Source organism: Neofelis nebulosa, chromosome 9 (assembly GCF_028018385.1).
Source record: "Neofelis nebulosa isolate mNeoNeb1 chromosome 9, mNeoNeb1.pri, whole genome shotgun sequence".
In the NCBI taxonomy this organism is placed as follows: Eukaryota; Metazoa; Chordata; class Mammalia; order Carnivora; family Felidae; genus Neofelis; species Neofelis nebulosa.
This window is the reverse complement of record NC_080790.1, coordinates 53,335,524-53,446,541: the sequence shown is the minus strand read 5'-3', so window position 1 is coordinate 53,446,541 and position 111,018 is coordinate 53,335,524. Positions and strand designations below refer to the sequence as shown.

At 43.8% G+C, this 111,018-nt stretch overlaps 1 protein-coding gene, 2 long non-coding RNA genes and 1 pseudogene across 6 annotated transcripts in view; 2 read left to right on the top strand and 2 right to left on the bottom strand.

Moving 5' to 3' along the window:
- Nucleotides 1–6,417: 6,417 nt before the first annotated feature.
- LOC131484952 (uncharacterized) lies at nucleotides 6,418–58,586 on the bottom strand. The gene is made up of 5 exons (XR_009248517.1): nucleotides 58,425–58,586; nucleotides 54,113–54,186; nucleotides 52,462–52,549; nucleotides 6,868–7,020; nucleotides 6,418–6,771 (listed from the first exon to the last, which is right to left on the bottom strand). It is a non-coding gene; the product is annotated as an uncharacterized LOC131484952 (long non-coding RNA).
- Nucleotides 58,572–62,934, top strand: LOC131484953 (uncharacterized). Its single transcript, XR_009248518.1, has 2 exons — nucleotides 58,572–58,869; nucleotides 62,677–62,934. It is a non-coding gene; the product is annotated as an uncharacterized LOC131484953 (long non-coding RNA).
- A 14,327-nt stretch (nucleotides 62,935–77,261) lies between these two features.
- On the top strand, nucleotides 77,262–85,842 carry LOC131486313 (ARL14 effector protein-like; annotated as a pseudogene).
- Nucleotides 85,843–89,347: 3,505 nt separating this feature from the next.
- TGFA (transforming growth factor alpha) overlaps nucleotides 89,348–111,018 on the bottom strand; it is a 116,861-nt gene continuing 95,190 nt past the window's right edge. For all 4 annotated transcript variants that reach the window (XM_058683787.1, XM_058683789.1, XM_058683786.1 and 1 more), the window contains exons 4-6: nucleotides 105,384–105,533; nucleotides 102,339–102,448; nucleotides 89,348–100,167 (exon numbers count right to left, since the gene is read on the bottom strand). In XM_058683787.1, coding sequence (XP_058539770.1) covers nucleotides 100,160–100,167; nucleotides 102,339–102,448; nucleotides 105,384–105,533 — 268 coding nt within the window. In that variant the 3' untranslated portion in view covers nucleotides 89,348–100,159. The remainder of the gene's footprint in view (nucleotides 100,168–102,338; nucleotides 102,449–105,383; nucleotides 105,534–111,018) is intronic.

Here is a 111,018-nt window from a genome sequence, read left to right as displayed (position 1 = left end):
TTGCATATTTGAAAGTTGCTGGGTAGATCTTAAAAGTTATCGTCATGAGAAAAACAATTTTGTGACAATGTATGGTGATGGATGTTAACTTGACTTATTGTGGGGTGATCATTTTGTAAAATATACAAACATTAAAAAACCTCAGATATCGAATCATTATGTTGTACAAATGAAACTAATATAAAGTTCTATGTCAATGATATCTAAATTTTAAAAAAGAAAAAAAAAAGAAAGAATGGTCTGTAGTTTTTTTGCCTTGTACTTTTCTTGATGTTGGATTCCACATTATGTAAGATTTTGGAATCTTTCCCTTTTCTATAGCCTACATTTAAATGAGTTTGGAGGAGGAAGTCTCTGATTATATTGCACTAACCAGTGTTTGGTCAATCAGTGGTTGCTGTATCAATGGGAAGGCTAATCCAACTATCACTAGGTCTCCAACCTTCTGCCTCTGTGCTGTGACTTGGATGGTGACTTTTTGGGGTCTTGCTTCAGCTTGTGTCTCTGACCCCAGGGACCCATCTCAGGGTCCCTTATTTAGGGACCCTTATTTAAGGGACAAGCTTATTTAGGACAAGCTCAGCCTTGACCCCAGTCATCTTGAGTCCACTTAAAGATGGGCAGCTGTTCTTCTGCCCCTTGACCCCCCCCCCCCCGCATTTTCCAGTAACTTCCTCTTGACTCTAGGCGACCCCCTTATGACTGATGGAGCAGGTTGGGTGGTCTGGTAAAACTTTCAAGGTTCAGTCATCCAGAGGTGAGGCCCAGGAACGCCTGCATTGTTGATCAGTCCAAATCTGCTCTTACTTGGGGTGGAGGGACAATTTTTTTAACCAGAGTCCAACTGCCCTCTGAGCCTTGCACGCCCACCTTGATTCTCTTGATCACAGCCATCCATCCAAGTCCAAACTGGGTCTACCCAATATTTCTCCATGAACCACTGGGGGCCTCAGAGTACTCTTAGAGTTTGTTCATTCTGTACAAAATTTTAATATTGATTTATATTTTGCTGATAATCTTTAAAAAAGTACAAGCATGTCTTAGACTATCTGGATGACCAAATCTTGTATAGATTCTCCCATATGATTTCAGGACCGATGTTTGTATCTGTTTACCATCACATTGGCACTAAATCATACTCCAAAATGTTTTTTTTTTTTAACTTAAATATTGAAGTATTTTCTCTAACTATAATCTTGGGTAGGTCAGTGGACAAGTCTGCAAAAACAATCTCATGCCTGGAAGTTTCCTCCTCAAAAGAAGGCTACACATTCTTCAAGTTTCAACATAACTGTTTGAGATTGCTCTGAGACCACTTCCTGTGCCAGGAGGTTCCTTCGAGTGCTTGTGCCCACTATGAAGCCTCTCCAGCCATCCCTTGCTTCATAGGCTCTTCTGTAGTGTCACCTCCTCATCCACAACTGGAATCTGCATAAACACCTGCTTCCAATCCATGGGCTTTGCTGTGGGTGAGTGAGGGCTTGGGCAAGACCTTTGGAACAAGAACAGAAGGTCCAGAGCCTCTCCCAAAATAGGCACCAAGGTTTTCACGTTGCGTCTCCAGGTCCTGGCAGCAGGTGTCACTACACGAAAAGTTGTAACCAGGTGGCAGATTTTTTTTTTTTTTTTTTTCCATCAGTTTTCTCCTGTGAACTCAAGGGAAATCAGGGCAGCTTAGAGCCAGTTGTTTATCCCGTGAGGTCTGTATAATGATGCCACTGTCACAGTAGAGCTGAATGGATCTAATGTCATCGTGGCTTCTGCCAGCATTGTCAACAGAGTGTGGGAGTAGAGTCTTGCTGGGACTAAGGACACACAGGCAAATTAGACTCATCCATTTTAGACTTATTTATAAACTCTCTAGATGGTTATACATATTAAGAAAATAATAAAATATCCAAATAAGGCCCAAGGACCAAATCTCTGTTTTAACTACTCAACATCTTGAAAATTCCAGCAATGGGGTGCCTGGGTGGCTCAGTCGGTTAAGCGGCTGACTTCGGCTCAGGTCATGATGTCACAGCCCGTGAGTTCGAGCCCTGCGTCGGGCTCTGTGCTGACAGCTCAGAGCCTGGAGCCTGTTTCGGATTCTGTGTCTCCTTCTCTCTCTCTCTCTCTGCCCCTCCCCCGTTCATGCTCTGTCTCTCTCTGTCTCAAAAATAAGTAAATGTTAAAAAAAAATTAAAAAAAAAAAAAGAAAATTCCAGCAATAGCTCCAGTTCTTCTGATTCTCCCCACGACTGCCAGCAGCCCACCAGTCCTTCGGGGGCCCCAGACTCCCCTCAGGATGGAGATCAGGAGACGTCCTTAGCATGCCTGCGAATCTTCTCTAAATCTTTTTTCCTCTTAAGAGTCTGAAACCAAGAATAATCTACCACCTTGAGGAGATCATTTCCTCTTCTTGGACTCAGTTTTCCCAACCAAAAATAAGGTTAAATCAGTGTTAATAAATTTCTCTTCTGTGAGATGATTCCCCAATTCCTAAAATCAATGAAAACCAAACTGTCAAAACAATGCAGGTATTTAAAAAAAAATGTATTTAAAAACAGGGGCGCCTGGGTGGCTCAGTCAGTTAAGCGTCCGACTTCAGCTCAGGTCATGATTTCACAGTTGGTGAGTTTGAGCCCTGCATCAGGCTCTGTGCTGACTGAAGCAGCCTGGAGCCTGCTTTGGATTCTGTGTCTCCCTCTCTCTCTGCCCCTTCCCTGCTTATGCTCTGTCTCTCAAAAATGGATAAACATTAAAAAAATTAAAATAAACAAATAAATAAACAAACATTAAAACATGTATTTAAAAACATGCAATAGGATAGAAACACACACACACACACACACACATGGTGGGTATGATTCTGTAATAGGCTATCTTTGAAGGGTGGTGACCCAGGCCTGGGACCCAGAGGTGGGGGGTATGCTGCAGGGACAGGCAGTGATGACCAACACTGGTGGGGGTGGAGGTCTGCCATCTCCTGGATGATCGCTGCCCTGTCAGGCCTCCTGTAATCGTTACACAGTTTGGTCAGAGTTTGTGCTTTTTGTTCTTCATGCAATAAAAATGATTTAACATTTTCACTCTATTATAAGATAAAACAGCATATAAATACACTTTGAATCATTTTGTATAGCACTTAACTTCCCTGTGAGACCATTTTGGCTGCTTAGTTGAAGTCAAGTGATCCTGCTCACATTCTGCCAATGGATGATTTATTGATTTATTTATTTATTTTTAACCTTTTTACATTTTATTTATTTAATTTTCATTTATTTATTTATTTATTTATTTATTTATTTATTTTATTTTATTTATTGTTTATTTATTTATTTATTTATTTATTTATTTATTATTATTTTTTTTAACATTTATTATTTATTTTTGAGACAGAGAGAGACAGAGCATGAACAGGGGAGCGGCAGAGAGAGAGGGAGACACAGAATCGGAAGTAGGCTCCAGGCTCTGAGCCATCAGCCCAGAGTCCAACGCGGGGCTCGAACTCATAGACCACAAGATCGTGACCTGAGCTGAAGTCGGATGCTCAACCAACTGAGCCACCCAGGAGCCCCTGTTTATTTATTTTTGAGACAGAGAAAGATAGAGCATGAACGGGGGAGGGTCAGAGAGAGAGGGAGACACAGAATCTGAAACAGGCTCCAGGCTCCGAGCAGTCAGCACAGAGCCCGACGCGGGGCTCGAACTCACGGACCGCGAGATCATGACCTGAGCCGAAGTCGGACGCTCAACCGACTGAGCCACCCAGGCGCCCCTATTTATTTTTAATTTTTAAAAAATGAGCTTTCATCATGTTCTTTAAAAAAAATTTTTTTTTAATGTTTATTTATTTTTTTAAGAGAGAGATAGAGTGTGAGCAGGGAAGGGGCAGAGAGAGAGGGAGATAGGGGAATACGAAGCCTGAAGGCTCCAGGCTCTGAGCTGTCGGCACGGAACCCGATGCGGGGCTTGAACCCACGAACTGTGAGATCATGACCTGAGCTGAAGTCAGGCGCTCAGCCAACTGAGCCACCCAGGAGCCCCTGTCAATGGATGATGATTTAAAAAAAAACATTTTATTGTTAAAGTTCTAAAGGAAGCACGGGGTTGGAGGATCTCTAAATTTTCTTTCAGGCCAGTGAATCTATATTAGTAGGGATGGAACTCTGGGAATGAAAGAAGAAAAAAAGGTATAGGTTCCCCTCCAGTGGGAACCTTGAGATCAGATGAAGTAAAGCATGTGTGTGTGTGTGTGTGTGTGTGTGTGTGTGTGTGGACACACTCAGGCATAGGCACAGAGACACATGCAAACACTGTTTTGTATTCCTTTTAAAAAATTTTTTTTTGGTTTTGGTTTTTTGACTTTTTATATTTGAGAGAGAGAGAGAGAGAGAGAGCTAGAGAACAGGGGAGGGGTAGAGAGACGGAGACAGAATCTGAAGTAGGCTTCAGGCTCCGAGCTGTCATCACAGAGCCTGACGTAGGGCTCAGCTCGAACTCACAAGCAGTGAGATAATGACCTGAGCTGAAGTCAGATGCTTAATCGACTGAGCCACCCAGGTGCCTCAGAACTGTATTCTTTTATGAGACCACAGTCCATCAGATGCAGCCATAAGAGGACACAGGAAAGTCTCGGGAAAACAGCTGATTATACTCACAGGTCCTAGAGACAGGAAGCAGGGCACACCCTACCGGGTCTCATGGGAAAGACATCGATGTGGTCAGGAGACCGGAGCAAGGGAAGCACTTAGCCCAGGGCCTCTATTGGGGTTTCCTTGGAAAAGGTAAGGCAGAGCAGGGTGAACAGTTTTGGCTACTTTGAATAGTTTCAGTCGCTCTAAGCTATAGGGGGTGGTCCCTAGATGCTGGCGCACGCTGGACAGTCTGATAAAACTTGTAAGACCTACTCTTCTCGAGCTGAAGCACAGTGACCCTTGCAAAGTTTATCAATCCAAATCTGCTCTTACTTGGGGTGGGAGGACAATTTTTTTGTACCTGGTTCTGGAATGATTAAGGAACAGGAGTATTGCTTCCAGCCAGACAGAGGAGGTAAGGCCTGGCTCTGATTGTTCAGTTTCCATATCAAGTGTATGCTCCTGGCTGGGCCACAGGGAAAGGCAGTCTCTCCTCGGCAGGGAAGATTTTTGAAAGATGTCAAAACATCATAATGTACAGAAAAGAGTATTTATTATAATATATGTGGGTGTGTTTGAGTGTGTTTTGTAATATACATAACATGTAATAGCAATGTATGTAATATATATTGTAATATATGTTACAGAACACACCTAGACAGACACACAGAGACACTCTTTTTAGAATTTTTAAATTCAGGGGCAGTAAAAATAGTATTTTATTCCACTTCCTCCCACCCTCCCTTCCCCATACAGTCTCTTCTTTAAAAGATGAAGATGTTCCAGGCTTGGCCCTCCCTTGAAAGGAATTTTAGATGAGGTTTCTTGATAACCAGGGCCATTTCCAGTTACTTCCATGGTACAGTGAGACCTCTTACTACTCTGATTAGCTTAAAGGCCTTTGCGTGATACGGGAATTCATTTGCTAGGGAATTTGAATTTCAAATACGTCGCTGACAATCCTCCCTGTGACTTAGCACATCTCAAACTTTCGTATGCAGATGATTCTCTGCAGAGCTGGGTTGAGGTGCAGTCTTGGGCCTCAAGCCTCTGATCCTGTCTGTTGCAACAGAGGCCTAGGGACCTGAATTTTTACAAGCCCTCAAGTGAATCTGATACAGGAGTTTCGTGGAGACACTGTCATCATACTGTTTCAGATATCCTGTTAATATAATAGAATATTTACTGAGAGAATCAAGGTACTAAGTATTCTAGAAAAAACATGTGAGAACCACCTAAAACACCCTTTTCTTGGGAATCACCTCTTTCCAGTCTGGGTGGTAAAGCTAAATGGGCCCACCTGTAACGTGCTCATAAGATTGTAGAACTCTCATGGTCTTGACTGCAATCACATCAGCTTCATTGGGCTTTGGTCTTTGTAACCTCTGGGATTGCACTAATAGTCTGGATTTTCAAGACTTGAAGCATTTTATATGACTCATGGGAACAAATACATTTTATTTATTGATCCAGTATAACATATACAAACACACACAGTTATTGAAAAAAAATTTCTCAATACTTAGACCTTTATTATTATATTTTCTGTTCTGTTCTCTTCTACTTAGTTTTTAAATTTTTTTTTTTCAACGTTTATTTATTTTTGGGACAGAGAGAGACAGAGCATGAACGGGGGAAGGGGCAGAGAGAGAGGGAGACACAGAATCGGAAACAGGCTCCAGGCTCTGAGCCATCAGCCCAGAGCCCGACGCGGGGCTCGAACTCACGGACCGCGAGATCGTGACCTGGCTGAAGTCGGACACTTAACTGACTGCGCCACCCAGGCGCCCCACTTCTACTTAGTTTTTAGACATACCGGTCATGACACACCAAATTGAATTCATGACCCACTATTGGGTCATGATCTATTGCTGCATAACAAGTTACCCCAAAAGTTAGTGTTTTAAAACAGCACCAATGGTTTTATTACCTCTCATGTTTTCTGTGGTACAGGAGTTTGAGAAGGGCTTGGCAGGGCTGTTCTGACTTAGGTCTCTAAGTGGTTGTAGTCAGTTAGTGACTGGACGGGGAGAGGGTAGGGCTGGACTCTTTCTCATGTAGTCTCCCCATGGGCTAGTGTGGGCTTCCTCCCAGCGTGGCAGCTTCAGGGCAGTTGAACTGATTACATTACAGGTAGCTCAGGGCTCCAAGGCTGAGAGCCAGGGAGAAGATAGCTTAGTCACATAACGTCACTTCCTCCATAATCACAAGCCCACCCCAACTGCCAATGAAAGAACATGAACTCCACCTGTTGATGGGTGCAGTGACGAAGTCACGTTGGAAGAAGAGCCAGTGTGATGGAAGGTACTGGTGCTGCCAATACCAGATAGAGGGCACCATTGCAATTTGAAAAGCATTCCTCTAGAGGGCACTGTTGTCATGTGACGTTCGATCTGTTTCACTTTGGAGGATGGGTGGGATGTTGGGAAGAGAGAAAAAGGAATTTGAGTGTTGGCAAAAGTGGAGCAGCTTATCCTTTTTGAACTGATCATTCTTTCTGTTGCATAGAACATGTGATGGCCAGGATGGGTGTGTGTGGCCTTGTGGATACCCCAGGGTAAAGGAACCCAGCAAAGAAGGAGGAGGAGAGCTGGTGACCTGCGTGCAAGGTTTCAGGTCTGTGCGCATTTACCCCAGTGCCTAGCAGAAGGCCTTGTGCATGGTCTGCTTTGCCAGCTAAGTATAAAGTGCTTGCACGTCACCAGGCATAAGCCCAAGCTATGGGTATGATAGTGCCACCCCTAGAACCCTCATGGAACCCACTATTCTCAATAAAGCATGGCTGGCTCCATGCCTCTAGTACTCAGGGACTAGACATGATGATTTGGAGGAATAATGAAGAATATTGTAAGCTTGTCCCAGGACAGCATATAAAGTGTGAAGAGAAAGGGCCCAAGGAGAGGAAACTAAGCAAATTTAGCATTTAAAGAGAAGAGGAAGCAGCAAAGGAGACTCAGAAGATGAGAGACGGTCAGAGGGGCAGGAGGAGAGTGGAATGAATGGTGACAGGGGCTGAGGCAGACTTGCCAGGAAGAAGGAGTGGCACTATGGGTCTAGTGTGGCAGCAAAATCAAAAGGCCATCAGATTTGGCAACATGGCAATTGTCAGTGACTTTTCTGATGACATTGGCAGGAAATGGAGTGAGCAGGATGTTATAAGGAATTCAGTGGTAATGGGAGGGAGGAGTAAAGGGGAGAAACTTGAGAGGAAGACAGAGTCAAGATGTTCTTCCTTCCTTCCTTCCTTCCTTCCTTCCTTCCTTCCTTCCTTCCTTCCTTCCTTCTTTCCTTCCTTCCTTCCTTCTTCCCTTTCTGTCCTTCTCTCCTCTCTTTTTCTTTCTTTCTTTCTAATCTTGGGCAAGACTAAGTTTGTACATAGGTGGGGAAAGGAAACAGGTGAGGAGAAATCAGCCTAAAAAGGAGTAATTGATACATCTGGCCCAGAGGGGATGGAGTCAAGGTCCAGATGGAGGGTTAGCCTTGGAAGAGTAAGGTGGCCCTTGCTTCTGAGAGAAAGAGCAAGAGAGACAAGGAGAAACTGATAAAACAGGAAAGAGGTCAAGGTTGAGGGATAAGGGGTGGTTAGCTGAGCTGGTTCAAACAGCCTCTGTTTCCAGAGTGAGCAGTGAGGAAGGGGTAGATGGTGGCTTGGGGGAGTTTTCAGTCAGAGATGAGCAAAAAGCCTGTTTGGTTTCAACTCACACATAATTAGGACCTATTCTGCGTTAAGAGTTTTCACAGAAATTACTCTATCCTTCCAATAATATGTGAAATAGAAATCATTCCTTTTGCAGGCTTTATCCTCTTCTTTGGTGAGCTCCTTGCTTCACCTATACATGGAAAGAATATGGCTGTGAGGCAAAGAGGGATGTGCTTATTCCAGGTCCATCCAGGAGCTCACAGAAGGGGTATCACTTAGCTCAGGGACCCTTGGCAAGGCAAATTGCCTATTTGAGACAAGACAGAGCAACCATGTTTCTGTTTTGAGTCCAGGAAGAGGAACCAGTGTGAAGGAAAGGGTTCTGATGACATTTGCTCAGGGTCTAGTTAAAGGGAAGAGGAGCAAATAGTGAAATCTGCCTTTTCAGGAGTAAATGTGTAAATGTGGAAGGTGAAGTCCACCAAGGCAGGGCAGTGCAGTGCAAACAGTGTGGCCTTGTGCTCGGTTCTTACTAGCTTTGTACGCCCTTTCCTTTAAAGTTTTATCTATTCAAGTAATCTCTATATCGCATGTGGGGCTCAAACTTACAACCCTGAGATCAAGAGTTGCATACTCCTCTGCCTGAGCCAGCCAGGTGCCCCAACTAGCTTTGTACTCTTAAACAAGGAACATAACACTGAACCTCTGTTTTTTCATCTGCCAAAAAGGATTAATTCTACTGACTCTGTGCACTTATGGAATGCAAAGTACCTGCTAATCCTAAACACCCATATCTGCTATATTGTTATTATTATTTCCATCTCGGAGATCGTCAGAATTCCTGTCTCAACCCCAGGACTTCAAGAACGTGGTTTAACTCTGGAATATTTTTAACATATACCCATTTTTATCATTTTTTGTATTCCCTCTTATCCTATAATGATTAGCAGTTAAATTCTTAAAATCAAGATTCCCGGGTATTTCATCTCTGGGGAGTGATACAAAAAGGGAGTCAGGGAGATGGTGTCTTACTCCATCACTTCAATTCGGGAAAGCTGGGAGGAGAACCAGAGGCCAATGTGGCTGCAGCTGTAGGGAGAGGGCTTGCTGCTGGGTGAAAAGGGGACTGCCAGTGTCCAGGAGGGGTCTTAGCGCCCAGCTGAAAGGCAGGCCCGGGAGGAGACCCAGGCGAGGCAGCCCACAGTATGTCATATCCAAAGGGAGGGCTTCCTTAACACTTCCCACCAGTGTGTCACCTGCACTGCCTAGAGGCTGGATGGCCGTCCAGATGCTTTGGTTCTGTGTTTCCTTGTTGCTCCTGCGTTTACCCTGATCACCGCATGTACCCCTCTGTGCTCACCTTACTTGCATTGCTCATCAGTCAAGAACTGCTTGAGTGAGGACAGGTGGGGAGATTTTGATGGCCTCTTTCATCTGATCCGGGAACACAAGGTCGGACCCAACCTAGCTCTTCCTTGCCTTGCTCAGGACAAATGACTGAAACAGCTCTGTGGGCCAATGAACATAAGCCTGCAGATTGCCTTGGCTGTAAGAAGAACTCAACCAATCTTAGGACCAAGGGATGGGGTCAAGAAGTAGAGGGCCCTTGGGTGCTTGGGTAGCTCAGTGAGTTAAGCATCTGACTCTTGGTTTTAGCTCAGGTCACGATCTCACAGTTTCATGGGTTTGAGCCCTGAGTTGGGCTCCATGCTAATAGTGCAGAGCCTGCTTGGGATTCTCTCTCTCTCCCTCTCTCTCTGCCCCTTCCCTGCTCACGGTCAATCTGTCTCTCTCAAAAATAAATAAATAAACTTAAGAAAAAAAAGACGTAGAGGGCCCTTAGCGATTTTTACTTTGTTTATTTCAATCAATGGGCCTCTGCTTTAAGAAGCAGGGTGCTAGGGGAACCTGGGTGGGTCAGTCAGTTGAGTGTCTGACTTTGGCCAGGTCATGATCTCAAGGTTTGTGAGATAGCACGGAGCGTGCTTCAGATCCTCTGACCCCCTCTTTATGCCCCTCCCCCACTTGTGCTGTGCCCCAAATAAAAAAAAAAAAGAAAAAAAAAAGGAGCAGGGTGCTAAATGCTTAATGGGACTGGCTGGGCCATGGGTTGGCAATGGCTGCTTCTCTCTACTGAAGGCTGGGGATCCCATTGGATAGTTCTCTCCCATAGCTGTGGATCTCTCTGATTCTAGCAACCATCCCTCCTGTTCTCCTCTAGGTCTAGAGACAACAACAGCTCCCCATAATTGCTAGTTACAGGGTGAAGCACAAGATTGTTGCTTTCCTTTAATCTTGTCTGAAGGTGCAGGAAGGTCCGTATCAAGTATCATCCAGACTGAGAAGGCACTTTAAGACTGAAAAGCAAAACAAGCAAGCCCTCCTATACGATTTACAGAATTTTATTCAGGGTAGCTTATTGACAGGGGAATTGGATGGGAAATCCAGATGGTACACAGCTATTCTCCACCAAGTCCAGATCTTAATCCTCAGCTTTTATAGAGCAAGGGGCATGGTAGTGAGGTCACAGGGTAGTTATCTAAAGTGGGACCTTCTGTGTACCAGTCATCTCTACTGGCTATGCAAAGTATTTTTCTTAATGTCTATTTATTTTTGAGAGAGAGTGAGCAGAGGAGGGGCAGAGAGAGAGAGAGAGAGAGAGAGAGAGAGAGAGAATCCCAAGCATGCTCTGTACTGTCATCACAGAGCCCAATGTGGGGCTCGAACTCACTGTGAGATCGTGATCTGAGCCAAAACCAAGTGTCAGATGCTTAACTGACTGAGCAACCCAGACGCCCCATCTCTACTGGTTATCTAAAGTGAAGCCTTCTGTGTGTCACTTTAGGGAAGATGGAAACAAGATATTCATGTTCTGGGCAGGGCATACTTAACCTGCAGGGGACCTAGAACACGGAGCCCTGAGGGAGGTCATTATGCGGACATGAACAGTGGAAGCTCAAAGATGGAGTCAGTGTTGTCAGTACTCCTACCTTTGTTCACATCATTGGAACTCATCTCTTTATTACACTCTCCTCAATTATACTGCTGGGTATGCCCCCACTTTTAAGTTCAGACTCTTCCTTTGAGTCCTTTGTGCCTTAGTCCTAGTTTTATAAATGTCTTGCTCAGCTTTAGGAGTCCTAGAGGGTCCCTCAGATGTTGCTGAGTTCTCCAAGAATTCCTTCCCTGACCTTCCCTGGGGGCCCTAGAAACATGAGAGTGGGAGAATGAGGTTTTGTAAGCAATTATGCAGCACCCCCCCCTCCCTTATTACTCACGTTGCCCTGTATTCCTCCCATCCAAAAGACCTAAAATCCTGTCATTGGAGGGTCTTCCTCAAAAAGCCCAGGCATATGTTCTGGAATCAAAAGGTGATGAATAGGTGTTCCAGTCTGTTCTGAGGGTCCAAACCCCTTTAGAACAAGAGTCACAATAAGATATAATGTTAAGATAAAGATATCAGTTATTAAAAATAGCATACTTTATATGATTCAGACAAAGCCCCAACCCAGGTAAAACTAATTATGGTGTTAGAAGTCAGGAGAGTGGGGGGCACCTGGGTGGCTCTGTTGGTTTAAGTGTCCAACTCCGGCTCAGGTCATGATCTCACAGTTCATGGGTTCGAGCCCTGTGTCGGGTTCTGTGCTGACAGCTCAGAGCCTGGAGTCTGCTTCAGATTCAGTGTCCCGCTCTCTCTCTGCCCCTTCCCCCACTTGTGCTCTCTCTCTCTCTCCCAAAAATATATAAGTAAACATTAAAAAAAAATAAAATAAAAAGAAGTCAGGACAGTGGACTCTTGATAGATGAATGGATAAAGAAGATGTGATATTTATACATATAAAACTCGGCCATCGGAAAATAAATTTTGCCATTTGCAACAACATGGAAAGATCTAGAAGGTATAATGTTAAGTGAAATAAGTCAAAGAAAGACAAATACCGTATGATTTTACTCATGTGTGGAATTTAAAAAACAAAACAGGGGAGCCCCTGGGTGGCTCAGTTGGTTAAGCATCTGACTTCAGCTCAGATCATGATCTCATGGTTTGTGAGTTTGAGTACCATGTTGGGTTCTGTGCTGACAGCTCAGAGTTTGGAGCCTGCTTCAGATTCTGTGTCTCCCTCTCTCTCTGCCCCTCTCCTGCTTGCTCTCTCTCTCTCTCTCTCTCTCTCAAAAATAAATAAACATTAAAAAAAAAACAGGGGGACCTGGCTTGCTCAATTGGTAGAGCATGCAACTCTTGATCTCAGGGTGATGAGTTCAAGCCCCATGGTGGGCATAGAGCTTACTACATTAAAAAGAAGAAGAACAAAATGAAAAAGGGACAAACAAGAAAACAGGCTCTTAAATATAAAGACAAACTGGTGGTTGCCAGAGGGGAGGAGGGTAGGGGGATGAGTGAAATAGGTGATGGGTATTAAAAGTACATTTGTTGTGATGAGCACTCACTAATGTGTAGAAATGTTGAATCATATAGTACATCTGAAACTAATACTATGTTAATTATACTTGAATAAAAAGAAAGAAGTCAGAACAGTGGTCCCTCTTGGGAAGGGGGTGGATAGCTCCTGGGAGAGAGTAGGCTTCTAGGATGCTGATAAAGTTCTGTGTTTTCTGTTTGCTAGTTTTATATATGTATTAAGTTTGTGAAAATTCAACAAGTTGTACATTTATGGTTTGTGCTCTTTATCATATGAACGCTATGCTTCAATTCAATGTTCAAAAATATTTATGCTATTTCCAACAGTAACAAAAACTTTAAGTCCAGGAATAGATCTAACAAACAGATATGCAAAAACTTTATGGAGAGCATAAAAGAAGACCTAAAAATACAGAAAGTATAAAGGTTAATTTTCTGTGTCAATTTGGTTAGACTATGGTACCTAACTGGTCAAACAGCAGTCTAGATGTTACTGTGAAGGTGTTTTTTAGATGAGATTAACATTTAAGTCAGTAGACTTTGAGTAAAGCACATTACTTTCCGTAATATGGGTGGGCCTCATCTAATCAGTTGAAGACCTTAAGAGAAGGGACTGAGGGGGTGCCTGGCTGGTTCAGTTGGTAAAGCATGCGACTCTTGATTTCAGGATCATGAGTTCAAGCACTATATTGGGCATAGAGCTTACTTGGGAAAAAAAAAAAAAAAGAGGGGCACCTGGGTGGCTCAGTCAGTTGAGCATCTGACTTGATTTTGGCTCAGGTTATGATCCCAGGGCCATGGGATCAAGCTCTGCGTTGGGCTCCGTGCTGAGCATGGAGCCTGCTTAAGATTCTTTCTCTCTATCTCTCTCCTCTGCCCCTCTCCCCTGTTCTCTCATGCTCTCTCTCTCAAATAAAAAACAAAACAAAACAAAACAAAAAAACACAAAAAAACCCCAAAAAAACAAAAAAACAAAAAAAAAAGAGGAGAGATTGAGGCCCCAGTGGAGGAAGGAATTCTGTTGTCAGGCTGCCTTAGGACTTAAGACATCAACTCCTGCTGGCATTTCCAGCTGGCCTGCCCTGCAGATTTTGGGCTTGTCAGACCCTACAATTGTATGAGCTAATTACTTAAAAGTAATCTCTGTATACACACATACACACACACACACACACACACACACACACACACACCCTGTTTTTCTGTTTTTTGAGGGAAACTAGACCAACACAGAGAGATACACTACATTCATGAATGAGAAGAATTTTCTTCCAAATAATAAATTACAAATTTAATGTAATTCAAGTCGATCTTTGAGTAGGATTTTCATGAAATTCAACAAAATTAATATTAAAGAGTTAAAGAATCAAGACAAACTAAGAATTTTGAAGAAAAATATGGTGGGAATATTGGCCCTAAGTTACTAAGACTTATCATAAATCTATAGAAATTAAAATTGCAAGTTTTGGAGAAGGATGAGTTTCTGAGGTCTCCATCTATGTATGGGAACTTGAATTTAATGGTGAAGTATTATGAATTATAGGGAATAATGGACTATTCAATAAATATGCTCAGATTCTCTCTATAATGGTTCTCCATTGAGAAAAATAAAATTAAATACCTTCCTCATAGCACATACAAGGTAAATCCCATATAAAGACCAATGTAAAAGAAATGTGTAAAACTTTAAAAAGAAACACAGAAGAATACTTTTGTAGAATAGAGATAGATTTCTCAAATAAATCCCAAAACTCCCATGAACCAATTTGATAATATTAAAATTAAAACCTGGCAAATACTAAAACATAACCAAAGTTAAAAGACAAGCTATAGACTGAGTGAAGATGTCAGCAATGCATATAATGACACATAATAAGTAACCAGGATATATAGAGATTTGTAAATGAGTAAGTAAAAGATAATGCAGCAGAAAATTGGCAGTGGATATAAATGGGTGATTCATAGAGAAAGAACCTGAATATCCATAATCTTTTTGACAGATGCTTAACTCCACTGGTAATCATAGAAATAGCCACTAGAATAAGATAACATTTTATTTTATTAAAAAAATTTTTATACCCTTGAAAATTTTTTTAACATTTATTTATTTTTGAGAGAGAGAGAAAGAGAGAGAGAACAAGTGGGGAAGCAGGGGAGGGGCCGAGAGAGAGGGAGATACAGAATCTGAAGCAGGCTTCAGGCTCTGAGCTATCAGCACAGAGCCTGATGTGGGTCTCGAACCCATGGACCATGAGATCACGACCCGGGCCAAAGTTGGATGCTTAACCTACTGAGCTACCCAGGTGCCCCTAAAAAAAAATTTTTTTTTAAGTAGGCTCCATGTCCAATATGGAGCTTGAACTCACAAACCTGAGCTCAAGAGTCACATTCTCTACCCGAGGCAGCCAGGCCCCCCTAAAATAATATTTTATAATCATCATGCTGAGAAAAAAAAAGTCTTGGGGCGCCTGGGTGGCGCAGTCGGTTAAGCGTCCGACTTCAGCCAGGTCACGATCTCGCGGTCCGTGAGTTCGAGCCCCGCGTCAGGCTCTGGGCTGATGGCTCGGAGCCTGGAGCCTGTTTCCAATTCTGTGTGTCTCCCTCTCTCTCTGCCCCTTCCCCGTTCATGCTCTGTCTCTCTCTGTCCCCAAAATAAATAAAAAACGTTGAAAAAAAAATTAAAAAAAAAAAAGAAAAGAAAAAAAAAGTCTGATCTACTAAGGGCTGGTGAGGATATGGGTAAATGGGAATTCTTACATATTGCTGGTAGGAATGTAAGTTATTTCAACTGTTTTGAAGAATAACTTATCAGTGTCTAGGGGAGTTGAATGTATATCTTATAACCCAACATTTTCACTCTAGTCTATGCCCTAGAGACACTCTCACATTAGTGCACAAGAGTGGCCATTGTGCTTCTTTGTAGAGAGGAAAAGTGGGAACAACCTAAATGTTCCTCAGTAGGTATGTGCTATATTATTTTCTGTATTTTCTCTTTGAACAGTTTCTTCCCCATCCACTGCCTCCTCCTCCTCTTCCTCCTCCTCTTCTTCCTCCTCCTCTGTCTCTGCTTCTCTCTCTCTCTCTGCCTGGCTGGGGTAGGTGGGGTAGTGGATGTGGTGGGAAGGCCCTAGGACTGGGATTGATGTAGAAGCCCAAGTAGCATGAGTGGAGCAAACACCTCTATGAGGAATGTATACAGAAGCCTCTGAAACTGGTCCTGAAAGTGGGAGAAAAGGAGGCTACTGGTGGGTCAGGACACATTAAAAAAATAGCTATGGGGCACCAGGTTGTCTCAATCCATTAAGCGTCTCTTGGCTTAGGCTTAGGTCATGATCTCATGATTTTGTGAGGTTGAGCCCCATGTCAGGCTCCATGCTGATAGTGAGGAGCCTGCTTGGGATTCTTTGTCTCTCTCTCTCTCTGCCCCTCCCCCACTTGCACTGTTTCTGTCTCTCTCAAAATAAATCAATAAACTAAAAAAAAATAATAGCTAAAACAATAGCAGCTTTATTGAGATATAGTTCACATACTATATAACTCATCCATTTGAAGTATACATTTCAATGTTTTTTAGTGTATTCACGAAGTTGAGCAACCATTACCCTAATCAATCACTGTTGACTTTATTTGATTTTTTTTTGGCTTAAAACAATGGAAATTTATTCTTTTTCTTTTTCTTTTTTTTTTTGAGAGAGAGTGAGCGTGCATGTGTGCATGCACATGAGTTGAGGAAGGGCAGAGAGAGAGGGAGAATCTTAAGCAGGTTCCTCACCCAGTGCCTGACCCCCACACAGGGCTTTATCTCACCACTGTGCGATCATGACTTGAGCTGAAATCAAGAGTTGGGCACTCAACCAACTGAGCCACCCAGGTGCCCCAGAAATTTATTCTTTTCTAGAGAAGCCAGAAGTCAGAAATCAAGGTGATGACAGGGTTGGTTCCTTCTGGAAACCCTGAGGAAAAATCTGTTATATATCTCTCTCCTACTTCTGGTAGCTGCTGACCATCCTTGGTATCCTTGGCTCATGGCTGCATCACTCCAGTCTTCATTGGGTGTGCCTCCATCTTCACATGCCCTTCTCTTCTATGTCTCTGTGTGTTCTCTCCTCTTCTCATAAGGACATTAGTCATTGGATTTAGGGTCCATCCTAACCTAGTGTATAGGCTGGGACATAATTTAAGCCTCTTTGAGGACAAAAATGTTCATGACAAATAAGGGCAGAAAAGTGAAAAGAGAAAGAAAGGAGAAAAGTGGGTCCCAGTGAAGAAAAAGGGGTGGAGGTAATCAAAGAAGAGTAAAGGGAGATTAAAAGAAGCAAAATGAAGACCTTATGGAGAATGAAGGAGAATGCCTCTGAGGTCAGGTTCCTAGAAGTTTGGAATTTATACCTCTGAGCAGCCTCCTGGAAGCTCTTTAGCTAAGCCAAGATGGACAGCAGACATCTCTTCCAGAGTTTTTTTTTTCTTCTTTCTTTTTTCTTTTTAAGCCTTAATTTTTTTAGAGTTAAAAAATTTTTTTGATGTTTATTTATTTTTGAGAGAGAGACAGAGTGTGAATGGGGGAGGGGCAGAGAGAGAGGGAGACACAGAATCCGAAGCAGGTTCCAGGCTCTGAGCTATCAGCACAGAGCCCGATGTGGAGCTCAAACTCACAAGCTGTGAGATCATGATCGGAGCTGAAGTTGGTGGCTTAACCGACTGAGCCACCCAAGTATTTCTAGAGTGGTTTTAAGTTTACAATAGGATTGAGAGGAATGTAGAGATTTCCCATATGTTCCTGTCTTTACTCAGGGATAGTCTTGCCTGTTATCAACATCACTAATCTGAGTAGTACATTTTTTACCAAGGGTAAGTCTACCTTGACACATCATAATCACCCAAGTGAATTAAGGTTCACTCATGGTGTTGTACATTCTATGGGTTTGGACACATGTATAATGATATATACCTATCATTATATTATCATCCAGAGTATTTTCAATGCCCTTAAAATTCTCTGTGTGCTGCTTATTCATCTCTTCCCCCCTTCTTCATCCCTGGCAACCACTGACCTTTTTATTGTCTTCATAGTGTTGCCTTTCCTTCCACAAGCTTTAAATCAATAGAGTCAATTACAGAGCAAGAACCCAAGAACTTTCTTTTCGTTCCTTGTGATTTTTGAATATTCTAATATTATCAGACATTAGTGATTTTAGTACCATAAAAGAGGATATATGGAACAACGACCACCAGTCCACAGAAGAGCCAGAGGATCATTTAGAATTAATGTGTGCCAATGCCGTGCTTTACAATAACACAGACCATTTATTATAAAGCTGCAAAGAGGCTATTGCACTCAGGGGTGCAAACTCTAAGCCTGAATCAAACTCAGAACCTGAATCAGTGCAAAATCTTCACAACTGTCTCATGAAGCCTCAAAGGATGAATCAGACACCTTGCAGAGAGGGGGAGGGCCATGGCTGCTGGCCAACTGGGAGAGAAGAACCTGTAGACCTGGTGCCAAAGTCTTCAAAATTCCCACCGAGGAAAGTAAAAGCAAAGTCAGAGATATGCTTGAGTAAATGTAAAGCAATAATTTAGTAAGAAAACAGGAGCAGTCTCACCCTGTTAAAGGATGGGAGGATAGTTGCCCTGAAGGCTTGTCATGGTTAGCTGAGTTTGAAAGACCAGATGGCTAACAACATGGAGACTTCTCCGTTCTGAGGAGCCTGTGGTAGGACAACCAGGCCACTATCCTGTAAGACTATGGATGGCAACTCAATGGCTTCAGTCTGGAGTGAATATGGATGAGGGGTCAAGTCAGACCCCTTGGGCCATTTATCTAGCAGTAGTTGTATAGCCATGCTTTTGAGATGGTAATGCTTAGGGACATTTTGCCCTAGGATCACAGAGTTTGCAGGTTGAGAAACTGAAACCCTGCGTGTTAGATTGCCCCCAGCATTGATGTTTGGAATATTCCTAGAGATATGTGACTTGAGCCACAACCCAAAGAATGAGGTTGGAAGGAACACAGAAATCAAAGGATTCAGGTGGATGGCATGAAGGGTTTGTTTCTGTCAAAACTGTCTTTCCTTGTTTAGTCACTTATCTCATTCTAGGGAGGAGGCCTCAGTCTAGTTCTCCTTTTTATAGAAAGGTCAGCCGGGTGGGTCAGGCAGCTGGGGAATGTGTGCTTTTTCCTGAGTTCAAGCTTCCTGATTCATAGGGTGAAATTCAGCTTTCTAATTGCTTCTCCGAGAAGGATGAGCTCATTGGTGGTGACAAGAGCAGCCCTCTGTCCTTCCTTCTCTTCTCCAAATGCTGGAAGAAGTGGGATGTGAACTCTCAAATGTCACAGAAGCCTACAAAATGCTGACTTCCAGATGCCAGGCATAACTGGGGTTGGCTCAGAACGTGGAGACAGGGCAACATCATCATCTGCTAAGAATTCATTGTTCTGCAACTTGCCTGGGACACAATGGCAAGACTGAAACAGGAGGGATAGATGTGGGGTGGGGTGGGGGCAGGCAACCTGGGTGTGTCTTTGCAAACACAGCCTTCTTGGGGGTGGGGAGAGGAGCAGTGTGGGATTAGTCAACAGGCCCACTGTGAGTGGGCACCAAGAAGCAGGGGCACAAAACACATACCCAAACAAAGAAAGGGAGGGGAGAGCATTGGTTTGGAGACATTTTGATATTCACTGCTTAAAAAAAAAAAAAAGCACTGAAGTAGTCATGAGAAAATTTAGAATTTTATTTTGTGCTGTGTATTTGAATTACAAATGGTGGGTGGGCACCGTGACCTTTGCAGAGTCTAGGGTGCTATTTGGATTAGGAAGTCTGGATTGAATGGTGCCAGGCTCCCTTGTGGGCAGAAGGGCAGCTGATGGCCTGCTGGGCATGCTTTGAGTGGAATGAGCAGATCCCTGATGCTTTCCAAAAGGGCTCCGGAGGGTTAGCAGTTAAAGTGGGATTAGAGATTATTTTATTTGCTTCTTTGTTCATTGTGTATTTTCCAGGTTTTCTTTTGTGTATATGTATATGCACACAGATTTTTAAAACCTTAATTTTATTATGTAAAATCACACAGTTAACATGTTATTGCATTCTTGAACAAAATTACTACTTTATGGTAAGAGTAACAAAGTCCCCTTTGGCCATTGCTCCTTTTAGGGCTTTTTTTTGTGCATTCATACACATATAGGAACACACAGATGAGAATCAGGTTGTTTTGTGTTGGTGGCTTATGTAAAAACATGAATGACATTGGACTGCACATTTCTTTCCTCAACTTGTATTTTTAACTCAACAAAATGTCTTGGTTATTATGACACATTGATCTGCTTCACTCTTAATTACAGCATGCTAGTCAATAGTATGGCTTTATTATAGTGATGTAGCTAGTCCCTTCTTCATGGATATGTAGGTTTTTTTCTAATTTTCCACTATTGCAAACAATGCTTTAGTCAACATCCTTAAACACAACTCCTTGGGCACAGGAACAATAGTCTCCTCTAGGCAGATATATAGAACACTGGGTCCTAAGATCTTAAATTTCATTAGGTACTTGAAACTTGCCCTCCATTCAGGCTGTAATAATTGATATTCCCATTACAGTATTAAAGTATCCGCTTTCCACTACTTTATTAACACTTGATCATAAGGAAAAAATTGCGGGTCTGATGAATGAAAAGTGATGTCTCATTGGTTTTCTTTGGCCTTTTCCCGATTACCAGTGAGGCTATTTATATTTATTTCTTCATCCTTTCCTGAACTTAATTTTTTCCTCAGGAAACATGTGCTACTTTCATAACATTGAAGGGTGTTCTCTTCTTCTCTTACTCTTCCTCCCTCTTCTTGTTGTTGTTAAAGCAGGCCCAAGTAAATAGAGGAGGACTATTTGCTCTGATTGGACCATCTTAAGTGAAATGCCCATTTCTGAGCCTATCACTGTTAGGAGATATGAGAATCTACCACTGCGGGGAAGGTAAGTGGGATTCGCCTGACTGGCTTACAGACTGCTCTTGGATCTGGGGACTGGGTCAGTCCCACAGTCCTCATGACTACTGCTGAGTAGAGGAGGGCTTTGTTTATTGTGTATGACTCTTTCCAGTTCTGATACTCTCTGACTGCAAGAAATACTGACGTTGTTTGTTTAATCAATGATCTTTTGGTTGAAAAGAACAGAAACCTACTCAAGCTAGATCAAGTGATAAGTGGGATTTATTTGGGGGTGGAGGGGGAGATCAGGGGGTATCTCCCAGAACATAAGGTGGAAAACAGAGCCGGGCTGGGATAAGAACTGGAATGCTGGCAGAAACAAAGGTCACTCTCTCTCCTTCATCCTCTCTGCTCTTCTAGGCTCATCTCCCTCTTTTCTCCCTTTTCGTTTCGACCAAGTGCTTCTGCTCATATATCTTGTATCTGGTCTAGACTGGCCATCTTAACTTTAATTTAATGTCTTTTTTCCATAAATACCTACCATTGATTTTCTATGATGTCTGGGTCTCCTAGTTTAGTATTTATGAGGATAAAAATATGTTTGGTTTCTAGCCAGCCAATGGACTGGCTGATTTTGACTCATGTGTTCAAACCTGATCCAATCAACTTGTCTGCTTGAGGCAGAGGGGGGATCTGCCCCTTCCACTGTCTGTGGGTGTGGCAATTCCTCCAGAAACTCCAGGGGCAGGTTGGGGAATGAAATGTGCCTCCTACAAAGGTGTGGTCTTCTAAAATTTGAGGAATTGTGCTGTGTCCTAAAGTATGTCAGCAGATTTAAGAATACCGTGAACTTTCACAGAAGGAGGGACGTGGGGGATGGGCTAGATGGGTGATAGGTATTAAGGAGGGCACTTGTTATGATGAGCACTGGGTGTTATATGTAATTGTGATGAATCACTGAATTCTACTTCTGAAACCAATATTACCCTGCATGTTAATTAACTAGAATTTAAATTTAAAAAATGTTTAAAAAAAAGACTACCATGAGCTTCCCCAAGTGTTACTTTTTTACTTTCTCCTCCTTTGACCCCAAACCCGAATCTGGAAATCTAAGTGAAGTTTTATGCACAAAGATATTTGTTTATTTGTTTGTTTGTTTGTTTGTTTATTTATTTATCAATCAGAGAGAGAGAGACAGAGAGAGACAGAGAGAGAGAGAGAGAGAGAGAGAGAGAGAGAGAGAGTGCAAACAGGGGAGAAGGGTGGAGGGACGGAGAGAATCTTGAGCAGGCTCCACACCCAGCACAGAGCCCCACATGGGGCTCGATCTCACCATGGTGAGATAATGACTTGAGCTGAAATCAGGAATCAGTCGCTTAACTGACTGAGCCACCCAGGTGCCCCAAAAGATATTTTATAAATATTATATATAATATTATAAGTTGAAATTGACAGAATGTCTTGTACTCAGAGGATGACCAAATAAAATGTCCACTGTGTGGTAAATTATGTGTCGTAAAAGTGATGTTCATAAAAATTCAAAATAACAAAGGACATGCATATTATAAGGTATAATAATAGTAAGTATAATAATATATTTGTACATATGGTACGATCACAGCTATGTAAATAAAAACAAACCAAAATTATATGTCTATATATGATGATATGGTTGATGGCTCTTCTCAATAATGTCTGAAAACCATCTCCCTTGTCTCTGAGTTCTGAGACAGTGGGGAGGATCTTTAATTTCACTACTGTGTCCCCAGAGTTAGCACAGTGTGCATAACAGACACTGAGCAAATATTTGCTAAATAAGTGAATAAATCATGAGTGAATCTTTAAGCTGAGGGTGATTGGGAGGGGAAAGATGAGGTTAGTGGCTACTATGCTGTGGGATTCCAGCCTCTTGTCTAGAAGTTTGCGTGGGATGAACTGATCAGTGGACATGGTTTTCAGAAGCCCTGCTTGATATAGCCAACTGCTTCCAAACCTTCAGTTTTTCCAAACTAATAATCCTCATTGGAGAAGGGAAGCTCATTTGGAGGCCCATTACCACCATCTCGAGGCCACCACCGATAGCCTACTCTTACCAGAGGCTTGAGAGACCCCTTTGGCTCATTCCCTGTACCCACCACTTTGCTGACATCCAAGGAGCTGGGAACTCTATGCTCAGGAGCTCTGTTTTCCATCCATGCCTGAGACCAGTGGCACGTCACGTTCTACTTCTCCACTGTAACACAGGGTCTTCACTGGTTCAGGATGGTACATTTCTGCAGCTCGACTCAGGTTTTGCTAAAACAAGAGCTTTCTATTCTGAGAGCGATGAGGATGCTGAACTCTATCAGTGCAAAAGGGTGTGTGTGTGTGTGTGTGTGTGTGTGTGAGAGAGAGAGAGAGAGAGAGAGAGAGAGAGAGAGAGAGAGAATAAAATTCTGAGATCAATGAATATACTAAGATGGAGTGTCCAGTATGTCTAACATCTACTAGTACTTGTCTGTGCTTCATCTTCTCTTGGTCTGTGAACACTCTTGATCCTCTACCGTTCTAGATTTCATCTCTTTCCTCCTTTACCCACTTCTATTCTGCCTCATCCAGATGATACGTTATATCCCTCACACCTCCTGTGTCCTTCAGGTCTGGCACCAACCTATTTATCAGTGAGATTCGCAGCCTCCAGGGGCTGCCAAGCAGTTTCTCACATAGCCTCAGAACACCTCTCTTCATAGCAAATAAGCTTTCACCCCTGCCACTTCTTCACCTCCTCCTCCAGCAGTGGGCAATACTTGGGAGATCTCCAGCTGACTTGGAAGCTACTTAAAGATTTAACAAATGTTTACTGAAGACTTACTATGTGTCGGGCACCTTTCTTGGTGCTGGCGGCATAATAATGGACAAAGTGGAACTGATTCCTGCTTTAATGGAACTCACCTTCTACCAGGGGACCCAGACATCCATAGAATCATTACATAATGACTGCAGTTCAGTGGTGATAAAAGCCATGAAGCAGCACAGGGCGCCAGGAAAGCACCCAGGGACTCGACTGTGTCAGGATGGGGAAGCGAGAGAAGGCTTCACTGGGAAAGTAAGACTGAGAGGGTGAGTGTGAGTCAGTAGGTGAAGTGAGGTGAAGGTGGGAGGTTGTGCTCTAGGCCAGCACTTGACTTTATTGTGCACCCAGTCTTTTAGACATCTTGGTTTTGGAATGGGGCCCACATTTCTGCATTTCTAAAAAGCTCCCACATGACAAAGCTATTGGCCTGGGAACCTCATTTTGAGTAGCAGGGTTCTATGCCAGTGGTTCTTAATCTTGGCTGCTTTGTGAAATCATCTGGGAGGTTTGAAAAATACTGAAGCCTGGGTGCTTCTTCAGAGATTCTGATCTGCTTGGTCTTAGATGTGGCCTGAGCATTGAGATTTAAAGAAAGGCAGATTTAGCATGCAGGGGATTTAACGTGAAGCCAGAGTTGAGAACCCTTGGCCTAGGCAGGGGTAATCACATGAGTAAAATCCAGAAGTGGGAAGGGTTATGATACATCAGAAAGTGGCTTATCTGGATGGAGCACCAAGTGCCAGGACAGTGGCAGGGGCTGAGGCAGGTGAGGTGGGCAGGAGCTCGACCATGCCTGGCCTTCTGGGTTATGTTTTGCTTCTGTGTGCTAAGAGCAATGGGAAACTGCTGAAGGTTTTAAGCATGGGAAACTGCTGAAGGTTTTAAGCATGGGGTCGAGTTGGGTTTAGAAAAGATCTCTTTGGCTGCAGTGGGGGTGGGGGATTGGTTGGAAGGGAAGACTTACTGGGGAGACCAGAGAGGCAGTTAATGGGCTACGCTGGTGAGAGACAGTAGTTGTTTGCTGCCTTTTGGGTTCTCAGAAGAAAACTCTAGGATGAGTTTGGTGGGCAGGGCATTTATTCTTTCATAAGGAGGAGAGGAGAGAAAGCAGGAGTGGGCAGAGAGAGAAGACAAACTGCAATGCAGGTGAGGGGGAGCAAAATATGTGACCCAAAACATGCCATGGTGGCACGTGGATGTTGTAAGCTGAAGGTTATCAAGGCCCAGTTGACTCAGGGAGAGTTTGTTATTTTTTTTTACTTCTCCCTTAACCACTTAAAGGAATTTAAATAGAGAGCCTGTACCAGGAAAAGGGCTAATACCAGAGATAACTTTTATATCAAAAAGACTTATCTGCATGGTATGGCAAACATTTGTTTACCAAACTTTTGCCCTTCCCATTTTCCTGTGAATTGCCTTCCTCCCCTTTGAAGTCCCAGACCCTCCCTGACTATGGCCATAACACCCCGAATGCTTCTGATCTGTCTCACCTGAAGTCACAAATCCTACCCCCTTCTCTTTAGCTCAGGATAGCATAAGAGTCTCAAGCGTCTGAATGTCTTTAGCCTCATATGTTTGGGGTTCCTGTACATATGAAATTAAAATTTTTTTCTTCTTTTTTTTTAAGTTTTTTTTTAAATGTGTATTTATTTTTGGGACAGAGAGAGACAGAGCACGAGCAGGGGAGGGGCAGAGAGAGAGGGAGACAGAATCTGAAGCAGGCTCCAGGCTCCGAGCTGTCAGCACAGAGCCTGATGTGGGGCTTGAACCCACAAACTGTCAGACCATGACCTGAGCTGAAGTTGGATGCCCAACCGACTGAGCCACCCAGGTGCCCCCCAATTTTTTTCTTCTTAACCTGTCTTATGTCAATTTAATTATTAGATCAGCCAAAGACTCTAGAAGGGAAGAAGGGAGAAGTTTTCCTCCCCTCTACAGCATGACAAAGCCATGGCCAACCCCACTGGAAGCTCTGGAGTGTATTTGGCTCGACAGATGTCCTTCATTAGCATGGAAAAGCCAGGAATTTACACCCCTGTCTTGGTCAGTCTTTGGGTTTGGGCTGCCTTAGGATGGTGGCTCTCTTCAGCTGATATGGAGCTGTTGGCAGGACAAGTCCTTTCTTGAAGAGGGGTCTACGTGGTGCATCTCCATGTCTAGTCCACTGCAGTGGTGTGGAGGCAGTGAGATAGAGACCAGGGGATGAATAAGAATGTTATTAGAAGGTAGAACCAGTGAGGCCAGATGATTCATTAGATTGATTAGATGTGTGAGTTCTTACATTCTTTCATTTGCTCGGCAAATATTTACTGACACCTATTATGTACCAGGCACTGTTCAAGGCACTGGGGACTCAACAGTGAACAAAACAGACAAAAATCCTTATCCTTGTGGAGCTTATAGTATAGTATAGTAAGGGAGACAGAATAACTAACATATGCAAGTGAAATATAGAGAATGTTAGGAAGTGGTACATGCTAAGAAGAACAATAAAGCCTAGAAGGAGGATTGAACATATCTATGTATGCTTGAATATGGGATATTGCAATCTTAGTAGGGTTGACAGTGAAGGCTATATTAAAAAAGTTACTTTTCAGTAAAGGTGTAAAGGAAGTGAGGGGGCTGGCCATGTGGATATCTGAGGAAAGAATATTCTCAGTGAAGATACAAATACAATGATTCTGGAACTTGAGGTGATGGAGAAAATATTAATGATAAAGATTGAATTTACAAGTGTATCATATATGTAGCTGTTATATTGGGAATGGCACACAAATGAGGAAATATTCTTCTAGTATTATAATGAACAACTCACTTGTTACTATAAATGAAATATGAACCCACAATCATTCAGATCTATACTCATTTGCCAACTGTGATCTTAGGTTGTCTATCCATACAAGAGGTTGTTAAAAATCAGTGAAAGCCTTTGGCTCTATGGTATTCACAATCAAGAGTATTGTATATTTTACTATTATTTGTAAATTATGTACTAGACATCCTTTATATCAGTAAAATTTATATGCCAAAGGCCATCCCACCCAAGCTGGTTGTTAAACACTTACTAGTACAACACTGGGTTGGAGGAAGATGGGGAAGAGATCTGGGCCCTGGTGGTGCTTTTATGAATTCCTAGCCACAGGTAAATGAAGACTCTAGTAGTAAAAGGAAGTAAGAGAAAGTTGCAACCTTTCTTCTGGGGTCTCAAATTTCCTTAATCATCTTCTTCTTCTTCTTCTTCTTCTTCTTCTTGGAAACTTTTGAGTTCATCTGGTTCTGATGGTATCCCTTCAGCCTTCTCAAACTCAGAGTCTCCTCCTGTCTGTACAATGTCTTTGGGTTGCTGAATCTCCTGGAGAGGCTGCCTGGCAGTAGATTTTCTGGGTTGGGGGATGGATGGGGGGGGGGGTGGACACAAAGCTACAACTTTGTTCAATATCCCAGGCCCCAGCTTGTCTGGGTGAAAGGATCAGACATCTTATCTTCCTCAAAAGAGTTTAACTTCCCTACATGTAATAAACTGATTAGTAATAGCTAATACTTATTATGTTTTTATTATTAATTGTTATTTATTATTAATTAGCTGATGTTTTTGAGCAGTTACTTTGGGCCAGGTGCTCTGTTGGGAACTTACATGTGTTATGTCTGCTGCCCACTACCTCTTGTGACGTCATTTTACAGAAGAAGAAATTAAAGCTCATAGAAATTAACTAGCTTAGGGTCACATGACGATTAAGGTAGAGTCTGGATTTGAACCTAAGATCTGTGTGACTTCAAAGATACTTGAAACTACCTACTGTTCTATATTGCACATGGACTCTAGCCTTGTCTACAATGTAAAAAAAATACACTAAAAAGAAAAATTAATTAGCTGACATTTTTATAGAGCATTACAATCTGACAAAACTGTTTTCATATATAATACCTTCCCAAGAGAGAAGGCAAATTGGGCTGCTTGAATATGTCATAGAAGGTTCACTGAAATGTAATTAGACCATTTTATGTGAAATAGTCTGTTTGTACTGAGCAACCTGTTCAATGAAACAAAGCCAACTTCACTGATCTTTTCCTGTCATTCTGATTTCAGGAGCAAACTAACAGTGGTGAGAACTGACAGCTTTGAGGTGTCTTTCTGAATTTTCTTATCTCAGTTCTGCAACCTTGCCTTGGGCACCCCTGGGGAAATAATACAAATATTCTGTACTTTAGCCAAGTAACTTTGCATGTATGTCCCAGGGCATTGTGTAACCTGAACTGGATAGAAGAACATCTAAATTCTCAGTCTATCATAACTTAAAATTATTTAGAGAAATGGAAAGAAGTTGCCCCACTGAATCTTTCCTCCCTCCCTTCCTCCCTTCCTTCCATCTTCCCTTCCTGCCTTAATATGTTCATTCTCCAGGGGACTCAGAATTCTGTCCTTGGAGATTCGAAATGAGTAAGACCTGGTTGCTGTCCTGGAAAAACTCACAGCTTGGGGAACAGACAATCTATAATTACATTACAATAATTTTATCATTTGTTTTATTTTTTTTAAGTTAAAAAATTATTATTTATTTTAAGAGAGAGAGCAAGAGAGAGTGTGAGTGGAGGAGGGGGAGAGAGAGGGAGAGAGGGAGAGAGGGAGAGAGGGAGAGAGGGAGAGAGGGAGAGAGAGAGAGAGAGGGAGAGAGAGAGAGAGAGAGAGAGAGAGAGAGAGAGTCCCAAGCAGGCTCCATGCCATCAGCGCAGAGCCCGGATGTGAGGCTTGAACTTACAAACTGTGAGATCATGACCTGAACCGAATTTAAAAGTTGGACACTTCACCAACTGAGCCACAGAGGTCCCCATTATCATTTACTTTATTTTAGATTAAAAGTGGTAGAGACCAAAACACTGGTCTTTCTCTAGCAAACATGACCCAGTTTTTCCATTTCTAGCTATAGGAAAGTTTTAAGTAAGGATTACTCCTGGGTCCCCATCCCCTGCTTCCTCAGAGACTACCTGATCCCACCCTACGGCCCCCTCAGCCCAAGGAGGGGGTGGAGGAGGCAGACGGAGGCACCAGAGCCAATCCTGGGTGGCACTCCTCCAGGAGGCTCCAAGAAGGACCACTCTTTTAGGCTGAGTCAAATGACACTTCCTGTTTCAAAGAGAAGAGGCTTATTGTCCAGAGGGCTCCAGCAGCTTGGCGCCAGCCAGTGGAAGAGGTAAATATAAAGTCAATCGAGGAATGCAACTTAACTTCCTCTTGAAATGCAAACTAGGTTTAAAAATCCCAGGGGCACAGATGGTTTCTGGAGGTGGGCAGAACAGAGGGAGCCAGAGGAAGGCGCTGGGTGGCCAAGAGGGTGTGGGTTTGGTGTGGGTGGTCCTACTCACCTGCTGGGGCACAGGGTGAATGGATGTGTGAGAAGCAGAAAGGTTTTCTAAATCTTTGATGGCCACTCCATCAAAGAGAGGAGACTGCCCTCTCCTCTCTTCCTGGGCTCCACATCTCCCAAACCTGCCAATAGAGGCTCACAGGGCAGCCCTGACATTTCTAGGAGCAGAATTATCAGAAATTGAATTTCCAGACTGTTCTAAATCAAGGCTCATTTTGCTGAGCCTCAGCTCCCCAGACTTTGGCTGGGTCAGCCTAGGACCTAGCTCAGGCATTAGCCCCTATTTGAGAACACTGGTCCTCCCAGCACCAGATGATAAGCTCTCTGAGCCAGAGGCTGTGTCTTATTTATCTTTATGCCTCCAGAGGTTCACATAGTGTATCTGGCACATAGTAAGTGCTTAAAAAAATGTCTTAGTTTATTTGATTTTATAAAATCAAATAATTAAAAACTGTTGCTCTTGAAAGGACCCATATAAAGTTTTTATTTTTATTTTAAAAATGTTTTAAAATTTATTTATTTTTGGGAGAGAGACAGAGAGAGTGAGTCAGGGAGGGGCAGAGAGGGAGAGGGAGAGAGAGAATCCCAAGCAGGCTCCTCACTGTCAGCACAGAGCCTGATGTAGGGCTTGAACTCACAAACCGTGAGATCATGACCTGAGCTGAAACCAAGAGGCAGACACTTAACCAACCCAGCCACCCAGCCGCCCCAACCCACATAATGTTTTTAAATGAAATAAGGATAGATGTACAATTTTTTAAGAAAAAGTCACAGGTTCTTTAAGAACATAAGGGGTGATGGGGCGCCTGGGTGGCGCCGTCGGTTAAGCGTCCGACTTCAGCCAGGTCACGATCTCGCGGTCCGTGAGTTCGAGCCCCGCGTCAGGCTCTGGGCTGATGGCTCGGAGCCTGGAGCCTGTTTCCGATTCTGTGTCTCCCTCTCTCTCTGCCCCTCCCCCATTCATGCTCTGTCTCTCTCTGTCCCAAAAATAAATAAAAAACGTTGAAAAAAAATTAAAAAAAAAAAAAAGAACATAAGGGGTGATATCTTAGTCTACTCAGGCCACCATCACAAAATATGACAGAAGTTAATTTTCTCACTGCTCTGGGGGTTGAGAATTTCAAGATCAAGGTCTAGGATGGTGGGTTTCTGATGAGGCCTCTCTTACCGGTGGTATATGGCTGTTTTGTCCTCACAAGGCCTTCCCTCTGAGTATTTACAAGGAGAAAGAAAGTGACTTCTCCAGTGTCTTTTCTTATAAGAACACTAATCCTGTAGAATCAGGGCCCCATCCTTGTGACCTCATTCAACCTTAATTACCTCCTAAAGGCCCCATCTCCACAGTCACATTGGGGGTTAGGGCTTCGACATATAATTTTGGGGGGACACAATTTAGTCCATAGCAGGTGGTGCAAATAATAAACATGAATATCCCAAGTGTAGCCCCAGATGAGAAATGGTCAGAGAAACGAGCCCTTTCTCTCAGCAGCTGGGGGCTTTGCTCAGAACTGCCGATTCTTGCAAATCTCTTCTTCTCTAAGCCTTCTTACTGCACACCCCACTTCGGGTCCTCTCCATCTCTCTGTGAATTTATTTTTACTCAGGCAAGAGTGAGGAAGGAGTCACTTTCATTGTCCACAAATGGATCATGATGGATTCCATGGCTAACCCTCCTCTCCCTTCCCAGAGGGAGGAGAACTTGGGGGGTTAATGGAGGGCTTGAGCTACCAGTTAACTACACAGGGTCACCATGCCTTTTCTCCTTTCTTAATGTGGTAGCAACTGTCAGAGAATAAGACCCAGGGAAAGTGGGGGGTGGGTGGGAGGGAGCTGAGCTTTGGCCTAAGAAAGGCATCTGACGAACATACAAATACACTGCTATTATAAAGGAAGATATAAAAATGGTTATAAACAAACTCATTACCGTATTTGAGCATTGAACTTCATCCTTATGTGGCACATGTCTTTTTGCACCAGTAACTGGACTCTGTTAAGCACAAAGTTTTGGAGTGTTTTTCTGGTTTATGTAATTCTGGAAGGGTCCAGAATGTGGTTCTGGTAGGTCTCCTGATGAAAAGAAAAGGCCCTGGCACTATCTCTGACAGGGACAGGTAATAAGCATTCACTAAACTGCCTAATGAGCATCTTGGTGGAGATTAAAGGCTGAGTAGGTGTTTTTCCAGGCTATACATATAATTTACATTTAAATCTTTATTTATTTTACACTGATTGGTCTAGAAGTTGTTTTCTTAGGAGCAAACACTGAACCATGCATATTTCCATTGTTAAAAGGAAAAATAAAATATCCATGAAATGCAAGAGGCCCTTCCAGTTCTTGGCAAAGTGCCAGTTCCATCTCCCCTGTGGAGGCACTTGGTCATTTGTTGTCTTGCAGGTGCCGTTTGTTTCCTAATCCCTGCTCTACCTGTTTCTCAGTGTCTTAGGTATTGCTTTGAGTATAGAATATGTTTTATTTTTTCCTCTTCAAAGATGTGTGTGTGTGTGTGTGTGTGTGTGTGTGTGTGTGAGAGAGAGAGAGAGAGAGAGAGAGAGAGAGAGACAGAGACAGAGACGGAGAGAGAGAGAGAGAGAGAGAGAGAGACTGTAAAAGCAATTCATGAATTCATGTTCACTGTAAAAATGTGCCAAGTGCAGAATGATATAAAGAAGCGGGAACAGGGGTGCCTGAGTGGCTCAGTCAGTTAAGTATCCAACTCTTTTTAAATTTTTTTTTTCAACGTTTTTCATCTATTTTTGGGACAGAGCGAGACAGAGCATGAACGGGGGAGGGGCAGAGAGAGAGGGAGACACAGAATCGGAAACAGGCTCCAGGCTCGGAGCCGGCAGCCCAGAGCCTGACGCGGGGCTCGAACTCACGGACCGCGAGATCGTGACCTGGCTGAAGTCGGACGCTTAACCGACTACGCCACCCAGGCGCCCCTAAGTATCCAACGCTTGATCTCCGCTTACGTCATGATGTATGGTTTGAGAGTTTGAGCCCCACATTGGACTCTGTGCTGATGGTGCTGAGCCTGCTTGGAATTTTCTCTCTCTCTCCTCTCTGCCCCTACCCCACTTGTGCTTTCTTACTCTCTCTCTCTCAAAATAAACAAGTAAACTTAAACAATTAAAAAAAAAAAAAGAAGCAGGAACAGGGGCATCTGGATAGCTCGGTCGGTTAAGCATCTGACTCTTGATTTTGGCTCAGGTCAAAATCTTGTGGTTTGTGAGATTGAGCCCCCTGTTGGGCTCTACACTGGCAACTCAGAGCCTGCTTAGGACTCTTTTTCTCTCTTTCTGCCCCTCTCCTGCTCATTCTCTCTCTCTTTCTCTCTGTCTCAAAATAAATAAATAAACTTAAAAAAATGAAGTAGGAACAAAAACCCCACTCATGCTCCTAGTACCTAAGTACTAAGTATTGGCAATTCCTATTTATAGTTTGTCTTATTTCTTTCCATTTGATTTTGTTTATATTTTTGCCATAGTTGAATCACATTGTATTTTTCAATATTATATCTTGTTTTCTTCACCTGACATTATTTTTTATACAGTTTTGTTGTCATTCAAGCTAAAAACTCTGTAAACATAATTTTTAGTGGCTGACTGACATTCTGTCTTAGAGACAGTTATTGGATAATTTTTCAAAGGTAAAAGTACGACTCTCATACAAGTGTAAAATGAGCACACCGGAGATTTTATTTAAATCATTAATGAATAAGGGACCCAGAAAATGCTGCAACTCGTTCAAAGGGGAATTGAAAGAACTACAGAGATACAGACAATAAGGGATGCTGGAATGAATTTACAAGTAGATGCTAAACCGGACTATCCGGAGGGTGATACACATTCCACTAGATATAATTCATTTGCATTTCTAAGGATACAAGGAATTCCCATTTTTATCTGTTTCTACACCTTATTCACAGACAATGAAAGGCGCTCATAATCTTTTTTGGCCCTCTGAAAGCCTCTTACAATTTTTCCCGGCAAGATGTAATATGAGTTTACTTAGCCGTTAGGACTGTGTGTGGTGCGCCTACATGTTGGCATGTATGACAGGAGGACTGGCTTTCTTCCATCTGAGACAGATGCAGCAAGCCGTTGAGCCTCTTGGGGCCCTCAGGGTTTTCATCTGTAGCGAGAGGATAGCTTGGATGGTTTCTGAAAGTCTTTTCTGAAGCTCTGATGTTCACAGCTCCCTCAATTACTTCAAGGTAAAGGTCCACACGGGATGCATAGCTATTTCTTTGTGTATTTCTATTCTTAGTCTTTTCAGCAAGATCATACAGGCTGGAGTGAATTTGATTCTAGAGCCTCATAGATTTAACATCACATTCCATGGATTCTAAAATTAAAACAATTAAAAAAAATTTTTTAAGTAGGTTTCACACCTATTGCAGAACCCAGAGTGGGGCTCGAACTCATGACCCTGAGATCAAGACCTGAGCTGAGATCAAGAGTTGGCCGCTTAACCAGCTGAGCCACCCAGGTGCCCCTGAAACAATTTTTAAACAACTCTTTAATTGGGGGTTTTCTTGCAAAAGATGATGCCTTAGGAGGGCTTTTGAGCAGGTGGTAATCATGATGTAGTGTTCATGGTGCATGCACGCACACATGTTCATTTGATTGTTATTCCTGTTGGCTTGAATGGGCAGCTTCCACTCTTAGACCTTTTAGTCAGCAAATCATTTAAGGAAGGAATAAGACTCTTTGGTTATTATCTGAAAACCTTCTATTAACTTCTGGAAATGTCAGTTTTAATCCATGAAGAATGGGTGGCAGTGGCTTGGAAGATGATGAAACTCTCCTTTTAGAGGGTTTGTGTCACCAACAGCTTTGGGACCACAGAAGAGAGTATGTACGTAACCAATAAGAGAACATCGAGGACTCTAAGTTGAAAAGTGATTCTGAAGGGTTGGACTCTGAATGTGTAGAAAGTTTAGGAAAATCTTTTTTTTAATTAATTTTTTAATGTTTTTATTTATTTTTGAGAGAGAGAGAGAGAGAGAGAGAGAGAGAGAGAGAGACACGAGTGGGGGAGGGGTAAAGATAGAGGGAGATACAGAATCCGAAGCAGGTTCCAGGCTCTGAGCCATTAGCACACAGCCTGATACGGGGCTCGAACTTGTGAACCGCAAGATCATGAACTGAGGCGAAGTTGCATGCTTAATCGACTGAGCCACCCAGGCGCCCCTAGGAAAATCTTAATTGATTGTTAATTTTCCTTTTGAATGTAAGCCCAAGGATGGAATAAGATAAAAATCCATGTTCAATAAAAAGAACTCTTCTTTTAATAAGTTCAGATACATTATAAGAGTAGCAAAGCATTGTGTAATAGATTGCCATTGTTTTTGCTTTTTTGGTACATAAAAAAATGGTGCTTCTTACTATTGATGGTGTTTTAAAATTGTCTAAACATAGTACCCTTACAGAAAGGAGAAAGAGACACCCCGGTAAAAGTAAATAGATTACAAGATGCACTCACATTTCAGAAACATTAAAAAAAAATCAAAACCGAGAAACAAACAAAAACCATGAGTCTTAGGGGGCGCCTGGGTGGCTCAGTTGGTTAAGCATCTGACTCTTGATTTCGGCATGGGTCATGATCTCATGGTCATGAGATTGAGCCCTGCATCAGGCTCCATGCTGAGTGTGCTTGGGATTCTCTCTCACCCTCTCTTTCTGCTTCTCTTCTGCTTACACTCGCTGTCTTTCTCAAAACAAAAAAACAAAAACACACACCATGAGCCTTAGAATTGAGAAAATATGGTATTTGCCTTTGTTCAGTGGCTGGAGAAAAACTAGAACATGAATCTCCTCCTGCCTCATGAACAGAAGGGATTTGGTAACCCAAGTAAAACAAAACAAACAACAATCCAAAACTGTATTATTTTTTTTCCTGATTGCAAAAGTAATACTTGTTAGAGGAAACTCAGCTGATGGATGGATAAATAAAATGAGGTATATCCATAAAATGGAATATTGCTGAACTATAAAAAGGAATGAAGTACTGAAAAATGCTTCACCGTGAACCTAGCAAACATGCCAAGTGAAAGAAGCCAGATACAGAAGGACAAATTTTGGGTGATGCCATTTTTACAAAGTTTAAATGCAGAATAGGCAAATTCACTGAGATAGAAAGTAGATGAATGATTGCCAGGGGCTAGTAGGAGGGGCGAATGAGAAGTGACTGTGTAGTAAGTATGAGGTTTCCTTTTGGGGTGATGAAAATGTTGATGAATTGGGGTGATGAATGTATGAAATGCCATTGAGATGTATGAGGTGAAATGGTTAAAATGGTAAATCATACATTACGTGTATTTCACCACAATAAAAATAGATAAATAGCCTCCCCCAAACTAATATTTGTTGAAAATTTTAGAAAACTCTGAATTGTAAAAAAAAGAGGAAGTGAGGCAATATTAGTGATGGAGTCTTGAGTTCCTTAGTGATCAGAGCTTGCCACTTACTTTCTGTTGTTTTTTGTCTTACTGAACCCAAGGGCTTAATAGTGGGGCTGAAAGACAATTGGACACCCAAAGGTCCTTCCTCCTTCCTTTACAGGGCCACTTCCATCCTTGGAACTATTTCTCTGCATCCATGGGAACCAATGGGATGGGCAACTGGTCTCTCAGGTCCTTTACCAATGTTTCTTTTTAAATGTTTATTTATTTTTGAGAGAGAGAGAGAGACAGGGCGGGCTTGCGAACAAGTGGGGGAGGGGAAAAGAGAGAGGGAGACAGAGGATCCAAAGTGGGCTCTGCACTGAGAGCCCGAAGCGGGGCTCTAACTCACCAACTATGACATCATGACCTGAGTCGAAGTCAGATGCTTAACTGACTGAGCCACCCAGGCGCTCCATCAATGTTTCTGCAGTGTCCAGAAGGCTGTGAAGTGGCTCATGCCATCTGCCTCAACCTTTCCCCATCATCTTACAGGACATCTCCTTACATGTACATTAGAGGACATAGGTATTCATAACTGAGAGGAAGACAAGAGCCTATGGAACTTCCCCCATGAAGCTTCAGGGGCAGGAGGAGGAGCTCCTTTTCTAACACGAGGAGAAGTTGCTTGGTGGTACCTCAAAGAAGCTCTGAGGGGTAGGGGCGCCTGGGTGGCTCGGTCGGTTAAGTGTCCGACTTCGGCTCAGGTCATGATCTCACGGTCCGTGAATTCGAGCCCAGCGTTGGGCTCTGTGCTGACCGCCTGGAGCTTGTTTCAGATTCTGTGTCTCCCTCTCTCTCTCTGCCCCTCCCCTGTTCATGCTCTGTCTCTCTCTGTCTCACAAATAAATAAACGTTAAAAAAAATATATTAAAAAAAAAAAAGAAGCTCTGAGGGGTAAGGGAGAGAGGACAGTGAAAACTTCTCAGTGGGTGAGACCTGAAAGATGTGCAGAAGTTAGACGCGCAAAGTTCTGTTTTCTAAGAACCATTGCTTAAACTTTCTCTACATCTTATCATGGAGGAAGCAGTGCATCTTTGCTTCTGGACCATTTGGAGCAAGTAGGAGCTGGGGGTAGAGAGAGGGTTCCAGGGACAGAGAAGAGCTGATGAAAGCTGGGAGGCAGGGGAGAGCTTGGCATGTGGGGGTTGCTAAGAGGATCTCCACCTGGCTAGTGTTGGAGTCTGTGAGGGTCCCTGGAATGAGGTGGGCTGCAAGGTCAAACCATGGAGGGGCTTTGAGGCTCTCAGTTCTTTATCCTATGACCGAAGTGAGCCTCATTTTCCCTTTCTTGATACAGGAACATTTAAGAAGTCATTTTTTCCTGTAAAGGCCAGTTTTGTCTGTGTTGACAGTTGTCCCAGAGGATAAACCCACTCCTCTAGAAGTTTGCTCAATGGAGTTGAGATAGCTCTGAAGCCACCAGTCAGTGGAGGCTCTCACTTCTAGTAACTTCTCATCATGCAAAGAAAGGGGCTCCTCCTGCTGCACCTGAAGCTTCATGGGGCAAGTTGTACAGACTCTTTCTCGCAAATGACATTTCTATTGAAGAGCTCGTGCTCCTCACCCTTACCTTTAATACCCCAAGTTAGACACTTGGTCAAGCCATCACCCCCCTGCCTGGGGTTATAAATCAGGTAGTAAGCATTCTGGTAGCCATTCAAGCAAAAGGGGCTAAGGTTCTCACTATGGTTCAACGTGCGGACTTTGGTTTAGCTCCTGGTTTGGGGTCTGCATTTCATCCACTCCTTCCTGGTGGTGCCTGGGATTTGGAGTCTATCTGGTTCACTTTCTCCAGAGACTAAACTTCCTGGAGATGGGGAAAGTGCTGTCACCTGTTCGCTTGCCTGAGGAAGGGATCACCGTAGGTTTAAAGGTTTCCATTTACGGGCTTTCAACCAATCGTTCTGTTTTAGCCCCACACCTTATTCTCTCTTCTGTGTTTCTGGGTGCCTCCAGTTTCTGAGTGGCTTAGGAGTTCTGCTTAGCAATATCTTGCTTCTCATTGGTACTCTTTCTTTAGGTACTCCTGTTTCTCCTCTGCCTCATCATTTCTCTTCTTCTACTTGCACGACTATGATATGGGTTCTAGATGGCTCTTGATTTCATCAAAAGTGGAGTTTATATTTCTGGTTCTCGTTCTTACTGTTTTAAAATGATTTCTGCGAGGGGCGCCTGGGTGGCGCAGTCGGTTAAGCGTCCGACTTCAGCCAGGTCACGATCTCGCGGTCCGTGAGTTCGAGCCCCGCGTCAGGCTCTGGGCTGATGGCTCGGAGCCTGGAGCCTGTTTCCGATTCTGTGTCTCCCTCTCTCTCTGCCCCTCCCCCGTTCATGCTCTGTCTCTCTCTGTCCCAAAAATAAATAAAAAATGTTGAAAAAAAAAATAAAATGATTTCTGCGAGAAGGAGGAAGGCATACCTTTAGTGCATGACTTTAAATCTGGAAGCCTGCTAGGCATTACATTTTATGCAGTCAAACATGTTAGTCTTTTTCCTTAAGGCAGTGGTTGTCAGCCTGGTTGTGTATTAGAATCACTGAGAGGCATTAACAAAATACCAGTGCCATAGTGTTGTCCCAGACGAATTCCACTAGACTCCTGGGAGTGGCTCAGGACCCTCGATAATTCTGAGGCACAGATTGAGGTGAGGTTTGAGGATTTCTGCCATATGGTCCTTCCTATCATTTTAAAAACTTTTATTATTACTTACTTTTTAAATTTATATCCAAGTTAGTTAGCATACAGTGCATTAATGATTTCAGGAGTAGAATCTTCCTATCATCATTTTTAAGAGTAGAAATTCCTGTCTAAATCCAAGGTTTATAATCTACTTTTTTTTCCCCTTCAGTGTATGAGTCAGGGTTCTCCAGAGAGACAGAACCAACAGGGTGTGTGTGTGTGTGTGTGTGTGTGTGTGTATGTGTGTGTGTGAGTGTGTGTATAAAGAGGTTTATTATAAGGAATTGACTCATGTGATTATGGAGGCTGGTGAGCCCCAGATCTTCAGACCTGGTGTTCCAGTTTGAGTCTGAAGGGTGCAGGCTACTGTAGAACCCGGAAAAGACAATGTTCCAAGTCAAAGATCCATCAGGCAGGAGAATTCCCTTTTGCTCAAGAAAGGGTCAATCTTTTCTTCTAGTCAGGTCTTTGACTGATTAAGTGTAGCCCAGATACATTATGAAGGGCAATCTGTTTTACTCAGTCTATGAATTTAAATGAGAATCTATCTAAAAACATTCTCACGGAAACAACCAGAGTGATATTTGACCAAATATCTGGGCATCCTGTGGCCCAGGCAAGTTGACACCTAAAACTAACCATCACAGCAGCTATGATCTGTTTTTTTTTTCCATTTAGCTTTTCAATTATCCTGGAATTGATTTTGATATACAGTGTAAGGTCAAAATCTAAATTAATTTATTTTATTTTTAAAAATATTTTTTTAACGCTTATTTTTGAGAGAGACAGAGCGTGAGCTGGGGAGGGGCAGAGAGAGAGGGAGACACAGAATCCCAAATAGGCTCCAGGCTTTGAGCTGTTATGACGGTACAGAGCCCGACGCAGGGCTCGAACCCACAGACAGTGAGATCATGACCTGAGCTGAAGTTGGACGCTTAACCAACGGAGCCACCCAGGCACCCCTAAATTATTTTATAAATAACCAACCAACCATCCCAACACTCTATATTGGTTATTCCTTTCCATTTCCATTGAATTGGGTTTCAGTTCAGTTTATTTTTTAGTTCAACAGATGTTCTTCCTTTGTCATGTCCTAAAAATCTAATATATTTGTTTCTTTCAGATAAAAATTTTCTAGGTCATTTTATCTCCTATCATGGCCAATGCCTCGAAGAAGCGGGGAATTCTCCTTTTACAAAAAAGAAAATGAAGAAACAAACAAAAAACCCCACAAATTTAATCTCTTGCAGGGCACCACTCTGCTAGGATACCCCATCCACATGAAAAAGACTAGCGAATATGATACAGTATAACTAGTGACTGTGTGCTCTAGAAAAGCAAGGATCAGCGTGGACTGGGTTTTGGTGGTGACATGGAAGAAGGGAGTTTGGCCTAGTGGGACTCTAGGAGGAACATTCGAAGGAATGTGGGAAATTAATTTGAGGATGAGAGTCGTAGCCTGAGAACTTGTTTGGCGATCAGTAAAGTTATCAGGTTATTTGCTGCCTTCATTTCTGGATCTGTGAAATGGGCTTTATTTCTCCAGCTCTCTCCTTGATGAGGGGGTGGTATACAGAAGACTGAGAGAACATTTGCGATGTGTTTGGAGTTCTTTAAAGAAAAGCCAAGAGAACTACAAGGCATTTATTCATTAAGTATGAAAACCTTTCATCCCCCACCCACCCCCCACCTGGAGACCTTGGTTATAGAGAAATAATGCAATAATTGTGTTGCAACATGTTTTTCCTCTGGTCTGTTTCTTATTCCTCTGGAGTAAGAGGCATGGACATTTAGACCTCAACTGAAGGCATTGATTGGGAGGGTTTCTCCCAGAGTTGGCCCACTTGGAAGCTAGGTAATCCAAGCTAGAGGAAAAAGGCACCCCCCCCCCCCCCCCCACACACACACACAGCTTGTTAGCACACACAACACAAAGCTTTTAACTCAGATCAGAGAGTTCAGTTGGCCTTTACGTGTGAGCCTGTGAGCCGGGGGCTGGAGGCGGTTGAGTTCGGTTGGAAAGGGGATGGCAGGAATGTTCTTGCTTTTCCTCAGTCAAGAGTTTGTTGGGGTGGGGAAAGGGGGAAGGGAGAGGGAAATTTGCCAAAATGGTAAAGGAGGAGCTAGAGAAGGGTGGAGTGTGTTAGGAATGTACTTGAGAGTTATCAGAAGCTGAGGCCTCCTTTCATGGAAACCTGGCTGTTGAGTTGGTTGATGTGTTTTTCCAAACTCCAAACTCCTGTGATTCAGGACTGTGGCTTTAGTAATTATCCAGGTACTACTTTGCCCTTGTGCGTAAATGGCCAATTATCTCAAACTGTCAAAAGGGCCCAGAAGTCTCAAGTAAGGATCAGTTTCCTAAAGTCAGGGAATGAGCTGACCCAGTTTTAAAAAGTTCCAGGAACAGATCTGGAGACAGCATGGCTTTGTGTGGGTGTATGGAAGTGTGGGGGAGGAATAGAGTTTCAGTTTTTTAAGAACAGCTTTATTGAGATATAATTCACATACCATACAATTTACCCATTTAAAGTGTACAATTCCCTGCTCTTTAGTATACACACAGAATTGTGCAACCATCACCAAAATTAATTTTAGAACATTTATCACTTGAAAAAGAAGCACTGTGCCTTTTAGCAACCCTCCCACCTCCAACTTCCCACCCCACCCTAGGCCTAAACAACCATGTACTTTCTGCCTCTATAGATTTCCCTATTCTGGACTTTCATGTAAATGGAATCGTATAATATGTGGTCCTTAGTAATTGGCTTCTTTTACTTAGCATAATGTTTTCAACGTTCATCCATGTTGTAGCATGTTTCAATATTTCATTCCTTTTTATGGTTAAATAATATCCCATTGTATGGATGTGGTGCTTTTGTTTATACATTCATCAATTTATGGACATTTAGGTTGTTTCTACCTTTTGGTGATTATAAATAATGCTGCTATAAACAACCATGTAAAAGTTTCTATGTGGGCATATGTTTTCAGTTCTCGAGTAAATATCCAGGAGTGGAATTGCTGGGTCATATGGTAATTCTATGTTTATCTCTTTGAGGAACAATTTTCCACAGCAGCTGTATCATTTTACATCCTTACCAGCAATGCAGAAGAGTTCCAACTTCTCCACATCCTCATAAAAACTTGTTTTTTTTTTTTTTAATATTGTAGTAGCCATCCTTGTGGTTATTAAGTGGTATCTCATTGTAATTTTGATTTGCATTTCCTTAACGACTCGTTGAGTTAATTTTTGAATATGGTATGGGGTAAGGTTCCCACTTTATTCTTTTGCATGTGGTTATCCAGCATCGTTTGTTGAAAAGAGTGTTCTCCATCTAATGGTTTGGGCACCCTTTGTTGAAAAACAATTGACCATATATGTATGAGTTTATTTCTGTACTCTTATTAATATTTTTAATTTTTTTAAATGTTTTTATTTTATTTTTGAGAGAGAGAGATAGAGCATGAATGGGGGAGGGGCAGAGAGAGAGGGAGACACAGAATCTGATGCAGGCTCCAGGCTCTGAGCTGTCAGCACAGAGTCTGACGGAGGGCTTGAACCCACGAGCTGTGAGATCATGACCTGAGCCGAAGTCGGACACTTAACCACCTGAGCCATCCAGGCACCCCTCTGGACTCTTATTTTTATTCCATTGGTTTATATGTATATCCTTATGCAAGTATCACACTGTCTTGATTACTGTTGTTTGTAGTAAATTTTGAAGTTGGGAAGTGTGAATCCTACTTTGTTCTTTTACAGGACTGTTTGATTATTCTGGTCCCTTGAAATTCCATATGAATTTTACAATTATCTGATCAATTTCTATATGGAAGTTAGCTGAATTCTGATAGGTATTTTGGTTGAATCTGTAGGTAAGTTTGGGGAGCTTTGCCATCTTACCAATTTTAAGTCTACTGATCCATGAACATGGGATGGTTTTCCATTTATTTAAATTCTTTAATTTCTTTCAAGACCATTTTGTAGTCTTTAGAATAGAGTATAAAATTTTGCACTTCTTTTGTTAAATTTATTCCTAAATATTTTACTTTTTGATACTATTGTGAATGGATTTGTTTTCTTTCTTTCTTATTTGATTTGTTTTCTTAATTTCATTTTCAGATTATTCATTGCAAATGCATAGAAATATAATTGATTTTTTGTATTTTGATCTTGTATCCTGCAATCTTGCTGATCTAGTTTATCAGGTCTAATAGTATTTTTAGTGGATTTCTTAGGATTTTTTACATACAAGATCAGATCATCTGTGACTAGAGATCGTTTTACTTCTTCCTTTCAATCCGGATACTTTTAATTTCTTTTTCTTATCCTTTGTCCTGAGAAATGGTGTGTTAAGAGATTGGAAAGACTAAAATTTACTGGACCAACCTCTGGAGAGAAGCTTGAAAGGATACGCACTGTGTGCTCAGCGTCCTAGTTGGTGACCATACATGTATCCATTTATCAAAACCAAAACAAATGTGGAGCATTTATGGTATCCTAAAAGTCTAATGGGAATGTTCTTCCCTTGGACTAATACATTTCTTTTTCAATGGACACTTATTGAGAACTTCTTTCTGACATATTCTTTTCTAGGCACCCGGTACATGGTGCTGAATGGGAGTGGCCAGCTCTGTGCTCAAGGTCTAATCAGGGAGATAGACAAGCCAAACTGATAATTATACACTCATGACAGCAACACAGTTTATGGGAGGGATGTACAGAGTGATATAGGAACACAGCAAAGAGGAAACTGGGAGAGCAAAAGGGGGAAAGGATTCTCAAAGGAAGCAGATTGGATTGTGACATCTTGGAAAGTAGGTAGGGGACCCAAGTGTGTTTCAGATACATACAAAGCCCCAACTGGCCCTCTACTAGGACCAGTACTCCAGTGATTTCTCCTTCCCTATTTGATTATTGTGCAAATAGGAGTGTGTAGACCTCTAGCAGGAGTCCTTCAAGGGTCCTGGAGGACTGAGTAAGTCTAAGGAGAAATAGAAAGAATGGTTCAGTCCAACCAGGAAGCATAAATATGACTTCCTCATGGCTTCTTGAGAGAAATTACTCATCCTTGTCATCCTTCTCTTCCCAGAAACCCTCTTCCCTTGGTCTGTCATGTGACTTTATTCTATGGCATTCTGCTCTACCCAGGGCAATGGGCCTCAGTTCAAATCCTGCCTCAGGTAGCCACAAATGTTTACTTTGTTCTGTCGAGCAGGCCACAAATGTACCCTCAAAATGCCTGACTGGAGGGTGGCCACCCATGCTGGTTTGCCTGAGAGTATCCCAGTTTTACATGGAAAATCCTGCATCCTGGGAAGCCCCTTAGCCCCAGGCAAACTGGAATGGGTTGCTTACTCTCTCAGTATGTCTAGATAGGAGCAATCTTGAAAGGAGTTTCATTATATATCTGAAGCCAAAGGTTTTAATGCATCTGGGAGGTACTATGGACTATTGATGATTAATTAAGACCCTGGAGTTTAAGACCTAGGGAGACTTTTGGCCTAGGGAGACTTTTGACTCTGTTAGTTACAGTTTCCAGACTTTGGGCCAGTTATCTATCATTCTGAGCCTTGCTTTTCACATCTGTGGAACTGTAGGAATAACAATCTCACAGGACTGTTGAGAATTGAGAGAATGCCTGCAAAATGTTTGGCACAGGCTCTGGAACATTGTAAGGAATCAATAAATGATCAATACTCTTGTTCAGATGTCAGCAAATTGCAGATAGTGGGCCAAATCCAGTCAGCCTCCTGTTATTATAAATAAAGTTTTATTGGAACACAGCCACATCCATGTGTTCACACATTTTATATGAGTTCTTTCAAGTTATAAAGGCAGAGTTGAGTAGCTGTGATAGCTGCAAAGCCTAAAGTATTTTCTAGTCCTTTATAGAAATAGTTTGCTGGTTTCTGGTTGTTAATATTACCAAGTACTGTCAAGGGAGTCCTGACTCAGAGCCAGGAAGCCTGGGCTCCAGTCTGACAGGCATGAACTCTGTGACTTCTGGTAGATCTCTCAACGCTTCAGGATTAATGTCCTTGCTTGTGAAGCAAGCAGATGATGTATAAGGCCCATCCTTGTGGCCAAACTTCTGGGACCTATGTTTTGAACCTATGAGATGCTTAGGGAAAGAAGTTCTGTGGGTGAAGGGTGCAGTGGATTCAGGCTTTGATGCCTCATTCTTGAATTCCCCAGATTTGATGTGGTGTTCCCTTCCTGAGCTGCGCCCTTTCCAGTAAGTCCCAGCAGCCTTCAGGAGAGGCGGGCTGAGCAAGCTCATCCAACCCTCCAGAAAGTCTCTGTCAGTGGCTCTAGAGAAGTCAGGGGCCACGTCCTACCCCACCAGGGTGCCTGGTTTCTGGTGTGAGGAAGAATGAATCATGACCCACTCCTACCTGATCTACCCGCTTACAGGGCGTTGTGGAGAGTCACCCTTAGTAGCTAATGATAATTTTTAAATGACTCTGAGCCACCTCAGAGGTCTGCCTCTACTTTCTTGAAAGTACAGATTACAGAATGCTGTCTTCTGGTTTCATAACTGGAGAAAATGCACATTAACAGATAGAGAGACACAGAGACAGGGAGAGAGACACAGAGAGAAACAGAGAGAGAGAGAAAGAGAGAACCAGGCTCTCATGAGTTTTCCATAATTAATAACCCATGATGTAGAAAACTCCCAACAACTCTTTAGATATGACTCCATTTTATTAAGAAATCTCTTTCTACCTTTTTTTTTTCTTCCCTCCATTCCAGATGCTTTCCCTCATTCGTCTCCCTAGGCACCCAGTTTAAGTCCTTCTCCTTTGAGAACCTACTCTGCTAACACAGGCCATCCGTCCCTCTCTTTTCTGCGTGGTTGGAGCCTCTACCCAGCACCTTGCACCTGGACTGGATTGTTTCCTGATAATTCTATGGGCATCGGTCTCCTCTTCCCAGAAGGACTGTCACTTCCACAAGGGTAGGGCAGGGCTGTACTGTCTACCTCATCTGCATGCCCTGGGGGTTTGGGCTGGCACCAGGCACAGTAGGAGGTGGGGTCCTGGTAGAAGGTTCTCCTCATCTGCCCACAGCCAGTTCCTGTACAGAGCTGGGACTTCCCATCTCATCCAGGCTCTGGAGGCTACATTTAAACCTATCCTATGTCCAATCTCTTTTTCGATTTGTTATCCTAATAGGTGGGTTGATTCATCCTGCCCTGTGCTCTCCTTAAGGCTGTAGTATGTCAGAGTTGGACCTTTTCCCTGATTAGGATAACGTCAGAGTTTGGCTAGTGGCAGCCTTTCCCTAGTGAATAAAAAAACCAAACTGTATTATCACCACAAATGAATGCTTACCTGCCTTGTTCTCTTTTTGCAGAATAATTAACATTCTGTTGCTCTGAAAGCCATGAATGTCATGGGGATGTCTAATTACATTTACATACTGGAGCTCTTTTTGATGCTCTTTATTTTGGTGTCAACTTTTATTTTGATTATATGGGGGGGAAATGAACACTTTTTATTAAACCAATGTGGATATTAATTATTATCATTGATGTTCCAGCAGAAAAAATACACATTTAAGAAATAGGGTGTTCACTTCCTACACTCTCCCGGGCAGCTTATGAAGTGGCCTCTGGGAACCCAGCTGCAAGGGAATGAAGGTCCCATGGACATTTCTCTTTCTCACTGAGGATGGGAACCAGTGTGGGACCAAATGGTCAGGATCCTTCATTCATTCACTTTTTCTTGTGCATCTGCTAAGTACTAACAAATGAGGAGACAACATTTTCCATCGGTATGATTTGTTTTCCACACATGGAGTTTGGATTTTCTTATATATATATATATATATATATATATATATATATATATATAGTATGATATATCTTTTATATATACATATATATATATAGTATATCTTTTATATATATACACATATATATATGTGTGTATATATATGTATACATGTATACATATGTATATACATATATATACACACACATATATATACACACATATACATATACACATATATATACATACATATGCATATATACATATGTATATACACACATACATATTTTATTATTACTATTTTTTGAGAGAGCAAATGAGGGAGGGGCAGAGAGAGGGGGAGAGAGAGAATCTTAAGCAGGTTCCATGCCTAGCATGGAGCCTGACACGGAGCTTGATCCTGGCAGTGAGATCATGACCTGAGCCGAAATCAAGAGTCAGACGCTTGACCGGCAGAGCCACCCAGGGTGCCCTGGACTTTGGATTTTCTAAGGTTTAAATTCCTATATAGCACACACCTGGTTAACCAGTCTTCCTTAGAATTCATGTGTAGTTGGACATTGAGAGGAAAAATTCACTTTCTACAAAGCAAAACACATCCGAGGTGCTGCTAGGCACGAGGAACCATTTGCTATTCCTTTTTTTTTTTTTTTTTTTTTTTGCTATTCCTTGAACATGTCATGTTTTCCATAAAGGCAGTGCTTTGTGCCAGGCCCATAAAAACCCCCTGGGACTGGCTAATGCTGAATTATCAATGGGAAGCAAAGGGGCCATGAAGCTGTGAGTGGGAAGTCACCTTAACTAATTTGGGGATATCTCATGTGACTGGCCTGCCCCACTGACTTTGTTAAGGAAAGCACTGTAACTGTAAGGGAGTGTGAATACAAAAGGTTTGGGTGGCTTTTGGCATTTTGCTTTGTGTCCAATATTATGTATTCCTTCTGACAAGTGTGGGCCAAAGGGCTGTGTGATTTTAGGTAAACAAGTAACCAAAGTTTCATCTAATAGTGACCTGCACATTTGTAGGTGGACAGGCTCACTTGTGAATGGTCAGGTGAGTCCAGGCAAGGTTAGAGAAGTATTTTTGGTGTTTCTTTGAACTTTGTTGTCCCAGTGCCCCAAATATGGGGCATAATTCATAACATAGTTTCTACTGCCTGCATGTTTTTTTTTTTTAAATCAACATGCACTTTGCCCTGTGTGATATAATTTCTGTGCTATCTTTATGGCTGGTTTTTTTTTTTTTTAACGTTTTTTATTTATTTTTGGGACAGAGAGAGACAGAGCATGAATGGGGGAGGGGCAGAGAGAGAGGGAGACACAGAATCGGAAACAGGCTCCAGGCTCCGAGCCATCAGCCCAGAGCCTGACGCGGGGCTCGAACTCATGGACCGCGAGATCGTGACCTGGCTGAAGTCGGACGCTTAACCGACTGCGCCACCCAGGCGCCCCTATGGCTGGTTTCTTATAGAATTTAAGATTCTTAGAGAATTATATAATATAATATAATTCTTATAGAATTATAAGATTCTTTAAGATTTTCTTTTTTTGTAAACATTTTTTAATGTTTATTTATTTATTTTTGAGAGAGAGAGAGAGAGAGAGAGAGAGAGAGAGAGAGAGAACGCGTGCACAAGTGGGGGAGGGGCAGAGAAGGAAACACAGAATCCGAAGCAGGCTCCAGGCTCTGAGTGGTCAGCACAGAGCTGGACACGGGGCTCGAACTCACAAACCAAGAGATCATGATCTGAGCGGAGGTCAGATGCTCAACCAACTGGGCCACCCAGGCATCCCAAGATTGACTGTTTTCAAGACTTAAAACAGTATTTCTTACTAATTAGAATACTGTTTTGCTTTTTGCTTTTGTGGTTTTCCAAACCCAGGCAGGCACTGACAGAGTTGTCTGCAGGAAGCTGCTGCAGATGTGGGAAGAATATGAAGAAAGTGTGAAGCCGGAGGAGGAGTGAGGCCCCCCAACCCCTCGCCTGCTCGGTAGAGGATGGTTGGGTTGGCAGCGGCCTGACAGCCTCAAGGCCTGAGGGCACACTGCTCATTTGGGCCCAGGCCAGGGCTGCAGCAGAACCTTCATCTTGTTAGTATCTGCCTCTTCCTCTTTAACCCAGAAGTTGTGTTCCACGTAGATGGACTAGCGGGAGAACCTCAGAAAGTCTTCTGTTTCTTCTGTACTTGCACGTGGAGATCGTGGAGATCGTGGAGATCGTGGAGATCGGTGAAGAGAATCTGACAAGATTGTGTGGCATGGTTCAGAGCAGGGTGACCTGTGACTCTTCGGGGAGTCCTGCTCTGGTTGCTGGACTCAAGGGACTCCAGCCCCACTATGGCTTGTAGGCCAATGTCCACCAGACTCACCCAAATTCCCTTTGTAGAATTTAGACAACTCCCCACTAGTATATTCAGAAAAAAACGTACTGGGTGTTATGGGCCGAATTGTGTCCTCCCCACCCCCCATTCTTTTGTTGAAGTCCTAACCCCTAGTACCTCAGAATGTGACTATATTTGGAGACAGGACCTTTAAAGAAGTAGTTCAGTTTATTTAGTTTTTTAAATGTTTTTTTTTTTTTAATTTGTTTTTGAGAGAGAGAGAGAGATAGAGCACAAGCAGGAGACGGGCAGAGAGAGAGAGAAGGAGACGCAGAATCCAAAGAAGGCTCCAGACTTCAAGCTGTCAGCACAGAGCCCAACACGGGGCTTGAACCCATGAACCGCGAGATCATGACCTGAGCTGAAGTTGGGTGCTTAACCGACTGAGCCACCCAGGCGCCCCAGAAGTAGTTTAGTTTAAATGAGGAGATTTAGTGAGTCCTAATCCAATGTGACTGGTATCCTTATAAGAAGAGGAAATTAGGACACAGCTGCACACAAGGGGGAAGACTTTGTGAAGGCCCAGGGAGCATGTGGCCATCCACAAGCTGAGGAGAGAGGCCTCAGAAGAAACCAACTTTGCTGACACCTCAGTCTCAGACTTCTGGCCTCGAGAACTGTGAGGAAATAACATTTCTCTCGTTTAAGACACCTAGCCTGTAGTATTGCTGATAGCACAGCCCTAGAAAACGAACATACTGGGTCCGGTGCTCCTCCTTTTTCTGGCTACTATGAGCTTCTCAGCCAATTCTAGGTGCTCTGTGGAAGTTTCCTTTTGCAGTTCTCAGTGAGCTCTCAAAGGACATTGCTCTTCTCGCCCATCGGTTTTTATTTTCTTTAATTATAGAAGTATAATTGATATACAATGTTATATTAGTTTCAGATGTACAAGGTATTGATTTGACAATTCTATATATTACTCAATGCCACCATGCCATGTATAGTCACCATCTGTCACCAGACAACATTATTACAATATTATTAACTATATTCCCTATGCTGCTCTTTTCATCTCTATGACTTATTTATTTCATAACTGGAAGTTTGTACCTCTTAATCCCCTTTATCTATTTCACTCATTCCCTCTTCTGCCCACCCTTCCCCTCTGGCAACCATCTGTTTGTTCTTTGTTTACATGTCCATTTTTGTTGTTGTTTTTTGTTTGTTTGTTTTGTCTTTTTAGATTCCACATCTAAGTGAAATCATATCTCGCCAATCAAATTTTGCCACAGAGTTTTACCTCACTTTTTTATTCTTCGCATTCTTTTCCTCCTGATGTTCTGGGAAAACCTGGGACTGGAGGTTAAAAGACTGAAGCCAAGAACATTGTTGTCAAGCTATGACCTTGGGGAGGTCACAGAAGTGCCAGGGCCTCAGACTCCTGGCCTATAAGCCAGTGGTGGAGCCGGTGCTTGCTAAAGTCCTTCCCTAGCTCTGAAAGATACTCCCAAGTCTTCCATTAACCTCACTGGATACTCTAGAGAGCTCTGCCTTTTCTCAGGTTGCTGATTTCTTCCCATCATAAAGTAGCTAGAAAATTCCTTCTTGCTAATATCTGTAAGGGAGGCCAGTAGAAAGAAGGTCCTTTCAGAGCTCATATATGCTAGTGAGAGAACCAGGAGTCATAGTTCCAATTCCTGGGAGGAGACCCCAAATCTTAGAGCTGTCAGTTAAATTCCCAATTAGACAAATTGATGAATTACTTTTTCTTCAACATAGGCAATGGTTGAGGTTAAATGTTCCTTGAAAACTGGATGATCATGGAGATCTAAAATAGTGCAAAAATCAATTTGTGAGCAGCAAGTCCTGTGAACCCAGCACCTACTCCAGGGAAGCTCTGCCATTTTGGCAGTATGGCTTGGCCTACGGTTTGGTGTTGAGCCTTGGTCCAAATGAAGTATGGATCTTCCTCCTTTTCCCCATTCCGTGTGCAGCCACTGAATCCAGCCTTGGAACTCTTTTTCAGCTTACCTATTGTACCTGTTATAACAGGTACTGGCCCATGTGTCATTGTGGCACACACTTTGAGCTCATTCTAGGATTTATTCACCTGAAATTGGAGGCCACTAACCATTTTCCTGATGAATGTCCAGTGGCTTCTTGTTTTGCTAATGTGCCCCTCTTTAATTCTGTTTAGCTCAATGCAGCTTCATAAATTTAAGTTCTTCCTATGTATTGAGAACCACAAGGATACACAGTGTCACATACAAAAGGACTACATGACGCAGTCCTAGACCCCAGAGAGCTTACAGTTTTCCCAGGAAGATAAGATACATACGTGAAACAATCTGAGAATGGTCAAGATGAAAAGAGCAATAGTCTCTGTTAGGCTGAATAGAGGCTCGAGTGCTCAAATTGATAATTGAGTCAGTAAGTTTCAGGACTGGGGAGAAAGGGGAGAAATTAGAGATGATGGCAATTTTAGGAAAGACTTCAAAGAGCAAATGTGAGCCTTGATCTGTTCTTGGTATTTTAGGAGACAAGTGATAGTAGTTTATGTGGACATCTCAGGCCTTGGAGGATCAGAAGAACACCCTGGACTCATGAAAGTGAGATGTTGAATTAAGAGAGAGGGATCTTAGGAGAGGTAAGAACTAGCAGAGAGAAGGGCCAGAGATGGAAAGTGGACTTGAAAAAGCAGCCTGTTTAATTTGGACTGTGTGAGATGGTTTCCAAATAAACACCCTTCCCCTTTCTCCATTCCATACCTTTTTCACTTTCCAGACCCTGATGTCATGACTCAGCACAGCTGCAGTTATGTATCTTTTCCTTTCCGCTCGAACCCCTTCAGCTAAACTACAACTTTGTTGGCACCCAAAATTGTGTGCACTGCCAGTGGAGCAGATGAGAGATTGATTTTGGACTGTCAACCCTGACAGAAAGCGGAGGGCCACTCCATGGCTTCCTCTGAGGTGGCCACTAAAAAAGCAGTGTGGGATGGGTCTTCTGAGAGGGTGGAATTTGCAAAAGCCGTTTCTAAAAAATGGACACTGAAAGACCCTCATCCTTTCTAAATCAGTCTGAACTCTGACTCCCTTCAGATGGGAGTTCCAGAGTTCATTGCCCTCCAGTGGGACAGGGATGGCACTGGTAGGAGTTAATGTGCTGGTTTACCTGGTAAGGTCTGAGGGCTCAAGGGAAGAGAGGGATGCCGGATGTGGCAACAGCTACCAAGCTATCATAGGAAACCAGCAATTTAACAGGAGAGAACAGATTTTTCTTCTTTACCCTGACAGGAGAATCACTTCCTTAGAGAATGCCAGGAGCCATTGGTAACAGGTAGCTTTGTTACTGAAAATATCATCAAGAAGAATTTGGGTGGGCCTTGGTCTTTCTTAGGTGGTGGAATGGACACATGACCTAATGAGGGTGTCATTAAGATGATTTAGATGATTGCTTTAGAGGCCTTGGAAAAGTACCTTCCTAGAGCACTGGAACGTTCTTGTGAATTAATTCACCTATGCCCATCTCCTTCCAAGACAAGTGCGAGAAGGGGAGGCAGACCCATAGAGGGAAGACCACAAATGGATAGAAAACACACTTTCCTTTCACCCTGCTGCTTCCATCTGCGTTATTCTTGGGCAGTTAAGTGTTCCCATGGCTGGTCACCACTTTAGTTCCGGTCTGATGTACTAGCACACCAGGAAGAGATGACCTTTGTGGCCCAGTCAACCCAGAAAGGCAGTTTTGCTGCCTACCAGCAAATAACTGAGTAATCCAGGTATGACAGGATTTGAGCTAGATGTCCCTCCTTGTGGAATGTTGATATAAGGTGGAAAAAAAAGGCAATTCACTGATTTTGTTACCTTGTGAGAGACAGTACAGCATGGTGGTTAAGAGCATGGGCTTTGGGCTCACTTGACTCACATCTTGTGTCCATTGCTTAAGAGCTATATGCCCTAGGCCAATTTTCTTACCTTCTCCAAGCCTCAGTTTCTTAACCAGTAAAACAGGGATAATAGTACGGATCTAAAAGTTGTTTTAAGAACTTGATGAGATAATATATGTGTGGCACATTGTGGTCAATCAGCAAATAATAGCCGTTACTAATAATTATTGCTTATATAAGATTTGGATAGAAAAGATATTTGGTGACTTTAATGAAATGGGCCATTTGTCAAAGAAGTTCTTTATAGTACTCATTACTAACAACAAACAAATAAATGTCAAAAACCCTGGGGAGAGATATGAATAGGGCAGATGCCCTTGACCTCCTCTATGACCACATGGCAATAACCTTTGGCCACTGGGTAGCTGACTAAAGCTGGCTACCTGGCTTTCCTTACCCCATGACCAACGAGAGGACAGTACCCTTTGTCTTGCTGGTAGCTAACATAATAGGTCTGAGTTGGAAACTGTACTATATCCACTCAAAGAATATTTACTGACCTCCTTCTGTGTGCCAGACACTGTTGTAAGAGTTGGGGATCCAGCAGTAACCAATGTCCTTGACTCCATGGAACATACATAGAAGTACCTACATGTAAGCAATTAACAAGGTCATTTCTGATAGTGATGAGGGCTATGGAACATCTTCTTTTCCTCCAGAGTCATGTGTTGAAGGCTTTGCCACAGCAAAGACCCCTGCTGATGTTGAATGGGGCTTTCAAGGCCACCAGGGCTGATTCCACTGTGCCTATCTGTGCGCACACAGGACTCCAGGGCAAAGCTTCTGACTTGTGAGACATAAGGGCCCCAGGTCCTCCAGAATACAGAGCTCCACTCAGTGTGGGAGAACCTTGGAAAATCCTTTTTCCCTCCTCTTGGGATCATGTTTTCAAACAACTCAGTGCTTTCCTGTCTCTCCCACTTGCATAGATCGCTGTTATTTGGAAGCTTAAAAAAATGTGTAGAGGCCTTGGGATTACATGTTTCTTAGTCAAACAGAAATATATTCCCCATTTTTAGCCTCCATGCAGAAAAGTATCTCTGGAAACATACACTAACCAATGCCAAATGCCCAGGAGTCAGGAAAAGCGATACCTGCCAAAGCTTTAAAGTTGGATTTTCATCCAAAGTGAAAATTAGGGAGCTGGCTCTGCTAAGCTTTGGATCTGTGACACAGGAAGCTGAGCGGGCCCTGAACTAGAGGTCAAGGGAGCCCAGGTTCTCTGGAAGTTATTAGTCATGTTACATTGGGAAAATTGCTGCATATCTCTGGGGCTGTTTCCTCATCTGTCAACTAGGACAATTCGAGAGTTGTTGTGGGGGTAAAATAAGGTAATGCATCTATTTGCATGATCCGTCCAACACCCTGGCTTCTTCATTCCTTGACCTCACCTCCAAAAATCTTTCTGCAACCAGCTTCGCCTTCCACTGTCTTGGTTACCTAGATCACACCGTCACCAGCAACTGCTCTTAGTCTAAAATTTGGTTTCAAGGATTCTCTTCTCTGAGAATGATCTAGTCTTCCTCTGGTTCTCTGGCACCCACACTGAAGAATTCCCTGATCCCCTCAGGACCACCCAGCCATTGCCCCTATGGTTCTGTCATTATTCCTCTCTCCCTTTGGCCTCACTTCCTTTCTTGTCTACTCTAGAATCAGCAGTTGATCATAACCACTCCTTCTCTTCTCTTACATTTTCCTTGCACAATCACAGCTGTAGTTGAACCCAACTATTCACCTCGTTGCAGCTGAATGTAGCTGGGGTGAATCACACAATGGGGTTATTTTTCTCCCCCATTTCAATGTCATGACCCCTTACCTTAAATGAGCATTCACCGCAGTCTAGCTACCCCATTATGTTGCCCTAGTATGGTGGCTTTTAAATTCACCAAGGTGGTGAATAGTCTCTTCTCTTTTCTTAAAACTCCTCTGTGTCTTCCCCTGCCTGCCTCTGCTGATGAACCTTACCTCTTAATTCAAAGCGAATTGAAGGACTTGGACAGAAACTCCTACATCTTTCTGCCATCTGATCTACCAGCCTCTTTGGACCCGTACTCACATTATCCATCTTCCCTCTCACCACAGAGGGGAGTCTGCCCATTTTTGCCTGGATTCCTCCCTTTCTCAGCAACTTCACTCCTGTGCTTGACTCACCTTCTTTCAACACATCAGTCTTCTTTCTCCTGGATCCGTTTCCCAAAGTATAAACGTCCTCTAATATAGCTCACCTTAAAACAAAACAAAATATATTCATTTTGACCATGCATCCTCCTGCCATCCAGTTCTTTGCTCCCTCTTGGTGAAAACCTTCTAGGGAGTTGTCTATACTCCCTGCCTTCGCTTGGTCACCTCACATTTGCTCTTCAGCCCACCTCTGTCTGGCTTCTGCCTCTACTGTTTCACTGAAGCAGCTGTGTCTGGGTTGGCAGTAATGTCCATGCTGCCAACACAGTGGTCACTCTTCTGTTTGTCCTCTTACTGGACTGTTTATCAGCATCCAACAGGGTTACCTCCCTCCTCCTGCTGGAAATAACCACCCCTTTTAGCTTCCCTGATATGCCCTCTTCTGGTTTGCTTTTAAACCTTCTGGTAGCCCCTTCCCTGTCCCCTTGGTCTCATCTGCATATTACCAAGTGCCACCAATATGCTGATGACTCCCTAATTAATATCTTCAGCTTTGACTTTTTCGTTGAACTCCAGATTCAAACATACAAACAAACGAGACATCTTCACCAGGATATCCATAAGCCATCTCAAACGTTAACTTTCCAGAACAGAACTAAGGACTCCTCCCCAAACTGATTCTTTTCCAGCGTTTCCTACTTTGGGTTAATTTGGCTGATTCTCTTCCCCTGGCCTATGAGCTCTTTTGGGGTGCTTATTCGTCACTGTATTTGAAAAATCCTCAGTGTGTAGTAAGTGTTGGTGCTTGTAAATAGCTGTTGAGTGAGGGAATGAAGGAAAGAAGGCATGTGGTTCATCTTCAGCTACATGCCAAGGAGAAGGGAGGTCTCTGGTGTCATGGAGAAAGACGTGCATCCACACTGTCCCTGGGTGAGGCAGATACCAGGCTCTTGTTTGCCCCCTCTTAGGTGGAGGAAAGTAAACCAGTGAGTGGCAGTTAGGGTAAGACACTGTATGTCTTCTGTCATATGTGGGGATCTCTGGTGGCAAAGGCTCCTCCTCCCAGGAAACCTGTGGAACTCACCTGTACACAGGTGAGGTCATTTGACAGTGCACCTGTAAAAACGGGGTTAACCACGGCTTGCTTTGCCTTGTCTTATTGCCTTGCTCCACCCTAGCATGGCGGCCTGCGCTGTTTCCAAAACATCTGCCTAAGGGTGGGTGATGGGTGCACTTGGACAAAGCTCCAGAGACTAGGCCTGATTTTGGCAAACAAGCCTCTAGCCATGGTTCTCGAACTTGACTGCACTTTGCAATCATGTGGGAGTTTTTTGAAAGACATGGATACCTGGGCTCATCCCCAGAGATTTTGCTTTAATTGGTTTTGGAGGGGGGCACCATGATTGGTATTTTTAAAAGGCTTCTAGGTGAGGGGCACCTGGGTGGCTCACTCGGTTAAGAGTCCGACTTGATTTCAGTTCAGGTCATGACCTCGCAGTTTATGAGACTGAGCCCTGCATCAGGCTGTGCACTGACAGCATAGAGCATGCTTGGGATTCTGTCTCTCCTCTCTCTCTGCCCCTCCTCGGTGCTCTCTCTCTCCTTCAAAATAAATAGGGGTGCCTGGGTGGCTCAGTCGGTTAAACGTCTGACTTTGTCTCAGGTCATGATCTCACAGCTCGTGAGTTCAAGCCCCATGTCGGGCTCTGTGCTGACAACTCAGAGCCTGGAGCCTGCTTCAGATTCTGTGTCTCCCTCTCTCCACCCCTCTCCTGCTCTCACTCTCTCTCTCTTTCTCTCTCTCTCTCAAAAATAAATATTTAAAATTTTTTTTTAAAAAAACAAAGTAAACAAATAAACATTAAAAAAAAAAAGCTCCTTGGTGATTCTAATGTGCAGCCAGTCTGAGAACCTTATTCTAAATGGATTAGATGGAATGTTCCTTTCTTGCTCAAATGGGAAGAAAGAGCCTTGCCTGCAAAGGGGCAGAGGGCTGGTAGCTCTGGAGGCTCTAGGTATACCCCTTCTCCCCTGCCCCCGCCCCCCCCATATCTGGGGGCCTCATCAGGACTTTTACTCCAAGTCAGGGGTCAGCACACTTTTTAAAAAATGTTTATTTATTTTTGAGAGAGAGAGAGAGAGAGAGAGAGAGCGCGCGAGCAGGCAGGGGAGGGGCAGATAGAGAAGGAGACCGAGGATCCAAAGCGGGCGCCACACTGACCACAGAGAGCTCCATGCAGAGCTTGAACCCACGAACTGCAAGATCACCACCCGAGCTGAAGTTGGATGCTTAACTGATTGAGCCACCCAGGTGCCCTAGGGGACAGCACACTTTTAATGCAAAGGGCCAGACAGTAAATATGTTAATGTTCCAGGGGCCATTTGGTCTGAGTCATAGCTACTTAATTTTGCTGTTGTAGTGGGAAAATAGCCATATGCAATATGTAAATACACAGGCACAGCTGTGTTCCAAAAAACTTCATTTATGGCCACTGAAATTGGAATTTTACACAATTTTCACTTGTCATGAAATAGTCTTCTTTTGGTTTTTTCCAGCGATAAAAAAATGTAAAAACCATTCTTCGTTTGTGCATCATATGCAAGAGTGTGGTGGCCTGGATTTGGCCTTCCAGTTCCCTCCTCCAAGAGACGAGTGGCAGCCTCTCTCCACAGCTTGAGAAATGGCAGATGCCTTCCCAACTTCCCCTTCCTGGCCTTTCCCATTTCTCCACAGGCAATGGTCTGCAAACCAGCTCTTCCCACAAGGAGTGTCAATCAAGATAGGAATCCTACTTTATTTCCCCAGGCATTTTGTCCTGAACAAAAGGTGCTCATGTACTCCAGCAGGTGATTGTTAGGAAAGATACTTAGATTTTGAGCTCTTTGAGTCATGGATTTTCTCTAAGGAGCTGAGGACATTGTAGCAAGAACTATGAATGGACACTCTTATGGTATCCTCAGGAAGGAGGAAGCAGCCAGAGAGAAACTTCAAGTACTGTGAGAGAGTGTAACTAGAGTCTAGGTGTCTCATTTGTTAGTCCTATCTTCCCTAACCAGATTGAGTGTGGAGCAGACACTGTTGGATGAGGCCTATGTTCTACTTCCTGCTGTCCACCTTCCACGTCTTCAGAGAGGTCCCATGTCCAGCTCCACAGGGTAAACCATAAGTAGTTTAAGTCAAGAAATAGATACCAAAGAAATAGTCCCTTTTCTCCTTCTGGTCATTGTCTTGTATGCCTGTTGATGCCTGGAACTGTGGCAGCTATATTGGGACCATGAGGCAAGTTAGTCTGAGCAGGACCCAACGAAGATAGTAGAGCAGAAAGGTGGAAGTAACGTTGGTCTTTGATGACATCATTGTGCCACTGAATGAATCTACTCTGGAGCTGCCCTACTCTGGACTTCTTGTCGTGTAAGTTAAATTTTCCTCTTGCTTAAAGTCATTTGTAATAGCGTTTTCTATTTCTTATAACTGAAAACATTAAGCCTCATACAGAGGTCTGGAATGATAGGTTCTTCACAGCACCCAATACTGGGCACATGATGGGTTCCTAGTTGATTGATTAAGGGAACAATTTAAAATGCATGCATCCAATTATTACCTAGCAAAACAATTTTTTATAAGGAAGTCCCTCTGTAAAAGGGTTGCCTTCTTCCAGCATCTCTGGCAGGATAGCCATCTCCTATTTATTTTGCTTGAAGTCTTAGTGATATAGAACAATAATTAGGAGGCCTGAAACCCCTTTCAGGTGAAGAGCATACAGATCATGAACTGACCCAAGCTGGTAACCAAGGCTTTGTTGGTGAATTCAGCATCTTTTGAGAATCCCATAACTCTGAGAGAAGGATTAATAAAATCAGCTCATAATGAATCAATTGGATATTTGCAGTCACCTTGGTAACAGTAGGTTCTACTTTATAGTTTGAGATCAAACTGAATTCTAATTTCTTTGGCTGCTTAACAAATTATTCCAAAATTTAGTGATATAAACTACCATTTATAATGATCACAGATTTTGTGAGTCAGGAATTCAGACAGGGCACAGTGGGGAGACTCACCTTGGTGGGGCAGCTTGAAGCCCGGTGCTAGAATCATTTGAAATATCACTCGGGGTGCCTTGGTGGCCCAGTTGGTTAAGTGTACGACTTTGGCTCAGGTCATGATCTCATACTTCATGAGTTCAGGTCCTGTGTCAGGCTCTGAGCTGACAGCTTGGAGCCTGGAGCCTGGAGCCTGCTTCGGATTCTGTGTCTCCCTCTCTCTCTGCCCCTCCCCTGCTCACTCTCCGTCTCTCAAAAATAAATAAACATTAAAAAAAAGAAAGAAACATCACGTGCTCACCCACTCACAGGCTTGCTTGTCGATGCTGGGAAGATTCAAGATCTGAGGGATCCTCTAACGTCTCTCTCCATGTGTCTCTCTATCTGGTCTCTCCGGTAGGGCAGTTTCAGGGTAGTTGGACTTCTTACATGTCAGCTCAGACTCCAAAGTGCAGGTCTGGAGAAAGAGAGCAAGATGGAAACCATGGTAACTTTTATGACCTTGTCTCAAAAATTGTGTAGCATCCATCCACTCCATTCTATTGCTCAAGGAGTACACAGTTCTGCTTAAGTTCAAGGGGAGGGAACAGAGACTCCATTTCTTGATGGAGGAGTGTCAACGTTATATTACATTGTAAGAAGGCTATGTGGGATAGGATATGAACTGGTTCATGTTCCATCCTGGACATTCACCATTTCTCCAGGGCCTGTGGGGATTCCAGGATGTGGAGGCAAAGAAATATGAGGTAGGAATGCCCTGCGGCTGACACCTCTGCTGGTCTGCACCCATATAACGATAGTGCCTGCTCTCAGAGTGGTTTGTTCCCAGAGGAGCTTGGATGAGTTATTAATAATTTACTGAGAGAGTTCCTTCAGGTTCCTTCCTGTCTCAGAAAAAGGGATGCAGATCTGCGTTTCAAGAGAGCTCAGGCTGAAGTCAAATCCAGAGGAAGCCCTGGTGCTTGGTAACTGGAATCTTCTTTCAGCTGTTGCCACAGATTTGAGTGGTTGTTAAGAGGCCAAAAAAACGAATCAAAAGGCTGATGCTGCCTGTGCATGAATTTTTAGAGTTTATGAAGCGCTTCAAGCTACATGTTTTATTGACAGATCATTTTAAACAAGCATTTGAAGTTCATTTCAGCCCAGTAAGCAAACAATCAGTTACTGGAAACACAGAGATGAAAGGAAGAGGAAACTGCCAGGTAGAGAAAGCTGAGTGGTAGTGGGCCAGAGGGGTGAGGGTGGGGCTGGTGTGGGGGAGGGGGGAGGCTGGTGGAGGAGGCAGGGAGATGTCCCAGTGCACTTTTCGGAGGCGGGTGCAGCGCCTGACTCTCCTGCCCCTGGGGAGCAGAGAGCAGAAATGCAAACAGATTACGCCCAACTCAAAACAATGATGCTAGAGAGAAAAATCTCTGTGTCTTGAATGAGGAGGAAAAGGAATGTCCCTTTCATCAGCATCCCTTTAAACACAATGAACCCAAATCATTTCCTATAACTTAAGCATTGCTGCAGTGAAACTAACATCACCATACTGGTGACAAGAAACTTTTTCACGTCACCTAGGTAACAGTATTGAAAATAAGATACTATTTAACATAGTACTGGAAGTCTTAGCCTCTGCAATCAGACAACAAAAAGAAATAAAAGGCAAATCAGCAAGGAAGAAGTCAAACTTTCACTATTTGCAGATGACATGATACTGTATTAAAAAACCCAAAAGACTCCACCAAAAAATTGCTAGAATTAATACATGAATTCAGCAAAGTTGCAGGATATAAAATCAATGTGCAGAAATCTGTTGCATTTGTATACACCAATAATGAAGAAGCAGAAAAACAAATCAAGGAAATGATCCCATTTGCAATTGTACCAAAACAATAAGATACCTAGGAATAAGCCTAACTACAGAGATAAAAGATCTATACTATGAAAACTATAGAACACTTGTGAAAGAAATTGAAGAGGACACAAAGAAATAAAAAAACATCCCATGCTCATCCATTGGAAGAATATTGTTAAAATGTCTATGCTACCCAAAGCAATTTCCACATTTAACGCAACCCCTGTCAAAATACCACCAGCATTTTTTTTGCAGAGCTAGAACAAACAATCCTAAAATTTGTACGGAACCACAAAAGAACCCGAATAGCCAAAGCAATCCTGAAAAAGAAACACAGAACTGGAGGCGTCACGATTCCAGATTTCAAGCTGTGGTCACTGTAATCCTCAAGATAGTATGGTACTGGCACAAAAACAGACACATAGATCAATGGAACAGGACAGAAAACCCAGAAATAGACCCACAACTATATGGTCAACTAATCTTCAACGAAGCAGGAAAGAATATCCAACGGAAAAAATGTCTCTTCAACAAATGGTGTTGGGAAAACCGGAAGGCGACATGTAGAAGAATGAAACTGGACCACTTTCTTACACCTTACAAATATAAATTCAGAATGGATGAAAGACCTAAATGTGAGATAGGAAACCATCAAACTCCTACAGGAAAACACAGGCAGAAACCTCTTTGACCTTGGCCACAGCAACTTCTTACTTGACATGTCTCCAGAGGTAAGGGAAACAAAAGCAAACACGAACTACTGGGACCCCATCAAGATAAAGGCTTCTGCACAGCAAAGGAAACAATCAACAAAACTAAAAGGCAGCCTATGGAATGGGAGAAAATATTTGTAAATGACATATCTGAAAAAGGTTAGTACCCAAAATCTATAAAGAACCTATCAGACTAAACACCCAAAAAACAAATAACCCAGGTAAGAAATGGGCAGAAGACATGAATAGATACTTTTTCAAAGAAGACATCCAGATGGCTAACAGACACATGAAAAGATGCTCAGCATCACTCATTATCAGGGAAATATAAATCAAAACCACATTGAGATACCACCTCACACCTGTCAGAATGGCTAAAATGAACAACACAAAAAAACAACAGGTGTTGGTGAGGATGTGGAGAAAGGGGAACCGTCTTGCACTGTTGGTGGGAATGCAAACTGGTGCAGCCACTCTGGAGAACAGTATGGAGGCTCCTCAAGAAACTAAAAATAGAACTACCCTATGATCCAGCAATTGCACTGTTAGGTATTTACCTGAAGGATATAAAAACACAGATTCACAGGGGTACATGCACCCCAATGTTTATAGTAGCATTATCAACAATAGCCCAACTATGGAGAGAGCCTAAATGTCCATCTACTGATGAATGGATAAAGAAGATGTGATATATATATATATTTATATGTATATATACGTACACATATGTATGTGTGTGTATATATACATATACATATATATATGATGGAATATTAGTCATCAAAAAGAATGACATCTTGCCATTTGCAATGATGTGGATGGAGCTAGAATGTATTTTGCTAAGTGAAATAAGTAAATCAGAGAAAGACAAATACCATATGATTTCACTCATATGTGGAATTTAAGAAACAAAACAGATGAACATTTGGGAAGGGGGGGTGGGAAAGAGAATAGAGGGAAACAAACCACAAGAGACTCTTAATGATAGTGAACAAACTATGGGTTGATGGAAAGAGGTGGGTGGGAGTTGTGGGTACTAAGGAGGGCACTTGTTATGATGAGCACTGGGTGTTGTATGTAAGTGATGAATCGCTGAATTCTACTCATGAAACCAGTATTGCACTATATATTAACTAAAATTCAAGTTAAAAAAAGGAAAAAAAAAAAACAAACCCCGAACAGAATAGATGGAGAGTGAATTCCTAAAGGTAAAAATGCTGAATAGAGCAACTTGATGTGGAAGACCTAATTAGTCTCAAGAAATATTGATGCTTGGGTTCAGCTAAATGGAAGAGTAAGTCATGTCTAGGAGGTCCTGGAAGCCAATATCTGGCCCAGAAGTAATGGGAATTGTTTAGGATGTGTTGAATAGCAAGTATCCCTAAACTAGGGCCTAAGCTGAATTTGAAAGTATGTATAATTTTAAGACTGGCAGAGCTAGTCACTGTGAAGGCCTGATAAATCTCACCTAATGGGAGAGTCAAAGGCTAGAGCCCTGGGAATAAAGGCCTGAAACAGGAAGATCAAGTTAGAGCTGCCATAGACTGGAGTCCAAGGTCACCCAGAGTCTGACCCAGAGGACAGGAGGGGGTTTTGCTGGATTTTGGCACTATGAATGCTCTGATAGGTTGGAATGCAGGCCCTCACACACTTGGGTATCATCAAAATGGGACAACAATCATTTTCAGTCAAGATGGCTGATACCAAGGAACTCAAAAGAACAGGAGTGATGCCCCCTTAGGGACAGTGAGAGACACTGGGGGATAGGTGACCACTGAGAGCAGTGTACGAGGAAAGGCTCGTCTCAAACCAGAAAAGAAACTGAGGAGGGTTAAGTGATTGTCTAGGTAGGGGTGGGTTGTCTCCATTACTGTGATCTCAAGCTAGGATGGCCTGAGATCCATGGACTATGTTACATTATATGTATATAGTATTTGTTGACTTGTATAAATGCATATAGCTGATATGCATAATTCTGTGTCTTTTCTTTCTGAGTGCAGGGAAAGCCCTGGGCGACAGCGTGCTAGCAACATCCTGTGCTTTAGCTATAGGGAGAGAGAAGGTGGCGAGGAGTCTTGTGCAACCTGGCTTATCATCCTGCACATCCCATTAGAAGATTGCAGGGTTTTGGTCTTTCAGGTCTGGCCTGAAAGAACTTAGCATTAATGTGAGAAATCCAAAGTTTCCAAGTGTCTCTCCCCAGTCTTCAACTTTTAAGACCTAATTATAAAACTTATACACTGGTTCATGTTGAATAAGCCTTCTCTCTTAAATATTCTAATTTGGTTTATTTCATTTGAATGTTCCTAACTGCCTTCCTATTTAAACCATCTATATTTGCTTTTTAAATATGAAGGAGACTTTTGATGGTTGAGAAACTTCTAAGATGCTATTCCCATAAAATGTTCCTTAAAGAGGCATCAGTGAGTGTAAAGAAACACCAGTGGGCAGGTTTTCATTTAGCTTGGACCCTATGGGAAAAGTTAACTGTCCCTAGAAAGCAACACTGGGCTCTGAGCCAAGCAATAGGTAGTGGAGGGGAAGATAACCATTCACTGGAGTCAGCCAGTCCCTGGCTCTGGGCTCTCAAAGATAACTCTTACGAGGTTCTGTTCTGTGAAAAATAAAGGTCGCCTTAGTCCTGGGGAGAGTTTAGAGAAAGGAATATAGGGCTCAGGAATAAACAAAGGAATTAAAGGTAGGTTTCTCCGTGGTCAAGCGTAGGAATGCTCTTTTTTATTTTTTATTTATTAAAAAAAATTTTTTTTAACGTTTATTTATTTTGGAGACACAGAGAGACAGAGCATGAACAGGGGAGGGGCAGAGAGAGAGGGAGACACAGAATCTGAAACAGGCTCCAGGCTCTGAGCGGTCAGCACAGAGCCTGACGCGGGGCTCGAACCCACGGACCGTGAGATCATGACCTGAGCCGAAGTCAGACACTTAACCGACCGAGCCACCCAGGCGCCCCTAGGAATGCTCTTTTTTAAAAAATATTTTCATAAATTCTCACAAAAAGGTAATACCCAGTTACATGTGTATTTTTTTTTTTAAAGGATTCCAGCAATATTTATAAAGTAATGGGGTACTTTGTATGTTATGGTCATTCTTCTCGGTGCATCACATATGTTAATTCTCCACCCTTTCAAGTTGTGTGATGCTGAGCAAGGACTTCATCAACCTGGGCCTCTGTTTCCACATCTGTAAAATGGGGGTAGTAATAGCATCTCTCTTATAGGGTGGATGTGAGGATTAAAACATAATGGCTACCATTTATTGAATTTATTGAATTCTTACCACATGCCAGTTATTATTCTAACTCCTTTACATGATGACCTCATTTTATTTTATTTTACTAAAAAATTTTTTTTAATGCTTATTTTTGAGAGAGACAGAGTGTGAGTGGGGGAGGGGCAGAGAGAGAGGGAGACACAGAATCCCAAACAGGTTCCAGGCTCTGAGCTGTCAGCCAGAGCCCAAGGCGGGGCTCAAACTCATGAACCGTGAGGTCATGACCTGAGCCAAAGTTGGGCACTTAACTGACTGAGCCACCCAGGTGCCCCTTAAAATTTTTTTTTTTTTAATTTTTTTTCTTTCAACATTTATTTATTTTTGGGACAGAGAGAGACAGAGCATGAACAGGGGAGGGGCAGAGAGAGAGGGAGACACAGAATCGGAAACAGGCTCCAGGCTCCGAGCCATCAGCCCAGAGCCCGACGCGGGGCTCGAACTCACGGACCGCGAGATCGTGACCTGGCTGAAGTCGGACGCCCAACCGACTGCGCCACCCAGGCGCCCCTAAAATTTTTTTTTTTTAACGTAATGATCTCATTTAAAAAATCTGAATACATGGGATGCCTGGGTGGCTCAGTTGGTTGAGAGTCAGATTCTTGATTTTGGCTCAGGTTATGATCTCACGGTTCTCGAGTTCGAGTCCCAAGTTGAGCTCTGCACTGATCATGAGGATCCTGCCTGGGATTCTCTCTATCTCCCTCTCTCTCTGCTCCTCCCCCACTCTCTTTCTCTCTCAAAATAAATAAATAAACATTAAAAAAATAAAAAGCTGTATACAGGAATGTGTAAATAAATATTTTATGAAGGTAAATTTGCATAGTACATATTACTTTGTAAGTTGCTTTTTCATTTAACAAAATAACTGGGACATTTTGTCTGTGTCATTAAGTATTCTTCTCTCTCACAATTTTAGTGACTTCACAGAAAGCCATAATATTCATGTATTATAATTTATTCAACCAATTCCCTTTGGATGTAGTTTCTAGCTTTTATCTATTAGAAACACTTTGATGAACAACCTCCGAGGTGAAATTTCTCCTACATCCATCATGATTTCCTCAGTATAATTGTCTAGAAGAGGAATAGCTGAATATGCATTTTTTTTAAATTTTTTTTTTTTTAACGTTTATTTATTTTTGAGACAGAGAGAGACAGAGCATGAATGGGGGAGGGTCAGAGAGAGGGAGACACAGAATCTGAAACAGGCTCCAGGCTCTGAGCTGTCAGCCCAGAGCCCGACGCGGGGCTCAAACGTGCGGACCGCGAGATCCTGACCTGAGCTGAAGTCCGACGCTTAACCGACTGAGCCACCCAGGCGCCCCTGAATATGCATTTAAAACAATGTCCTATGCTCTTTAGGCAACTTGTGTCCATCCATATTTCTACTAGCAGCTCAGGTAAGAGGCTCTGTGCTCCCCACTCACTCACCATGGGTGGCCTTCTGCCTAAAATTGACAGTTTGATAGTGGAAAATCAGTGTCTCCCTGTCATATTAACATACATTTCTTCAGCTTTTGGAGATTGATCTTCAAATCAATTGGGTTTGGTTTTCATTTTGCAGTTATATTTTCTTTTGTTTTTCTTAAAATTAAAAAAAAATTTTTTTTTAATGTTTTTATTTATTTTTGAGACAGAGACAGAGCATGAGCAGGGGAGAGGCAGAGAGAGAGGGAGGCACAGAATCTGAAGCAGGCTCCAGGCTCTGAGCTGTCAGCACAGAGCCTGACGTGGGGCTCGAACTCACGGACTGTGAGATCGTGACCTGAGCTGAAGTCAGACGCTTAACCGACGGAGCCACCCAGGCACCCCTAAAATTTTTTTTTTAATGTTTATTTATTTTTGAGAGAGAGAGACCGAGTGCAAGTGGGGGAGGGGCAGAGAGAGAGAGGGAGACACAGAATCCAAAGCAGGCTCCAGGCCCTGAGCTGTCAGCAACAGAGCCTGATGCGGGACTTGAGCCCATGAACCGTGAGGTCATGATCTGAACTGAAGTCGGATGCTTAACCGAGCCACCCAGGCGCACCTCATTTTGCAGTTATATTTTCATATACGCCCTACATTATTTCCTCAGGACGATTCTTAGATGTGAAATTTCTGAGTCAAAGGAAACACCTATTTTTATGGCTTTTATTATGGTGCCAAATTACATTTCCTCAGTAGAGTAGGGGAATACTCACTTCCCCAAACTCTAACCAACATCTGGTATTATTATTGCTATTATCACTATTATGTATTTACAAATTCAGTTATGCAATATGTCAGAACTAGAGGTGGGATATCAGGAGCAGACGTCAGGTCAGCCGTGACAGGGTGCAGTGTCGTGGAGTCTCCTGTTGGTCACACATTTAACTCTTTAGTTGCTGGATCATGGGGGTGTGACACAGGGTGCCAGGGCAGCCAGTGTGGTGGGGGAACACAGGGCTCTGGGCAGCAGCTCTTTATTAAGCAGTCTGGAGGGATTATGCCGTGTGGATAGAGAGTATGGCTTTACCAGCAACACCTGTTGTGTATCAGTCCTGGTCACGGCTCTAAAGCACATCTCTTTCATTATTTATGAAGTTGAATGCCATTTATTGACCATTGGCATGGTTTTCTTTTGTCAGTTACATGTTTATGCTCCCTTTCTATTTTTTTTTAATGACTGGTATAAACATTTTATTTTATTTATTTTTTATTTTTTAACGTTTTATTTATTTTTGAGACAGAGAGAGACAGAGCATGAACGGGGGAGGGGCAGAGAGAGAGGGAGACACAGAATCGGAAGCAGGCTCCAGGCTCTGAGCCATCAGCCCAGAGCCCGACGCAGGGCTCGAACTCACGGACCGCGAGATCGTGACCTGAGCTGAAGTCGGACGCTCAACCGACTGAGCCACCCAGGCGCCCCTGGTATAAACATTTTATAGATGGACTGCCATATATGTTGGAAATATTTTACCCAGTTTTTATGTATCTTTTTTAACTTGGGTTAAGGTTTGTTTTCTCCCTATGAAGAGATTTTAAAAATACTTTAGATGTTAATCATATTTGATCAGTCTTCTTCCTTTTATGGTTTTTGCCTTTGGCATCATGCTAATAAAGCTTTTCTTTTCACCAAGATAAGGTGTGTTTACTTTTTATTTCATAAATTCATTTTACACATTTACATCTTTGTCTAAGATTTATGCTGATATATGGTGTAAGGTAGGGATAAAGTTCTTCCCTCTGCCCGAAAGTTTTATTCAGGTGCCTCCTACCATTTGCTTGAGGTGATTTATGATGACGTATCTATCTAACATTTGTAGGTACTTGGGTATGTTTCTGGACTGTCTATCCTGTTTTGCTGATTTGTTGGTCTGTTTCTCTACCATACCACATTGTTTTCAATCTTTTAGTTTTGTGGCCTATTTTTTTTTTAATTTTTTTAAATGTTTTTTTATTTATTTTTGAGACAGAGAGAGGCAGAGCATGAGCAGGGGAGGGGCAGAGAGAGAGGGAGACACAGAATCAGAAGCAGGCTCCAGGCTCTGAGCTGTCAGCCCAGAGCCCGACGCGGGGCTCGAACTCACAGACTGTGAGATCATGACCTGAGCCGAAGCCGGACGCTCAACCGACTGAGCCACCCAGGCGCCCCTGTGGCCTATTTTAATATGTGATAGGGTGAGAACTAAATGAACTGCATTTTCAAATATTTCTTTGCTATTTTATCTCTGTTATTTTCTAGCTCAACTTCCAAATCATGACGTCAAGTTGCAAGAAAATTCCATGTGCTTTTCAGTTGGTATTAAAACAAACTCACAAATTATTTTGAAGGAATTGATGTCCTTCCAAAACACATCTTCTAATTTTGAGCAGTACTTCTCCTATGCTCTATTTCCTTGATTCTCAGACACCACCAAGTAAGAGCCACATCATTAATCTGACAACAGATTTTTGAAAACAAAATATTATGTTACATTCAGAATTTAATGATCTTTCTAAGTCACTTTTATCCATGGATAAAGGTGCAGTCACAGCGGCAGGCTCCCCCACTCTCCCCAGTCCCCAGCTTAAGCAATCAGGAAATTGATTATCTTACATGTATGGAGGTTCTGAGGTCAAACACGCTTGACCCAGGGCTGGTTGATTCAACCAACCAACAATGTCATCAAGGTCCCAGCTTGTGTCTGTCTTTCTTCTCTGCCACTCCGACTCTGCTGGCTTCCCCTTCAGGCTGCTGGCAGGTGGCTGGAGCAGTCCCAGCATTGCATCCGGACACAGAAACATCCAGATAGTTAGGGGCTGTCTTTCAGTTTTTTTCATAGGAAGGAGGAATTTTCCGAAAAGCTTCGTGGCTTTTCTTTTTCTTTTTCATTGCAAGAATGGGGTCACCAGGCCACTCTGAAGCTAATCTCTCTTGGGGGATGGAGGCCACCATAATTGTTTAAGGCCAAACAGAATTACCATGGAGGTGGTGGTGGTTGTTCATAATTGGAGATCTTGGGCTTTGAAGTCTAAGAAGACAAGCAGGAGGGGAAGCACAAAATACCTGCTCATTAAATTGCCTAATTTGGTTAAACTCTCAGTTTTATTTAGTTAATATTATTGGAAATTAAAAAAATGTCTTTTGGAAGTCAGCTGGGAGCTTTTGAGAGATGGATAGTCAGCATCTCATGGATGATTCTTTACAACTGGCATGACTTGATCGCCCCAATGTCTCTTAGCTTTGGAAATTTTAGTCTATTCTGAGGGGACTAGTTAACTGAGTTGCTTTATATGTGGCAGGAAAAGTTCTACATTGCACAGCTTTCTGTGTCAGTGCTTCATCATGATGTCGTTGTTTTTCAAAGGTATTTTAATTGGCAATTAGGGATATAGACTTAAAAGAGTGAATGGTGCTAAAAATGCAAATATTCAACTGAAGTAAGAGTCTGATGAACAAATACTTTTATGCATGGGTAATTCTCCATATGCATGGCAAATAACAACAGCATTTTAATTTATTTCTCTGCCTGGTGGCGGGTTAGGTTTCTTTTGACATTGATAGGAAGATAGTATCTTGATTTCCACAACACTAAAATGTGAAAAATCCTGTATCTTGGAATGGAGGCAGAAAAATAGAATAGTGGTTTATATGCTATGTCGGGTCACAGAATCAGTCTTAAAATCCATTCTGATTGATTGACTGACACTAAAAGGAGGTAATTTAATAGGGTGAGATGTTAAGCCACACAGTTTTAAAAAAATAATTGGGGGGCGCCTGGGTGGCTCAGTTGGTTGAGCGGCCGACTTCGGCTCAGGTCACGATCTTGCGGTCCGTGAGTTCGAGCCCCGCATCGGGCTCTGTGCTGACAGCTCAGAACCTGGAGCCTGTTTCAGATTCTGTGTCTCCCTCTCTCTGACCCTCCCCCGTTCATGCTCTGTCTCTCCCTGTCTCAAAAATAAATAAACGTTAAAAAAAATTAAAAAAAAAATAATCGGTATGATGTGGGGAATAATTCTTAACACCAGTACACTGGAAAAAAATCTGAAGGATTTTCATGACATCAAATTCAATGTGAGCTATATAATGTAGTGGACAGTAGCTGGATAATATTCAGATATTAATTATTTTCACCCTGTGTATTCCCCTTTCCCATCTCTATAACGAGGCAAATAGTTTTCAGAAAGCCTAATCTTTTAGGAGAACTCAATCTAAGGAGCTTGAAGGGAGAAGGGTAATTCAGGGCAGAGCCAGGGAAGACAGGTATCTTCCCCCAAGCTAGAGATTTCTCCAGATGACAGGGGGTAGAGAGCAGTTGGACCCCAGAGAATGGCCTGGATTCCATGCACATGGGCCTTTTGGTGGCCTCAAAATAAAGGATCCTTTACCCTTGTGTGGCATAGTGACCAGCATGGTCAGCATGGAGTCCTTGGATTCGGAGGGCCATGGGAACAGGGGGCAATGAGCCTTTCAGGGGAAACCTGTGGGGACAGATGGCTGATGACCAAGGGCTTTCCTCCTCTCCTACCCCAGTGATTTTCTGGCACTGACTGCATAGAATCCTGGAACTCTGACCTAACTCTGAAGAAGAACACATCAAAGAAAATCGAGTTAAATCTTATGCCATCCTGTTGGGAAGGGGGCATGGAATCCGGAACCAAGTTATAAAAAATAAAGAAGGGAGATTTCTTGCACACTTGTGCTTGGCCACAAGATATGTACAGCTCATAATCTTGGGCTGAACTCACTGTGGCAGGGCAGCTATGACATAACCCACCGACCTATGCACTGGGACACTGCATTTCATTCCAGGGTTTTAAGTACACAAGCAAAAGGCAGTTCTCTATGGCATGCTCCAGATGCCCTCTGCCACCTCAGTCAACTCCCTGGGAGTGGCTCAAGGACACAGAACTCATTCTTGCTGGGGCCTGGTCTCTTTTTGGATGAGGCTTGTTCTCCTCTTGTGGGGTCTGTGTGAGAAGATGCTCCAGCAGCTTCTGCTGGCCTGGGAAACTGGGAAAACCTGAGAAGGATCAGTTTTACTCTGACCTTTTACTCTGAGCCTTCTTTTTCTCTCTGGAAAGGACTGAGTTTAAGTGTGGGCCTTGGGAAAAAGGGCCCAGAAGGCAGCTCCATTTGGTTTTAAAACACAGCCTTAGGCTCATAGCTGGAGGCTCAGAGCTGCACACACTTCAGTCCAGCTCACCAGGAGACCAACTGGAGCTTGGGGCAAAAGTGTTATTGAATCAGGTGATTTGAAGGAGGCTGACAGAGTGGTGTGATCTTGGTAAGTGGGAAGACCATCATCCCCATGGCCTAACAAGTCTGTTTCACTACTATAAAGTCTGTGAGAGACCAGTCCCAAGATGGAGACTCACTTCCCTCGCACATAGGCAGAGACCAGTTAGTTCTATCAGCCTGCACTCCTGTTTATGGCAAGTCCCACCAAAAATCTGAGACTCTCAGGCCATCACCACCCAGAAAACCTATCTCTGCAAGGTAGCTCTGTATATTCCTAATCTGACCAATCTCCTACCTCTCTCTGCCCCCAGTCCTCTTACTGTGCCTTCTGGAACTCTTGGCCTGCCACCAGAAAAACTGCTTGTGACTTCAACCCTTGCATTGGATGGAACTTGACTTTGCTCAAAGAAAACCTGGCTATCTCCAGGTTCTTTCTGCATCTTTCTTAAGGCAACTGGGGTGCACAGGTTGGGTAGGAGTCCTCCTTGCTCCTCATAGCCATGTACGGGCAGTTTCTCCCTCTTTCTTCCTCAGAACTGCCCCCCCACCCCCAGTCTCCATGAAGCATCAGACTCTACTCACAGGCTATCCCTCTTTCTTGAAATCACTCACCCACCTTCACTCATTCTCCCTTCTTCACTGGGATTTCAGTGCATAGCTCACTATTTTTCTCTCCACTACTGTTCCCATTAAGCCTTCTTGGTGACTTTAACCAGTCCTTCTGACCTCATTTCCTTCCCCTCTCAGCCCTCTAACCAACTGAACTAATTGTTCTCTTCAAAACCAACCTAGTTCCTTTTAAGGGTCTTTGCATGGGCTGTTTTTCTTTTTCTTTTTTTTTTTTTTTTTTAACATTTATTCATTTTTGAGAGACAGAGTGTGAGCGGGGGGAGAGGCAGAGAGAGAGGGAGACACAGAATCCGAAGTAGTCTCCAGGCTCTGAGCTGTTAGCACAGAGCCCGGTGCAGGGTTCAAACTCATGAGCTGTGGGATCATGACCTGAGTGCATGGGCTGTTTTTTAATGTACTTGCTTCACACAGTCTCATGTCTCTCTCTCGCTTCATTCAGATATTAAGAATTCACTTACAAGTGAGATCTTCTTTGACCATCCTATCTAAGATAGACAACCCAATCCCATGGCTTTTTAGCCTCTGATCCTGCTTTATTTATTTTTTTTAATCATAGTGCTTACATTGTATACAACATTATATATTTATTGTTTATTGTCTGTTTTCTCTACTGGAATGTAAGCTTGTGAGAGCAGGGACTTTTTCTGTCTTCTTCTTCTTCCTTTTTTTTTTTTTTTTTTTTTTTTTTTTAGAGAGAGAGAGAGAGAGAGAAAAAGCACAAATCCCTGATGCAGGGCTCGATCCCATGACCCTGGGATCATGATCTGAGCTGAAATCAAGAGTCAGACGCTTAACTGACTAGCCACCCAAGTGCCCCTCTGTCTTCTTTCTCATTGTATCTTCAGTGCTTAGGCAGTGACTGCCCATAGAAGGTACTCAATAAACATATTGTGAGTGAACACTTGAATTAAACAGAATGATTGTTCCTGGCATGTTTCTCTGCATAGTTTCTTTGAGAACTTGTGATGGAGGGGCACCTGGGTGGCTCAGTCAGTTGAGTGTCCAACTCTTGATTTCAGCTCAGGTCATTATCTCACGGGTTCAAGTTCAAGCCCCACACTGGGCTCTGCGCAGACAGTGCGGAGCCTGCTTGGAGTTCTCTCTCTTCCTCTCTTTGTCCCTCCCCTACTCGCACTCTCTCTTTCTCTCAAAAGAAATAAATAAACCTAAAAAGGAGGTGAATGGCCCTGGATCTTAGCCAAATACCATCTCTTGGCAACTAACAAGCACAGACAGGGCTGCTGAGGGGTCCTGTAGCCTGATCTGACTGAGGCACCTGAAGGTGCATTTTTGAAGAAAAGCTGACTTAGGAAGGACAGACTACTGCCTTTAAATATTATGCAGTATCATGTGAAAGAGAGATTAGTTTCATTCATTATTGCTCTAAAGCTCTACTCTCCAAATTTTAAAAGTTTTTCATCTGAATCAGTAAAATATTTTCAGCATCTTTTTAGTAAATGCATACTTATTTATAAATTATGTGCCTATGATCATGGTTGATGACAAATCAACCCAAATTTTCTCTCTTGGGAAGAACGAGTGCCCACTTCTGAGGGTAGACAACCCACAGGGTCCCCTGGGAATGCTTATTGCACCTGATGACAATTGGCCCTTGTTTCAGTTCCCCATGAGGGACCCCTTAAATCCTGGCCACAAGTCCTGTCTTGGAAGTCCTCCTTTCTTCTTTTTGCCTTATCACCTAGGGTCACCTGAGTGCATGTCTTCCCGGGACCTGAAGGCACTCCTTGAAACACCATCAGATAAAGAAACACTTCCTAATGCTAAGAGCCACCCAGAGGTGGAGTATGCTGTCTTCTCAGGATGCACGTATTGTCTAATCACTGAGCTTGCTTCCGCTCAGGTGGCATAGCTTCCTGGAAACTTGGCATTTCCTGGAAATTTGGACTAATGTTTCTCAAGGAGTGCCATCTGCATCAGAATCAGCTGTGAGTGTGAGGGTGCATTTGGGGAGGGGTTGTTAGAACTGCAGATCTCAGGGCACCTGGGCGGCTCAGTCAGTTAAGCATCTGACTTCGGCTCAGGTCATGATCTCACAGTCTGTGGGTTTGAGCCCCATGTCGGGCTCTGTGCTGACGGCTCAGAGCCTGGAGCCTGCTTTAGATTCTGTGTCTCCCTCTCTCTCTCCCCCTCCCCTGTACATGCTCTCTTTCTCTCTCAAAAATAAACATTAAAAAAAAAAAAAAAAAGAAATGCAGAGCTCTGGACCTTTCCCAGACCTCTTGCATCAGCATATCTTGGGGAAGGATCTAGGAATCAGTGTGGTGTCCTTCCCCACTCTAAGAGTCCATGGTTCAACTTCTTTTTTTTTGGGACAGAGAGAGACATAGCATGAACGGGGGAGGGGCAGAGAGAGAGGGAGACACAGAATCGGAAACAGGCTCCAGGCTCTGAGCCATCAGCCCAGAGCCTGACGCGGGGCTCGAACTCACGGACCGCGAGATCGTGACCTGGCTGAAGTCGGACGCTTAACCGACTGCGCCACCCAAGCCCCCCACATGGTTCAACTTCTAATGCTGTTTATGAACTGGGACTAGCTGGAAGCCCTTGGGCATTTTAGCTACCTTTTGGGCCTCTGTTTCATCATCTTTAAAACAGAAGTTAAGCTATAGTGTCTCCTAGCTCTGGAGCCCCATGCCTTTCTTTTCTTTTTAAAATGTTTTAATTAGGTGGCACCTGGGTGGCTCAGTCGGTTAAGCGGCCGACTTCGGCTCAGGTCATGATCTCGCGGTCCGTGAATTCGAGCCCCGCGTCGGGCTCTGTGCTGACAGCTCAGAGCCTGGAGCCTGCTTCGGATTCTGTGTCTCCCTCTCTCTTTGCCCCTCCCCCACTTGTGTTCTGTCTCTCTCTATCAAAAATAAATAAAATGTAAAAAAAAAAAATAAAATGTTTTAATTAAAATTTTAGATTTTAAAAATTGAGATCAAATTGATATATACTTGTAGTAGTCTTAGGTATGCAATATAATGATTTGACATATGTTGACATATGTATCTTGTGAGATGATTATCATAATAAGTTCAGTTAATGTCTATCACCACACATAGTTGCAAATTTTTCTTTCTTGTGAGGAGAGCTTTTAGGATCTACTCTCTTAGCAACTTTCAAATACACACTACAGATTGTTAACTATAGTCACCGTACGGTACATGACATCCCTAGGACTGTGCCTCTGTTTTCGACCTTGTCTTAGTCGCTTGTAACTGGGAACAAGTGAGCATGTTTAAAAAAAAGTTTGTTGCAGTGACATGAAATATAGTAAGTGCTCAGTAAATTTTTGTTGATTGATAGCTTAGTTTAGGGTTGGTCAAAGGAGACCATTCAAAGCAGGAGGAAAGCCACATGTTAAAAGCCCAGAGCTTCCCAAACCTTGGCTCACTTCAAACTTAACATGAAAGCTGCTATTTAAGTTGTGCTTCTGAAGTGGGCTGGAGGGAGGGGCTGTGACTTGCCATCGCAGGACTGCTACAGGCCTGTTGCCTGAAAGAGGTTTTCCCTGTGTGGCTTTATCAAAGGCCACAGGCCAGCAGCTAGATACACAGAGCTATTCCTGTGTGGGCACAGAGACTCCTTGTCAGGCTGCCCCTCAGAGGAGCCACAGGGCTGCTTTCCATCCCCTCTGTAGAGAGGAAGATGAAGGAAGAGAAAGGGGCCTGTGGCATTTGTCCAGGTCCCAACAGCAGCAGGCAAGACAAGCGATATTCATGGTCACACCTAAGGATGTGGAAGCTGGTGGCTTTGGATGCAGTGTCTCCATCAACTTTGTATTTAAGACAACACTTAGAAAAGAGGAGAGTTGCATTTTTGAGTCAGGGTCATTGGATGTTGCTGGAAATCTGAGGGAGGCTCTGGTCCACGGGGACCTACATGACTCTTGTCAGCTAGATAAAGGCAGACGTTCAGTGGGCCAGATTGCCTGGTTGGGGACCTGGGCTCTCTTATCAGTCTTCCCTCCTTTACTGAAGAGTCTGGTTCTTTTTTTTTTTTTTTTTTTTAATGTTTTGATTTATTTTTGAGACAGAGAGAGACAGAGCATGAACGGGGGAGGGTCAGAGAGAGGGGGAAACACAGAATCTGAAGCAGGCTCCAGGCTCTGAGCTGTCAACACAGAGCCCGACGCGGGGCTTGAACTCACGGACTGTGAGATCATGACCTGAGCTGAAGTTGGACGCTCATCTGACTGAGCCACCCAGGCGCCCCTTGGAGAGTCTGTTTTTAAGAACATCTGGGTGAGCTGTCTCTGCTGATGGCTGTCCCCATGCTTATGGCCTTAGTGAGGACCCCAGTGGAGTGACTCAGTGACTCTCATCCCTTGCTGTCAGCCTCAGACAAGCCAGTCTCAAGAGTCCTCAGGTGCCCTTCTCACCTGGGCCACTTCTTTGTTCTTTCCTGAGTCCCCTTCCTATAGAGATAAACTCCTAAGATTCACCAGAGAGGTGAGGACTGGATGACACCCTATGTCTCTTCCAAACGTGTTTCCCCAGGGAAGAGGATTTGCATTAACTAAGCACCCACTATATGTGAGGCACCCCTTATGCGATTTATACTCACACTCTCCAAAGTGGGGTGTGAGATACCTAAGGATGACCCACTGGGAAGCAGGAAGAACATACTAGAACATACTAGAACTATTTATATTGATTTTCTAATCTAAAAAATAAGAAAGAAATTAAGAACACTTGTATTTAATGGCAACTAGCACCTTTGTGCCTGGCACATGAGACACCTTGAGGGTAGAAGGGGGGTTACGGCCACTCAGAAGGCAGACAGTGGCATTCCTCAGGTTTTCATTTGTTCAGTTTTAGCATACTGAGACAAACTGCAATGCACACGAATGTATTTTGGGATTTAAAAATAATCCTCACAAGTGGCACACTTGGAGGTGAACCATGTTGACCTAACCCCTACTCATCTTTAGGGGGTAAGAGAGGTGTGTAAAGGGAGTAATCAGTTTCACATTGGTACAGGCTCCCTTAAAGGGCCGACGAGAAGGATGGAGAGAAGACCAAGGTGGGTGGTGAGACCACTTTTGCCTGAGACGGTCAGGTTTTCACAGAAGAGGAAACGTTTCAGATGGCTCTAAAACATGTTCTTAGCTCTTGAATTTGGCTGCCCATCAGAATCATCCAGAGAGGTTAAAAGAAAAAAAAAAAAAGCTGGTTCCTGGACTCCTCCCCAGACCTGTCAAGTCAGTGTCTCAGTGGGGAGAACAGAATCTACCTATGTTTGTCCCACCAGGTTTCTGTAGCCATATAGAGATCCTGGAAATGCTATTGGGGGGCAGGGCTAGGTGCTGGGCCCAGCCCCAGGGGGCCTCCAATTCCATGTAGGTGCAGGCTGCCCTCTGCAATCCTCTTCCATGGGGCTGGGTTTGGGGCCTTCTGAATGGAAGGCCAGGGCCCTGCCTGCTACTCTGAGCACCTAGCTGGGTTCGGAGACCAAGGTCCCATGGCCAGGGAAGGAGCCTCCCAGTGACATGATCTATGCTGCCCGGGCTCATTTACTGCCATCTGCCCTTGTACTGTGCTTACAGAAAAGATTTCTTTGTCAAAACACACAACAGTGAGCCTGGTTTGGCCCCAGGCTTCTGTGTCATAACTCTTTTTTATTGGAGCAAAAAGAAGTAGCACATTATTGTTCTTCTGCTCCACGTTTTCTCATGGATCAAGAAAGCAACAAGCACTCTGTGCGAAGAGAAAAGCCTGCTTTGTTGTCTGAGGACAGGGAGGTGAGAGAGACGAGGAGGCCTTTCACAGGCCGTAAAAGAGACATACCACACAAAACAGGCTTGAGGCGCATGGGCGGAGGGCTTGGGAATGGGTGGGAAGAAATCATTTGCACCTATTCACTGGCTCATCAGGGTTTCACACGTTTCACTAGTAAAAGTGACCTGGGCACGCCTGTGTCAAGGTTCTTTGGCAGAGCCTTGCTGCGAGGAGGGTCATTCTGGGACAGCTTTATGCAATGACGATGCTTCTGAGAAATGGAGTGAGTTGATAAAGTTGTTGAGGCCACTTCAGTGTTTTAAGAAACCTCGGGGCTAATGATATGACAATTAGTAGTGTGCTTTCCATGTGTCATCTCTTCCCTGTGACCTGCGAGGGGACAAGGTGGCTGTTGTCATCCTCAGTTACAGAGGAGGCAACCAAGGCTCCGAGAGCCTGAATTCCCTTTCTTCAGCTCACATAGCAGAGTCAAGTTCAGTTCCTGATGTGTGTGTTTTCACTGATGTGTGACTTCAGTGATGTCAGAAACCGTTCAGTAATTTAAGTGTTTCCCTACGTTGTTCGCTTCACAAATTTGAATTTTTACACATTTGAATTTGGATTTTCCTTAAGAGAGCATGAAGTTTAAATAAGTAAATAAATAAAAATTAAAATTAAAAAAAAAGAGAGAGCATGAAGTCGACTCCACTAAGTTAGCACAGTCTACTAAGATGGGTACGTGACTCTGAGAAGCATTCCTTTTAACATAATTCAAATTTCGACAGCACGGAAATGAATAAACAAGTAGAAATTCCCCTGTACCTACGTCTCTTCTTTCTCTACCTCCAGATAAATGCTCTTTCTAGAATAGTGATTCTTAAATTTTAGTGAGCACCATCACCTGGAAGGCTTGTGAAGCAGACTGCTGGGCCTTAGCTGTAGAGGTTCTGATTCAGCTGGTCTGGGGCAGGGCCTGAGAATGTGTGTTCCTAGTAAACTTCTTAATGATGCTGATGCTGCTGGTACAGGGACCTCGCTTTAAGAATCACTGTTTGATAGTGTTTTTATTTTTCCTCTGTATCTCACTATAGCTCTGCATGTTTACAAACACAGATTTTTAAAAATGGACCCATGCTTTACTTAGAATTTTGAAACGTGTTTGTTTTCATTTAACAAAATATCCCAGACATCATTCCAAGTCTGTAGGTTAGGATCTACATTATTCTTTTTAATGGCTGCATAGAATTCGATTGTATGTCTGTACCATTATTTATTTAACTAGTCTCTATTACTGAATGTTCAGATTGTTTCCATTTTCCCCCTACTATAAACAACACTACAGATCTTTTCATATATATTTACACTTTTGTGCTAACAATCATGAAGGATAAATTCACAAAAGTGGAATAGATGGTTGACAGAGATTACATGTCTTCAGATGATATACAGCTGTCAGGTTATTCCCTCCTCCCATAAAGTTTGTTCCACATTATATTCCTACCAATAGAATTTGAAGAATCTTTCATCAACATCAAATGTTAAGAATAATTTTTATCTTTGCTTATTGATAGGTGAAAAATGCTAGACTGTTTTAATTTGCATGTCTGTACGAGTAAAGTTAGGCATATGTTATCGGCCAGTTGTATTTCTTTTTCTGTAGCATGCCTACTTATATCCTTTGCCTGTTTTTTAGGGAAAAGGAATTCAGAATGGCAGAAAAAAATGCATGGCAATTTCTTCACTCTGCTGGGCATAGCTTGGGCTCCTGACACCTTGCAGAAACATTTGGAGGTGCCACAGAAGAGAAACAGGAAACAACTCAACACCAAAAAACCCCTCAAATAATCTGATGGAAAAATATAGAGGACCTGAGTGGCCATTTTGCCAAAGAAGACATACAGATGGCAAATGGACACATGAAAAGATGCTCAACATAACTCATCATTAGGGAAATGCACATCAAAACCCCAGTGAGATATCATCTTACACCTGTCAGAAAAAAATAGCTAGAATCAAAAAGATAAGAAATAAGCACTGGTGAGGCTGTGGAGAAGAAAGAACTCTTCTTCATTGCTGGTGGGAATGCAAATAGGTATAGTCACTGTGGCAAACAGTAGAAGGTTCCTCAAAAAATTAAAAATAGAAATACTATATGATCCAGTAATTATACTACTGGATATTTACTTAAAGAAGACAAAAATACTAATTCGAAAAGATACATGCACCCCTAGGTATGGAAGCAACCCACGTCCATATGTAGATGAATGGATAAAGAAGACGTGGCACACACACACACACACACACACAGTCTGGAAAAGCAAAATGAATAAAGCTTGTTTAGGCTAGAGAACAGAAGCCTGAAAGGGGCAGTGGAAAGGAGAAAAGCCTTAACTTTCTGAGTGCTGAGTCTTTCAAGAAGGGTGGCTGATGAGTACTTTCTTCCAGAGCGTAGACCAACTTGAATTGCCATAGGTGGGCTTTATTCAGTTTAAGGAAGTTCTTTCTCATTATAAGTACCAGTTCTAGTCTACATTTCTATTCTTCGAGACATTTCAACTCAATTGGAGACAACTTTGATGCTGTTCTCCTATACCTCAAGTCATGGAGCATGATCTTCCAGGTACCTCTGTGTTCCTTTTTTTTTTTTTTTTTTTTTTTTTTAAAGCTAGAAAAATTTAAAACACAGTGGTCAGGTCAATCTGGTTTCATTCAGTTAAAAGCTTGGGGGCTCTTTCTACTGTAGTGTTAGGAAGTCCTCTTCAGCAGCATGTGGCCTCAGTACTTTTTAGGAATCATTATGGAGCTACGTCCTCTGCCTGGATGTTGACTCTGGCACCAGAGTTAATATGACAGCAGCCCAGCCCAGCAGCTGAGAGGTCCCCTCTCTCCACAGGACCTGAGCAAGTAAGCGTTCTGCATTCAGTGAGTTTCCACTGATGGCATATAACCCGAATATCGACCCTCCTTCTATGTGTCCTCTCCCTGCTTCATTGCAACAGTCTTGACTCCGATCTCATAACTGGGCTCTTTATCCTGTTTCTCAGAAAGCATCCTCTTGTACCCAAAGCATGAGTGAACAATGCAGTAAGAGAAAGGTACTGTTAAGGCCCCAGGAGCCTTTGACTTCCCTCTCCTATGAACAGAATTAGAGTCCAAGGTAGGGGCACTTGGGTGGCTCAGTCGGTTGAGCCTCTGACTTCCGCTCAGGTCATGATCTCATGGTTCATGAGTTCGAGCCCCACGTCGGGGTCTGTGCTGATAGCTCAGAGCCTGGAGCCTGCTTCAGATTCTATGTCTCTCTCTCTCTCTCTGCCCCTCCCCAGCTTGCTCTGTGTCTCTCCCTCAAAAAATAAAAAACGAACGAACAAACAAAAAAGAATTAGAGTCCAAGGTAGAAAGCCAAGTCTTTGTCAACTCCTTCCAACTCCTCACCCCCATATTCCCCTTGTGACTAGATCTTCCCAAATCTCTAAGATCTCTGATCCACTTTTCTATCTTTTTTATCTCTGGTTTAGTCTATATCCTTCTTCCTTTCCTGAATGAATGCATTGGTCTCCTGGCTTTCTTCAGTCACATCCCCTTCCCATCAATTTAATTATATATTCATTAATTCATTCATTCGTTCGTTCGTTCGTTCGTTCGATATTCCATGAGAATTGACTTGTCTCTGTGCCAAACACATTCAATAAATGCCACAAGGCTGTGAGTTATTAATTACAAAGAAGACATCCAGGCAATCCGCCCTCTTGGTTCAAAGGAGTTGGGGGACTTTCCGGGGTGGGGTCCCAGAGGCAGATGAACTTGAGCTGGGTCTTGAAGTGTGTGTAGGTAATGTGGAAAATTCCATGAGTCATCCACCTACCAGTTACTCCCCATTCTTTCTTGCTGCACTGGTGTTATTTGTTCACCTTTATGCTCAGGGAGGCTGCTTCTGACTTCATTTAGGTTACTTTTAGTTGGATCTTCAGTTACTAGGAACTCAAAGTGTTATGCAGGTGGGATGTAGCCCAGTGCAGGTGGCATGGCTATTGCCTGGCTTGTAGTAATGGGGTCACAGTAGGTGTCATTTGTTTCTCTGATTTCCCCAAGGTCAAGCCTGTAGACTCCAGGGTGTATTGTTGAATACTGAAGTGGCCTGTCCTGAGGGAGAAGACGAAGATCAGGGGCTGGCACAGGGGTCAGGAAGCCTCCCTTTCATTTTCATCTTAGGCAAGAGAGTGTCCAGCACATCCAGAAATCATGAGCACCCAAGCTGGGAGGGCATCTTGGCCATTATTTAGGTCAGAGGTCAGGCAGGTGATGTAAATGAATGAAGCCAACCTGTGTTTGCGTATGAAACATGTAGGATAGTCTTTATTTCATGAAGAAAGTTGCTCTCTATAATTTTTCCTGATGCAGATGGACCTCTTGGTTGACCATTCATTTTCTTTTTTTTTTTTTTTTCATCATTTTTTTATTTATTTTTGGGACAGAGAGAGACAGAGCATGAACGGGGGAGGGGCAGAGAGAGAGGGAGACACGGAATCGGAAACAGGCTCCAGGCTCCGAGCCATCAGCCCAGAGCCTGACGCGGGGCTCGAACTCACGGACCGCGAGATCGTGACCTGGCTGAAGTCGGACGCTTAACCGACTGCGCCACCCAGGCGCCCCGACCATTCATTTTCTTATGGGAATGGAAAAAGAAAAAAAGAAACAGTTCTCTATTGAAAAATAAACCACCTAATACAGCCTCCAGGCTGTGGGGACAATAGGCTGTACTAGGAATGTTGTGACCTGGAAAGGGGATGACTATAGGCGGCACCAAGTGGTTGTTGCCAAATGGGAATCTTGGAGCAGGATGATAGGTCTTCTGACTTCTCAAGAGAAGCCTGAAATATGATTTTTAAAAATATATGTATGTATATATATTTTAATGTTTATTTATTTTTGAGAGAGAGAGAGAGCAAGTGAGTGAGCCCGAGTAGGGGAGGGGCAGAGAGGAAGGGAGACAAAGAATCTGAAGCAGACTCCAGGCTCTGAGCTGTCAGCACTGACTTTGACCTCAGGGCTTGAACCCATGGACCACGAGATCATAACCTGGGCTGAAGTCGAACGCTTAACTGCTTAACTGACTGAGCCACCCATGCGTCCTGAAAAAATTTTTTTAATGTTTATTTTTTGAAGGAGAGAGAGACATATCATGAGTAGGGGAGGGGCAGAGAGAGAGCTGGAGACACAAAATCTGAAGCAGGCTCCAGGTTCTGAGCTGTTAGCACAGAGCCTGATACGGGGCTTGAACTCATAAATTGTGAGATCATGACCTGAGTCGAAGTCAGATGCTTAACCGATTGAGCCACCCAGGTGCCCCTGGTTAAAAATATTTTTAAAATATATCCCTTAATACAAATCAAAACCACACTGGGATATCACCTCATGCTGGTCAGAGTGGCTAAAATGAACAAATCAGGAGACTATAGATGTTGGAGAGGATGTGGAGAAACGGGAACCCTCTTGCACTGTTGGTGGGAATGCAAACTGGTGCAGCCACTCTGGAAACCAGTGTGGAGGTTCCTCAAAAAATTAAAAATAGATCTACCCTATGACCCAGCAATAGCACTGATAGCAATTTACCCAAGGGATACAGGAGTGCTGATGCATAGGGGCACTTGTACCCCAGTGTTTATAGCAGCACTCTCAACAATAGCCAAATTATGGAAAGAGCCTAAATGTCCATCAACTGACGAATGGATAAAGAAGTTGTGGTTTATATATGCAATGGAATACTACTTGGCAATGAGAAAGAATGAAATATGGCCTTTTGTAGCGATGTGGATGGAACTGGAGAGTGTTATGCTAAGTGAAATAAGCCACACAGAGAAAGAAAGACAGATACCATATGTTTTCACTCTTATGTGGATCCTGAGAAACTCAACAGAAGACCAGGAGGGAGGAGAAGGGGGGGGGGGGGTGAATTTACAGAGAGGGAAGGAGGCAAACCATAAGAGACTCTTAAATAAAACAGAACAAACTGAGGGTTGATGGGGGGTGGGGGGGGGGGAGGGGGGGTGATGGGCATCGAGGAGGGCACCTGTTGGGATGAGCACTGGGTGTTGTATGGAAACCAATTTGACAATAAATTTCATATTAAAAAAATAAAAAATAAAAAATAAAAACCTGGGCTAAAGATGTTTAGAAAATATATATCCCTTTGCTTCCTGAGCGTGTGCATTATAGGGACACACATCTGGAAGCAAAGCCTAGAGCTAGAGGCATTTGAGGTTAGGAGTGCAGAGCAGGGAGTGGAGATGCAGGGAGATGGAACCAGGAGCATGGGCTTCTGAAGGACAGAAGCTGAATCCTGGTCTAAGTGCGAAACAGGAAAATGAGATAAAAAAGCACACCAAAGAAAATGTAGAGACGCACAAAAAAGAAAATGAAAATCACAGTCCTGCTATGCAGAAATTAGGAAAGTGAAATTAAGAAAACAATCCCATTTACAATTTCACCAAAACCAATAAAATACCTAGGAATGAACTGCAGAAAAAATCACTAATTTTTAATATTTTTCCTTACAGTCTTTTCTTTTTCTCCTACAGCCTTCTTTCCTGATGCGAGATTAGGATAATTTCCCCCCTTATCATTACAATCTCTCTGCAAACTTATTTTTGAATGGCGGTATCTCAGTCTGGTGCCAGGGTAATGGCTCACAGAACCTTACATATTCAAATTCTGTCAGAATAAAACTCCTTTCTGAGTCCTGGCTGGTTGTTCTGTTCACTCACTGAAATGTCACCTGTCATGCTACAGTGGTAGGATGCCTGCATCCCATGCTGGGGCAGGGGTTGGAATGTAGGAAAGGATAAAAACTGGCAGAGAGAGCAATCTAGGAGGGAGAGGAGGAAGGCTAAGTCAGTCACTGCAGATCTTTAAGTGAAACTCAAGTCAAAATTAAATCATGCCCCGAGTGTGAATCCTTTTAGGAAAGTTTAATTAAACAAACTGCGTGGGTGTAAACCACACATGCTCCTGGGCTCCTTAGGGGCTCTAGGATTTGGTAGGACGCTTCTACATTTGCCTCCTGCTAATGTTACTCTCTGATGGCAGAGCTAGGAGTGGAAGAAAGGCTACAGGCACATCCATGTCCAGTCCTGGAAGGACGACTTCAAGTGCTGGCTGAGTAGCAATTTCTAACAGTCAGCCTTGCGAGGCCCCCCAGCTGTCTCCTCTCGGGCAGGTGCCCCTGGGGCGGGCTGGAGGGGGTGAGTGAGGAGGGCCTTCCAGAGTCCCTCAGGAATGAGGTTGTCACATGGCCTCTGAGTCTCATCTTTGTGTCTGTCACCTCTCACTGCCCTCTGGTTTAGGGGTGGGGGGCCCTGGCAGACACACTATACCTGCTTTGTGACTACGTGCATCTCCCTGAGGGTGTGTTCCCTGTGCCTTGTGCAATGGCTGCTGAGTGGCAGGGCACAGGTCTGAGTACATTTCCCAGGCAGCTGGCATGATGAAACCTGGCTGGCCCAGCTCCCCTGTGAACACTTGGCTCCCCTCATCTCCACTGTGTTCCCTGAACAGACACTTGACATGGTAGTGGGAACTGGTTTCAAAGAGCATTCACAACACCCTGTGTTGAGTGAGATTCTGCTTTGTGTGTATGTAACACGATTCCCAGGGATCAATGAAGGTGAAACCAACAAAACAAACAGATGTGTAATGCAGATTGTTTGTATTGCTGATAATAATTAATACAATAGCTGTTTACTGAGCATTTGCTATGTGCCAGTCCTTGGGCTAAGAGCTTTTATGCATTAGCTTTTATATATATATGTATATAAAATATAAAATTTACATATATATATACATTTTTTTTCTTTAACATTTATTTATTTTTGAGACAGGGACAGAGCATGAGCAGGGGAGGGGCAGAGAGAGAGAAGGAGACACAGAATCTGAAGCAGGCTGCAGGCTCTGAGCAAGCTGTCAGCATAGAGCCTGATGCGGGGCTCGAACCCACAAACTGTGGGATCATGATCTGAGCCAAAGTTGGATGCTCAACCGACTGAGCCACCCAGGTGCCCCTGCATTAGCTTATATATTTAAGCCTCACAAAACCTATTTGAGTTAGGTACAATTAATACCCTCTCCCTCTGTTGTTTGGACACCAAGTCATATTTGCTTTGCATTTGAAATGAATAGCTTTCTGAGCTCTGGAAGTATTCTAATTCACTAAAGGAGAAAAAGGAAGACTTTCCCAAGCAAGACAGGAAGCCCAGTATTGGCAGATTTGAGGATTTGCAGAAGTCATACTGTGGCCCATTTAACACACACAAAAAACCAGCCAAAAATTTTTTTGCATGTAATTGACTTAGATGATGCCATTTTTTTCTGAGAACAAAATTTGGAAGACAGCTTGTACTTGGCTGGAAGCTTTGTCCAAAATGTACACAGATAATCAATGGCAATGTGGCTGTTGATTCTCAGAACAGCAGAAAGAAAACCTGATTCAGAATGGAATAACTGCTAAAGCTTTGAGGTCATTACAGTTTGCAAACCCAGGAAAGCAAACTGAATTTGCTCCAGAAACCGGAGAACGAGAAAAAAAGAAGGTTCACAAAAAAGGCAACCACTGGTTCTGACAGGTAAGTGATACCAGTAAAGAATCAGGTCTGTGATAGCCTGGGTCTCCTGGCTCTCAGGGCAATGGACTCTCTGACTGCCTTGATGAAAACTATTTAGGATGTTTCTATACTTGTCCTGCCTGTGGTTCCACCAAATGTGAAGCTGAATGCCACTGGGACCACAAGTAACTGAATGAGTAAGTTGAAATAGGAGGAGAAATCATTCATAATAAACATGCTGGATAATTTGTGGTACCAAATTATGGAATCTTTAAAGGTCCTTTCTGTATTTCTAAAACTCTGTCATTCTAAGATACATTTTATTTTTTACTTTTCCTTATATTTTTTTAAATGTTTTACTTATTTTTGAGAGAGTGTTTTATTTATTTTTGAGGAGCAGAGAGAGAGGGAGACACAGAATCCGAAGCAGGCTCCAGGTTCTGAGCTGTCAGCACAGAGCCCCTGGTGGAGTTTGAACTCACTAACCGTGAGATCATGACCTGAGCTGAAGTTGGATGCTTGACCAACTGAGCCACCCGGGCACCCCCAAGATACATTTTAAAGTTGATTGCTAAATGATGGAAATTTGAAAACCATCTCAACATGCACTCAGTGTGTGCTAATTTTGCATTTAGGGTGCTTTAAGATTCATTATTTGGATGTATATTTAATCGTGCCATTACTCAGCAGTCAGCTTCAAGCCTGTTTGGGTCAATGTCAAGTAGGTAAAGGCAGGCCTCGATTAGCACAATTCAAATTTCAGTTACCAACGTGTATACTGCGAGTAGTCACGTGAACTACAAACATCCCTGCTAGCTATTAGGTCTGCAAGTCATTATGTAAGAGGTGTGCTTCATGACCTGTGACCAATCACAGTACTTCTCTCAAACTTTGCTAGTGATTGGTTACTGCATATTTGTCATTCAGTTCACTCAAAGACAGCAAAGCATTCGTTGTGTTGTATCCTTGGCACCCATGTGACATTTTACAAAAGTGGATCATCAAAAGAACTGGCCAACAAAGGTGAAAGTGCAGTGAAGACATGAAAAGTGATAATGTCGAACGTAAACGGAGTTGTAGAAAAAATCACTGAGTTTCAAAGACAGTAATAGCTAATTTCAGTTTCAAGGGTAAATTTCTTGAACAGTTCTGCCTGTATTTGTTCTTTATGCCTATTTATGAGACCAGACTTTTAGTGAGCATGCAAAATGCTAAAAGAGAAGTAGATCTAATTTAGAGTACTCTGTAATAAAAACTGAGTTTTGGGAAAATTAAAAAAAAAAAAAAAAGACAGGAAACCCAGAACCAATTAGGAAAAAAGCAGACAATGGGGGTGCCTGGGTGGCTAAGTTGGTTGGGCCACTTACTTCAGCTCTGGTCATGACCTCGTGGTTTGTGAGTTTGAATCCCGCTTTGGGCTCTGTGCTGACAGCTTGGAGCCTGGAGCCCGTTTTGGATTCTGTGCCACCCTCTCTCTTTGCCCCTCCCCTACTCACATTCTGTCTCTCTTTCCTTCAAAAATAAATAAACATTAAAAAAAAAGAAAAAATCAGACAAAATTGACTACATATATAACATTTTTTAAAAGATGGCAAAAGACACCATAAAGTCGAAAGACAACACATATTTTGAGAAAGTATTTATAAGACAAATGACAGGAAAATAGTTAATATCACACAAAAAGATTCTACAAGTTATAAGGAAAAAAACTCAGGCTAATTAAAAATGAATAAAAATTTGAATACTAATTCAGAGAAGAGGAAATCCAAATGACCAATAATCACATGACAAGATACTCAATCTTATTATCAGGAAAATGCAAATTAAAACATCATTGGTATACTTTTTCATGTATCAGACCAGTAAAAGTGAAAAAAGTTTTTATATATGGGGTTGATAAGAATGCAGAAAATAAGCACTCTCTTTATGACAGAAGTGTGGATTATTATATATTTTTTGGAAACTGTCCTGGCAATATCTATTAAATAATTATGTTAAAATAAACACTACAGGAGACATTGTTAGTTGCCTACTCAGTATCCATAGCTTTTTTCTTCCTTTCCAATAGAATCCTAATTTTGTTTATGTTAGCAAGATAATGAATTGTAAGTGATTTATTTTTATTTTTTTCAACGTTTTTTATTTATTTTTGGGACAGAGAGAGACAGAGCATGAACGGGGGAGGGGCAGAGAGAGAGGGAGACACAGAATCGGAAACAGGTTCCAGGCTCCGAGCCATCAGCCCAGAGCCCGACGCGGGGCTCGAACTCACGGACCGCGAGATCGTGACCTGGCTGAAGTCGGAGGCTTAACCGACTGCGCCACCCAGGCGCCCCGAATTGTAAGTGATTTAAACCATCATGAGAATACTGTTCTTTTCCAGTTGCTCAATTTCCCAGTCTAGCAGTGGTCATATTACCTAATTCTGGTCAAGAAAATGTAAAGGAAAGACTGCTGACAGATCTCTGGGAAGGCCTTTGCTTTGCTTTGCTTATATAAGGTACAATTGTGGGTGTTACTACCTTTCTCCCTTTACCTTTAATACAAACCTGGAGTTGTGGCAGCCATTTTGTAACCACAAGGAGGCAAGTGTGAGGACAAAATGCTAACATGCTAAGGATAGCAGAACAGAAAAATATATGAGAGCTTGAGTTCTTCAACCAATACTCATTACTACTTACCTCCAGGCCTTTGTTATGTGAGAAAAACAAATCCTTGTTTGTTTAAGCCTCTGTTAGTCGGTTTCCATTACTGATCATTGAATATACCTCTAATCAGACACATACATTCCTTTTGACTTGGCCATTCTATATGTGACTCCATCCTAGAGAAATGAAAGTACAAGTATGTAGAGATTTATGTAGAACTTATGTATAGCATTGTTTTTGGAAGCAAAGAACTGAGAACAAGTGGAATGTCTATTAATAGCTAGATGGCTATATAAAATGTAGTATATCCATATAATAAATTGCTATATAGCTATTAGAAAAAAATGATTTAAAAGGGTGTTTACTGAACTTGATGTTAATGATGAATTATGTAAGAACAGCAAATTGAATGGTTAACATTTATAGTACAATCTATTACTTATAAAAAAGACCTTTCTATATGTGTGTAAATGTTTGTATATGTCTACACAATCATAGGAAAAAGGGATTAAAAAACATCGGCAGGAATGAGAGGAGGAACACATTTGAATGAAAACAAGTCTGGTAGAAGAAAATAATCTCCTTAAAGATTATCAAACTTTATTCAACTATGAAGAGAAGCATCTAATGTGACATAAATATACATGATATTGGCAATTATGTTTTAAATACGAAGTTGAATAGAATAAAAAAGTTTTTACACACACAAAACAAATTTTATTATATAATTCCTTAAACATTTTTTTTAGTTTATTTATTTATTTATTTAGAGAGAGAGAGAGAGAGAATGGGGGAGGGGCAGAGAGAGAGGGCAAAAGAGAATCCCAAGCAGGCTCCACGCTCTCAGTACAGAGCCTAATGCGGGACTCGATCCCACGAACCGTGAGATCATGACCTGAGCTGAAACCAAGAGTCGGATGCTCAACTGACTGAGCCACCCAGTTGCCTCTATATAATTGCTTTTTTCAATTGACTATTTTTTTATACTTTTCAAAAGATTTAAAAAAATTCCAGTAAACATACAGTATTATATTTGTTTCAGGCATACAATATAGTGATTCAACAATTCTTTTTTTTTTTTTAAAGTTTATTTTTGAGAGAGAGAGAGAGAGAGAGCATGAGTTGGGGAGGGGCAGAGAGAGAGGGACAGAGGATCTGAAGTGGACTCGGCACTGACAGCAGAGAGCCTGATGTGGGGTTTGGACCCATGAACTGCAAGATCATGATCTGAGTGGAAGTTGGATGCTTAACTGACTGAGCCATCCAGGCACCCCTCAACAATTCTATACATTACTCAGTGCTCATCATAAATGTACTCTCTAATCCTCTTCACCTATTTTTGTGATCCTCCCACCTACCTTCCCTCTGGTAACCATCAGTTTGTTCTCTATAGTTAAGAGTCCGTTTTTTGGTTTGTCTTTTTCTTCATTTGTTTTGTTTCTTAAATTTCACACATGAGTGAAATTATTTGGTGTTTGTCTTTCTCTGACTAAGCATTACACTCTATAGGTCCATCCACATTGTTGCAAATGACAAGATTTCATTCTTTCTTATGGCTGAGTAATATTCCATCGTATATATATACCACATCTTCTTTATCCATTCATCTATTGATGAACATTTGGGCTGCTTCCATAGCTTGGCTACTGTAAATAATGCTGCAATAAACACAGGGGTGCATATATCTTTTCAAATTAGTGTTTTTATATTCTTTGGGTAAATACCTAGTAGAACTACTGGATCATATGGTAATTCTACTTTTAATATTTTGAGGAACCTCCATACTGTTTTCCAGAGTGGCTGCACCAGTTTGCATTCCCACCCAATATTGCGTGAGGGTTCCTTTTTCTCTACATCCTTGCCAACATTTGTTGTCCTTGTGCTTTTGATTTTATCCATTCTGACAGGTGTGAGGTGATATCTCATCACGGTATTGATTTGCATTTCCCTGTTGATGAATGATGTTGAGCATCTTTCCACGTGTCTGTTGGCCATCTGGATATCTTCTTTGGAGAAATGTATGTTCTTGTCTTCTGCCCATTTTTAATTTGGGTTCTGTTTTTTTGATGTTAAGTTGTATAAGCCGAATAGAAGAAAAATTTCAAATTATTCATTTTTGTTTTCTCATAGTTTCTTATCCCCCCCCTTTTTTTGTAGAACATGAATTACAATTTTATTTTCCCCTGTACCAAGAATTCAAAGATAGGTGGTATTTTCCTTTTAATGATATGAAGGCAGAATTTAGTTTTGAATCCTTTACCTGGTACTTTTTACCTGGTTTAAAAATGTGGTATTCCTAAATAGAGATACAGTATTTGCACAGTTAAAATAAATAATGAGGATAACCATCCCAGGAACACTTGTAGAATTCTGGTACACCAATGTCTTCTTAGTGTTCAGTGCTAGATTTTAAAAACTCTTCACAGTCCTTTATTTACACCATCAGTGTTAATTAAGAAAGACAATTGAGGAATTTTAATTCACTTTCATGATTTAATGACAGGGGCTCATTTATGGAATTCAATTTTCACCTCCTCAAATTAGAACGCACTTCAGTTCATCACTTTCGTTACTAGAAAACTGATTTTTGTGTAGGAAAATGAGCCAGGTTATTTCTTGTCAAATACATTTCCCAGCACCATTTGTGACAACGTGGATGGGCCCTAAGAGAATTTTTCTAAGTGATCTAAGTCAGACAGAGAAGAAGAAATACTGTATGACAAATACTCACTTCTATATGGAATCTAAACAAGTTGGACTCAGAGCAACGGGAGGAAGTACAATGGTGATTGCAAGGAGCCGGGGGTGGGGTGGGGGAAATGGAAAGATGTTGGTCAAAGGGTACAATCCACCAAGTATAAGAGGAATAAGTTTTAGGGATCCAATGCACAACATGGTGACTATAGTTAACAATACTGTATCATGTACCATATACTTGGAAGTTACTGATAGATGAGATCTGCAGTGTTCTCGGTACACACACGAAAATGGTCATTATGTGAGAGGATGGAGGTAGTTACTTTGCAATAAACGTGGTAGTTACTTTGCAATAAACGCATGCATCAGATTATCATACTGTCTACCATAAACTTACATCAGCTATATGTCAATTATATCTTAATACAGCCATGGAAGGAAAAAGAGGGAAAAAAATTCCTGTCACATCCACCTGGGCTGTGACAGAGTTCTTGGTAAACCACTGGTCAGAACGTGTAATAAATACATTTTTGCCTAGAAGGAAAGCTTTTCATGGTAGATAGGGAACCAGGGAGGGTCACAATGACCTTTTGACTTGTGAGGTGTCTGACTGTGGTAGTCAATACCAAGTCCCTTCATCTAATAACCTGGCCCCGCGGGACCCAGTGGTCCCATATGACATTGCTCCTCTGCCTCAGGAGACATACCTGGGTCCATCAATATATCTGATGCTTTTGTTACACAAAATGTTACTGCATTACCTTCAGTGTCTCTGGCATTAGGTAAATGCTTGGCTATAAAGACAGAGAGGATGGAAGTGCTGGACCTTGTGAAGCTCATGACCTGGGCACAGGACAACTTGGGGAGGACTTGTCAACAAACATGGTGGCGGTAGGCACAGTAATAGAAGTCTGCATAGCGTGAAGGCTCTGTATGGGGGCTCCTGGAAGGTTTCAGAGAGAATGTGAGGCGTAAGCCTTCTGTTCTGGAAGGAACAGAAGCGTGCTAAGAGAGAGGAGCAGAAAAAGGCATTTTCAGCAAAGAGAACTGCCAAGGCAGAGAGGCATGAAGAGGCCTGGCAGAGCCCGAGACAAGCAAACAGCTTGAGAGTGGAAGCTGCGAACAGCAACTGTGGATGGTGACCTGCAGACAGATTTTGGTGGGGTCACAGAGAGGTTTATAAATTTGGGCCACATTTAGAAATAGAGATATTTTATGAAAAAGTCCAAATTCTCTGCTCCTCTTGAAAAAATGGCAAATCTGGCCACTGTGCTGGATATCCACGAGGAACTGGAGGGGAGGAGTGGCGCCCCCTTCTGAAGAGGTCTGGGCCCTCCAGTTCTTCACAAGGTCCACCTTCCTCGCCAGATTCCTAGACTAGGGCATTCACGCTTCCAGTGAGCAGTCCCACTGATTCTGATTACCAGCTTCACTCCTGGAAGCATTTGAATTTTTTGCCTCCAGTTAAACATTCTTGGAAATTGAAGAGCAAGGAGAGGGAAAGATCGCAGAGGTGAACTAGCTGTGGGAAGCCATCAACAGCCTTTGGGCTGAAGGGGTGAGGGGAGGAAGTGGTGTAAATGAAGTGTGGTGAGGGCCCAGTCCTGGGTTGTAATTACTGTGGAGCAGGGAGGCAGTGGGGATGAAAAACGTCAGCTCTCCCCCAGGGCCATGCTGGAAGCCACAGGGTTGGGAGGGCCCTGGGCAGCCTGTCCACAGGGGTACAGGGTGTACAGTGGATATGGGAGAGCAAATCACCAGCACACCTTGGCACTTGGGGATAGAGAGAGCTTGGACAGGCCCTCTCCTGAGAGTCATTTGGACTGTGGTCGCTGTGTGGGCCTCCCCCCCTCCCAAGGATGGTTAAGCTATAGGCTCAAAAGCCAGGAGGTGGGAGCGAAGGGGTTGAGCAGGCCTGAGATGCCCCTCCATCACCAGGAAGCCCTGGGAGGCTATAGGACCCATAGCAGGGCACAGGGAGGGCAGAGGCTCAAGTCTGGGCTCATAGACTATTCCAGAAGGGAGCTGTGGGAGGTGAAGTCTTGGAGCACTGGTAACCCATGGACTCTTGGGCAAGAGGTGGTAATTCGAGCGCTGGAGGTGGACTGGACCCCAGAGGCTTTTCCAGCACAGGCTCTAGCCCAGCAGGGGACCCCCTGTGCCCTGGCGGTCACCCAGCCTCTGCTTGGCCACTTTGGTGTCAGGGAGTACGCTAGCCCAGGAAGAGGTTCTGGCGATGAAAAAGACCCTGTTGAGCAGAAATCAACCTTTTTGCTGCTGGCCCTGTTCTTTGAGGTCACACTGAGCAACCTTCTATGTCCAAGGGCAGTTTCCTCACTCCTCTGGGTCCTTAACCCCTGGGAACTTGACCCTCTGATTATGGCCCCATTTGCCACTGACTCTCTGGAAATTTTCCTCATGACACGTCCCCTCCCCATGCCTTCTTTTACCTTGAATTGAAGGTCGGTAGAGGATCAGAGAGTGGGGCCTCCCTTGAACTGGATAATATACTAGTGGCATTTAGGGTCACACTAGATTTTCTTGATTACAAGATTCAGATTGAGCAAGTGGGAATTTGTAAACTTTATCTCAACAGCTCCCTGAATGAAACATGCAGGAGCTAGATAGGTAGGCACTGGGGGCTCAGTAATGTGCCAGGGTAGCAAGGCCAGCAAGAAGCCGGCCTGCAACCAACCCAGGTCTCTGCCTCCAGCCTCTCTCCACCACACAGGTCCAGAACCCCTGTGCTCTGGTTTGCTGGGGTTCAGGGTTTCCATTTACAAAGGCAGGAGAGTCATTCAGCTTTCTGCTGTATGACAGGACAGGGTTTAAAGGATACCAGCCCCTCCCAGCACAGCCCTTGGGGGATGTCACATTTCCAGACCTGTGGAATCCCTTTCTGGATCATGTGGGGCAGCCTAGCCCCAGGTAGTGGAGCGGTTCCTTTGTCCCACTCTCAACTGTACTCCTCTGAACTCCTTGGAGGGGCTCCTGGGCGGGACCTGGACTTGCCCTGGAGACTTCATGACACAGGGCATCCTCTTGTCCCAGGGGACCTGTGCAGCTGCACACCAGGGCCTGAAGCTTCCATTAGAGGAAATGTCCTGTGGACACTTTGCTTTTTCTTTCTCTCTCCTGTTTCCCTTTCAGCTTAAACGTCATGCTTTTTATTCCCAGTTGCAAAATTTGGCTCCTGAAAAACCATCACCCACTTGTGCATGACCTCAAGCTAGTCACATGGTATTCCTTATAGGCTCTTGTTCCCATAAGAGTTTTCTCACTTCTCTACCATAGATGATCCCACCTGAAAGGAGGTCCAAGCCTCCATGCTTCCCCAGGTATACCATCTGCCGGATGGAAGGGGTACTTAAGCATGGACTGGGGGGATCGCCCTGAGTGGGTACCAGGCACCCTCAGCTCCAGACACCAAACCTCTCCTGTGCCATCTGCTCCCTGGGGTGTGGTGTGTTTAGAGAGCAGTAGGGATTGGGTCAGAATCTCCAGGAGAGATTTTAAACAGATGCCCAAGTTCCGTCCCCCCAGATTCTACAATTTGATCGATCTGGGTGGGAGACACTAACTAGCCTGGAGGAAAAGACACTGCTAGACCCAGGTTGTGTGACCACGAACACATCCTCTCTATTTCTGAAGGTGAAAGTCTGTGACAGAAACTTCAGGGCCTCCTGGAGGTAGCAAGCCCTGACAGAGAGCAAATGTGGAGGAGGGAGTTTCAGAAGACAGAGGAAGGGATGCTGGTGCTAGAATCCCCAGGCGGCTGCTGTGCAAAGAGCTCCGAGTTAGAGAGGAGGCAAGGCTAGGTCACACACACCCCAAAACTGGGCTAGGCAGGAGGTGGGGCACACGGGGGTCTGAAGTTTGGGCCAACAGAATTCAAAAAGACTAGTCCCGAACAGTCCAGATCACAGATTCAAGTTGGCAACTGCAAGTCACCTGGGTAAATGAGGAAAGGTTGGTTTGGCTTGACTCAGAGTTCATAGGTGCTTTTTCTTGGGAAAGGTCCTGCCTGCGGCATCCTGGACAGCCCAGTGCACCTGCCAGGGGCAGTCACCAGGCTCTGGTAGAGGCAGTCTTGGCCAGAGGGCTTGGAAATCAGGGAGGAGAAGGAGGGGGACAAGAAGAAAATCCCATGGGTTAGAAATAGGGCCTGAAGAGGTCCCTGAAGACAGAATAGGGCCAAGAGGGGAATGCCAAGTTCGGGTAGCAGGTCTCTGTCTCCTCAGAGATGGGTAAAGGTGCTGTGGAGGGACAGCTCCCAGGCTAGTGCACTGGGGACAAGGAGCTGCCCAGCTTCTCATCTCGTAAATCAGGCACATCCCAAGCCCTCCGAGGCCTGGACCACAGGCTCTACAGGCTCACCTTTGCCACCAAAGCCGAGCGTCCCTTGGGACCAAGATCTCACGCTGTTCCACAACTATCTCACTATCTGCTGCTTCTCCATGAGCTCCTCGTATGCTGCACATGTGAGGTCCACACACGGGTTGGAAGTGCAGGGGCTTAAACGTGGGATTGCACGTGCAAGCGAGGCTTGTACAAACTGGGTTGACAGAACAGTTTCTATTCCTTACAGTTCGAAACTGGGCAGCGGGGAACGGGGTGGGTGAGTGGGGGTATGGTAGGGGGTGGACAGGCCTGTTTTTCCCTTCAACGAGGCTAGGCAGAGAAGATCCAAATAAATGCAGGCCTTAATTCAAGCCCCTACGTTCTGATGGCTGTTAACTTTGAACACTGAAGAGGTGCACTGAATTACACTTCACTTCCTCTGCAAAGCCTCTATAAAGCTTTTCCTAAAAACTATGGCCCCACACTAACTTGCCCTTTGCTGAGTCCTATAGCACAGCAGTTCTCAAACTTGCTCATGTATCAGAATCACCTAGAATATGGAGGGGGAGTGGAGCAACTCTGGAGTTTAACAGCCTGGGGTGGGGCATGAAAATTTGCATTCCTAAGAGTCTCAAGAAGGCCCCAGGTGATACAGACACTGCTGGCTTGGGGACCACACTTGGAGACCCACAGTTATTAACACATGCTCTCTACTTTACAATTTCAGGCTTTGTATTTTGTCTGGAATTTGTCCAGAACTATTTTTTTGCATGTCAGTCTCTCAGGCAGATCTCAATTCTTTTGGGGCAGGGATTGTGTGTTTTATATTTCCCTCTGCATTATTTAGCATATTGGCAGACCCATAGTGGATGAAAGACATATATTGGGAACTTTGGAGGATTTGATTTCTTCAAGCAGACAGGGATCAACTGTAGTTAATTTTAGTATCCCCACATGTTGCAAAAGAGCATCTAATTTTTTCTCATCATTCACATTTGCAGAGAAAATTCTTAATTTGCTTTTCAGCAACATGCCAGTCTCATGAAAGAAAAGCTCCAGTCTTGATTTAGGGGGAAAAAAAAAAAAAGAGTTCATTCCTTCATCCTTCCAAACAAGGTACAAACAGTACAACTAGACAACAATGCACATGACTGAAAAACACAACTACATTTTATATTGCTCACTACTCTTTAAATAAGTATAATTCAGATATTAAGGAAAAGAACTGCTAATCACATTAACTCATTACAGAAATCAAAATTAACTTATCACACAAAATAAATTAAAACATTAAATATTAACCTTTTCAGTGCAACATATACAGAAGTCAGAGTAACAAGTTCTAAAAATAAAAAAAAGCATCAGGTTTGTTATAATAAAGATAATGAAAAGTTGAATACTTCAGTAAGTTACTATACCAGGGAGAGGGGCTGCTTTTCAGTACTGTGTGTATGTTCACCACTAGATCTTTCAGGAAGCCTGGTAAAATCAGTGGCTGCAGAGAACAGGTCTTACGTTCCAACATTAAGAACAAACATATGTGTTCCTCTTGTTTCTGTGATGTCCCCTTTGGTCCTGGGCTTTTGAAGCCTCCACCTTCCTTGGCTGAGTGGGTTGGCAGAAATCGAGGCCCAGGCCCTACTAGGAGGTCAGGGTCTCCTGAATGGTGCTGGAACCTTGCCAATCCATTTCTGCCAAAATTGCCTGGAAAAGTGACTAGTGGCCCATGTGCACTGAGACCACCTGGCCCTGGAAAACCTGGGTGAAGACCGACACTTTTCTCCACCTGCAGAGCATAATTTCCCAAGAAGTTCTAGAACCACACCTCCTCCTCCCTCACCAACGCGTTGGTGAAGGGGTACCAATCACACCTCCTTCTCCTTTCTTAGGAAAATAGACTCTGGGCCATTCTGCCCACTTGGATGGAGCAGATACCATGGCAAGCTCGTATCTTGCTTGATTCCATGTGTGTCCAGATGCATCTTTTCCAGAGTAGGTTTGGCTGCTATCGGTCTTTCTATCTAGAAGAAAATGTTTCCTGCCAGTATGCTCAAAGACGTTACAGCCTGTAGAGCAGTGGGAGAATCGAGGCTCCATAAAATATTTGGAAGCACCCCCTCCTTCTAATGGGGGCTTTTCATTTCTCCTGAGATAGACACTGGAAGCGGCTCTGATCCCCACTCTCAGGTGTGCGGCTCCTTACCAGGAAGGGCCTCAGGAACAATTCCCGAACTGTAATATTCGGCTTTCTAAAGGGCAAGGAAACACAGGGAACCTGTGAAGATGGATTAGAAGATGCTTTTTTAACCTGAAAAGGGGGCTAACCCAAAAAGTATCAACACCATGAAATGGCACAGGAATCCAATGCTTGTTGGCCACCTGATTTCTAAAAGAGAAATCACCAAAGAAGCAAGGCTCTCCTATCCTGGGCATGGACGAAGGTCCATTGAGGCCTGCCTTCACCCCAGCCTCTGCTTCCAACTCTTTCAGACCTACTGGTTTACAGAGGACTGACTTGGGAGCCACCTGCAGGGAGGCACACGCTCCTTCTCTGCACGGTTCACCGCATGGTTGCCGTGGCACAAGGAAAGGGGTGCTGGCACCTGTAATGTGAGGATCAGAGCCTTCACGGACCCTAACTGTGGAGCCCCTTCAGGGAACCGAGAAGGTTCCCTCTGCTTGCATCCTCTTCCCACACCTCTGCAAAGGCTCTGGGACGCCTGAAGCCTGAACGAAACATTTCCCATCAGTTCATATTCTTTAAAGGCAGTCAGATCTCAAATAGTCTCTAAAAGACTGAGGAAAGATTGTTCTAAGTAAAATGTGATCTCAAGTTAAAAACACACTACTCCACTGCCATTGGTGTCTCTACCCAGACTCTCAGACTTTCAGGAGGGTCTGATGAGAGAGAGAGAGGAGTGAAAATGGGGGTCTACAAACCAGTGTCAATGGGACTGGTCTCTGAGCAAGATGCTACAGTTAGGCCTCAGCCCACATACCTGCTGCTGTAGGATGTACCCAAGAAATGCAAGCTTAAACCTATTCTTTTATATCAAGACCCGGGAATTGTGTCAAGTATATCGTCAGTGGGCCAGCTGGTGAACTGATCCCATTTCTGCTCCTTTTGCTTCAGGTGCAGCATCATTCCAGAAAAGTGCCAAAGCTAAGACACGGGTCATACAATTGTCTCAGTCGTACAGAATAAAGAGAAAATTCATCGAAATACACAGATTGGGGAAGAAGAATTAGAGGGGGACAAAACTACCTGACAGAAATTTTAAGCCAACCTGCCATATTTTAAAGGTCCCTTTCATGATGTGTGGAGCTAGATGCACGAAGTTAGTAGGTAGAAATCTTTCATTTTTCAAACGTTAGTGAACAAGAGTTTCCTCACACAAGGACTTCACATATTATTTTGCTGTGATTCTACTTCCAAATTTTAATGAAAATTGCTAGGGATGAGCTGTTGTTTAGTTGGAGAGGGAACCAGTGCTTTCCACAGGCAAGCCCAGTGGGCAGAATGTACCCAGATGCCCATGAAAACAATTTCTCCTTCTCTCAAGGGAAAGCGAGGTCCACGCTGGTGGAGGTGACTTGTTAAGAGTTTTTGTTAATAAAACCAGGATCCTGAAGGGAAAAGGGAAAAATAAGTCACTGGGATATTTTTCCTAATGCTAGAAAATAAATGGGAAAGGTAAATTTCTCCTTTTAAAAATAAAGCAACAAATCAACCATGCAACAACATAGGAAGGAAATGCCTAGCCCCCCTTTCACGAATGCGGCCCAAATGCCCGTGGCTTTCCGCATGTGCTCTGTTTCTAAACATGCACTTGGAGGGCACATTAGGAAGTGAACATGCTTAATCACAAAGCAGTGTGGTACTGTGTTTCTCTTGTGTAGAGGCACACAGGCACTCTCTTCCTGTCTCCCCCTACAAAGCTGACAGATCTCTGCTGCTGGATTTGCTAACTTTTCTACTGGAATGTATCGGGGGGGCTTTACCTGTTTTGTGTCTTAAATGACAAGGCCTCTGAGACCCAATCTTTGCTCTCATCAGCAACCCATCCTCTGCTTCCATCTCTGCACCCCCCTGGGTGGCCTTCCCCAAGCCTTAGCTGTCCCAAAGAGGCCAGACAGCTCTAATCAGTCAGTTGACTTTTCAGCCAGCATTACATACATCGTTAATGTAGAAGTCTGAAAAGGTTTGATGCTTTTTACATCGACTTAAGAGATTAAAGATAAAATAAAACCATCATCCATCTAATAAATAAGAAATTATCTCCGAGGGTGCCGACGGCTTGGGAAGGTCCTCAGCGTCGTATGTCTGTGGAAGACGTCAGGCTGGTTGAGGGTCTCGTGGACAGAGACAGAGGACATACACAGTACCTCTTACCCTTGGCATCTTCATGTGGCAAACAGTTACCCTTCCTCCACCTTCTTCTCCAATAAGCAGATGAGGAAAAACTCAACTACGGCAACCTCCAGTTTTGGGCAGGATGGACACCATTGTGGGGAGAGGAGTCCATTAAAAAGAAACATAGCCCAGCCTCCGTGACCGGCAGAAGGCAACCACACCTACACCTGGGCTCAGGTGCGGACAGAGGCACACCTTAGCTAGGTAAACAGGAAGTCCACCCCTTTGCAATTCTTTTTTGACCAGTCTTTAAGCTGTGGTCCACTGTTTTCTTCTCTAGGTCACACCAAATAACCCCAAGCAGACAGAGTTCTTGACAGAGTTTCGAAGGAAGGCCCACAAAAGACAAAAAGGCTGCACAGGTGATTGCAGGCAGAGTAGGAACGTCTGTCGGCTCGTCCTGAAGAAGTCCTTTCTTCCTCAGGCTGCCGCAGTCTACCTGGCCAAACTCCCTCTGGGCTCTTCAGACCACTGGAAGGAAGGAGAGACAAGTTAAGTTTTGCATGCCAGACCCCAGCCATGCTAGGAAGACAAGCTTGGGACAGAAACTTGGAGATGCATCAGCCAATGTCACCGGGTTCTCTGGGGCCGTCAGGCCCAGGTTCAAGGTCCTCTGGTTCAACCTCAGGAGCAGCAGCTTCTGAAATTGTACTTTTAGTGCCAAAGGAAAGGCTGAAGAGAATGGGGATGCAACGTGTTATGAGGGCCTTCGTTCAACTGGAGGACAGTCAGCCCAGCCTGTGCTGGTGCCTCCGTAAGGGGTGGCTTCGTGGGCAGCCAATGAGCTGGCTGAGGGCTCTGGTGGCAGAATGGCTTCTCCTCAGGCCATACGAGAATGGACCCATTTGTTTCTCAGTGGGTGGGGCTCTGAGGCATCCTCTGTGGCTCACGGAAGGCAGCATGGACTTAGCTCCCCACAGCTCAAGAATCCAGCTTGGCCCGGACATCTTCCTGCCCTGGTCCCTCCGGTGGTTCCTCTGGAGGTGGAGAGGTATGCATCATCTCAGGGAGGGGGCTTTAGCCTCAGTGTCCATCTCTGGAAGGCCGAACCCATCTGAGGCTCCAAGCTAATGTCCTCCCAAATGTGGGTAGAGAAGTGACATTAATAAGAAACTACTCTACCCTAAATGACTCTGCTGAGGTGCGCACAAATAGTACAAAATCTACTATAAATTTTAAATAATTTCTCCATTGGTGCTAAATAACAAAATAAGAAGCGCGTTAGCTCAATGGATGGTCCTCCGAGTCAGTGGAAGAGAGATTTGAGTGGAGTCTTCAGAGTTCCTGGCTCGCATCCTAGCTCCCCTATGGACTTACGGTGGGATGCATGCAGAACTTTGGCAGACTCAGTTTACCTACATCACTGACAAAGCCTCTTCCTCTGAAGGCCATTACGAGGACTGATGGATTAACATCCTCAAGAGTTGCGGGCCCCCTAACTAAAAAGACCTGCTCATGCATGATTACTACAGGTCCTGAATAACCTGCTCCTGGGCCTTCAGCACCTTCCAGGTCAGACCGCCAGGAGGTTTAGTGAACACGTCGGTGCTCCAGCTTCCCAGTCGCCCTTCTTCCTATTCTGTTCATGCAACCTTGAGCTTCTGGAATGCCAACTGTTTACTAGAGAAGGTCACTCTTGGTGGATTAGCCTGTGGTGACTGTCTCTTGTCTCACTACTTCCTGAAAAGGAACTTTAAATTTATAATGGGCTCTGCTGGTCAAAAGAGCATTTTAGAAAAATTTGTTGACGTGCAACTTTTCAGAACTCGTCTTGATAAAAGAGCTGTTGGCCTCCGTGAGCCCCAAGCTAGTAATGCTCAGATGAGGACTCCTGAGGTGCAGGTTTGGTTCCACATCGGGATGCCCGATATTCGTCGTGGGTGTCAGTGAGAATGTTCATGAAACATCAGACATCAAAGCTTAACGAAGATCACGGGATGTAAGAGCTAAAGAGTCCTGAGAGACCTGTAGGTTAAATCCCTAATTTCACCGATGGGAAAAGGAAGGGGACTTTCTCAAGGGAAAGAGAACAAACATCGGTTGTGTGTCTACAACCTGTGGTACACTGTACTAGGTACTTTATGTAGGTACTCATTCAATTTGCACATCTTTTAAATAAGAAAACAGATGCTCAGAGAGGTTAATTAACTTGTCAAAGGTCACACAGGCCAGTAAAGATAAAAGAGCTTCCTTTTGTAAAAATTTTTAAAAATGTTTATTTATTTTTATGAGAGAGAGAGAGACAGAGTGCATGTGAGGGAGGGGCAGAGAGAGAGAGAGAGAGAGAGAGAGACAGAGAGAGAGAGACAGAGAGACAGAGACACACAGAATCCGAAGCAGTCTCCGGGCTCTGGAGCCCAACGTGGGGCTCAAACCCATGAGCCCTGAGATCATGACTTGAGCTGAAGTTGGAAGCTTAACCGACTCAGCCACCCAGGTGCCCCAAAAGAGCTTCCTTCTGTGTAAAACATACCTCAGAATAAACTAAACTTGACTTGGTAGGATAAACGTCCTCTCCCTTTTCTCCCTCTTCCTGCTACACCCTCTAAGAACTTCTGCCCTGCCCTGGAGAAGGTGGTTGTTTTCTCCACCCAGTTGTGGCTCCCAAGGGAAAAAGGCCCCTCCCTGAGGCAGCCCCTTACCTGTCTCTGAGTGGCAGCAAGCAGTCCTTCCCTTCAGCAGGGCACTGGGCTTCTCGTGCCGGCAGATGAGGGCCTGGCACCACTCACAGTGTTTCCGGACCTGGCAGCAGCTGCAGACACAGAGAACACGGGCTGAGTGGGAGCCTGGCAGGAGTGCTTGGCTGGTGCAGTGTCTGCCTAAAGAGCCTGCTGGGCAGCTCTGGGCTCTGAACCGGCCTTCCTGTGGAGGCCTCTGGAGGGACAGACACACACAGCAGGCGGCCGAGTGTCTTGCAGGATGGTGTCTTTTGGGGGAAGAGGCCAGCTAACAAGAGCACCTGTTGGTCACTTCAAGGAACCGCCTCTGTTTGCACAGCTCTGCTCTGGGCTTGCAGGGCAACCTGACCACCCACCCGGCTGCTCTGTCCATAAAGCAGCAGTTGGGTGACTCCCTAAATGTAGTAATAGCCTCAGCACTGCTGTCAGGACTGGGACAAAGCAGCCACTTCAGGCTGGCAGGGCTGTGAGGGCTTGGGGAAGGGAATCGTCCATCAGTATTGCCAGCAACATGGCTGCACTGACCCGTGGAAAGAATGAAAGAATGAGTCATGAGTCTCTGTGGTTTTGAGTCTCTGAGGACTAATATTCTCTAGTTGTGGCAAACCCAACCTCTTGGTGAACCTCTGTCACCCAGAGTCCTGAAGCATCAGAGTTATGAATGCTCCTGCCTTCTTCCATGGGCAGGAATGAACAGTTTGCAGAGTTAGCATGAAAAAAGAGTCAGGGAGCCCAAAAGGAGGGCAGAGAAGCAAGCACGGAGTAAGACATTGATTACCTAGAGACACTTAGAGCTGTATCCTGTGGGATACTGCAGAGGACTTTGTTTCTACTCATTCTAACCTTGACATGGGCACAATCCATGCATCCGCCCACCGGGGCTGGGCAGGGTCTCCTGGTGGACATGGGCCCGGAGTCAAGTGAGAAAACGAGCCCGTGTTGCTGTGCTTCCCTCTTGGTACCTGGTGGCATCTCATGACCTCTACCCTAGCCCCTCTTTCCTGGTGCTGTCCTGGGAAGGCTACCAGGGCCCCCAAATCTTTGGGCAGCAGAGCCGAGAAGGAGCCCAAGACCTTTCCGCCCAACATACATCTGCCATGGTGGTCAGAGCAGTCCATCTCGGCATGGCGCCCTCCTGATTGTAGAGTCCAAGATCGGGAAGGATCTAGAGGATCTGATTACAGATCCACCAGAGACTGTTCTTTTGCAGTCAGCTAGTAGTGGGCTTACTCCAGTCACTGCCTAACAAGGAGCATCCATCCCAGGGCAGTGAGACCAAGGCCTCCAGGTCCCTCTGGCATGAGATAAGCTGGTCCCAACCAACTATGCAACTCAGGAGGGCCCCATGCCTAGGCAACCAGCAGCCTGGTTGGGGTGAGGGCTTGGTTTCTGGCTCAGGGATTCTTTTTTAAAATGTTTATTTATTTTGAGAAAGGCGGGGGAAGAGGGAGAGAAGAAAACAGGGGGAAGGAGAGGGAGAGGGAGAGCAAGGGAATCCCAAGCAGGCTCCACACTGAGTGTGGGGCCCAATGCAGGGTTCAATCTCACAACCATCATGACCTGAGCCAAAATCAAGAGTCACTTAACTGACTGAGCTACCCAAGGGCCCCTGACTCAGGGATTCCGACCTTGGTCTTTGGCAAGGATAGGCTGGGAAAAGACAGAAGAGAGGAGAGACTGGCTGCCTCCTTGAGAATGAGAGAGGCTGCCCAGGAATCCTAAATTGTCCCTGTCTTCAGAGAATCTGGCAAAATTGCTTTTAAATCCCTTTGAAGAAGCTCACGGAGGCACCAAATCTTGTTCCTAAGACTCTGGAACCCTCCTGGCCATAGAAATAGGACTATGGAAATGATGGGTGTGCACACAGCTAGTCATGAGAATTGTCCTTGTGAGTGGCAGAGCCTGGGCTTTGCCCCAGTCTCAACCAAGCTGTCTGCCTACCACCTTTTCCAAGGCAGGCGAGAGTGGAACAGACACTGCTTGAAGTGGAAGGAAAGGCCAGCTCAATTGAACCTCATCCCTCACCACTTAATGCTGGCTTGGGCCAGGAGAAGGATGTGAAACTATGGCTCTGAGGGGCACTCCATTCACTGCCAGAACCAGGTTGCCCCAACAGCAACAAACCAATAAATAAACAGGACAGAGACTCATAATTATCTGTCCAAATTCCAGACAAACTTAGAGGGCTGAAGTCTGGCTTCCTTCATTAACACACAGCTGCTTACTCCAGCCTTTGCTGGAATGGGCCATCCACTAGTCTCTGCCATGAGTTAATCCACACCGAGCTGACTGGTAGCCTTTAGTTACTCTGTGGATTCCTTGTGCATATCCAATTAGATATAAATTCTCAGAGGACTTGCTCTGTGAATTAGAGGTCTCTAGATATTTCCAGGGAATAAATCTGGCCAGCTGCTGCGAATACAGGACTTGGGTGTCTCCCTTTGTGGAGCAGTCCCGTTGGGAGATACAGGCAAGCAAGTAGGCCCAAGAAAAGGGTGTCTACTGGCTCGGGAAGATGTTCTGGAAGAAGCAGGGCAGAAACTGAGTTTTGGAAGCTGAGGAGGGGCAGAGACATGGAGAAAGGGGAAGGGCTGTCACCCGCCTGTCAAAATAACAACCAAGACCTTTGACGTGGCTTTGGGATTTGCAGAGTGACTTTGGTGGAGAGGAAGCACCTCTGCCACTTGCTAAATGAGGCTGAGAGCCATTTCTAGTTCCTCTGGAACACCTGCACGTTGCTATCACAACTCTGAAGGCTCCAAACCCAACAGCAGGAGAGAACACGTGCCTTTGCTTCTATGCCAGCTTCCAGCAATGTGCAGACTCACTGCCGGGGACCTTCCTAGGATGTGTGTCCTTCACACAGCCTGGCTGTTACCCGAGTTCCTCTTGGCTTTGCTGACACCAATCAGACGCCACAGAATAAACCATGCCGAGGTGGCCCTGTTATCCGGGCATGCCGCAAATGTCCCGGAGAGGGCCTCGAACTTAGGGGCAGCAAATACTTACTGTATCAGCACACATGCGATGATGAGGACAGCCAGGGCCACGATGGAGACCACCACCAAGGCGGTGATGGCTTGCTTCTTCTGGCTGGCGGCCACCACAGCCAGGAGGTCAGCATGCTCACAGCGTGCACCAACATACCCAGAATGGCAGCTGGGGAAGAAAGGAATGTCAGCATGCTCTTCTGATGGAAGGTCTTGTTCCCCCATCTTCCCCTAGGAAGGCTGGGCCAGAGGGACCCAAAGCCCTAGGAAAAGCTCAAAGGGGCCCCTCCAGCCTCTGCTATTGGATGCAAAGGGATCAGCAAACTCCCTGCCATTTCCCTGAATGGGCACCTCTTCCTTGGAGAATGAGGAGTAACTAATCGGCTTGCTCATCTGTGGAAGCACTCATTATTATTGTTACCATGTCAGATGGTGGGGATAGAGAAGGCAGCAAACGTGTTCAGGACACGAAGTTCATTTTGGCAGTTCATAAAAATCCAGGTTATTTTTAAACTAAGTGTGTGCATTCAGAATTCGATGGTGAGAGAGAGAACACACGCTAACCCAGAGGGAGACACAGGCTGTGGTTTGCTTTTTTATCCTCTACATCACATTTAATTAGCCCTGCTAGCATTTACCCAGTGCCCGGCACATGGGGTGGGGGTGGGGGCGTACTCAAGTAGGGGCCGGTGCCACTCTTTGGGAAATGCAGGACTTGAGAAGCCACTAGTCTGCTTCTCATTTCCAACACCACCTGGCCTCATTCCACTGGAGGAGGATCAGTAAAGGGCACAAAAGAGGCCATGCTCTTGAACGTGCACATGGCCTGTGAAGGGCAATACTGACACAGGGGATATTATTACTGGTATTGCTAGTATCCAAGGGCTCTTTCGCTTCTGTAACAGCCTCCTCCTGTGTGCAGAAGGCTGTTGCTACTCCTTCCATATAACTCTTGCTTATGCTAACCTCCCCACCCCCTCAATCCTGGGGCAGCCACAAGTGGTTCTTGGAGGACGAACCCTCAGGAAAGGTTCTAGTCATAAGGAAGGGATGCTCATTTTCTGATGAAGGCATTTTTTCCCCCTCCAAGCATAGGGTTCTTCTCAACAGAAGATTCTTTGCTTATGTACAGGTCCCTTTGTTCGGGTGACTTTGTTATTCTAAAGAAAATGGTTGATCACCATGGTCTTCTCAGGTGGGGAAGTTTCCTTCCCACAGGGGACTTCCCCAAGAGCAGCCCTGCACCAAACATCACACACTGGATTTAAAGTTTTGTTTTGGTTTCCCCCCCAGCCATGGCAATGATAGCTGTAAACTTTTTTTTTTTTCCCCAAGAGTCTACCTTTTGATGAAGTAGTCAGTCTCTCTCCTTCACTTTTAGATTTAAAGGCCTTTGAAGAACAAGGAGAAATAAAAGGGGATTAAGGGTTCTGGTTGCCTGCTATTGTGCCCAGGGCCAGCCCCAGAGGCGTTACATTTGTGGTTCCCCTACACCTGGACTCCTGGGCCACCAGACCCCAGATGCCAGAGGGATCCTTGGGGCCACAGGATAAACACAGTATCTTTTTCTGGAACATAGGTTTTGCTCAATGTTAACAAAAATGTAATAATTTTCATGTTAAAGGAACCAGTAGTGTAGAGTTTAAGATTTGTGACAAACAGGAGATACTGCGAAAATTGCTGGTTAAGGCTTCACCCTGGACTACCACAGCATAGAAGCTTGTCTCTAGCACTGCTTAATGGAAGAGTCTTTTGTGGGGGCTCTTTGTCCCACAGCCCACTTGTTATATACCTTTCTTAAAGGGGTTTTTTTTTTTTTCAGTTTGAATTCAGGCCCTTGCTTTTCTGTTAAGGGTTATTGTACATTTCACCTACGTTTTCCCATTTAATCCTTGCACAGAAAAGTCAAAGTCATTTGCCTGTGTCACACTGCTAGACAAGAGAGAGAAATTCACACCCAGGTCTGTTTAGCCCAGAGTCTGGATTCTTGCTCATTCATCAGGCTGCTTCCCCCCACATACTCAAAAGGGATTGGGGCAAGAATGCCACAGGTTAAGCTCTTGATCAAACGTGCCTTTTGGTTTAGGCTCCAATCTTGAAAAGGTAAAAGAGATTTGAAGTTTTCGGTTCAACAAAGGTGCAAGTAAAGAAGCTGAGAAGGGCCAACTAGGACACAGGGCACCATGTAGGGTTCTCTACAGACCCGAGGATAAGACAGCAGCCTCCAGATGCAGGAGGGACAAAGTTGTAGAGGGGGATCTCTAGCAAGACTTTCCTTAAAAAGGATCTAGATCACAGAACTCTTGACTGTCCCAGACCTGGGCTGAGGGAGGAGACTGAGGGCCTGTGGGCCAGGGGCAGGTTTTTGTTTGGTTTTAATAACAAAATTATGTGAAGGTCAAAATCAAGAAACAGCTCAACCTGTGGGCTGTGGAGAAAACAAAGGCACTGGCCCCTTCCCACTGGGGGAAGCAGACAGTGGACTGGACCGGAGGCTGATGGGCTAAGCAACAGTGGAGGTGCCGCATAGATCGAAGCTGTCAGCGTCCAGAGAGAACCCTGTATGGGGTCCCTGTTCCAGCCTGACCTTCAGTTTTCACCCTGCACCCAGTTGGCTCCCTGTGGACTTCCACTTTTTGGTATTTGACACCCCCTCTCTGCAGGGCCTGAATCCTCTCCACTTTATCTCCCATAACCTAGGTTCCAGCCGACCCAAGATGCGCCGCCCCCCCCCCCCCCCCCCCCCAGCCCAGTGTCAAATAAACCAGTGCCGGGCATATAGGCACATGGACATACCTGCCTGGTCTATGCATGATCACCTACCACTCTCCACTTGCCCATCTCACCTCCTGCCACCTTCTCTGACTGGAATGTTATTCCTCACTCTCCCCATCAGACTCCGTCTCAAAGATCACATTCTCCAAAAAGGTAATTTACAGACTCATTCCTTCACCCAGTCACCCATACATCGTTTGCCTTATCTCTTTGCATGGATCTAACTTCACCTCTTCTGAACGCCCTCAGAATCACTGCCCTTCCCACCAGCCTCACTTCAGGTCAGTCTCCGTGCTCCTTCGGGCAAGACCCAGGTCTACAAAGACTGGTGAACCACTGAACAGGAGGGGGCTGAGGAGGTTGGGCCTTGGGATCAACTGTTACATTCCTCCTCGGGACTTGCAGCTGAGCCAATGGGACGTCTACAGACAGGTGTCTATGCTGCTTCCTCCCAGGGCAGTGCAGTGAGGATCTGTGTAACTATCTGTGAGAGGTCCAGGCTAAGCACGCCTATTTCTGAAATTGTCCTACTCTGACCTGCAGGCCCTTGGGAGAGAAGGATTCTAACACCTTCACAACCACTTGGTTCTGCAAACCTTACGGATTAACACATCAATGCTGGGGACTCCAAGAAAACCTGTTTAAATAAACGAGCGGCAGCCAAGCGCTAATTACAACACACACCATTTATTGCAGGCACTGTGCCAAACTTCCATATGAATCCATCTCTCTTATTCCCAACAATCACAGCTGCATGTGAGGTCAGCGTTGCTATTTACCTTCTTTACAGATGAGGAAACAGGGGCTTCTGGGTTTAAAAACTAACAATCTCAACCATGAAGGCTACCTTTCTAGGGTAATGCAGACTGGTCTGGAAGATACTCTGGGACAGTGATTTCGTGACAAGCTCACAAACCTCACTGCAAAAAGGCCAGGTTGCTCACTCCCCTGTAAAGAGGTCTCCTTGCTGTGGTGTGGCAAGGTGCCAAGATGCCCCCAGACGGTGTCGTCGTAACTCACTAAGAAGATAGCTCTTTGGGCTGGGTCACCTTTTGCTGATTTTCCATATTCTTCCTTCCAGAGGAACATTTCCCATTTGTGTGCTGGGCCCTTCACAACCAGCCCTTCCTCAAAAACACCCCTGGCAGGGGTCCTAGCCCACTGGGAAAGTCTTCATGTCAACAGGAATGCCCCAGTCACCTAGTGTCACGGCTGCAAACACTCACATTTCGGTCTCATTGAATTAGGGAGCCCAATGTGCTTATGAACGAAAACTTCTCCAGCGAGGCACAGGAGGCACATGGGTTGCTGCCTAGCAGGCGAGACTCTAGGTCATGGCCTAGGTGAGCTCTGCGAATAGCAGATCTTAGCCCCAGGCAGCACGACTGCAGCTGGGAGGCAGAATAACCTGTGGTTCAGATCCTTGGGCTTTACCCAAGATCAAAATTTCTCTGAAAATGGGTGTTTTGAAGAAAAGGCCAAAGGTAATTCTGATGAAGCCAGAGTTGAGAGCCACCATGAAGGTTTTACTAGTGACATCGACTTTGGCCGCCCACTGGAATTGCCTGGGGAACTTGAAAAAATCCTGATGTCCAGGCCACACCCTAGACCAACTGTATCAAAATCTCTGGGAGTAAGGCCTGAGTATTAGTATTTTTAAAGCTCCTCGATGATTCCCCTGGGCAGCTAAAGTTGAGAGCCACAATTGAGAATTTTTGGCCTTGAGATTGCGGGAGGTTCTTTCTCCTCCCCAATCGTTGGTAGTAATGGGGATGCTTCGCAGTTGCTTTTTATAAGGTGGGGAAAAAGAAAAGGTTTGGTGACATACCTTTTTTTTTTTTTTTTTTTAAACTTCCCAAGCTTCTACTGATACCTGACTTAATTATGCCCATTATTTTAGGTAGAAGTCACATAAGGAGGGGAAGAGTCATCTCACCTGGTTGCAAATGAGTCATGCTTGACTCAGTTAAGGTCCTGTACTTTACCTCAAGTAGGCCTTGGTTCCCACCTGACTACACAGTACAATCACCAAGGAAGATTTGGAAAATGCCAAGGCCAAGGTCACACCCCCAGAGATGCCCATCCAAGTGGAGTGGGCACCCAGGTGATTCGAATGTGCATCCAGGCCTGAGAACCACTGAGGTGGGACTATTATTTAAGTACACAATCAAGAACCAACAACTCAAAACCTACTATTTCTAAGTCTCCTTTCTCCTTCCCTCCTTCTGGGCATTGCCCCAGGATGGTGGCTATAAAATAGGCCCCCTCCTATCAGGCGCAGGAGAAATGGGAGATGCTATCCCCCTGTTTAAGAAAGGAATCTGAATGAAATAGGAGTCGTTTTATCACAAGGGTGGAATGGAAAATGTGTAAGACTGAACATGTCCTTACATCATTTGACCGATTTCATCTGTCTAGAGTGGGTTTTGCCAAACTCAAGATTGTGGAATGCTGTTTTGTCTTCATAATTCTGAAATGAGGCTCTGGGATCCCATTCAGGCTATTTCCCCCAAATAAGAACCCAAACGAAAGAAGTGTACAAGAAAGAAAGAGTGCCACATCGAAGGGAAAAGGAGTCTGGCTGAGCTGCAAAAGGAGCCATTGTGGCTGGAGAAAAAGGCAATGTGCTCCAGCCAGGTGGATCCCCAAGGCCTTTTCATTTTGGTTACTAAGTCAAGAATGCTTTGGTGCTTTTCACAGGAGCAAATTGTGGCTGTGGGCCTCTCTGTCTGAACAAGAAGAATGACATTATCTATGATACGCCTTTCTTTCTCCTGTGCTGAGGGCTTTAAGGCCTTCTGGTCCCCAGGAGTTGCTAAGTTTTCCCCCTAAGTTCCTGTTTTGCCTGGTTCACAGGGCCCTTTTACAATTTTCAAAAA